The 115,153-nt window shown below is 32.5% G+C and overlaps 12 protein-coding genes and 1 non-coding gene across 18 annotated transcripts; 6 read left to right on the top strand and 7 right to left on the bottom strand.

The window, feature by feature from the left end:
- Positions 1 to 6,997: 6,997 nt before the first annotated feature.
- LOC111000176 (protein C1orf43 homolog) lies at positions 6,998 to 9,014 on the top strand. 2 transcript variants are annotated; one of them, XM_022269536.2, is made up of 5 exons: positions 6,998 to 7,282; positions 7,382 to 7,535; positions 7,831 to 8,050; positions 8,297 to 8,432; positions 8,697 to 9,014. In XM_022269536.2, the coding sequence occupies exons 1-5, from the start codon at positions 7,124 to 7,126 to the stop codon at positions 8,799 to 8,801; spliced, it is 774 nt and encodes a 257-aa protein (XP_022125228.2). In that variant the 5' UTR covers positions 6,998 to 7,123; the 3' UTR covers positions 8,802 to 9,014. The 2 variants fall into 2 exon arrangements, with proteins under 2 accessions (XP_022125228.2, XP_045486719.1); XM_045630763.1 differs by having other exon boundaries at positions 7,157 to 7,282; positions 7,371 to 7,535.
- Positions 9,015 to 9,335: 321 nt separating this feature from the next.
- On the bottom strand, positions 9,336 to 28,209 carry LOC111000175 (focadhesin). 2 transcript variants are annotated; one of them, XM_045630762.1, is made up of 20 exons: positions 27,797 to 28,209; positions 27,340 to 27,543; positions 26,829 to 26,991; positions 26,285 to 26,427; positions 25,266 to 25,417; positions 24,394 to 24,941; positions 23,660 to 23,764; positions 22,784 to 22,902; positions 20,984 to 21,187; positions 19,213 to 19,402; positions 17,808 to 17,901; positions 14,842 to 15,038; positions 13,810 to 14,052; positions 12,875 to 13,120; positions 12,255 to 12,460; positions 11,713 to 11,832; positions 10,989 to 11,181; positions 10,385 to 10,512; positions 10,146 to 10,169; positions 9,336 to 9,468 (listed from the first exon to the last, which is right to left on the bottom strand). In XM_045630762.1, exons 1-19 carry the CDS (start codon positions 28,075 to 28,077, stop codon positions 10,148 to 10,150), a joined length of 3,558 nt encoding a protein of 1,185 aa, XP_045486718.1. In that variant the 5' UTR covers positions 28,078 to 28,209; the 3' UTR covers positions 9,336 to 9,468; positions 10,146 to 10,147. The 2 variants fall into 2 exon arrangements, with proteins under 2 accessions (XP_045486718.1, XP_022125227.2); XM_022269535.2 differs by lacking the exon at positions 10,146 to 10,169 and having other exon boundaries at positions 27,797 to 28,208.
- LOC123689675 lies at positions 16,953 to 17,068 on the bottom strand. Its single transcript, XR_006750587.1, has one exon. It is a non-coding gene; the product is annotated as a U5 spliceosomal RNA (small nuclear RNA).
- A 1,117-nt stretch (positions 28,210 to 29,326) lies between the features above and the next one.
- LOC111000182 (probable protein BRICK1-B) lies at positions 29,327 to 30,918 on the top strand. Its single transcript, XM_022269543.2, has 3 exons — positions 29,327 to 29,618; positions 29,923 to 30,005; positions 30,175 to 30,918. Exons 1-3 carry the CDS (start codon positions 29,498 to 29,500, stop codon positions 30,199 to 30,201), a joined length of 231 nt encoding a protein of 76 aa, XP_022125235.1. The 5' UTR covers positions 29,327 to 29,497; the 3' UTR covers positions 30,202 to 30,918.
- Positions 30,740 to 35,662, bottom strand: LOC111000183 (3-ketoacyl-CoA thiolase, mitochondrial-like). The gene is made up of 8 exons (XM_045630928.1): positions 35,485 to 35,662; positions 35,037 to 35,203; positions 34,738 to 34,869; positions 33,838 to 34,102; positions 32,827 to 32,999; positions 32,029 to 32,226; positions 31,455 to 31,609; positions 30,740 to 31,143 (listed from the first exon to the last, which is right to left on the bottom strand). The coding sequence occupies exons 1-8, from the start codon at positions 35,501 to 35,503 to the stop codon at positions 31,062 to 31,064; spliced, it is 1,191 nt and encodes a 396-aa protein (XP_045486884.1). The 5' UTR covers positions 35,504 to 35,662; the 3' UTR covers positions 30,740 to 31,061.
- A 242-nt stretch (positions 35,663 to 35,904) lies between these two features.
- On the bottom strand, positions 35,905 to 48,517 carry LOC111000181 (3-ketoacyl-CoA thiolase, mitochondrial-like). Its single transcript, XM_022269542.2, has 8 exons — positions 48,362 to 48,517; positions 47,370 to 47,536; positions 46,634 to 46,768; positions 38,614 to 38,878; positions 37,982 to 38,157; positions 37,287 to 37,487; positions 36,850 to 37,004; positions 35,905 to 36,351 (listed from the first exon to the last, which is right to left on the bottom strand). The coding sequence occupies exons 1-8, from the start codon at positions 48,378 to 48,380 to the stop codon at positions 36,270 to 36,272; spliced, it is 1,200 nt and encodes a 399-aa protein (XP_022125234.2). The 5' UTR covers positions 48,381 to 48,517; the 3' UTR covers positions 35,905 to 36,269.
- Positions 48,518 to 49,050: 533 nt separating this feature from the next.
- On the bottom strand, positions 49,051 to 57,114 carry LOC111000172 (3-ketoacyl-CoA thiolase, mitochondrial). Its single transcript, XM_022269531.2, has 8 exons — positions 56,966 to 57,114; positions 56,548 to 56,714; positions 56,043 to 56,174; positions 54,911 to 55,175; positions 54,354 to 54,529; positions 53,399 to 53,593; positions 51,855 to 52,009; positions 49,051 to 49,477 (listed from the first exon to the last, which is right to left on the bottom strand). Exons 1-8 carry the CDS (start codon positions 56,982 to 56,984, stop codon positions 49,396 to 49,398), a joined length of 1,191 nt encoding a protein of 396 aa, XP_022125223.1. The 5' UTR covers positions 56,985 to 57,114; the 3' UTR covers positions 49,051 to 49,395.
- Positions 57,115 to 57,549: 435 nt separating this feature from the next.
- Positions 57,550 to 58,451, top strand: LOC123689672 (probable methyltransferase-like protein 23). Its single transcript, XM_045630951.1, has one exon. The coding sequence runs from the start codon at positions 57,550 to 57,552 to the stop codon at positions 58,243 to 58,245; it is 696 nt and encodes a 231-aa protein (XP_045486907.1). The 3' UTR covers positions 58,246 to 58,451.
- On the top strand, positions 58,249 to 58,506 carry LOC111000173 (SRA stem-loop-interacting RNA-binding protein, mitochondrial-like). Its single transcript, XM_022269532.2, has one exon. The coding sequence runs from the start codon at positions 58,249 to 58,251 to the stop codon at positions 58,504 to 58,506; it is 258 nt and encodes an 85-aa protein (XP_022125224.2).
- LOC111000174 (acyl-CoA-binding domain-containing protein 6) lies at positions 58,506 to 59,327 on the top strand. Its single transcript, XM_022269533.2, has one exon. It carries the CDS (start codon positions 58,506 to 58,508, stop codon positions 59,256 to 59,258), a length of 753 nt encoding a protein of 250 aa, XP_022125225.2. The 3' UTR covers positions 59,259 to 59,327.
- A 390-nt stretch (positions 59,328 to 59,717) lies between these two features.
- LOC111000170 (CCR4-NOT transcription complex subunit 11) lies at positions 59,718 to 67,840 on the bottom strand. The gene is made up of 10 exons (XM_022269530.2): positions 67,679 to 67,840; positions 67,515 to 67,606; positions 67,205 to 67,428; positions 66,792 to 66,952; positions 61,878 to 62,028; positions 61,577 to 61,702; positions 61,184 to 61,375; positions 60,814 to 60,953; positions 60,580 to 60,745; positions 59,718 to 60,072 (listed from the first exon to the last, which is right to left on the bottom strand). The coding sequence occupies exons 1-10, from the start codon at positions 67,720 to 67,722 to the stop codon at positions 59,956 to 59,958; spliced, it is 1,413 nt and encodes a 470-aa protein (XP_022125222.2). The 5' UTR covers positions 67,723 to 67,840; the 3' UTR covers positions 59,718 to 59,955.
- A 1,093-nt stretch (positions 67,841 to 68,933) lies between these two features.
- LOC111000167 (E3 ubiquitin-protein ligase Nedd-4) lies at positions 68,934 to 90,604 on the top strand. Of its 4 annotated transcripts, none has more exons than XM_045630948.1 (21): positions 68,934 to 69,227; positions 71,815 to 71,894; positions 72,581 to 72,662; positions 73,779 to 73,817; positions 74,407 to 74,576; positions 76,817 to 76,958; positions 77,644 to 77,718; positions 78,446 to 78,561; positions 79,292 to 79,409; positions 80,842 to 81,543; positions 82,723 to 82,804; positions 83,789 to 83,887; positions 83,987 to 84,115; positions 85,052 to 85,176; positions 85,762 to 85,903; positions 86,479 to 86,688; positions 87,165 to 87,271; positions 87,661 to 87,794; positions 88,101 to 88,329; positions 88,868 to 89,037; positions 89,928 to 90,604. In XM_045630948.1, exons 1-21 carry the CDS (start codon positions 69,087 to 69,089, stop codon positions 90,028 to 90,030), a joined length of 3,195 nt encoding a protein of 1,064 aa, XP_045486904.1. In that variant the 5' UTR covers positions 68,934 to 69,086; the 3' UTR covers positions 90,031 to 90,604. The 4 variants fall into 4 exon arrangements, with proteins under 4 accessions (XP_045486904.1, XP_045486906.1, XP_022125217.2 ...); XM_045630949.1 differs by lacking the exon at positions 68,934 to 69,227 and adding an exon at positions 70,461 to 70,795; XM_045630950.1 differs by lacking the exon at positions 80,842 to 81,543.
- Positions 90,605 to 94,420: 3,816 nt separating this feature from the next.
- LOC111000184 (nose resistant to fluoxetine protein 6-like) lies at positions 94,421 to 108,692 on the bottom strand. Its single transcript, XM_022269545.2, has 13 exons — positions 108,576 to 108,692; positions 102,947 to 103,083; positions 102,543 to 102,695; positions 102,022 to 102,166; positions 101,279 to 101,396; positions 100,670 to 100,757; positions 99,756 to 99,922; positions 98,878 to 99,063; positions 98,429 to 98,608; positions 97,713 to 97,860; positions 97,165 to 97,348; positions 96,099 to 96,241; positions 94,421 to 95,619 (listed from the first exon to the last, which is right to left on the bottom strand). Exons 1-13 carry the CDS (start codon positions 108,643 to 108,645, stop codon positions 95,437 to 95,439), a joined length of 1,902 nt encoding a protein of 633 aa, XP_022125237.2. The 5' UTR covers positions 108,646 to 108,692; the 3' UTR covers positions 94,421 to 95,436.
- Between the last annotated feature and the right edge of the window lie 6,461 nt (positions 108,693 to 115,153).

Here is a 115,153-nt window from a genome sequence, read left to right on the forward strand (position 1 = left end):
ATTGTTATATGTTGTTAGCTGACTCTGATTTCGATGCATCTTTACTCTAAAATATCACATTACAAGAATGCCTTGTTTCGAATATCCTACAGATAAGCATACCTTACCATAAGCAAACATCCTAAAAACATGTCTAAAATAAATAATATCGCAGACTTGATTTTATTATTTTATAATAAGAAGTTTATTTATCTTTATGTATTATGCCGTCTATCGTGAAGAAATGTGTTTTTTTACATATTATGAAGTCGAGTAAGGGTTACATTCAGTGCATGTTCGTTGATTTAACTTTTTATTATAGGCAAGTTGTCAATCAGCCTACCGTGTCACACATCTACGGTGTTTTTAGGATCTAACTTCTAAAAGAAACTAATTTCATTTTTGAACTAATTTTGCGCAAGTAGAACGGAAATTTCGTAGTTCAAATGAACCACTGAGACTTTTAACATTTAAATTCAGGCAGTCTCATGTGATTTAAAGAAACGGATAGAATTTTATACCACATTAAAATTTTCCCCTATATTCTTCAGTTCACTATATGAATATGAAGTTACAAGTATCAGTATGAAGCAACCTGTTTGACACAGCATAAGCACCCAATATAATTCGATGGACCGCTTTGTATGCAAAGCGCACACATCCCTTGAACAATGGGTTGGTAGCGCTCCTTTCCACGCAGGAAATGTCGGACGCGTATGTACTACGAAGAGGGTTGCCATATATAAAAATGTCTACCTGGATGCAAGAGACAGCGACAATAAACACGGGACATCCTGGTTAGTTTCCGGTGAAGTTTTGGTTCACGGAAATGCGTGATTCAAATTTAAGTTACAATATTTCCGTATTCTATTTTTAAAACATGTATTCAAGATTTCAATGGGTACCTTGTACCGAAAAGCGTTTTTAGTAGTTCTTTAAAATTTCATAGAATTTGGGGAAAATATGTTTGTCTATGCTTTCAATCAAATCAATTTATGTATATAAGGTCGTTCAAGAAAAGAGCGTACCAATTTCTAAATGGCCGGCAACGCACTTACAAAACCTCGTGTAATAAGTGTGTCTATGGGCGGCAGTACCTATCTTTTACGTTAATAAAAATAAGATATTAACACTATTATGTGAAACTTAAAGTTTTTTGATACTTAACATGAAAAACTTAAAAATATATAACTGTTGTTCATAAATGAAAATACGCGGGCAAATAAGGATTAAATGCGTTATGACTGCCACGCACATACATAATATGTTGGTAAAGCAAATCAGCTGGTATCTATATAATTTCGTTTTGAGGAAAAATTTAACTGAAAATATTTTTAACTAATACAATACAACCAAGCCTATATTGAAACCTTTACCGCACCTGTAAGCCTCTCCAAGTTGTAAAACTTAGGTCACTCTAAAATCATTTTAAGACGATATGTGAAGAAACGTGCAAATAGCATGCACTAAGTAAACTGCCCAGAAACTCTCTAAATCGAATCCAGGAATTATATGAACTTAAGCAATACCTGACCTACATCTTAAGGTTTTAGAGCAGGTTTTCAATGGCAAGAACTGCGCAGATATAACTAGCCGTATTTCAAAAACGTATTGAACTTTGCTTTAGTAATTTTGACAGTTTACGCTAATCGGTAGTATAAAGCATGTGTTGTATAAACTCTATTCACGATTGTATACGTTTGAAAATTTATCCATGAAAATAGCATACAAATTCTAATACAGTGGACTCTCGATTTGTTTGTTTCCGGTCCCTTGAAAAATACTCGATAAATTGAATAAAATCAATGGTAATTAGTCCCCTCGGTAATTTAAAGTTTATGTTGGAATTTTAATACATAATAATAATATAGAAATAATTAATCACAAATTTTACAATGAAACCCTCTCGAAATTTATCTCTGGTCCATTGAGTCTCAAATTATATAGAATCGACTGTAATAACTTACAGTATTAATTCTACAATAAAGTTTACAATAAAGAGTGCGACATTACATGAATTACAATCTAGCCAATACAATAATTATGGCTAATAAGTATTATTAAGTTAATTTAATGGAATACTAATGAATAGCTTCAACTAAGGTCATGTTCATTGTGTGTGTGTTTCAAGTGTAATTAACAGTCTTAGTATTCTATAATGCTTTGACACTATGTTCGTGTGTTTCATATACCGCAATACACTAAGTTTATTAACTCAAAGGGTTTAGTTCTTCAAGCCAAGAAGGCTCATCGCCTCAGCATTCACATGGCTATGTTACCTTACAATAATAATAAAAATTTCCGAATTTTAAGAAGCTTTTAGCAAATTCGTTAAAAATATATCTCGCAATGCAGTGCAGGCCACTGTTGCTTTTTCGTAGAGGTCTCACCAATGATTTCTATCATAACGCACATCGGCAACGAGAGTGTCACATCGCAAAAATGCAGTTTTTGGGAAATCACGATTTTCTTTTTTTTTTTAAATTAAAACTCCATTTATGTTTTTTTTGAAACGCAATCAGAGAACTAACGATATAATTAATAAGATATTTTAATGCTCTATTAGGGTTTTATGGAAATTAAAAACTTAAAATATATGTTCTATTTTATACTTATTTTTTACTTTTAAATTTTTCTAATGTGTCACTTTTCTAGACAAAATTATCAAAATTTCATAAAATTTAATTTTCAGTTTACCAGTTATAATGATATCTTACTTAAGATAGAGAATAAATTAAACATTCTAGTGTTTCCCTTCGAGGCTAGATGATACACCATGTGGAGGTCTTAAGATGAAAGGGCGGTAGTAACACGTGGGTGGAACTATCAAGCTTATTAGACGAATGAGTTATGTAAGAGCTGATTCACACAATTCCACGCCCGCCAGCCATCTGTAGTCTATGGCTCATTTAGATAAGCTTAACAAAGTTTAATAAACTTTAATTTATTTAAACGATTTTTCATGAGATATTTAGTAAAAACTGTGATGTTTTATAATAAAGTCATTATTTTGGTATAATAATGTCATTGATCATATGCTTTCAAATTGAATCTTTTACTTACAATAAATACTTATAATAAAATCCTTTTTATTATACAAATACACTGTCGGGATTTAAACGTGTCATTATTGATATTTATTATTTAAATTGCAATAAAGTACATATTATACAATCAGGTAACATAATTTATTGAGGAGTTAATGGACGGATTTAAGGCTAACAAGCGAACTCTTCTAGCCAACAATAGTAAGGTAAAAGAAAATAGAAATACTAATGGTGGAATAAAATGTACATAATTAAATTAAAATGAAATTACAAGTAACATCTAAAATAATATATACGTATTATTTTAATTGTAATTTTAACGCTTTAACAATATTTTAACTGAAATTAAGTGTGAGTTCCTGCAATCGTCGATAAGCCATAGACAACTGTTTTACCTACTGACAAGTAAATAGTAATAATTTGCCTTTCGAGACAGTTTTACTGAAAATCAAAGCTCCCGGCTCAGGCTTTTATATCACATAAAAAAAACAACATGTCCACTGAGTCATACAAACGGTTACTTAACTACACGAATTGTAAAAAAAATCATCTAAGGTAACATCCAACCGTCGCGTGCGCATATCTCCGCGTGCCGCCATTGTAGTGAACTATACGCGATTTGAATTTTTTTACATATTGAGGAAAATGAGGGGAGACTAAACATAACTTGTTACTGACACCAATGAGACGCTTTAAATACCTAAATACATTATTTTAAGCTGTGTTCAATTTTAAATACATTTTCTTTAATAATAATAATCTTATCACCAATATACAAGCGTATCCGTAAGCGTATGTTGGTCTCAGATGTTTATTTAGGCATAGGGGCAAACGTGCCTACGAGCGTCCATAAACCGCAGTCATCGCAGCTCTTGGATAGCCAATTTAGCGGGTATGTAGCCGGCATTTGAGGGAAGATTATTCTCTATTTTGAAACATTTGGATGTCGTGTCTGCGAAGAACGACCCTCACCAGGACGTTTTTCGCAGTTGACTACTCCTCTACTTCTAGCCATCAAGATGATCTGCTTCACACATGCCGAGTCTATGGCATATGGTTTCCTTACGTTGTTAGTTTTCGCCACAAGCATGTACCTATATCAAAAAAGAAATTAAAATCAAGGGACAAAACGCCAAATTCATTTATTTTTTTATAATCTAACCAAAACTTATTATACTATACTATACGTACACTATTTAAACGATGAACATTATATACAAACAATGTACTAATAATTTTCTTCTTAAGGTATGTGTGGGGGTGAGTGTGTGTGTGTTTGTACGTATTTATATGATCATCATAATCTATTCGATTTACTTATTTCCTAATTCTATACTTAATTAGTAGATTTTACGTCAGGCGCTACAAATAATCGGCTACGTTATACAACATGCATGAATTTATTTTTAAGTAAAGTGGTCATTACTTTAATCTCGTGACTCGTTACTGTTGTGACGTAATTATTTCGTGCTCCCGCTAAAATTACTGGCCTTGAAAATTTTACTACTACTTGTTATAACATAGATCGAAATTGGAATGGACAGCCATATTGTTATTGGCCATCTTCTCACCGGTTTAGTTGTCTCTGGTTACAAGATGGCTTATTCTGCTTTATGATTTATGTATACATACAGGAGACGCTCAGATCAAGGTTGTGGTCGTCAGATCATTATTTTGCCTGCTTGTCACTGGTTCCTGATACAACAAGATAGATCGTTTTCGACCATCAAAATAGGGGTAAAATTTAGAGACAAAAGAATTCCTTTAAAAAACCTTAACTAAGTCTGTCACCTCACAATGTCACCACAAGCCTTAACGTCTGGATTCAAATTTCACCCTAAGCATCGTTGGTAATATAAATCTGGAAATTCTATAATAGATTCTTGATGTCAAAACAATGGACCCATTATCCCTAGATATTTTGTTCACCATAACTGCGGCACATTCATACTTATCACACGTCTGTGGGCTGTTTTGCTTTTCTGTGGGTGGTCGCATCATAATGATTTTAAAGCAGACAAAACCGGGGTCAACCATGTGGTGTACAAAATTTCGTAGATATTCTTAGTTAAAATTATAAATTCTACTTATGAAATACAAGTTTTACAGAATTAGGTTATATGTATGTTTGTATGGTTCTGAGTATACAATTGGGCATTTATACAGTTTTTAATATCTGCCGTTTACACTGACAACAAATTCTTAAACTACGGAAGATAAATATTTTGAGATTTGATTTAAAAGAAATATTTTGAGATGGATCCAGCCTTTGTATTTTTTTAATCCTATGTTGCCATTTGTTTTATTTGGTTTTTTATCTATTTTATACCTGAAAATATATATTGTCGGATTGTTTACTTCTTGGGATACTACAACTAGGACATAATCTACGTTACACAATTATAGCTAAACTACAGTAAATTATGTTTTCTGTCTACCATAAGTCTCTTTAAATTTATTTGTCTATAAACGTCTAAAAACCAATTACTTTAGATGTCTGTTATTTATTACACTTAGCCTTTTGGAAGTAAGTATTGTGTAAGTAATGAGCAGTGTTGGCCTAGTGGCTTGAGCGTGCGACTCCTATCCTTGAGGTCGTAGATTCGATCCCCGGCTGTGCACCAATGGAGTTTCTTTCTGTGTGCGCATTTAACATTTGCTCGAACGGTGAAGGAAACCATCGTGAGGAAACCGATATGTCTTTGACCCAAAAAGTCGACGGCGTGTGTCAGGAAGACTGGAGGCTGGTCATCTACTTGCCTATAAGATTCAAAAATGATCATGAAACAGATTCAGAAATCTGAGGCCAAGACCTAAAAAGAGGTGGTAGCGTCACTGATTTATTTATTTTATTGTGTAAGTAATAAGAAATGTAGTCTCTAGTCTCTACCAATGGAATCTATATACGAAACAACCGTTTCTAATAGTAAAACGCAATTTATTATGCTGTAAGCAAAAAGTATATAATATTTGTATCGAGCTACTATATGAATATTACGTTCCCGATTTGTCCACGAAACCATTTGTTCAACAAACAATCAACCATCGGAATCCTTATTGATAGACATTGGTCACCGTCGCCACCATATTGGAGAGTATATATTCAGATCACGTCTTCCGCCAAAGAGCGACGCCTCGAATGAATAGAAAGAATCATGATGATGGAATTTATGTTCAACGTATGATATACGATGAATATTTTATTTACTGACATCAATTTTATATGCAAACGGCAGCTCTTTCGCGGTTCTAGAACTTTTATAAGCTTAAACCGTGATATAACCTAATCAGAGCGTTTTCTATTCTACATATTTCTGTAGTATACTTAATTTAACTTGCGATGCCAAGAAAATGGTCATGATCTTTTTGTCGAATCATACGTTTACAGTATCAAAAGTATAAATTGCTTTTATTATATATTTGTATGTTATGTATTGAAACAAAAAACATATTATTTGGAATCTTTTCATAGATAATAATAATATAGTATTTTACCATTACAATACATACACATACACGAAACAAGAAATTCACAGTATAATGTATTAATATATACATATATAAATACACGTTAATTATTAATTTATTTATATAAATATAAGAACCTATGGACGGGTAAAAGCGTCCAAGGTATTCCACAATTTTCTGTCCACCTGTAACACTTTTCTTGTTATTCATATAAATTGATTAATTACATCGCTCTAGATACATTACTTCTTTATTTTTGTCAACTTGATGGAAAGAAAAATAGATTACTTTAAATAAACAAAAGTGCCACTTATTAAATCCGATTTATTTGGACCCGGGAAAAATCAAAGGGAGTCGTACGTAATAAGTATTTTTTTTTGTATGTATTTCGCTGTCATGCATACTGACATAATTATCTCCATTATCAGTGTCAGATAACGGATGTCAATTGTCAGACCTGTAAGTTACTGTGATTCTATTTTTTTATTAACTTGACTTGTATTGTTAATAATTGTTTTTATTGAATTTGCTTTATATAGTTTAATAGTTAGTTTAATTTATATTATCATCAGCACTATGATTTAAAAACAAAAGTTTCGTTATTTAGAAATGAGAACAACTCATCAATCATGCAAGACTTCACTAGCATATTAAATATAATATTTATTATAAGTGGTGGCGTTTTAACTTTTGTTATTCTATTTATATTTGCCAAAAGACAGATTACCAGATTTGCACTTCGTTCTAGACGAGGCCCGCATGTTCCTATTGGTACTGATGCTAAGAAAGTAAGTACTCTCTCTTAATATGTGTTTAGTTACCTATAGCATTTATTCACAATCATTTTTACTTTTTGATTTTTATTAATTAAAAAAGTACTCTTCTAGTGCCTCAAAAAAGAAATAGAGCGAAGGATAGAAGCTGTGCCCAGGATTATGCTTGAGCCTCGACTACTGTGTGGAGATCTTTCCCATTATATTCTGGAGCCCCAGCAACCATATCACTACCGATTTAGAGCTGTAGATGATGTAAAAAACCTAGGTATTTAATAGTTTTTATTAAAAAAGTCATAGCATATTTGGTATAACAATGTACTTAGTATAATATATTATACATGCAAACATATTTGTGTACACAAAATATGTATATATCCAATATTAGATAACATACCTGATCAAGAGAGTAAACATGCTGGCACTGGTATCAGCTGCCATTGCTCAGACTTTTATAATACTAATAAGAATTCAAATTAATTTATATTCAAAATCAATATGTTTTGTGATAGTTAAAAAAAATGGACATCATTCTAATAAATTTAATATGTATTATTTTCCAGAAGAAGAAATTGTGTGTCAAGATCCTAATCTGCGACGACATCCCCGTGAATCACTTCGTGCTTTTTTACTCTCATGTCTAGCCGCCCCACTTGATGGCAGAGGTCAAAAGCTGATCCACCAGTTCTGTGATGCATATGAATCTGCGAGACATCATCCAGCTGAGTTTGGAGAGGAAGAGTATAGGTCTTATAATAGATTACTGCTGAAGTTATTAGATGCGTAAGTTTTTCTATTTAATAATAAATGTCAAAGTGATGATGTATGCTAGTTATAATATTTAACAGAGATGAAATTGATTTGGAAAAATATTCTAGCTTCTAGTATGCTTAAAGATCTTTTGGTAAACCAAGAATACCTTGTGTGTTGTTTATTCTTTACGGCTTTGAAGAATTAGACAGAATACAAATACAATATATATTTTTTTATGTAAATTAATATATATTCATCTGTTTAAAAAAATTACAGTGCTCGATTACTAAAAAGTGTGGGCTGTGTGAGTGGAGGGTCAAGGGGAAGTCCTCAAAGGCGACCCGCAAGGCTGCTTGATCCCACAAGACTTCGACCTCCACTTGCACATAACAATCAGTACACAGCTCTAGAGGTAGGCCACTTTCTTATCTTCTAAAATCCAATTGTTGCAATTGACTTCCTATATAGGAAGTTAAATTTATAAAAAATAAATCAAATTAATATATTCAATTAACTTAGCATATCCAAGTAAGATTATAATTCAACCATTAAGCCTTATTTTCTTGTTTACTATATGCATATAGTATACAATATATATTTAAATACGTCATTCATGATGTAATGGCATTGAAAATTGCAAAACATTCAACTAAATTCATTAAAAACTTTGTTATAGAATTTGCCAGTAGACTCAAAGATAGAAGAGGAAACAATTCATGTGCCGATCAAGAGTCCGACTGAGCCCATTGTGAAGCCCCCAGCTGATGAGACTGCTGTCTGAGGGTGGAACGCCCGCAACGTACAGACTCTGTAGCGGGCGTGAGTGAAGTGAAATGATACTGCAAGGTATTACAGAACGTAAAGGGGACAGATGTGGTGAAAAGACAAGATGGCTAGTCAAGTGATTAGACAAGTGAAGTTTAAGTGAAAATGTATAAAGTTGTGTAGGTCTGCTAATTATGTTGCCTATTATAGTAAAGAATCATTATTTGGAGGTTATTTTTTATTTTAAATCTGCCATTTATAAGAATCGGAATATGGAAGACATAGTATGTGTATATTTCAAAATATTTGACAAATTTCAATTTCAATTGTTAATTTAGTATTAAAATTTAAAAAAGCTGTTTTTATTTAACAAAATTTACTAAATGTTAAATACATATATGGAATCATTGTATGTGTATTAAAAGGTTGAAATATCATTAGAAAAAATATACTGATAACATGATTTTTATCATTTTAAAATGTTCTCAATTTCTCCTCTCTCTTAATTTCTCCAAGTCATTCTGATGACTGAATAAATAAAAATATGTAGAATATATAACACTTTTATTTAACTTTCTACATTTAAGTACACTTACAAATTGGACTAGATATAATATTACAATGACAGTATATAAATATTTTAATCTTCGAGATTGGGTATCATATTTCCAAAGTGGTGTTCTCTGTAATAAAAATGCACAATTGATATATCATATTAAACAAAATAACTTTAAAAAAAATAACTCCTCCAGTGGCCCATATAAACTGTGTTAGGCTTTGGAATCACAATATTGGTGTTTTATTTCGAGTATTAAGTCATAAATAAAATTTAGTAAAAACTACACAGACAAAAACAAGTAGGTACATTATTAGATAAACACAAAAAATACCTCATAAATCGTTATTAATCCCTTACCTATAAAATAAAAGATTTTGACTGTTTTGGTTGTTATACTTCTATTGGCGCGTTGCGGAAAAATAGTGTGAGTATTTTTTTACTATGCGCTCGCACACCACAAAAAACCGACACCCTGAAGTTAGCTATAGTCAACTTTTTAGTTTTTTCTATTGTAAGTGTCGTTTTTTCTAATTTAGAATAAGGCGAAAGATAAAAAAATATCTGGTTACGCCAAAGAAGTACAACTTCGAAAGCGTGTACATAAGTACACACAGGTTTTTTTACAAAGGCTAAGACAAACTGTGAAAACATTGTGGTTAGATCGATTTAGGTTTTAATTAAACTTTAAAACATTCGCTAAAACTAACTTACTAACTTCAAGAGTAAATTTATCTCAATCAGAATTCATGCTTGTTATAATGTAATACCATTAAACAAAAGCTTATATAACAAATATATCACCGTTAAAACGCCTCCATGTTTCTCCTTGTACAGCAATAAAAAAAAACATTATTAAAGTATATTTTTCCTTTGGTACTAGAGATATCTAGTACATATATGATCTACATAAATTCAAACCACTCCACCAGTATAGGACTTTGGCAGACATATTCACACTAGTTGATAAGATTTTTTTCTTTGCATAGTATATATTTAGAAAAACTATATGTTTAGTTTTCTTATAAATAAATTCCACTTACAGTCTGGTCCATATCTTATGCGTGATAAATAGTTCCGAATGCCTTAATGCTAATAAGGCCCTTTGACAGGCGCGCGAAGTACCCTCATCTTGCGTTGCATCACGGGTGTGACATAGCCACTCTAACATCTAAAATGTCAACCGTTAATGTATGTAGCTAACACAGGGCAGTGTTGGCCTATTAACTACATCGACATGCGATTCTCATCCTCAATACTAGGTTTGAACCGGTTGTGCACAAATGGACTTTCTATATGCGCGAAGTAAATACACTCGCTCGTTCGGTGCAAGAAAAATCGTAAGGAAACTGGCTTAGACCTAAAATACCCATGGTGTGTGACAGTCTATCCTGTGTAAAGCAGATCACCTACTTCCAATAAGAAAAACAAATGATAAAGAAAAATTTGAGTCGCAGACCTAATAAGGTTTTATAAAGCCACCGTTATATATTATAATAATGACACATAATTAAAAAAAAAGTTTAACTTCGATAACATGTAGTTTGCACTATCACGAACGAGGTGCTTTTTCACAACAACAATATCAGTCAAAGGACCACAAAAAAAGCATTTGCAGCTACGTTAAATAATGTTAAAGGAAAGTACCTGTAGGGTGCAATCCTTCCATGCATCTCTATTCAGAAGTGAAGCTAAAGCTGCAGGCAATAAAGTTTGTCTATTTGTCCGGCTAGATACTACAGCTTCAATATCCGGCTCGAAGGACCAAAGGCCGCTGAGCATGATCGATGAAAGCATAAATACGTCGCATAGATAAAGCTTTGACGATTCATCTTCCATCCTGTAAATTTAAATACGGTTTATTTAAAATATTTAAACCAATTAAATGAGTTTAAATTTATATGTGGTATTAAAGTGATATTGTAAACTTGCAACATGGTTTAGTGGGACATTGGCAATAAGACCTGAAGCTATTATAAATATGAGATATCACTTGTGATTAACCCCTTGTTTCTAGATGTAGCACCACTACTATGTGGAACCAATTCTTAAAAATATATATACTTGCGAGTCTTCTGGCAACGTGAGTATAAATGGGTTTCAATTTACATCAAGTGAGCCTCCTGCCCGTTTGCTTACATATTTAAAAAAAGTCTCGACTGTGAGTAAGATTCATGAATGACACTTGTCACTTACTCCTGCATGTCAAAATCCCATCTCGTTTTAGAATATTTCCCTAAATCCATAGTCTTTTTTTAAACGTAAAGAATAAATCAATCCTCGATTATTTATCGCACCCAAATGACCCAAGAACTAACATTTTGGTTTTGGAAAAAATATTTTGGTTATTTAAAACTAATGTTTGACTTACTCATTAAAAGCGACTTGAGTACGAGCCATCAGTTGTAAGAACCAGTGTTTTGTTGCGGGGTCATCTTGTTTGGCCACTTTTAGAGCTTCCATTATACATCGGAGGGAATAATCCTGTTCACTGAAATAGAAAAAAACATTTTGAGGAATAACTTAACTGCTCTAAACCGATGCTATTTATTTATATTTTGAAATGGACTGAAATTTTGCGTGCGACTTATGACAGCCTTTTTTATGAGGTAGATAAAAAATTACATCTATAAAAAATATTTCTTTCTCGATTATCCAATATATGATCATCCTTTGTAAAACTTAAAATACAAATAGGTCAAACCATTAGTCACTAAACAATAACATGTAGTCAAAAAATATATAGTAAATGGTTCAATTCTACATTTGCTAATTTACATAGTATTTTTTAACCCAATTTAGATATAGATAATTTGCAAAATCTGCTTTTGTGATGGCATTTTTGCATCGATATTTCCATATTTGGTGTATATGACACATAGACAAAAATATTTTAAAAAAAGTCAATCTTACAGTATTTGCTGTGCATGCGCATCAATAGACTCGTTAAGCCATACAAGTGGGGCAGTTGTATCAGTTCTAGCTGCTAAAGCGCTGCGCGTGCGCATAGATTTGCGTAAAAGATCGCTTGACACCTCCCACCATCCACTAGGGGATGTCATTCTCTCCAAATACTTTGTGGATAAGGAAAGACTGCATTCTACGTATTCTGGCCATAGCTAAAACAATAGATTTTGAATCTTCTATAAATCTCTTAATACCGTTACGGAAAAATTCAATTAGAATGGAAAACTTAGCAAGAAAATATTATAAGCTATATATTATTTTAAAATATTTAAATAACATAAGAACTTCTTTAAAAAAACGCATTCTTGTAGGTTGTGAATCAAAATAAAGCACTTTTGTACTTATATAAACATTATGTCAAATATAAAATATTAAACAGAACCATAAAATTCATTCAGATGTACTTATATAAACATTATGTCAAATATAAAATATGAAACAGAACCATAAAATTCATCAGAAAAAATTTTTTTTATTTCTTTTCTAGAAAGCAGAACCTACAAATATTGTTTTTTTTATTAACTTTTTTTTTGGGACAATTTTTCGTAAGTCTATAAAAACCTTACCGGGCTATCATCATTGATCAGCGAGAAATATGTTTCGACAGCTTGGCACAACCAAGTTCTATTGGCTTCATGTATTCTCTCACATTCCAAACAATCTCTGATCAGTCGCAGTTGATTTACGAAGCAATCTGACTTATGAGAAAAAGCTTCAGCCAAGCAGTTCTCGACTGGATGCCGAAGGTTATTCGGTGGCATTGTACGAGCCAGTATTGGGAGGTATTCAAAAATTAGCATTATATCTGTTTCCTGAAAAACGAACTTATGGGTATTTTGAAAGTGGAAAGAGTATTATTGGTATAACTCCACTCCCAACCCTGAGATTGGAATCACGATGCACCAATAAACTTTTCTTTGTATTCTTTGTAACACACTCGTACGGTGAAGGAAAACATCGTGAGAAAACCGGTATATGGAAAATAGTAGACCGAAGGCATATCAAAAATCTTTACTAATGTCATGTGATATTATTATTTATTTATTTGTACAGATAAAATAATCCATCATTATGTAAGTATAAACTTACAGACTAGTATTGTCTTTTATTAACATAACTTTTACATATTTAAATAAAAACACTTTTTTAACGGATTGCAGTTATGTATTATTACAATTATTTAAACATAATTTTAAATTTAACCGACGTTTCGACGACGCTGTAAAGCAAACAAAACGTCGGTTAAATTTAAAATTATGTTTAAATAATTATAATAATACATAACTTCAATCCGTTAAAAAAGTGTTTTTCTTTACAGACTAGTGTTAGTATATTATTTAAAAAAACCAGTCAATCTATACCAACAGGTGTACGCACAAAATGCATCATGATAGGCGAAGACAGGTCATCTGCCACAGAGTCTTCAAATGCTGTTCCGACCCGTAACATGAGTAGTCCTTTCGATCTCATTCGAATAGATTTCGACTATATACAAACTCACCTCACTACTTCCAGGCTGTATTCCCGCCAACCAGTTGTCCAACAGCCTTTTGGCTGAGGGAACGGTTAACGCCTGTCTCGCGGCTAACTCAACACTTTTGGAGCGCCACAACGGTCCCCGATGCCAAACGTCATGCAAGAAAGAGATGTCAAATGGGGGCAGCGGACGAGGATATTCGCGAGAAAGGGACGACAACATCGATAGAAGGACGGATTCTTGGATGTCGTAGGTCGGCGATGTTATCTACAATAAATACAATTCAGTACAATTGTTTATATTGAATTGTCAAAGTTTCCGCTACAGGAAAGATTTGTGTTGTATGTTATGTTACTTGTTAAACAAAATTTCTATTGAGGTAGACCTACTTGTACACTAGTTGAGATCATAAGAGTTGCTTGCTGTTAGTTATAAGATTTAGGTATGCAAATATATTTTTTTAATGTTTTTTTTAGTCATAACTGTTAAGATAGAATAATGATGATAAATTAAATAAGAAATAAATGTTTGTAACAAATAATATGAAAAACTGCTTCTACATAATCCGTGAGGCTTTTTTGACAGGGTGCAAACGGGCAGGAGGCTCACCTGATGTTAAGTGATCCTAGACAGCTCGCGAGTGAGTTGCCGGCCTTTTATGAATTGTTGGACGGTATTTTCTTGAAGCACTCTAAGTCGAATTGGTTTGGACACATTTCAGTGGCTTAATTTATTTCTAAATTTCAATTTCCAGTCATGAAGCCGGACGCAATATAAGTACAGGCGTTAAAGCAATTTTGATGAATTTTAGCATAAACTTAATACCAGTCACGTATATTGTGAACCAAGTTTAAATCTTACTTAAAAGTTTTTATTTTTATTTTTTCAAAAAAATACTCAAATAGTTACGAAAAAAATACAGATTTTTTTATATTTAATCGCATTATTCATACATTTTTTATACTCCATGTGAAACAAAGAAAACAAGCTATCTACATTATTTAGTACTTAGTAGTTATCTTTTACACATATAATTCACACGAGTACATTACTCACCTGTTTCCTGACACAGTCGGTCATACCCCTTAACACGCTATGCGGTGGCAGGTTACTTAAACCTAGGGGTTCCCGTCCTTCAATCATGTAGACTCCACTTCGGAATCCCCTGACTTCCCTCTCTATTAGTTTTCCCACGAAATATTCCACTCCAGTTAGGGAGGAGTTTGATTTAAATAACTCCGGCCACACCTCACCTAAACCACAAGCAATGTCAAAAGATTAATTTAAGTTAGTTAATTAATTAAAATTTACTTTATAGTAAAGGGCCAAATTTGAAAAAAATATTTACGCTTTACATAATAATGACGATGCAATAAACAAAATATCCAATTAAAATTATTCAAAACATTGAATGTAAGTACATAATATAAACTAAGGGTTAAATATAAAACTATAGCTTAAATTAATAGACAAAATTACTCTAAAGAAAATTTTCGTGGATCAGATGCATACATGGCTACTTATACATATAAAAAATACTCATGGAATTAGTCTTTGTATAGGCCATAAAGACTTATATATGATATATAATTTCATTCGGTAATATACTATTTATGAAATGAAATACAGACTTTTATTGGCATATTTTATTTACATAATTCTTTAAAACAATTAAATTTAAATAAATAAATAAGCAATAATCTCCTAACAAAACAATGCTTTAAAACAAATTATTGTTTAATTATTAAAGTACAATGTGTCCCGACCAAGGAGATTTCGATTAAATTTCAGTACACATTATCTGTGGTGAGCGCGATGCGCGTATTGGCTGGTTCCGAGCCAATAGACCAATAACAGACCATTTTGACGCTATTTCGTACATACGATAATATTTTGTTGGATAAAACTTTAGTTGCAAAATTGTCAACCAACACCGACCAAACCCATGAAAATTTAACTCCACCCGACATTCTAGAAAGAACTACGAAACTGACGAATAGCCTTTTGTCAGAAAAATCAAGAAAAGAGTACGACAAATGTTACTAAGACTTTATGACTTGGAAAATGAACAAAAAGGCTAACCTGAGCTAAAGTTTCCCGAAAACGTTTTGTTAGCAAACTTTGAAGAGTTATCGGATAACTTTAAGTGTTCGTCCTTATGGTCTAAACATTCTATGATTTTTATGAGTATTTACAACGAAATTGATATTACCAAATATTCAAAACTTGTATCATTTCGTACATTACGTAAATCACGAGGATATAAAAGGGAAGCCAAGATATTTTCAGCTGAACACTTAAATACATTTTTAAATGAAGCGCCCGAGAAATTATATCTTTCAACGAAGGTAAGAAGTATAAGATTTGTTAGATAGATAAAAGTTAAAAAGAATATATTAGTTACTAAACGCCATCTCACTAATGGCTTTATACATAGATATTTTCTGGCTTCATATAACTTAAGTGCTTAACATATTGTTACAGACTGCAAAAATAAATGGGTGCCTGCCGAGGACAGGTACTATACAACATTAAATTCAAAGCCGTCGAGGTTTCAAATCATAAATTTTAGTTAAAATATTGAACACAAAATAGACCGATCTTTTACCATAACTGGCAAATATTACCAATCATATAAACAATAAATAGAACTATATGTAGCAAACATTGCTTCTTTTTGAATTACATTTCTGGGAAATGCACCCAACAAAGAGTTGATATTAACAAATTTGAAATGTTGGGTAAAATGATAGCCAGTTAATGTTCCAAACTCAGATTCTTACGCGGGACATTGCTTCCGTAGAACTTCTATTTCTGCGACCTTACTAATCGATATGGCATAACAGCACTAAAGCGCTTTTTTTATATTTCATTTTATTTAATGAAAAAGTAAGTAGTAGCTACCTATACTTATTGCCATGAGATTAAATAAAGTAGTGTATAATGTACATATATGATTAGGTATTAAAAGTTTGTAAATAAATGTAATCTTGTTTTGAAATTCTCTATTGTTATTTATATGACAGTTCACTGTTCACTGTTCAGTTGCATTATGCATATAATATAGATAATACTATTATAGAATATAGAAAATATTAAAAAAGGAATATTATTACTAAATACTTAGATAATCAAGATTAACATAACATACAGATTATAGACTTATAAGCTCTACCTATGTAGAGCGTCAAAAATTGAGTAAGACTCATTTGAGTGTTCCCCTCCACGGAAATCTTTAGTAAAAGGCGAAAGATTTATACGTTTTGAAGGGAAACCAGAGTGAAGAAATAAAATTGCACTAAGAAAATATACCATTTGATCGAGCTTAACGAAAGCGCGTTTTAATAAAAATTTTACATCCACGGCGCCATCTAGTGGTACTATTAAGAATCTCATAATCATGATGAAGGCAATTTGATCATATAGATGATAATAATGAGATAATATGAACCAATATAGAAGCGCCTGCAGACTGTTATGATCAATTATTTGTTGAAATATTAACCATATTACGTTTTTTTGTTATTTATTGATAATCAAATTGAATGAAACAGGAAGGACTAAGATCAATATTTAAAACATAAAAAGCTCTCAAAAATTCTCCTATAATCCTTACAACTGAAGATTGACTATAATTACTTTTATTTTAATGTTATATTAATGAAATAATTCATTATATATCAGTTTTCTAATTATAAATTGTTTTAAAATTTAAAAATATATATTTTTTATTTAGTCGCTCAGTGATCCCTTTATACCATTTAAATGTTATTGAAGAAAAAGAAATTAAGGCAGTCGCGCACCACCTTTGTGGAACCACTTGCCCACTATAGTATTTCCGAACCAATTCGACTTAAGGTCCTTCAAGAAAAGAGCGTACCAATTCTTAAAAGGCCGGCAACGCACTCGCGCCCTCTGGCGTTGAGAGTGTCCGTGGGCGGCGGTATCACTTCCGATGAGCCTCCTGCCCGTTTGCCCCCTTTTCTATATAAAAAAGAATTATTTATAAACACGTTACTTACAAGGTATGTAGTCAAGAACGTCTTCGGGCCTACGCATTGCATCTGCGGGGGTCTTGCAATACGACGGTGGCAGTTTGACTGTTCGTATGTAAATCTAGAAACAATAAAAAAAAATACGTTTATTTTGGAACATAAGATCATCTAGGGATCACTTATTCCACGTCAATCAATTCGAACTTGTAGGCATCCCTACTCATCGGCAAAGAAGACAGAGGGTGTAGGCCGAGAGAGAAAAAGCCGGCGTAAAAAACTCTCGGTACTCTTTTAAAAAAGCAAATCATCAAACAATATTTAAAGCAAATATATCAAATTAATTAAATAAAAAAAATAATATTGATATACTTCTCAATTCAAATATACTATAATAATGACCAATGCGTATTATATGGTAATATAATTGCCCTGTATTGAACATTCTTGAGTTTACGTATATAAAAATTTGTATGATAAAAAATTGTATTGCAATCATGGTGTATAATAATTTACCAAAAACATTCAAAGATCTTCCTACTGAAGTTTTTCATACTCAACTTCATATGCTAGTAAATGGCATAAATAATTATGATGATATGATTATATATAGATATTTGTATAGCAGTGTTATGCCGCATTTACATTCAGTCGTGAGCAGCGAAGTGGGCAGGACGAGGGTGTAAACGCGATACTTACGACGAAGGACGTCCTGCCCACTTCCCTGCTCACGACTGAATGTAAATGCGGCATTAGCCTTCTTCAACGTGCGACTCTTGCACTCTCTCTCTTTCTCTCACATCTAGCAACTTATATTTTTATACAAATTAAATAGATAAAAAGGTCCCAGAATGTCTAAAAATAAATATTATTTTAATTTATTCTAACAGAGGTTGACCCGGCTAACTTCGTTCCGCCTAAGAGCCTAATATTAAATTAAATATTATTATTATTAAATAAAAATTAAATTTAGGATTTCATTAAGGTAATAATAATATTAATCTCTTCTTGCAAATCCAGAAATTTTTATTGCTTGCCATTGTTACAGAAAAATGGCAGTTTTACACATTAAGCCTCTACTCTATAGCACCAATATTACGATACAGCATGTTTAACCAATTTCTGATGAGGTAACACATATCTTCGATCAAGATCATCATTCGCCTCAAGATTGGAATTTCTTAAACTGAAACGAATTCGAGGTAAAAAGACGCGGAGTTTTGTCAACAGATGGCACCACATACTGTTTGCATGCGTAAAATTAATAATAGCTTATCCCATATTTTAATTCTTATTCGGAGCGAAAAAATCCACTAAAGAAGAGAAGAACTAACATCAGTCCAGCCGATGGATTAGTAGTGTAACTAACACGACTTTATTTTATTATATTTAGATTTGGAATACAGCACACACACACAACAAGTACAAATCTTACCTCAGGAATATCCTTTAACTTGAAATCTTCAATTTTATAGTTAGCAAGGGCGTGGCAAGCGGCTTCACATACGGGCGAGATGCCTTCAGCAACATACACCCATAATCGCTTAGCAGCATCACTCACTAACTTGTCGTATTCCGCCGTAGAAACACGTAAGGCGGGAATTTCAGCTAGAAGCTTGCACAGGCTAAAAATAAAAATAAAACCTTTTTGCACAGAGAACAGCAAATTTGTGACATTTACACAATGTTTAGAATAGAACAATCGTAGTAGTGAATCTATCGCGTCAATTTGACATATAACTACAATATGATCTTTTAAAACGTTGCCATTTTAACTTCATACATTGCGTGAAGTTGGTATTTTAAAATGTTACGCTGTTTTTTTACAACAATAATGAATTGTATGTAACAGAATAAAGTTTTCCTTTTTATTACAGGGATTACAGCTTATTCTAAGAAAGAAAACAAAAATTTCGACTTAGATATAATTAGAAGAATTGTTGTGTGCTGAAACAATTTAAGTGCAAATTAAGAGTAACTGTAAAAATATCATTATGTTTATTGGTTTATACCGGTACAGAATTTTCATAATTTTTTTAAAATGTAATTGTAATTATACCTATATAAAATGCCTTTATCGTGTTCATGGATTACGTGCTGGTAGATGGCGCTAAAGTGATATAAACGTTTATTAAAACGCGCTATCATTACACTTGATCGAATGGTATAATTTCTCGGTACAATTAATGTGGTCTACCCTCAACCTAAATTAAATCAAGTACTGATGATTCCTGTAGAAGGAATTCATCTAAATTTTTGTCGCTCTGCTACGGTTAAAGGTAGAGCTTATAAATTATAATCATGCTAGTGACCCGCCCGGCGCCCAAGCTTAGCACGTGTGCAATGCTGATGAAAAGCAGGTTTTTATTATGTATTGTTATTTCCGTCGCTGGAAAGCTCCGATAATATACGCGTTCGATCGCTGCTAAATAAGCTGTAATGGGCTGTATAGATCTATATTAAATGAACAATGTATTCAAGGTATTTAATTGGTTAAGGATTAATGCTGTATTGGTTAAAATCGCTTCGAAAATTAGCCATTATTTGTCGTAAAAAGTGAATGACAAAAAATGTTAGTGTGTATCCATAAGAGATAGACATATACCATCACGGACTTTTCTGTAGACCTTTTCAATGTGTACAATACTTAGTACATTATTTTGATAAAACTCGTAGGGTTCAGCCTGCGTTTGCAATGTAAGCGGAAAAAATGTAATTATTTACGACATCACATTAGAAACCTCAAAAATAACAGTACTTCTCCACTATTTAATGGATGTTATTATACATATAAACCTTCCTCTTGAATCACTCTATCTATTAAAAAAACCGCATCAAAATCCGTTGCGTAGTTTCAAAGATTACAAAGGGACATAGGGACAGAAAAAGCGACATTGTTTTATACTATGTAGTGATTATCACATACATATTAAAAACTTCACGCATGACGATGTTAAGACTTAAGATATACTAATTACTAAATTTAATGTTTTGAAGTTTGAAACTATGATTTAAAATAAAAAAATTTGGTTTGTTAATTAATTTAATATTTATATATTAATTATAATATAGATTTTTACAATTTAATTTTATCGCAGCCGCAATTCATAGGCAAGCCACAAAATCCCAATGCAATTAAACTAAAAAATCAAAATACAACTTAATACTCAGCCGCAGATAGCATCTTCAAGCCACTATTTCCATACCTAACTTGTACACCTGGTCTCGTGTCTCTCCCAAGTCTGGGTTCCAGAGCGCGCCAAGTTCCAGGTGGGGCCACGGCCGCACCACGCCATAGCGCTGCAAGAGCTGCTAATGCGAGCGACGTTGCCACACCGCCCGACTTATCCGTACAGCGGTTGAGAAGGGATGATATCACGGAGACTAGCTCCAGCCCATGTGATGAGGCGCTATGAGACAAATAAACAAGTTATATAATGTTTAAAGAACTTTATTTCTCATTACAAAACAGAAATATTTTATTTACATGAGAAACTTAATATTAATATGTATATATTATATACGAGCGAGATACACGTCGCCATTAGCCGTAACAATTTTAGTCAGCTATGTTCATTCTAACATGCATCTTTAATGCCTTTTTGAATTTGTCAAACACTCCAATATTGCGAATTTGAGATGGTAATTGGTTAAATAATTGCACACCCTCATACCTAATAGATTTCTTCAAATAATTTGTACGCGGCTTCGGTAAGATAAGCAAACTCGCTCGACGAGTATTGCGTGTCGTTGTGTGTTTGATTTTTTTAAACGACAAGCAACTATGGATAGAGTTATTAAATTTTTTTTTATCAAGATACAGGTGCTATATACATACAGTTGTTTAATTGTCATAATTTTGGTTTCTTGGTAGATTTTATTAGTCGGTGTTAAAAAATTGTATCTAAATAATGATTTTATTAATTTATTTTGTAGTGTTTGTAAGTTAGAAATTATGTTTTAAATTATGTTTTTATATGGTGAGAGATATGATAAATGAATAGGCCGCGCCTGGCCGGCGACAGACGCGAGTGGAACCGGAAGGAGGAGGCCTATGTCCAACGGTGGACAAACCAAAACTTAACTGAATGACGTTTTATCATCCCTTAATTTTAAAGTTTTTTGGAAATAAAGTCTATTATTATTATTATGGTGAGAGATCCATCCACATTTATAACCCTAAAGCCACGTTCAGATGGTAAAATTTCCACAAAATTTTCTAAACTCTATCGAAACAGACTGACACTCTCGCTTTCGCAACGCGCGTCAGCTAAGTATTTATTTATTTAGTACTCCTACAGCTAACATATATTATATATAATTACAAACAAATACACTGAGAATATAGCCAAAGATGGAATACATGATACATTTAACAACAAAAAGATTTATAAAAGGAACCAAACAAACAAAAATTATTTAATACATTTGACTAATTGTGATTTAATTTATTTAACTATTAATAGTATAGTATATTAATATTATAGTATTTGAAGTCCTTATAAATTTGATAATACATCTTTCAAGTAAACAAGGCGTATGTTGCGGCCGTAGGCGTATATTCACGGAAATAATTTTAGATTTCTCATTACAATATATTATTTGGGCGAGAATATATAGCCGCCATATAGTATGTATTATGTACAATAAAGTAAATACGAAAAGAAACAAACAATCTTAAAAACAAAATTTTACTCCCTTTCAGTACAAAATCAATCAACAATTGTCATCACTTGCGACGTTGCCACACCGCTACATTCAAATAAAATACTTATAATTGTGATCAGAGACTATTATAATACTACTACTACTATAACATTGGAAGACATATGATCTTTGCTGAGTTTCTTGCCCGTTCTTCTCAGAACAAGGCCTCCTGGTAGTTTTGCTCTTTCGCGAATTTTGTAAAAGTTTTTGACATTCATAAGCATGCCCTAAGACGCATCTAAATGAATAAATGAATTTTGATTTGATTAGTTTAAAAATCAAAACCAATGTATACATACCGCGCCTCACAAATCCGTTTGACAGCAAGTGCTTTTGCGAGATCAATTTCCCATTTGAGATCGTCTGGTTTCATTGCGGTATCAACTAAAAGCTCTTGAAGATATGGAAAACATCTGACCTGTAATTGTTAACTTCATTGAGAACATGTTTTCCATATTGGATTTGTTTTATGATTACATGATACTTGATACTAGCCGGCCTAACTAAGGCCGGCAACGCACTCGCCAGCCTTCTGGCATTAAAAGTGTCTCCTGCCCGTTTACCCCTTGTTCTATATTTAAAAAAAATAGCGGAACCGAAAGACGTCATGTCAAAAATCATATAATTTTAAATGTATTCTCGAACCCGCTTAAATCATAATATAAATTATCCTCAATCAAATCTAAATGAATTCATTTAAAATACATACAAAACAGTTCATTAAGTTCAGCCGTTTATTAGTTTAATTACAAGACGCACGAAAGCACAAAAAAATTGCTATAACGATATACTTCACGTTTAATAATTAAAAGTTGTTTTTTTAAATATAAAAGCTGATTTATAATAAAAATACATCCACAATAGTCGACGTTTCTACTTGCATAACCCAAGTAAAATAGTAATCACTATGAATCGCAAATCAGTTAGTATACTCACGCCTAGACTAAACCAGATTTTTTAATGTATTCCTTGACCCCTGAGGAAGATTTTTAAAGAGAGAAAAATTAATCAGAAATACCACTTATTATTCTGGATAAATGAGCAATTTCTGGGTATACCGTATAGCCAGAGGTTCCATATGTGGGGTATGTAAAAAACATATCAGGGCGAAACGAACTTCGCGGGGCAGTAAATAATAAGAATTAATAAAATATATTTGAGTATTGTTTAATTACCTGCGTTTCAGCTAAACTCGTATACAGCGCAATTAGCAGTGACGTAGGGACGCCTTTATTGGCCTTAAACTTATTTAATACCGCAACTATTGTTGGAACATTTTCCTGAAAATATATTAATAATAGTCTATGTCAAGAAAATCTTTGATTTCACACTATACTGGCCGGCTGATCTCGACACCACTATAATAACTATAAATGCTGATTAAACTGATGATTAAAATGATTTATCAAAATATAAAAATAGCCTATATTCCAGTAGTCCATAAAGTAAGCCATCTCCAAATTCTTGACGATGATGGGTGACATCACCGCTACACCCTTTCCCTACTATCTCTCTCATTTCATCTGCCTACCTGCTCTACACATATATAAAAAAATACAATCTCAATATATATATATAAAATTATATATATATATATATATATATATATATAAAATGTTCGTACCCATACTCCTCCGAAACGGCTCGACCAATATTTAAACATTTTTTTATGCATATTCAGTATGTATGAGAATCAGCTACTATCTCTTTCAACAACTCTCTTAACTGATCTCTTTTAACTCTGAGGTTTATATGGAGAAAATCACGGAAAACCCTACTAATAAATAATAATAATAATAATTTGGGTAGCATACCCAAATTTTCCATGTTGGTACTAAAGTGGTAGGCGGTATATGTAGTAAGGGGAAACAAAGTTCACAGGGACAGCTAGTAATAGTATAGATCTTACCTTTGTTGAAGCCATGATCGGCAAACCCTTCAAACAGGCCAATTTGACATTAGGCCGATTATCAGCCAATTTGTGCACCAAAACCGGCAAAATTGTCACCGATACCACCTTCTTAACTCCCACTATTTGCACTATACACTGTATCACTTTCACCACTACATCCTCATCGAGAGTTTTATTCAAACACAATCCAACCAAAAACGGAAGCAACTCCACTTTCAAGTCATCATTAGTACTACACAACACACCAAACCACGATTTTAATTTATCTGGATTATCCAGACGTTCCCATGTTTCCAATAACTTGAAATATATTTGCAAATGCCGTTCTGTTTGGACTAAATTTTGGAATGTTTTGTTGGATTTTAAATTAGCTATATAAAGGCAGTTGTCTGTTTTTTCCTGTTGTTGTATTTCCAAGATTTTTGAGGCCGTGTTGAGGGCGTTTGTCGTCAGATACGATGGTAGATGGAGCCACTGTAGGGAAAGGCCAACGAAAGCGTTAAGGCATACTGTTGAGTATTCGTATTTGCTTATTATGTTCAGACCTGAAAAATAAAAATATATACATTAGTATGGAACTTTATACAGTCAAAATCTATAATAACGACATCAGCCGATGACGTTGTTATTAATATACTCGTGTATAAAAGTGTTGCATAGCTATTTGGCTCTTTATCCAAACATTGTGAAACAGGGCCTTAAATAAATTAAAGTCATTTTTATTTGTTCACTAACATACTTTTTTTTCATTCAAAAATTAAAATATATAGGATACACAAAATCGCTTTTTGGGTCTAACATCAACCAATGTTTTCCTTCACCGTTTAATTATTTGAAAACGATACGATCTTATATATTTTAATACTCACACAAGTTGAACAGTTCTTGTAAATATAAGGCCGCGGTTTTTGTCAAATTGTCTGCGAGTATTATCAATGTAAGTCCAGACACACATTTAAGCTCCGGGACGTCCATAGAAAAACAGCGATCTATTAAACTGTAGCATGGCCGAGGATCGCGACTGAAAACATAAATGTTGTTTTTTTTATTTATTAAGAAGATGGCACAAAATAAAAGGGTGGAAAAAGTTTGAGGATTCTCCCAGAGAGTAGATTTTTTTATTGATATCTATTTTTTTATATCAATAAGATGTCAATGAATAAAGGCATATTATTAATATTATTTTAAAAATATTCACAGCGCACTGAATTATGTACTTAATATAAACTTTGTATAATAATAAAAAACATTACATATAAACTTATTAATTAGACAGATTGGTACAAATAAAAATATTTGTTTCCACGCTATCAGAAAAAACTATAAACAATTACTTAAATTTTACTAAAATCTTTTTGGTACATCTGTATAAACAGTTGAATGATGATTAAACATATAATTATGAAATTTGAATGACTAGATATAACACTTAAGTATATTACTGAGTTATAACCATTCAAGAAAATATATTCAACATCTTTGATGTAGGAGATTGGGGTAAAAATCTATTTAGGAGTCTATTTATCATACGCTGGAGAGGAAAAACATCGTGAGGAAACCCGCATGCATTAGAAAACAAAAATATGTCAGGCACCGACTGATCTAATAAAGAAAATAACTCGAAACAGATACAGAAATCTGTGTTTTAAATTTAAAAAAATTAATCAACACAAATTGATTTACATCACTCAATAATTTGATATACTTAAATGGGATACAATCCATCAATTTTGTCTTCCAGAAAAATATTACAACAACTCGTCTATAGATGGTGTTAATATATGAAATACATAGTTTTTTATCAACTTAATAATGTAATAAAATATTAATATTTGTTGAAGTTCATATTAAAAATATGTATATGCAATTTTATTTATATATTTCTTACCCATGTTTGAGTAGTTGACTGCATATTGTTGCAAGCATTGGCACAAAGGCCACTATATACTCCCTTCTTTGTTGATATATAGCCGCTTCAGTCACTGCAGAGTAAGCACATACGGAACTTTCTAATAACTTTGGATTACATATCTGAAAATTTAGTTAAATGGTTAGTAAGTATGTATCATAAAATGTTTATGATAAGTCCCCTGAAATCTTACCACCAAAAAAATTAATTGTTAAAATTATCAGATTTATACAGATGATTTTTTAAGATACCAAAAAAAACATATAAGACCTTTTTTTATCTTATATGTTATTTTTTACAAACAAACTATGAAAATAAGTCTACAATAATGATATAATGCAAAATATATTACAAACCAGTTGTATTGACTTCTGACCAATAATTACTTTCACAAATGTTTATATATAATGCTTTCTATAGCAAAAATACATAAATAAGTTGGATCATTTTCTAATAAGAGTTTGGCTAAATAATTTTTTAGCTATAAAATGAAAAAGTAATGTATTATCTGTCTTAATAATACCTGTTGGCTACTGAGACATGCAAGAAGCAAGGATGACTGGGCATCCGACTGTGGAAGACTTAGCAATAATTGCCAAACTCTAGAGCTGCCTCTAGGTCTTTGTGGATTGCTGGTCAACCAGAGGAATACTGGCCTTAACAGCTCAAGGCTGTTTGACGATACCCTGAAAACATAGGAAAGGCTAGGTATGTTTTATATAAATAGAGCCTCTTTACATTAGGAACTCTTTTCAAGCCTTTTGAGATAAAGTATGAGGATCTAAACTGAGTGTGATAGACAATTACTACGGGTGTTCTACCCTATCTACTGGGTGTACAACAAATCAAGTCAAGTCCCACCTGGTACTGTTGATATACAATACCTACATATATTTATATGTATCTTTGTAACTGACTTATTTGTATGCCATAAAATTATATCTCATTCAGAAAAAAAACCTACATTATGAAATAATCTTTTTTTTTTCAATTTATACATTCCAAATTTGTTAAAATAATAATTTTTAACTTACAAATATTCATGACTTGTGCATAATGCATGCATTTGAGCCAAGACATTGTCCTCTATATCTTTATTCTTCTCCAGTATAGTGATAAAGGGATGCTGTGGTGAGCGTAAAGAGAACTGGCACTTATATGGTTGCCCAGGAATGAGACGTGACTTCAAATCTAATACTAAAAGACCAGCCATTGTTGATATTATTGCAGAGAAGTTACTGAAAGTAAAAACAAATTAAAAGAACCAAAAATATTTTATACATGCACTTTTTTACACACTTTATATTCCGAAGAAAGTACATACTTCCAAAAAACTATTATTTTTTTAAAAACTCCTATTATTATTTTTTATATTATAAATTTAAAAAAATTACCAAATTAGGGTTTTGATGTATGAAATACAAAAATACAATACAAATCAAATAAATATGATAGCTATAGGTACAAAAGCACCAGTTGTTTTTTACTTACTGTGCTGTAGGCAAAAGTGATACCACAGTTGACATTGTATGCCCTATTTCCAGCACGTTCAATTCCACCAAGGCGAGTAAACCTTGACATGCAGTAAGGCTCACAACAGGATCCGGAGAAGAACATTTCTCTCTCAAAAACTTTAATTCTTCATTCTCTAAAACAAATTTTGGTCTCTCAGCCGGCTTATACTTGGATTTTATTGTAGATATCAACTTATCTACAGCATTTACTATGAGAACACTAGTATTCGTTTTTAGTTTATATTCAATTTCATCCATTTTATTGATCTGTTAAAGAAAAAAATTTAAAAATAAACTAGCAAGCGATTCTATAAGATACTTATTTGAAAAGTATGAATTTGAATTTTGGAGATTTCCTGTAAGAATACGTGCGTATTCATAACATCTGACTTTGATAAATATTAAATAAACATTGGATTTTGGAAACAATTCCACAGAGTATGCATTTAAAGATAAACAGATAAACAAATATAAAGTAATATGCATGTGCTTTTCAACATAAAAAATTAAATAAATACTCGTTGTTCTCATCAAAGAACAGGAACTAAAGCATTAATACACTGACAGAGCAAACGATTGTTATATTGGTTAGATTGGATTTCGTAAAACTTAATATTTTTTTAATGTTTAAAGAATAATAATAGCATGTCTAACGAATGGTTCACACTGTATCAGTACTAATCTAGTGGGTACTATAAAAAATTAAAAAGATACAGCATGTAGATTATTTCGAATTTTAATAAGAATTAGTAAGAAAAGTCGATTTTCTCATAAAAAACGCAAACAAAAATTATAACTCTGGGTTGAGCTGAAGGACCTCCCGTAGAACAATTTTTTGCCGCAGTTGACCTCATCTATCCCTTATTTGCGTTGATCCATGACTTTTTGGCCACCTGTATACAAATGAATTTGACAATGAACGTGAATATTATAGTATTGTCGTTCTAAATCTGGGGCTGTCCTAGAGAGGGCGAAACTTCAAATTTAAATGAGATCGCGAGTAGTGCCTTCTTTATTTCCTCCTACTTATAACTCTGTGTCAGTATTGCTAGAATAGGGGATTTCCCCCTAAACTTGGGGTTTCTCAAGCGAGTTATTATTTGGGGTTTTTTCACTATTCACATCGTAAGAATGGGATCCGTGTGTTTAACCTCACTAATTGTATATTCGTTTGAGATGCCAAAGAACGATGCTATTTAAAATGTAAAACAAACTCTACAATCCCATTAAAATTTAGTTATAACACTACAACAGAATTATTGCTTTTGTATTTTAAGATTTTTGATCATTCTTTTTTACTAAAAATATTACCAAGTGTCGCATTGAGTATAAGGTTGTACTCATGGTGACGTAGATTTCAGGCCACATGTGTCCTAAACATAATTATGGGCGGAGGAGGTTCTTTCTTAACTGGTGAGGGCATCCTAGGGGATTTTTGAGGGGAAATCAAATAAGTCTGGTGTATGTCGCCAAGACCATCTGGCAACACGGCTCAGTGACTGTGTGTATTGAAAAAAAAAACTGTGTGTATTGTGTAATTGACACTAGACAGTTGTATGGATTATGTATAATTTAATGATTGTATTGAGAGTTGAAACCTTTAACTACAACTTTAACCTATTTCATAATTATTAAACTTTCAAAATCTAGCTGTGAACCATAAGTAAGACTCATTAAAATGTCAACTCCACCTCGAGAAACTATTCAAAAGCAAATACAGCAGGACTGGGCGAATAGGGAATACATTGAAGTTATTACAGGAAGCATCAAGAAAATCACGGATTTCCTCAACTCGTTTGGTAAGATCATTGGCGTTTATTAATACATACTTTATATTTTTGTTAGTTTTGTTGTTAACGCTTCGCAAACAGGGAACTTCGCTAACAGTACATAGTACCATTACTTATTATATCCACACCCTGCAGGACTTGCTAAAAACGCCTACTCTATGGATAAGCAGGTCTTTTCATAAATGGAGCATAACAATGCCCATGATTATTTGAGTAATAAACATAACAATGAAGCTATGTGTAAAATTAATATAAATATTGTTTACTTTGTTGTTTTCTCCATATTATATATATTAAATAATGTGTTTTGCAGATATGTCATGTAGGTCTCGGCTGGCTACTTTAAATGAAAAATTAACATCATTAGAAAGGAAGATTGACTATTTAGAAGCATGTGTGAGTATAATATGATAAGTAGTAAACTAAAGAGTATAATTTTATTATTCTAAAACTGACCCCCTTTATTTCTTTAAACATCCTACTAGATCATATTTAAATAAGTATTTATTGTTATATTTATTTATAAGTATAAGTTAAGATTTTAACCATCACTTAATTATTACAGGTGACCAAAGGAGAAACTTTGACATAAGTGTCCCATAGTGAAAAGATTGAAAAGTACATGAATTAGCTGAATTCAGCATAAATAGATTGATAATGCTGAAGCTTGCACAATTCATTTCACCGAAGTAATTAAAATCTTTGATTTTGTGAAACCTAGCTTAATTTAAGGATTTCTAATTTTATTTACAACTTCTTTATTTAATTTAAAATATATTGCTAGAAATCCCCCTGAGGTCTATGAGAGAGTTTTTTGTAATGACTTTTTATTAGTGACATTTAAACAATATTTTGCTGAATATGAAAGTTTTACCAAGCTTTCAACAGTAATTGATTGCTGTGAAGGGTCACCACGTTATCAATTTTTATTCTGATACTATGCACAATCAAAAATAGTTTTAACCTTTGTGCAGCAAGATGTGGACAGAGCTGTTTGAACACTTGCCATGGTACAATAATTTAACATACAGTATAGAAGCTGTAATAACAATACTAGTATATAGAGTATATACTTATTTCAATTATTGTAAAATTGCATCAAATTGAATTACCATCTTGATTGTTGCTAATTTTCTGACTTGAGACTTAGTGTGAAATACCAGTATCAAGTTTCTTTTCAAAGGTTAGTCTTAAAGAAACAACATTGAATAAAAATTATTTAATTCTTAGTTATGTTAAGTTTTTACATTTATATTTAAAATGTGTCTTAGCTTATTATATTAAATAAATAAAGATGATTCTTATCTTGTATACTGTATCATTTACATTTGCATTTTTTTATAGAACAGATGTTGTTGTGTATAGGCGGGACGATCACCTGATTTTAAGTGATACAGCAGCCCATTAACACACACTGCTAGAAGGCCTTTTGGCTATTTTTTCATTTTTTATTTAAATTGTTTCTAACATTACTGCAACACCTTGTCCTCCACCACATGATGAAGCGGCTATAGCTGTCCGTAACTTGTGTAATCTGAGACAAAATAAATCAATGAGGAGATTCATCACCTTAATTAAGAAGTTTTACAATTGGGGGTGTTTAATAACCAGATTTAATTCTGTAAGCTTCATACTTCGTTCGCTTTTTATAGAAAACGTAAATTTATGCAGGTTTAGACAATATATTTAAGCATTCAATTAATATAAACAGTGATTGCTAGGCTGCATTTGAAAGTGTAGGTATGTCATTATTAAATAAATTCGCGTTTAATTTTTTTTAAATTAAGTCGTGCATACGTGCGACATATATAAAAATGATTTTATATATGTCGGTTTTATTGGTACCTCAATTGATGTACAATATGAGCGATCATTCTTGCTCCAGTAGCTGATACAGGGTGTCCCATAGCAAGCGCACCACCATTTACGTTTACTTTTGTCTCATCTAAATCGAGTTCCTTTATGACAGCAAGGGATTGTGATGCAAATGTTTCATTTATCTGTAAAAAGTAGTTAATATTATATACATAGGTTTTATGTAAACCATATTATTATTAGATATTGTAAAATCACGTTTCTTTTTCTTGGATTCGGCATATTGTCTAGAACTTAAACTCTCACATTGGTCTAGTGTTTAGCAAGTAGTGTCAAAAGAATATTTATTAAAAAAGAGCACGTAAAGACGTTACTTAGAAGCCAATCTCAATCTGCCGTTATAAAGACAGAGATAGTATCTATTAGAAGAGATATTCTGTTCAATAGTCGATAAATTTTCGTCTGTCTCACACAATAGTGAAAAAAATGGGATTAAAGAAGCAAAAATATCTTCAATTACCCAGTGAAGGGGAACTCAACAGATAATGTGTATGTTATACATATTTAGTTGGAGATAAGATTTTTATTCGCTTTTAGTACAAACCTCAAATAAATCAATATCATGTATCCTCAAATTTACTGTTTTTGTTAACTTTTTAATTGCCGCAACTGCTCCAAGGCCTTCGTACGGATCACTTCCAACACACGACCAGCCAGTTACCCGCGCCATAGGAATTAAATTATGCATTTTAACAAATTCTTCACTAGCAAGCAATATAGCGGCTGCACCGTCTGCTGGGGCCTAAAATTAATAAGGCCTTTTTTTTGTTTCGAGCTCAAAATTTAATTATTTGACGTTTATTACGAACTACCGAACGAAAATAATTTGAATTACATACGTATATATATGTAGTGTATTCATTTAAAATATTTTCGTAACCGCCGAAATAAGACGTCCGCTACGTTACATTCAATGTACGTGTGTGCGTTTGTAAATAAAAACAAGTGAAGTAGTATTTAATAGTACCTAGTTATAATTTTTAAAACAAAATTAGAACCATTAAATATTCATTATTATAAGTAATTGAAACATACTAATATAACAACTATATTAATATGCCGTATATATTTTTTTTAATCCAATGACGTCAGCTAATGTTCTTATTATTAAATTATGAAAAGGAATAGATGTGTTTAAATCGTTAATACTTGCAGCTGTAGTGTTTACTCAATAGCAATCTATTTTGAAGATACATACGTTTAAATACTAAACTATTTTAATAAAATCCATCTCTATCCGTCTCAACGTAAACATAATTTGACAGAAAGAGACGAAAGACAACTGTGAATCTGCAACCCAAGATGCGCAATTAAATATTAGCCGTCTTCATCAGTAACTTACCGCAGAATTGTTAAAAGTGACAATAGAATCTTCACTGACAGAGGGTGATGCGGTCAAGTCCTCAAGTTTAATTTCTGGGTTTGTTACTTCGTCTTTAAAGACGTAATGTTCCTTGTTATTTATCTCAGTTTTTAGCTTTGTTATCTCGTCTTCGAATGTATTTGATTCCTCAGCTGCAAGGTGTAATTATTATGCCTTTATGACAAGCATTATTCATTTATTATTAAGATACCTAATTAAATTTCCTAAAGTTCAAAATATTTGAACTCAATTTTTAATCATAAGACTGATATTTCACAATAATCAGCATTCTTTCATATATTTTAATAATGGATTTAATCTTAATCGAAATTATTTAACTACCTATTTTGTAACATCATATTGAAATAAATAAGCAAATTTCTAAAAATGTATTAATGGCTGCGCTATTAAGTGAGTTTGCGCGTGATAAGACAATTGACATTTATAAAAACTAATAAGTCTTATAATGTATGAATCTATAAAATATAATGGTCGATTATAGTTAGTTAATGCACATATATTCATAAGAAATACACAATATATTCACTTTAATACAAAATGGGCCAAACTCAGCATTAAGTTGCAGTCGACAGCGACACTGATTTTCAGTGTACCTGTCGCAGCCAACTAGCTTAATTAGACATTCAATTAACAGCCTAGCCTTTTAGCTGAATGGCGTTTAACTAGCGACCTAGTACTTAGTAGTGATTAACGATAAATATTAAAATTAATCAAAAAGATTTTATTTAAATAAAAAAAAAAGATTAGTAAATACTATCACCGTCCTGTATGAAATTGATTTAAAAAACACGTGTTCTAAATATAAAAATACTACAACTTGAACACAGTTATCGATTATCTTGCCACCTAGACCTAACTTTACAATGTAGAATTCGGTGTCAGTGTGCGCGCGCATCGTAAAAAATTAACTCTCATTCTCTCAAAAGAAGTATAATTCAAAATCTTGGTGACTAGTTTATATAACCTTACCCTTTTTCCACTTTAAATGGCTTTTTATAGTAAACTCATCAACGTCTTTTCTACTTATACTATAGCGTTTCGCTATATTTTCCGCTGTTTTTTGTAGTGTTATGCCTGTGTATGTATCAAGAAACGCAGTTTTGATGTGATCCTCCATTAGATACGGTGAACCAAGACTTGTTCCGAATCTAACATTTCGTACTAACATCGGCAGAGATGACATTATATCTGTGCCACCCGTGAGACACAGATTTGCTGAATTTGTTAATATTTCCTGAAAATGGCTTATGAATAGATTATAAAAAAAAAAATTATGGGAGTTTGGTATAGGTAAAGTGGTTGCACTACTCAAAGTATATCCTATTAGTTCACTGCCGCTTAATTGGTTAAACAAATTTTGTTCCCTAGAATTCAATTCCTCTTTACCAATGTTGTATTATAACTGTTATAAAATAATTTATTTATATTCACATAATCCGAAATCTCTAACAAAGCTTACGCCATCAATTTGTGTGAGAGCTTTCTATACTTTCTCTAAAATTGTGAAATTAAATACATTATAATCCATCCATTCAGGTTTTGGAGACGACCAACGAAACTGAGCTAAGGTAGTAGTAGGCTCTTAAAGAGAATAAATCTTTCTAGATCAGGTGTTGCTTTACGTATATATAGGAACTAGCAAATTTATATGGTGATGTATGCCAAAACAACGCACCCGCTAAAAATCTAAAGTCAATGGGCTGCAATGTCTGCCCTTTTTTTGGGCGTCCCTCAGGCTCGTTTGCCCCCCTATCATATAAAAAAAGTTGCTTATTTGTTTGCAGTGTGTCGTAATGAGTATTCTGTTAAATATTGGGTAAAATTGTCATAATGTTGTCATGCCTGTCATTAATATGTATTGATTTTTACCATTCCACCACTTATCACAGCTTGAATGCCCGTTGCACACGTTCTGTTCACACCAAGTGCAGGTTTCTCAATGGGAACACCAGAGTAGATGCCGCAATATCTAGGTGTTTTTCCTCCATCACATTGGCTGAGCTATAATAAAGGAATCAACGAGCTATACAAGGTTATCTTTTCGAATAATCCTTATTACCTTTATCGTATTTTAACTAATCGATCATTGATCTGATAAAACTTTAATTTATATTAATATTTTAGTATCCAATAGCTAGCTGTTGGACTCAGTGCACCTTCATACTTACAAAATTAATATTTCCAACGATCGTGCAATCGATTAAGTTTGGATCGACTCTTGATGAGTGTATGGCATCTTTTGCAGCCGCGGCAAATGCATGCGATGCTGGCAACTCCCGTAGTGAACCACCATATTTACAAAATGGCGTCCTTTTCGCGCCAATAACAAAAATACCTGAAATGCCACCTTTATTTTCTAATACCACAAATTAAAAAAATTATGAAGACTTTTTTGTAATTAAGTTGGCAAGAGTTATAAGAAGTGCGCACGGAAACATTCGTCCACCACTCAAAATGTTTCAAAGTTACATGGCTGCAACTGGACAGAAAATAAATAAGTATATTATAACAAATGTTTATTAATTTTTTTCTTGTATATAAGGTGTGTAACGCTTAAGCATTAACGAGAATGATTATTAGAGTGCCTGTCATGTGAACAACCTTAAAAACACGTACCTTTACTTTTAAGTATCATTTGCAGTTCAATATGATAAAAATATACTTATCAATGTAACTGATTACACTGTTGTTTTGTGTTGTGAAATGAGATAACTAAATTATCAGTGTAGAGTAATGATATTTATATTCTTTTTATTTATTTACTAAGTCATTTATATTAGTTTTGAGTAATTTTCCTGTATTGTAATATTACGTACATTATGGATGATATTTTAACATGTAAGATGTATTTTTTCCAATATTAACAAATAAATTATATTATAACCATAGGTGATAATGGTTTTCTTAAATAATTTTGAAATATGTTTCGTTATAATATGCTCAGTGATTTGTCATTGGTACATGGTTTAGTCTGTGAAATAGTTTTGTTACACTAGTGTAGGGACAGTGGTTTTTTTATAGACTAAAACGCAATCAAAACAAAGACAACTTTATTCAAAATGTATAAAAAGTAAACTATTGTCGACATTTTAAAAGCATCACTTGCATTATAAAGGCTATTCGACAAAAACATTGTAAGTATAAAAATATAGGTATCTATGAAAAGTAATTCAATAAGCGACAATGCAAGTGAAAATTTGTTTTGTGTTAGAAATTTACGTAATATACCTAAGCTCAATACCTGACATGACTAGCATCCACTAGCGCCTCTTAATAACGAAATCGGCTACTCATTATGCATTATAAAATAGACCTTAACTCAAAACTATAAATATAATCGAAGTAAAAAAAAACAAATGAATGGAACACTTAGTATACAAAGTTTTAGTGATCTGAGAATTTTATACAGTTTCCACTAGTAAGGCAATGCCTTGTCCGCCACCGATGCATGCTGATCCAATGCCTCTTTTAAGACCACGGCGTCTGAAAATTATTTATATATATAAAAAATAGTTGGTATGGTTTATTCAATTTGTAATATCAACATAAAACTGGCGATATTTATCAAGTACAAATCAAAATCGAATCACAAACAATTATTAATGTATTTAGAATTGTGTAGGTAAAGGTAAATAGAAGGCATTAGAAAATAAAATAGATAATATTTTCAAGTCAGCCTACTTGAGCGTTTTCAAATGTCAAACTTCAAATATAAATAAAAAATAGTTCTTCAGACTAGAGTCTAAGTGATTTTCTATAATAGGTGTTCTATAAGTCCGTAATCTAAAATTTAAATCAAACTTAAATCTTGTTCAAGAGCTGTCAATGGGCGTTCTTTCTAAAATACGTCTGACATTGACAGCGTTGAAGACTTGACATACGAATTAGAATATGGACTATAATACTGACGTGATGACACGAATACAAAATCTAACAAATGCACAAAAATTTATCTTCTAGACAATTGATTGTGGTTCTTACCTTAGTTCATGTACTAGATGCGCCGTAATTCTGGCGCCAGAAGCACCCACCGGATGTCCCATAGCTATGGCTCCACCATTTACATTCAATTTACTCTGGTCCAGCTTCAACTCTGACACGCAGGCCAAAGTTTGTGCAGCGAACGCTTCATTGATCTGTCATTATTAGCATTGGTGCTTAATATTTATTTTATAGTATTATTAAATCCAATTTTAATATTGGTAAATATCATTAAATGGTAATAGTTAATTTCATTACAAGTGCGGAAAGTACACGGAAAGAGTTCCGACAATTTAGTTGATATTTAAACAAATTAGTAGCTTCTTTTTAAAATATTTGCATGAATCATAAAAACTTCTGTATTTTTTTTTGTTAAAACTTCGTGGTTGTTTTTTTTCCTTTTTAATAGACATTTCTATTTATTAAAAAATCTATACCTCAATTAAGTCGATATCATTCAATGTCAGCTGAGTAGCAGAGAGTAACTTCTGTATAGCAGGTACTGGGCCGATACCCATTATTCCTGGCTCGACTCCTACGAATGACCATCCCAAAATCCTTGCTAGTGGCTTTAAGTTATTTTGTTTTAGACCGTCCTCGTTAGACAAAATAAGAGCACCTGCTCCATCATTGACCCCCTAAAGAAAATGTTCGAAATGTAACAGTTTTTTTATTAATTGTCTCTGCACAAAAACATAATTTAGCATTACAATGTAGCCTAACTTGAGGCTAATATGTAATTAAAAACTAACTAACTAAATAGAACTTTTAACATAGGAAAGAGTCCAATAATACTACAAGGGAAGACACTCTTCGTGTCTTAGATTCATCAAAATATTTGTAACTGATTTGAAATGATGGAAAATTTTCCCTTTCTTGGCCTGCACGGTTATGATGGAAATTGTAAAACATGATTATACTAAATTCGTTTTTTAGCTATTAACGCGCTGAACGATTTGAATTGAGAAAAAAACATGGCGGAGACTTTTGACAGATGACACATCTAGTGCAAATGAATAATAAAGGTACTTAAAAAAATAGAAAAGCGATGCCCTTAATTATGTGATCTTCTTTGATGTGTTATTATTGGGACTATTTTTTTCCTGCTTAGGTGCTAAAATTATGATCTTACCGAAGAATTTCCAGCGGTAACAACACCACCTTTCCTGAACAACACTGGCAACTTGTGTAAACCTTCTGCGGTTGTTTCTGGTCTCGGATGCTCATCCTTCTCTATCAATACTTCTTGCTTTTTCACTTTAATTGGTACTGGAGCGATTTCGGCTTTGAAAACTCCGCTATCATAAGCTGTAAGTAAATATACACACAAGTTTATGCTCGGTTTTACTTTAAATCTCTATAAAATCTTGGATGCCCTTTCATATTTATTACATATAAACATTTTAAAATAATAAGTTCCAACGTATTGCACACTTATACAGGAAATATCTTCACGGACGTTTTAAAATCCCGAAGCATTTAAATATTATTATGGTGGTAAATATATCGTTTATTCTTATGAAGGTACTACTACTAAACTACTACTCTCATTACTAGACGTTTCAAGTGCTCTACAGAAAGCGTATCAAGAGACCGATTCTCAGAGCGGCACGTATCATCGTTTTATTAAATGTCAATTCAGATGAAATTTAATAAATTTATACTTTAACCTTTACTTGCGTCGATAATATTTGATAGGTTATATTATATAATTGTTAACGAAATTAATTTAATGGTAATTTAAGAATTTCGTAAAATTCTCACCAGCCTTCCACTTCTTTTGCGATTGTAATGCGAACTCATCAACCTCTCCTCTTTGAAGACCATACTTCTCCGCAAGGTTCTCCGCTGTCTGTGGCATTGTGAAGTTGCAGAATGTATCCAGAGAAGATGAGGTTAGAGCATCTTCAAACGGCGTATTGGCACCCAATGGTAGCCCAAAGCGAACATTTCGTACGACAAAAGGGACGCTTGACATACTTTCAGTACCGCCACCAAGGGATATGTTTGCTGCTCCTGTTAATATATCCTGAAAATATAGATATTTAACTAATTTACTTTAGGCATCCTATTTGTTATATTTGATAATTACTAATTATAGAGATGAATTCGACTTAGATTCCTTCAAGAAAAGAGCCTACCAGGCCAACCTTTTAAGCTACTCCAAAGTGTCCTTGAAAGGTCTATGGTCTAAAATAAGTATTGGAGTAATATAATAAGTAATTTTAATAAATAATACAATAAAATCTCTACTTGCATTTCATGTAAAATTAAGTCAAGGCAATGAATAAAGTGGAACATAGCCTTTTATATTTAAACACAGTACTTTTAAAGTTGAGTTAAAGTGATGCCAAACTCAAGGAAGGAATATTAGTAGGAACACAAATGCACACCGATGGCAGACGTAAATTTGATAAAAAAATTAACTAACGAGGAACTTGAAACCTAGTTTACACTGTACATCAGTTATAAAATAGTTTTTAGGGAACGACAAAGCTGAAAATGGAGAATGGTTGGTTGGGTTGCAGAATTTCATAACAAATTCACTTTCTGCATTCTTTCTTTCCATCTAGTCTTCGTATGGTCAGAACAAAGTAAAACGACCACCAGGATGTAAAGAAGCTTAAAGAACGTGTTCAATAAGATCATTCAAATCACAAAAGAAAAAAAATAATTTCCACGATTGTCTTGAAATAACATTTGTTTAAGTTTGTATTTACCTCAATTTTTAAAAAGTAACTAGGTACTTTAAGATCGAAGTCACTGCGTGAGGAAAGTTCGAGATGTTTATTTTTACCATTGAAAAACACAGTCCGAATTACGAAGGCCACAGCCGAAGGTTCCAAAAAAAACCAAATGTTTTAAACTTATTTATTAAAATAAAAAAATTACAATTAAAATTATAATTAAAATTACAGCTAGTCAATCCGAAGTGAGGAAATTGAATGCTACATTATATAAAATAATAAAAGACACAAAGAGGCTATATTGATTACAAAGCACAACGTGAGGCACGTGTAGTTCTTATTATAAATTGCGACATAGCGATACTGCTGACATCGTGTAACCTCACGGACGTGTAATACTTAATAAATAATAAGTTGAAGTGCATATTCCATGGTATAGGACTTCGTAACACCTCCCTCCTAAAATCAGCGACTATTCGAGAACTTTGTTTGAGAGAGTAGCTGATGAAATGTGTCCGGGATTCACTTTAACTAGACTGGGGTCTTCAGGAACTTGTTCTCTTCCAGGATGTCCTTTTGTTTCAGATTTAATTCCCATTCGTCTATATGTTATGATACCAACTAATATAATCGTAATCACCAATACTGTATATAGAGGTATTGTAGTATGATATAAACTTATATCCTCATATTGGTTTAAATGTACCGGAGGCTGCATAGACATCTTCGTGTTAAGACTGTGGAAAGTGTTCAGGTCTACAGATGCCAGATTTAATATTGGTTGTTCACTATACTTGGATTCAATGTGTTGTGGTATTTCCAATATCTTCACAATATGACCTTTTATACGATTATTCACATTAGTAATAGTAAATCCTGGTGCCTTGAGGTAACAGTTAAGTGGAATGGTTGCTACATAACTGCCTTGTAGTGTCCTATATTGTTCTTGTCCACAGAATAATTTAACTTTCGTTAAGGTTGGAAAACTCATTGTATAATGCTTGTCATCGAGTTGTTCTAAAGCCTCATTTTGCAGGACAACTGAAGTTAAGGGGCAGGACTGATTGAGTTCCTGATGGGTGATCAACTGCTGGATACAATCATGTTTATCTTTCCTATAATCTGGCTTTGAGGTGCAAAGAAACCACGAATTCAACTTCGGACATTCTGTCTCTATGTACCTAGAGTCTTTTCCAGAAATTGCCAAAAATGGAGAGATGGGAATAAGGACTTTATGGTTTTTATTCGGGACAACAGATAATTTATAAAGATCATAGGTATAGGATACAACAATTGGAACTTTTATTACTATTACAACTTGCCTCTCTGAGTAAAAATATCATATAAACTAATAAAATAAAATATAATAAACTTATTTATTTCATAAAACTGTCTAAATTCTATGTCAAGGACTTTATCACTAGAGTATAAAATCCTAAGTTTACCTATCATTACTTTAACATTATTTAAACTAACACGGCTGTTAAATTCCGTTTTTAACTTATGTTCATTATTACATAATCTAGGTTACCAGAAATGCTTTTAATAATGGAACCTAGACCGTCAATGAGTTCCCTTTTGCGACGTACTGACTCCAACATACTAAGTTCGTTTGAAATTACAGCTATTTTATTATTAAGATGTCTGAAATGAGGATCAAATAGAGAAAGCGTCAACCATAGTAGTATCCTGTAACAAAGTGGGATGTTTAGAACTTCGCTTAAGGCGTGATTTTGCAACGGGACCACGCTTCTTTTTTGTATATATATGAATGGGAAGATCCGCGAGCACTGTGTCTTGCGTATAGCGTGATGCTAATTTCTGTCGGGCTGCCATGGGATTACGTATGAAAACTTGTTGGTCTGGGGTATAGTCTTTTTCAGGTTCTCTGTCTTTATTTCGGTTTTCAGTCAATTGAGTCCTGTCATGTAAAGAGGTTTCGTTAATAATTTCATATACTTGAGTCATTCGTCTTTTATGGTCCTGAGAATACTGTTGTAATAAATGTTCGGTTAAGTCTATGTCTACAGGGTCACGAGGGTCAAAATGTCCTGTAATTAGGTCTAATGGCCTACATTTCGTGAAACTGTGAATAGAACTATTATAGGCTAAAATGGCATAGGGCATAAGATTGATTGCCGGTTCGTTTGGGTTCTCTAATTTTAATATTCTTAGGTGTTCAAGGATAGTTGAGTGGAATCTCTCAACGATTCCATTGTCATTCGGAGAATGAGCTAGAACCTTATGATGCTGAATTTTGTGAAGACGAACAAATTCTAAAAATATTTGATTAGTAAATTCAGTACCTTGATCCGTAACTACAGTTAACATCATACCATGATGGGTACAAAATATAAGAAGAGCTTGAACTACACTTAAAGCTGTGCTATCTCTCAAGTGATAAGCTTGTGCATATTTGGAAAACGCATCAACTATTGTAAGATATTTCTCTGACTGAACTGTGAAAAGATCGAGATGAACTGTCTGAAAAGGTTTAGAAGGGGGTGGAACTATACAGAACCTCTGTTTAATTGGACACCTATCATATTTGGCTTGACCGCAAATATTACACTCGTTAATATATCTTGAAATGCTATCCTTCATTTTAGGCCAATAATACCTGGAAGATAATGCTAAGTAACATTCTGTAATACCACGATGATTTGTTTTTCCTTCATGGTATTTTTGTATAATTTCCTGTTGACGTAAATAGTCCTTAACATTTTCTAATTCTGTTTTCGTTAAAATAAGATTCATTGCGGAATTTTTAAAATTACTTTGTATTATAGGGATTATTTTATACATAGCTAATGGGGGTTGGATTAAGATTCCTGTCTTGACCTTGGGGTTTACATATTCCTTAACTGCATTAATAACGTCATTGTCAATATTAGTCTCAGTAATTTGTATAGTCGTTTTTGTATGTGTCTCAAAAGGTTTCGTTACAGTTGGTCGCTTTTTAATGTCACCTACGAGGACAAAACATATCTGTCTTGTAAACTTATTTAACGGTTCGTCAGATATAGGAACTTCAAGAATTGGGTTTTCGTCACTGGTATGAACTGTTTCAGTGGCAGAATCAGACTGTGATGGAGGTCTTTCAGATGTATTTACTATGATGGAACTCACGTCCTCATTGTGAATTTCGACGCGAGATAAAGCATCGGCATTGGTATTCTTTTTGCCCTGCTTGTATTCGGTGGTAAAATTATATTCACTTAATTTAAGTCTCCAACGCGTTAACCTAGAACCTGGTTCTTTAAGATTCATAACCCATTGAAGTGGTCTATGATCTGTGACAATCTTAAATTTTCTGCCAAATAAATACGGTCTAAAATATTTAGTAGCCCACACTATTGCTAAAAGTTCTTTTTCTATTGTACTATAATTAATTTCACTCGAATTAAGTGTCCTTGATGCATATGCTATAGGTTTGTCACTACCTATAGTTCCTTGAGAAAGTATAGCGCCAATAGCGAAATTAGATGCATCAGTCGTAAGAATAAAATCTTTATTAAAATCAGGATACTGCAAGATAGGATCATTAATCAATAATAACTTACATTTTTCAAAGCAATTAATGTAATTTGAATCGTTAATCGTTATTTTAGATCCCTTTTTAAGACACTGCGTCATAGGTTTTGTTATACGAGCAAAATCAGGAATAAATTTTCTATAATAACCGACTAAACCAAGGAAACGCTTTATTTCAGTGGCAGTTTTAGGCAAAGGAAATTTTTTTATTGCTTCTATCTTGTCAGGATTCGGCTTAATACCGTCTTTACTAATTATATGCCCTAAATATGAAGTTTCAAGCTTTAAAAATTCGGATTTATCCATTTGTATCTTGAAATTTGATTCCCTTAATCTTTTAAAAACCTTTTCTAAATTTACCATATGTTCCTGTAATGAAACACTAAAAACTATTATGTCATCGAGGTAAACTAGACATATAACATTTTGAAGGTCTCTAAGAACATTATCCATAACCCTCTGAAAAGTTGAAGGGCTATTCTTTAAACCCATGGGCATTCTTAAAAATTCAAAGTGCCCATGTTCTACGTTAAAAGCTGTCTTATGAATATCTTGAGGGTCCATTTCGACCTGGTAAAAGCCACTTGCCAAATCTAACGTAGTGAAATAATGGCAGTTACCTAACTTATCTAAAACGTCATTAATATTCGGTATGGGATACTTATCATCTATAGTTTTTTCATTTACTTTTCTAAAATCTATTACTAGTCTCCACTTTTGTTTCCCAGAAGCATCAGCCTTTTTGGGTACGATCCAAATAGGAGAGCTCCAGGCTGAGTCCGAAGGTCGAATTATACCTTGCTCTAACATCTTGCCAATTTGATCTCTAACCTCTTGTCTGTGTATATATGGATAACGATAACTCTTTGTATAAACTGGTACTTCGTCAGTAGTTTTAATACGATGTTTAATTTTATTCGTGAAGGTAAGTGGTTCACCTTCAATATAAAATACGTCTGCATAACGAGAACAAAGTGATACTAAATTTACTTTTTCTTCAGGATTAAGATGGTCTGTGCGAAGACGAGAGATAACATCATCAACACGATTAGGCTTAAGACAATCATAGCTTTCAACATTAAATATTTCAGCATGTGCGGCATGATCAAAGGAAAGTATTATATCATTATCCGTTGGATTTTCTACTTCTAAATAACCACGATTATTTTTGACAGATGTAATGCATTCATGAATAATACAATTACAGATAACTTGTTCTTGAACTAAAACATCACCATCTAGCGTATCAATAGGAACTCTTATTAACTTAGTACTATTAGCAGGTATTATATCTTCATACAAATTACAATTTCTAGAGTTATACATATGAATCGGATTCGAACCAAATTTAGTTACTAATAACTTATCCTTAAGATCAATTTTAGACTCCCATTTAGTGAGTAAATCGAGTCCAATCAAACCATCGAAATAATCATGAAATTTATATAAAAATAATTTAATATCTTCATTATTATTTAATTCCGAAAAACAAGGTAAAGTAATAGAATAATTATTCCTAGTAGTTGCATGGACATTAGTCACCTCGAATGGATCAAATGTCAAAGGTATGTCTGAAAAATAATTACTTACGGCTTCGGGGCTAATAAAAGACTGATTAGCGCCGGTATCAATTAATAACTTAAGTGGTGGATTGTAAATTTGAATATACGGTAATTGTCGTTGAATATGCAAATTAATTTCTATTTTGGCTTTTCTAACTTGACCGCTTTTTGAAAATCCTGATCTGAAGTTGAACTCTCTTGTGGCTCTTCAACAGTAGGAGGTGAATAGTCATTAGCGTCTTGATACTGTTCATAAGTCATGTCATAAACAGGCTCTGAATAATAATATTCCTGATAATAAGGGTCATAGTAATAGTCATGTTCATAAAAGTCATAGTCGTTTTGGTCATATAATTCATTAAAATTAACATCTTTAAATTTAAAATAATTAGAGGGTGGTGGGTTACCATGTCTAGACCAATCATGCCCGGTAAAAACGGGTTTAGGTTGAGAGGTCTTAGTAACAAAATGACTTACACCACTCATCGGTTGTGGACCATTATTAATTGGTCTCTGTTGAGGTAATCTGAATACATTGCTCTGAGGACGATAATTAGGTGGAGGAGCACCGAACATCTGCTGAGTTCTAGTAGGACCACGAGGCAACTGTGGTTTCATAACTGGCATAGGCATAGGCCTATTAGGTTGCGGGATCAAAAATCTAGAGGGTCCTGGCTTAAAATTAGGTACAATGTTAAAGTTACGCTGAGAATTATGGCTGTTAGGAGGATTATTATCACTATTATATAATTTTCTATCTGTACAACTCTGGTTGCGTTGTTGGATGTATAACGTATTTTGTTCCTCATGTACAAACTCGAGAGCTTTCTCTATTGACTCCGGCCGCATGCATCTTATTCGAGATCCTAGTGGATCACGAAGGCCACGCAAATAGGCTTGAAGAGTCAGTTTTTTATATAACTCTCTCTTTGCTTCAATGGTACTTTGAACGGAATCGTGCAAGCTAACATAGGTCATTATTATACTGAAAAGATTCTGACAACGCTCATAAAACTCTTGAGGCGTCCCCGAATCTTGACTTATAAGAGACAGATCGTTATATAAAGAGGTCTCATCACGGTGGTCTGCAAAATTATTTATTAAAGAATTACGTATACTGATCCAATTTTCGGAAATTCCATTTGAGTTTAAAGTCCGCGCAGCAGGTCCAGTAACCTTATTGAGAATACCATTAATAAGTGCTAAATTACTTAATTCATAACCCGGTTCCGCTGTTATAAATTTCGCCACTAATTGATCACATAAATTAATGAACCTTGTAAGAACATTAGGGTTACCATCAAACTCGGGAACTAAACGTAAAGCCTTGAATATGTTGTCAACTAAAAGCTCCGACATATTTCCTGTTAAATTTCTACCTAAATCAAATTCTAAATTTCTACGTATAATACCTAACCTAGGGGTCCGTGATTCTCTAGGATGGAAAATCTTGGTATAGGATTATAAAAAAAAACTTAAAGGATAATTTGGCAAGTCTAGATAAAAACTAGGTACTCACCACATCTGGTTTCTTTGATAAATCTATGTCTTGATTTCCCTCTGGCTGCAGGCTCTTGTAGGTTTCCGAATTTGCCCGGTCCGCGATCGATTCACTGACTTTACGAACAAATCCTACCGACTGCGCCAATTACGAAGGCCACAGCCGAAGGTTCCAAAAAAAACCAAATGTTTTAAACTTATTTATTAAAATAAAAAAATTACAATTAAAATTATAATTAAAATTACAGCTAGTCAATCCGAAGTGAGGAAATTGAATGCTACATTATATAAAATAATAAAAGACACAAAGAGGCTATATTGATTACAAAGCACAACGTGAGGCACGTGTAGTTCTTATTATAAATTGCGACATAGCGATACTGCTGACATCGTGTAACCTCACGGACGTGTAATACTTAATAAATAATAAGTTGAAGTGCATATTCCATGGTATAGGACTTCGTAACATCCGTCTACACAACAAAACAATGATGTTTTCACCTGAGCGCTGTTGATAATTGCTTGAAAGCCGGATCCACACAATCTATTGACTCCCAAAGCTGGTTTTTCCTGTGGTATGCCAGCCTTCAAGGCTCCATGTCTCGCAGCTAGAGCCCCATCTCCGGATCCACTTATCTGAAATTGTTTTATACATCTAACGCACTTGCATTGTTTTACAATTATATTTATTTTATAAATACTTGTGTTTATCAAAGCTATACTTTAGTTACTGAGAAGGCAAAATTTTCAGACATACTAAGATTTGTGAGAACATTATAGATCTTGTGGAGAAAGGTAATGGTTAACTTTTTCTTAATCGTACTCTTTCAGTTCCACTAACCTAAATGGTGAAGCTGGTCAAACTAGAGTGTAACTACCGACTTGCCCAAAGGGGCAAATTAGTTGATGATGATGCCATAGATGATTATTGATTCTAGTTGCAGATGAGCGAGCTGAATATCCTATTATATTTACGAGTAGATATATATATAAAATATATAATGTAAAATGTATCTGAATAAAGGCTATTATTATTATTATATATATTTATATATGCTCTTCTCACAGTTAGAAACAAGTTATGCATCAATGTATTTTTTCTCTTCGTGTTTGTTATGTTTGTCACATTTAATGTGTTGAATACACTTTTATTTCTTTATTACCAATGCATCAGAATTACGAGTGTTGACAAGCTTTTGTAAATAAATAAGTATTACCACAACGTAATAATACGTACTGTGTTTACTTGCCCAACGTTAACAGTGTCTATAGCGGTAGGGTTGACACTGCCAGCTTTGAAGGCTTCTTTGGCGGCTACAGCAAGAAGATCAGCGGGATGTGTATTCCGGAGAGCACCACCATACTTACCAAAAGGCGTGCGTTTTGCCGCAACAATGAATATACCTAACAACGATAAAACGTATGTAGTCCTTGCATTAATACCCAAACTATTTCCCAATTCAGTTACAAAAATCGGAGGTAGAATTTTATTTGACATACCAGTGACGATTGTGGGTAACAAAACATGATGTAGGTACGTGTTATATTATAGGTGTTCGCTCATGACAGATATAAGATTGTTACCTAGGTTTGGGCATGGTAAAAGGAGAAGCCACAAATAATAAATCTTGCGCATCTAATGAACTTGTCAGATTACATACGTTTAATTAAAATTTATGTTATTATAATGAGAGAAATGATAATTCTAATTTACATTAGACACGCTCTAAAAGATGTACCTATAGCAAGAACTTTTAACCTTGAGCTGAATAATTGTGATGACTAAAAGTGTAAATTTAAAATTATGGTAAAAATAAAAACGCATTACTATGTTTAGTTAATTAATTTTAGAAAATACCTGGTATAACGATATTTTAGATCCTAATAGAAAATATAGGTACGGGTCGTTAAATATTTACTACTTACTCAAATAGTTCTTCTCAAACGAATAGTTTTCCCTAACTATAATTTTTCCCTAACTATAATTTTTCCCTAATAATAAACACCAAGATAACATAAATATAGCATTTAAAATTGAGTTTCTCAAATTCGTCATTCGCATATAAACCAATGATCATACCGGAGTGGACATTGACCCCAAAGCGATCTCGTAAACATTTATCGTTACAAAATGTAGTCCGTTACTTTTTAGGGCAAAAGAAAATATTTGAAGTAAAGTTCTACTTAAGTATTCATAAAATAATATTATAAATCTAGGTTTCTACTAACCTTTATTGACTGCTGTCATATTGACACTTGAATACGTGTGAATCGGTAGCACACCGGTGTAAGACTGGAAATTCGTTGATAAGATATAAACAAAAATACTTGAATAAGCCAACTTTAATGCCGCATATCGAATGTTAATGTTTTAAGGCCATATAGGCTTTTAAGTTTCTCGACACAAAAAAATCTGCTTAGCCTTTTAAAATTTGTGATAAATGCTCAATTTGCGGGTTGGCAGATTTTGTTTATATTTTAACAAAATTAATTGGCATCGAGCGCAAAACATTGGAAATAGTTCACAAGATCAGTAAGACAGACTCTTCACGTTGGGTAATTAAAATTAAGACGGTACTTACGAATGATTAAGCCATCAAAATAAACTTAAGTAAGTTCCAATAAATACCTTAAAATTATTTCCTGATAATTTTAATAGGTGGATAAAGGTAAATATAAAACAAATAGTTTTTAATTTTTTTTATTAAAAATAGTAAAAGTGATAACATATTTTTTAAAGTTCGTTGGACGATAACAATAATATAAAACGTTTGATTACAAAGTTAATACAAAATATTTTATATATTGACTATTCTCATGTTATTATAAAAATTGTATATTGATTCTATAAATAAGTAAATACACTATTCTTTATTGTGCGTTAAACACACGAATATAACTAACTTTTGGGGCCTTAATTATTGTGATATAAAAATCTACAGCTAAAGACCATTTGAAAAAACAATTAAAAAATCTATGATAAGAAAGTGACACCTTTAAAGTTAAACCATATGCAGAGATAATTTTATGTTCTTTTTAAATTTAATTTAAATTTGACAGATATTGTCAAAATTGTGTGTCAGCCAGTCGAATTAAGACGGGATTCTGGCAGATATCCCTAAACATTTAAAAAAATCCAAATATTTTTGTAACAATGTTGCCAGTGTTTAGGTTGTTATGTTTAAAATTATTTGCTCCGTCTGCTTTGTTAATTACATTTTTACTTATAATTCTAATAAAGGGTTGGATAACCATTCGCACATTTAAACAGTTTCGACCATGACAGCAATTCCTTGTCCTCCCCCGATGCAAGCAGATCCAATACCACGCTTCAGGCCGCGACGTCTACAAACAGAAATAGACATATAATAATAATGATATAAATATTATCAATGTAAGTAGTGTAACGGTCCAATATGTATGTGTAGATCGTTTTTCGCTGATTACGTCAATACGGTACAAAACTCAATATTGAAGTCAGGGTCGCTGTTGGATTAATTGAGTTCCTTTCCGTTCCGCCCTTGACTTGAGAACCGACAGAATTTAATTTTTTTTTGACATTCATAAGTGTCCATTTATTTACCTATATGAACACGGCGCAGGGATATTGCGTATCTCAGATATCAGTTTTGTTGGTCGCCAACTGACCAGGGGGGCAGTAGTTGAACGGATGGAAAAAATGGGTTTTAAAAACTTAGCATTATCTATGTCACAACAACAAATATTCGACCTCTAAAATCCTTAAAAAGAAAACTGATAAATGTAATGATAACAAAACAGTCTTTGATAAGACGAGATAATAATATGGTTTGAATCTATTTGGATATTTTTATGTTTTCTGCATATGTTTTATATATCTTATAAAGCAAATGATGAATTTATTTTTCTTACAATTATTGTTTAGAATGAAACATTTTTTTTATTATTAATCATATATAAATTAATCATTTTCCATTATCTAAATGTGTGTGTTCTTTTAAAACAGTATATTTTAATGATAAATTTTAATTTATAAGTTTAATATAAATTTTTAATTTGGGAAAAACTAAAACATCGAAAGTTTGAAATTCGATCAAATGAAAAAGCGGCAGTAAAGAGAGGCTGTATAATGCCTGCTATCTCATTTTCTCCCACGTTAAATCATATGATGAATTGATGTTTCTGTCTCTCTTTACCGCTGCATCCGGTTTGAAATCACGACGATTCGAAAGAAGTTTATCTATCTCATTTTCTCCCACGTTAAATCATATGAATTAATGTTTCTGTCTCTTTTTACTGTCGCTTTTTCATTGCATCCCGTTTGAAATCACAACGATTCTAAAGAAGTTTCACTTCAAAAAAAATTGTTTTATCACGTTATTACTTAATGATAATATAATTATAACATGAATTATCAAGACTTGATCAAACCTGTATAAAAACGATAAACGAACTCGTTTAAAGATACGATAAAAATCTATTAAAATATTTATTGTCTTATGATAAAACTTATTATTATCTTAAAATCTTTCTAATCTTTTTTTTAAATTATTATTTTTAATATCGATTACAGCTAAGTACCCTTTATACAACGTAAAGTCAAAATCCTTTGCGACGACATCGTTTAGTCTGTTTGTCATTTTGATCAGGTTATTCGACATACCGAATATAATAGATCAAATATGAGAAGTCTCTTCGATATTGTAATAACAGATTATGAATGTATCTTTATTTCTCTATCTGTTGTTTCAACGCGTTTATAATTGTATGCGACAGTGTAGAGCGAAGAAACACCTTTACGCAAACAAAAGAATCTTATGAAAAACAATTGAGGTCGTTAAAGTACTAAATTACCTCAACACTTACGTCATTATACTTTATAATAACAATAAAAACATAAATTAATTGTAAATTACAGTAACGACGGGTAGGAATATAACCTAGTGGTGCGTTGTAAGTGGTGGTAGCGAGCGATTCTCACCCCTTAAAGTTTCTAACCCCGGCTGTGCACCAATGGACTTATTGTCTATCGCCCGAACCCAATATTTAATCCACAATCTCAAATTGAAAGCAATCCGTGATCAGACCGTGACAGTCGATCGACCTCTTATCTGCATCCCAATAACCAAGCTCTACGAAGACAATCCTCTTGTGGCGACGGATAGAATGCAATCTCTTCGCTCTTTACACTCATATTTGATAATAATCAATATGAACTAAATAAAACCTTACAAATAATATTAAAATATACATGTCTATGTTTAAAACATATCAAAAAGCTTTTTAATTATTATTTTAAAAACTGGTGTATGTTAAAATCTTCAGATAGGATATTGGCACAGTTGAACTGTCATATTTATACAAAGATCTATCCACATACACCGATGGGACCTACCAAGGATAGCTTGTATCGACAGATGGCTGTAACAATCCGTCGATTGGTTATTCGCACACTTTCATCAATGTTTGGATTAAGATGTCTATCTCAGATGGTGAAAAATGGATTGAGATAGGTTACTGGGTTTGGGCGTATATGCGCTTTTAACACTAGCTGGGACGGTGATGGAAAACATCGTGAGGAAAGCGGCATGCCATAAACCCAAATCGATGGTGAATGTCAGACACAATTTTCTAATGCCCAAACCTACCAGATGCAGCGCCAGTGGTTATTTGTTAATAAAATCTAAATAAGATTGATATTAGTATCTTTTTAAGCAGAGATTCTAACAAGCTATAATCTTACCTAAGCTCGTGAACTAAATGTGCAGTAATTCTTGATCCAGATGCGGCAAGAGGATGTCCAAGGGCAGTGGCGCCTCCATTCACGTTGAGCTTCTCAAAGTCCAACTTCAGAGCTTTGGCACATGATAGGATTTGAGCAACGAAAGCTTCATTGATCTGGACAATTCAAAATTTACTCTACGTAAAATATAATAAACCTTCAAAAGTTCAGTTTGAATGGTGTGTAATTGTTGTGGTAAATTCAACGTCTGACACTCATCCCAAAGGTAGTAGGTTCGATCCCTTGTGCCTAATGGAACGTACAGTGAAACGTTATGCAGGTCTCAAATCCAAAAATCGACGGCATATGTCAGAACGCTGTCAGTACTTGTCTATGAAGTAAATGATCAAACAATCGGATGCAGTCTTAGGCCAATTTAGGGTTGTAACGCCAATTCATTATTATTATCTACGTCTCGGAATCTAAGTAACATTGGATTGAAGTTATGTAATTTTAAATTTAACCGACGTTTCGGGTGCTTTACAGCGTGCGTGGTCACGGTGACTTCAATGCGTTAAAAAAGTGTTTTTCTTTAAATGTGTAAAAGTTATGTTAATAAAAGACAATACTATAAGTAACATTGGTTATTTTTTTCCAATTTTCAGGTATTTGAAGTTGCAATGACCTCACAATAGGTTATAGCATTATGTAAAACTAATTCATTTATTTGTCCTAACATTTTGTTCACCCATAATCGCTTGTCTTTTTACAACAACACCACTTTTACATCATCACACAACACAAACAATTTAGGCTTAGTTAAATAAATTAAATCACAATTAGTCAAATGTATGAAATACTTTTTGTTTGTTTGTTCCCTTTTATAAATCTTTTTGTTGTAAAATGTATCATGTATTCCATCTTTGGCTATATTCTCAGTGTATTTGTTTGTATATATAATATATCTTAGCTGTAAGAGTACTAAATAAATAAATATTTACGTTTTGAAAAACACGGAGTACAAAGTCCATTTCGTTGGAGGTAATCGTTTTTATCAAAGTAATTGCTAACGATAATCACGAGCAGGCAATTATCTATGATATAAGATAAAAAAACCGAATGTTTCGTTAAATATCAGTGAAGTTAGCAAATATAACATTTTTTTTTCAACAGTCTCTGGTTTATCATCTAGGTCTGGATTGTCAGAATGCAGTATCATTTTTGGTTTTTTATATATTATGTTATGTATATTTGTATTATTTTATTTTTAACCGCGCTAAAATAAAAGAACAATGTACCGATTTCCTATACCGATCGAATTTTTTCCTGTGAAAATTTAAGAATTTTCGCGCGTTTTTCTGCATACTGCCTGCATAATTAACTTTTATTTAATCAAAATTGGATTCAAATATATCCACCGATTGTTGTGTTTTTATGATTTGAAATTATATAGATTTGATTAACAGCTAATAATACAATAATATTACACAATGATACATTAAGTCATATCATTGTTATCACAAAAATATAGATTACTGTCCACATATAAATTTAAAAATTCTTACCTCAATTAGGTCTACGTCATTGAGAGACATTTTGGTGACCTTAAGCAAGTTCTCAATAGCGGGAACGGGTCCCAAACCCATGATACTGGGGTCAACTCCAACGAAAGACCACCCCACTAGCCTAGCGAGAGGTTTGAAATTCTTAGCTGCCCCTTCACTGGCTAAGACCAAGGCACCAGCACCGTCACTAATACCCTGAATTTGTTATAAAAAGTGTCAACTTATCTATTGAAAGTTTATGAGATTGACAAAGGGCAGAAAAAATTGCAGTAAAACCTGCCCTAATGTATCTAAAGGCCTTTTTTTATATATAGAACAGGGGGCAAACGGACAGTAGGCTCACCTGATGTTAAGTGATACCGCCGCCCATGAGCCCAGAGGGCTCGCGAGTTCATTCACTTCACTTTGATCAGTGCAGGTGATTAGTTGTCTGAGTAGTAACGTGATTAGAAGCGTGTTCGATTTTTTTGCGAGTGAACTGCGGGTACCTACATCCCTACCACCTCACTCGCACCGTGTCAAAACATGGCATATTATTGTTTGGCGATTTACTCAACAGTGCCATTAAACAAAAATTGGACTCTAATGCACTAACCATCCTCAAGTACTAATCATTTGCACTCGCACTTATCAAAGTGAACACAGGTTCTATAGCTATACTACAGGTTATATAGTTAGAAACGAGACTTCCATATGCCAAAAGTGCATTGAATTTTATCATTTGAATGTCTTAGCCCGCGCTAATACACAAATTTAAAGAGACACAATTTAGAGATATTCATTTGTATGAGAATGTAAAAATAATTATTATTTTATATATTTATTGTTGAACTAATACGAACAACAAAAGAAACGGGAGAGTCACTTAAAATCAAAGATAAAAATGTTAAATATTATTGTATACTTTTATCCTACTCCACAAAAACCTGTTTGGTTGTCAGTCCATATATCTTACCGAGGCTGAACCGGCAGTCACCAATCCTTCCTTTTTAAACACGGGCGGTAGTTTCTTAAGTGTCTCCAAAGTGGTCTGCGGACGAGGATGTTCGTCTACTTCCACTTTCACTTCTTTCTTCTTTATCGTCAGAGTCACAGGTTCGATTTCAGCTTTGAACACGCCCGCGTCGTTGGCTATTAAATAAAAGTTTTCGTTTAAGAGATTTATTCTCCTGCAGTATTTGAGGCTGATTGAAACACTCATATTCGTATATCGTAGTCTATATATGGTTGCAGATCCTTACAAACGTTGTGTAATTGAAAAAAACTTGGCGATTAAAACAGTGGCGGAGAGTTTATTGCCAGTTCTTCTTTTCCTTTGCCCTTGATTTGAGAACTGGCAGTAAATGTAAAATTAAAAGCATTTCATGTATTGTTTTTGACGTTTATAAGTGTACATTATGTTTGTAAATGTAATGTATGTGATTCATTTAAATCTGTTAAAAGGTTTAACTATTTTCGGGACAAAATCAACTGTTGGTAACTACAAAGTTTACTTGAATACAGCTAACTGACCTGTCTTCCACTTCTGCTGTGACTTCAACGCGAAGTTATCGACCTCATCCCTGGTGATACCGAACTGGGCGCCCAATTTCTCCGCTGTCATACCCATGGGTAGACCACAGTATGAGTCAGTTAAGCCGGTCCATAATGAATCTTCGAACGCAATGCTGGACCCAAGTACAGTCCCAAATCTAACCCCACGTACGGTGAATGGAGCTTGGGACATATTTTCGACGCCACCAGCGATTGATATATTAGCTGATCCTGTTAGGATGTCCTGAGAAACAAGAATTTGATTTTTACCCTGTCTGAATATATTAAATTACTGTATTTTTAAAGTTATGTTTGTATATATACAGCACATTAGAGTTGTACGTGTGTAGTGTGTACGTAACTTGATCGGTTTGCATGTGTTCTTCTAATAGGAAGAAACTTATTTTCTAGACAATTATGGGCATTTTTATTTTTTATTTTAAAATCAAATATCATATATGTTGTTAATTATTTTTTGTCATAATTTTATATATGTATTTCAGTTTTATCTTTTGCAATAGGTTTCAAGGTAACAAAGGAGTTGAAATTGTTAACTATTCACGATTATGGTAGGTACATATTCACACGCACGGTAATAAACAAGCACTAAACTCTAAAGGTTAGCAAAAGTATGACAAGTACATGAATAACATATAAAAGTTAATTTAAAAAAAAAAATAGGTTAATACTTTTACTGCCATATCTTAAGTATTTATTATTACTTATTTTGTTCTGTGGTGTATAAATATTTTAGGTTCTACACATGTATATGGTTAATAGATATGTATATTAAATGTGGACATATTTGTGATTATCTTCCACAGGGAATTAGAATGGTTGGTGAAGAAAGTCTCTGAAAAATTTATCAAATAAAATTGTTAAATACTTTTATTATCAGCAAGACTTTATTAAAATATTTTTGTAGTTTAATATCTTGTAATTATGTACATATATACACTCTTTATATTAAAATATCATCACAGAATTTGATTGTGATAACTTTTTTGTAATAATCAACAATTAAAAAATTAACTACTGCAGTTCTGGTATGCTCCTAAAAACTCACCTTATGAGTTTGTCAATTCAAAAATGTCCAATTCAAAAATCTTACCTGCGCACTATTAACGATTGATTGGAAACCAGATCCACAAAGCCTGTTAATTCCCAATGCTGGTCGATCTTGAGGAATACCGGCTTTAAGTGCTGCGTGCCTTGGTGTATAGATGCCATCAGCTTGAGTTGCCTGAGTTAATTTTAGAATTAAATGAAAAAAACATAAATTCAGATTAACAATGAATGTTTTCTAAAATCAACCTTATTGCCGTCATACATTTATTTTTAGTTTCTGTTCATATTCATATTTCATTTTACACAAAACTTAAAGATTTATGATTTTGTGTTTTTAATAATTCGTATGGATGTTGATTTATATTAACAATTTGAACACATTTAAAAAACAGTTTTAGTATGTACAGTGGCTCTCAAAGTAAGGTCTAGAATATTCATTTTCAAATGAACACATACTGGATTTAACTCTGAACTAATGTACAAATACTGATAACAATTATCAGACAAAAAATATTATTGAAAATTCATAAAACAAAAGGGATACGTACGCTCATAACCTGACCCACAACTACTGAATCAACTTGGTCTGGGGCTACCCCTGCCTCTTTCAAGGCCGCGGTTACTGCTAAAGTCTGTAGTTCAGTTGCTGATGTGTTGCGAAAAACGCCACCAAACGTACCAAATGGAGTACGTTTGGCACCCAGAATAAATATTCCTGTAAATAAAAAGTTAAAAACAAGTTAATAAGTCTATTTTATATTAAATTTTCAATCTCTTTCAATAAGTAAGCGACATTCAATAAAAAGTTTACTTATTTCAGATTATCAACGCAGTTATTAAACAAAAAAAAGTTTAAAAAAAGTTACAGATAAAAGTTTATTGGAATTTGACCCCAAAATCAATACACAATATACACGTTGAATATATTGAATCAGTCAACATTAAATTTAGTGAAATAATATTTACCTTTAACGGCAACAGACATTTTGTGGAGAGTATATATATATATATATTTAATTAAACTGATTTATTCTTAATAAAAATTATTTACGGCAAACATAAGCAACGACTACTGTCCGTCGTCCGAAGTTCCGTAGTCCGTACTCCGTACTCCGAAGTTCACAAATTCGAAATTTTATTTTACAGAATATATCTTCAGATATTACTTAATGTCTGAATTAACCACAGATTTACAAGCATCGTTCAATGTGGCCATCAATCATCATTGTTGATGCGTATATAATATATGTAATACATTATAAGTTACTTAGTTCTAATATATTATAGTTTTGATATATATTGATCTCATCTCATCTTGAAATAATCGTTAGCAAAAGAATAGTAATGTGTGACCTACCGTCCAAAATTGATGTTGTAGCGTAAGTGGCAATACTAAATCCCAGTCAACTAACACTTCTTTCATCTGTGATCTGTCGCGGTTCTTACTTCTTGAAATCTTCAGTCGTCAGTGAATTCCAAAGGTAATTTATTTTTGGCGTTTGGAGTTTATACATTTTTTAGGCTATCAATGTTTAAATAATGCTTATGCAATGAGCGATGGTCCTATCGTCAGTGGTCAACTAAAGAAATTTGTATTTCGTGGAAAATCCCTCAACAACGGAGACACTCGAGGTGATTATTTGGAAATAGTAATACCCGAACTATTATCTGCGGGCTATTCATTTTACACGTGGCCCTCTGCTCCGCTATTAGCTTGGTACCTGTGGAGTCAGCGAAAAATTCTACGTGGACTACGAATATTGGAACTTGGTTGCGGAACTGGACTGCCCGGTATTTTAGCTGCCAAGTGTGGTGCTCACGTGACTCTCACAGATAGCGTTGCACTCCCGCGATCGCTGCAACACTTATCGGGTTGCTGTGAAGCAAATGGTCTTATTCCAGGTCGTGATGTTCAAATATTAGGACTAGCTTGGGGCCTATTTTTAGCTGATGTGCACAACTTACGTCCAGTAGACTTAATATTAGCTTCAGACTGTTTTTACGAACCCTCACAATTCGAAGAGGTATTATCTACCGTTGCTTATTTGCTTGACGGTACTGACTCTAGATTTTTGTGTGCTTACCAGGAGCGGAGCACGGACTGGTCCATTGAGGCTCTTCTGCAGAAGTGGGGCTTAAAAGGCGCATTACTCGACTTGGATTCCTTAAGTGAAAGTTCTGGTATAGATTATAGAGCACTAGTTGGTGATCGTTCATTACATTTACTAGAAATTGTTTCAGTGTAGGTTATGGCAAGCACAGTTAGAGCAGTACGCCTATTTATCGGCAACTTGCCATGGACTGTTGGACATCGCCAATTAAGAGAATACTTTTCCCAGTTTGGCCCAGTGCAAAGTGCCAGAGTTGTTTTTGATCGCTCAACAGGATTAAGCAAAGGTTATGGTTTTGTTGAATTTGTGAGTTCAGCTGATGCTGCCAATGCAACAAATAAGCAAATACACACACTAGAAGGTCTAAATTTGACTGTCCAGCATAATAAAGAATAATGGCAGAGGCACTACCTGAATATCCTGACTCTGATTTCTCAGAGGATGATCAGTCTCCCTTGGAAGTATCCTTTAATAAAGCATCTGATCATGTAAGAAAAATAACAACTAAACTTAATAATAATCAACTATTAGAATTATATGGTTTATATAAGCAGAGCACTGAGGGTAAATGCAACATACCAAGACCAGGATGGTTAGATGGAAAGGGCCGCAAAAAATGGGAAGCATGGAGATCCCTTGTTGATATGCCTAGTGATGAAGCAAAGCAAAAATATATTGACTTAGTGCAAAAGTATGATCCTGAATGTGAACTAGTGGAAGAAGCTGGTCCTAAGCAGCAGTGGGTAGCTGTATCATCTTTGCAGCGTGCAGCTGAACCAGACCTATCACATGATGAGTTTTCTCTACTTGATGCAGCTAGAGAAAACATGGGGGAACTAGTATCAAAGTTAATTTCAAACAATCCTGCTATCAAGGGTCAAAGAGATAAAGATGGTCTTACAGCTTTGCACTGGGCAGCTGATAGAAATGCAACATCAGCATTAGAAGCTGCTATTCAATCAGGTTGTGACATAAATGCAGTGGACAATTCTGGACAAACAGCATTGCATTATGCAGCATCATGTGGGCATGTAAATTCCACACAAATTTTAATAAATGCAGGAGCAAAACAATTTAAAGATGAGGATGACTGTTCACCGTTAGACTTAGCAGCTGATGAGGAAATCAGGAATATTCTATGTGCTTAGTAGCATTTACCAATTTTTAGTTTTATTTCTATATTTGTAGATAGTGGTTAATTAAAGCAAATTGTATTAGAGAAACTTTTATTTTTCCCCTACATTGTACAGTACAATTATGAGGCAATAAATTGAGAATACTAAAATGTCATAAAAAAGCCTAATAATAATTTTATATAGGGACAATTTATAAAAATAGTTTGTACTAAGGTGCAACCTGTAAACCATACCATAAATGTGAATTACAATTGTTGTTTAGTTGAAAATAACTAGTACTGAAATGTACATTATTTATACAAAAATAGTATATTTATTTAAATGTTAAAGTATCTTAAGACAAATGTAAAATAGAGCTAGAATCAAACTGCTTTAAATATGTAGAATTTTAGTCTTACTTTTGTTTGCAAAGAAGATAATTTAAGCTGTTTAACTATGTTCATAAATTATTCATATTTATAAATAGGAAGATTCAATAGAATAGCTTTATTTATTTGAAAACCATAATATTATCATGACTTATAATTTTCTATGGGGTGTAAAATTACCACAGGCTTGCCTCTTATATATAGTTACAACTAAATTAATAATAAATTGACAATACACTATAAAGTCTCTTAACACAGATGAACCTGCCAGTATAAATTAAAACAGTAAGACATTTGCAATGTTTCTTCAGTCTTCTGTTGGTGTATACACACCTAAAATACTATTCTTTTTCTTTATGCTCGCCTGAATCCAATTGTTTAAGTAATCTAAACAGCGCCGCCGCTTCACGAATTCTACTAAACTCGACACAAAATGCTTCCACCTCTATAAATAATTCCTGAAAAGGGGAAAAAATACCATATTATTTTAAGACTGATTTTTAAAAATGTATTTCATTATGTACAATTCATGAGAATATTTAACACAATAAAACTAGGCTTTAATTAAAATGTTATCAATGTCGAAGTATAAACTGTATGGTCAAATGATTATTATTTCAATCAATTTACAATCAAATCCTATTTTAACAATATTACTAAGATTTTCACCAATATAGACTTGAGGACAGTGGTATTACATTTGCTCTTATTATTTGGCAAAAAAAAATTAACAGCTGCACTACAACCTTTATATCTCAGCTGCATATTTCAAATAATCCGTGTCCTTGTCTTGCGTTCCATGCCTGACACACGACACTGATTTGCACACACTAAGATAATTATGTGATTCGAACAAACAACCTCAGGCTTGAGAGGAGCTAGCTCATGCCACTAGACCATCACTGCTGCGATTATACATAATGATATATAAAAAAATATCAGATAGAATTATTAATAAATTTTACCTTAACGTTTATAATCTTGTTCCTAATTAGTGACTGCAAGAAAACGCATACTAGTCTCACGAGCCGGTTTTGCATGTATCTGTCTCGTATAGTTTCACACGTCGATATACAGTTACTAATATAAAGGTGAACAAACTCAACCGGCAGATCTACTGATGTTGTTAATCTGTGGAAGAAAACAATATTAAGGATTTTATAAAGATAAAAATTGTCAAATATTTTTTACTATATTACCTATTTACAACTTCCATGGAATGCAGCGACATCTCCATATTAACGAGAACCGAGAAATATTCAGTGATATGTTGAGAGTGGATCAGTTTTAGAAGTACAGATATTGCCACCATTGGATTATTCTCTACTAACTCTGGTAACTGAAATATAAAAAATATTATCTCCAAGGCAACCTGATTGCTCAAAGTAGAAAACTGAGTAGTAAACTAGGAAGTGCTGAGGTACTGATTGTGATGTTTGGTGAAATAATAATTATTTTGAGTTAGTAGGAATAGAAAGCAGATCAACTTTCATAGGTAGTACAGATACAGAGATGTGGACCTATATTATAGTGTTTAGTGACTTTTCAGTATTATTTAACTTATAATACCTGATAAGGTGTGATACCAATTTCATAGACAATGTCAGGGGTCTGGTCTAGTATCGCTAACAGTCTCTGTTGGTGTGGCACACTCAGTACCCCCTTTAATGCTATTTGAGTTAACTCTTTTGCTTCTGCTGATACATTAGCAGGGTTTTTCTCTTCTATCTTCTTCTCTTCTTGCTTTTCTTTCTTTTCATCCTGAAGTTTAAAAAGTAGCAGTGTAGTACTTGCATAAACATATTGTACAAATTGATATGACTTTATCAAAGAACTGAATAACTTTTTTTGTGAATAAATATAAAAAGATTAATGTATACAAAAAATAAAGGCTGATCAAAAAAATAACTTTCTTCTTAACTTCTAGAACATAAGAACAAAATTAAATATTTCTTATCTTACTTTAGTCTTAGGAGACTGGGAGACTTTCTTCTCGACCTTTTCAGGTCTAAGGCCCAACAGTCCATCTAAATCTGTGTCATATAATGGCACATATGTACCACGGTTTGGTAAATTCTTCCACACACCCTACAAAATATCTAGGTATTACTATAATATACAGGAGGTATTATAATGTAAAAAACATATTTTTTTATTGTAATTTATGTTTGTTTTACTGCTTTTAGGTACCCTGAGACATGATCAGAATTCCATTAAAAAAATGACTACAAGAGATGACCCTGGGTTATTTTTTATTACTTACTTCATTGGCGAAGGGAATTTCATTTGGTTCAATCAGGAAAGGTGGAGGTGGTATTGGACCAATTGGCTTCAATGTTTTGTGCAATGGGATATAGTCATTTGACATTAAGGCTTCTAAGAGCTCCTTCATCGCCATTCGATTGGGTGGAGACCTGTTGAATAGTTTAAGTTAGTTTATTATACCTGGTAAGTTGCAGGATCAAAAAGGCAAAGCCAATCACTTAATAACTTGCTTGTTCCTTAAGTAAAAAGAACAATTTATAATCAATATATGTAGTCATTTTCAGGAACAATACACTCTGTAAAGAACAATCCAAGCACTCGTTCGTTAATTTTTCAAAAAAAGCTCAAAGAAATTCCATATTTCATTCATTATTGATCAATTACATGAACATAGAATTATACAATCTGTATTACAAAAAAATATATATATAATGAAGGATTATGGGTCGTTTATCAAAGAAACGATAGTAATTAGCACAAATATAACTTTTATTTGGTAGGAAGATGAATGACAGCAAGAACACTTAGTTACAATAACCTTCATATATAGTGTTGCCACCTAGTTAAATTTTCAATAACAATTTTACTTAAATTGCTCAATACTCCCACTAAAATTTAAACTAGGTACAAATATAAAAAAAAATAACTCCTACTGAAATTAGAGTTGTGAAAAGAAAAACAAAATGTGATCTCTTAAATAGATAAAAGCTTGAGTTGGTAACGCTTTAGTTAACATATCTGCTAATTGACTGTTACTAGGAATATAATTTAGTTTAATTACACCCAACTCAACCTTTTCCCTTATAAAATTAAATTTCACATCTATGTGTTTGGTTTTCTTATAATAAACAGGATTGCTAATTAACTTAATTGCACTCTGATTATCAACATACAATGGAACAGATGTAATATTTTCACCTAAATCTAATAATAATTGCTGTAACCATAATATCTCTTTTGCAGCTTCACAAGCAGCTACAAATTCTGCTTCAGTTGTGGAGAGAGCAGTAGTCTTCTGTTTCTGGCTACACCATGTTATAGGTCCCCCATTCATATTAAAAATATAACCTGTAGTAGACTTACGCGTGTCTACATCACCTGCAAAATCTGAATCCGAATAGCCAGTGAGATCACTACTTTCTCCATAACATATACATAAATCTTTAGTATTTATTAGGTATCTAATAACACGTTTAATGGCATTTACATGTTGTTGACTTGGATCGTTTACATATCTACTCAAAACATTTACAGCAAAAGAAATGTCAGGCCTTGAAACAGAGCTCAAAAATAACAAGGACCCTATAGCTTCTCTGTATGGAAAATTAATAATATTTTCATCCATTTTCTTTGAAATAACAACATTTACATCTGCAGGGGTACTGGCAGGATTTGAATCACTCATACAAAACTTCTCTATTAATTTTTCAATGTAATCTCTTTGATAAATACAGATACAATTATTTACTCTCTCTATTTCCATTCCCACAAAAAAATATTTCAATTTTAATTCTTTTATTTTAAATGTTTGTTTCAAATATTCTATAACTCTTTTAATCATTGAGGAACTGGAAGAGACTACAAGTGCATCATCAACATAAATTATTATGAATACTTTCACCCCATTGAAAATACCTACATAAACACAACTGTCAGCCTGAGATTGCACAAAACCATATTTTATTAAAAACTCAGTGAATCTTCTATTCCAACAACGAGACGCCTGTTTAAGTCCATACAGTGATTTATTAAGTTTTAGGATACAATCATTTTTAAATGAAATTCCTTCTGGTACTTCTATAAAAATATTCTCTTCCAAATACCCGTTCAAAAAAGCAGTCTTTACATCAAACTGTTGAATTTCTAAATTATATTTAGCTGCAATAGAAAGGATAATTCTTATAGAGTCATATCTCGTTGTTGGAGAGAATATTTCTTGATAGTCAATATCTTTTATTTGATTAAATCCGCGTGCACATAAACGAGCTTTAAACCGTTTTACCTGATCATTTTCATCCTTTTTTATAGCAAAAACCCACTTTGTAGTAAGCGTACGTTGACCAGACCTCTCTACTGGAGTCCAAGTATTATTCTCTTCATGTGCAAGCAATTCTTCATCAATAGCTTTCAACCAGTCGTTTCTTTGTGGACTTTTCATTGCTTCAGCATACGTTTGTGGCAGTGACAGTTCAATTAGGTTTGCTTCAAAACGTCTATTAATCCTTGGTCTCAAATTTATGTTGCTTTGAATTAAATCATCATCTAATTCTTGAGAAGGTTCATATGTAGGGTCATTACTATTACAACTCAACACGGTATCTTCATTCTCTGATGATGAAGTTTCCACAAGAGTATCCTCTACATTTGTTTCTTGCATTTGATTTTGTTGTCCTAATGTCTTCACTTCATCGTCAATGTATATTTGTGTAATATTCTTCCTTATCTCTGGAACATTATGTTCTTCAAAAATTACATTTCTTGATATTTTAACCTTTTTGGTTTCTGGATTGAACATCCTGTAATTGTTATTATCATACCCAATTAGTATCATTTTCTCACTCTTTTTGTCAAGTTTAGTTCTTAGCTGATTAGGAATATGGACATATCCAATACTTCCAAACACCTTCACATGGCCTATATGAGGTTTGATGCCGTTCCATAATTCAAATGGTGTTTTCTTAGGAGTTTGGCTGGAGGAAGTCCGGTTTAATAAATATACTGCACAATTCACAGCCTCAGCCCATAATTCCAGTGACACATCCCTTGCGTACAACATTGAACGTGCACTCTCCACAATGGTACGGTTCTCTCTTTCAGCACGCCCATTTTGTTCTGGTGTATATGGCGCAGTACACTCATGAATTATACCTTCTTTGCTGAGATAGTCATTGAAGGTTTTATTCACATACTCTCTTCCATTATCAGTATGCAATATTCTGACACTATGCATGTACTTATTTTTGATCATAGCATTGTATTTAATGAATATGTCCATCACATCACTTTTATGTTTGACAAAATATACATGCCTGTAACTTGTAGCAGCATCCTTAAATAATATAAAGTATCTCATACCTTGGATAGATGTATGACTCATAGGTCCACAGACATCACTATATACAAGGTCACCTGGCTGTAGTTCTCCTCGTATAGATTTGTGAAATGGAAATCTGCACTGCTTTCCATATGCACATGCTTCACAAACAAAATCAGTTTTATCACTGTTATTCAGTTTCAAGCCTTCTACCACATTATCAGCACTCATACTCTTGATTTGTTTTAGGTTAACATGTCCCAGTCTTTCATGCCACATTTTAATGTTATTTTGATCACTTTGAACTAAGTTACATGTATCTGAGACCACAGCTTTAATTTTCAATTCGTGTAAATTATTTTCTGTTATTGTTGCACACATTACCAAGTCATTTCCTTTGTAAATGAATGCACCAGAGTCTTTCTTGATAATGATATATGATTTACGCATTATCACACCTTCTGAGAACAGATTTCGGCGCAAATTCGGAACATACAATACATCATGTAGTTCACTGTTCTCCCACTGTCCATTGACACATCTCTTTATTAACACCTTGCCAATGCCAGCCACTTCCACTGATTGTTTGTTTCCTAATATCAATGATTTCTGGTTACATTCCAATAGTTCTACAAAGAACTCCTTTCTATAGGTCATATGTGCAGAGGCACCACTGTCTAAAATCCACACATTGTCTTCAGCTTCATGGAATTTGGTTTCTACATTAAACGCTAACAAGTCTGCACCTTCCTGTTGAGGTTTTCTATACTTTGATTTCTTTGGAGCACGACATTCTCGAGAAAAATGTCCTCGTTTCCCACAATTATAACATTCAAATCTGTGTTTACTGTTTTTATTTTGATTTGAATTACTAGCATTTCTATTCAGCTCACTTTGTTTTGGGCTATTTTTCCATCCTTTCTTAGCCACAAGAAGAGCGGTTTCTTGTTCTTCTTCACACTGTAAACTAGCTTCTTCATCTAACAAACGAGCAGTGAGATTGACAAGAGTCTGTTGCTCTGGATCCAAAGACATCCACGCTTGACGGAGTGATCTATACTTATGAGGCAGTGTTCCAAGTATTTTTGTTATCACAGCCATTTCACTAATACTTTCGCCACTTTCTTTTAACTGCTTGGCCAATGATTCCACTTTAGAAATGTGTTGAGCTACACTGTCATTTGTAGACATTTTATACTGATAAAACTTTTCATGGATCAACATTTTACATAATTCACTCTTCTGTTCGTATATTGATTCAAGTTTTGTCATTATTTCCTTAGCAGTTTCACAATTTTCTATTAAAGTTATTTGTTTAAAGTCCATCGAAGATGTTATAATAAACATGGCCATGCCATCATTCTTTGTCCATTCAACATTATTTCCAGCCGGTTTAGGCACTGAAATATCAATCCCTTTTGCTTTTAGGGCACACTTTATCTGGAATTTCCATTGCCTAAAGTTATTTCCATCAAATTTTTCTAAGTTTATTGACCGCATTGAATCCATTTTGAGGTTATTTTGTCAATTTCTTCACAATACGATTGTAACTTTTTCTTTGCTATTTTTCTTAAAACTTTCAATTGCAGAATCTACTGGGCCCATAACCTGAAGGATTATGGGTCGTTTATCAAAGAAACGATAGTAATTAGCACAAATATAACTTTTATTTGGTAGGAAGATGAATGACAGCAAGAACACTTAGTTACAATAACCTTCATATATAGTGTTGCCACCTAGTTAAATTTTCAATAACAATTTTACTTAAATTGCTCAATATATAATACTTTATCTGACTGTATTGTCAAGTATTTGAACTTCTTTTCTATTTAAAAAATAATGCTTATCATAGTATTTCACTTATGAATATATTCTTACCCATCTCCAAGGGGCACAAGAGCTGAGGTTGTAACTTTAGCTATTGCACTCATTTCAGTTATTCTATCGTTAACTAATGACTGAAGAGATGAATAGTCAAATTCTAGGTCTTTGCTCACCACTTCTGTCAGCATCACTTGTTTTGCAGTCTTCTTAAACACCTGTAATTAATAACAGGTTTTAATTACTGTATAGTCTAAATTCTGGGTAAATCTAGACAAGTTTATAAACATTTTATTATAATATTTGCTCTTATTATTTAACAGACAAGTTTTTCTTTAAATTAATTTTTTTTATGTACAAAGTTGAGAGTAGTTTTTTAATTCAGACTTTTGGTATTTTTACAAAAAGGCTATAATACAATATCAAATACCATGTAGCCAGAGTTAAGAATACATAGAATTTTTACTTACGTCTTTAATATTACATGGGACAAATGAATGTAGCTGACCGATGAATAACCTCTCCTGTGGTGCTAATGGCAACAGACCTGGCTTGCCTTCCAATAAATGTAAAAATAAGGAACTAAATGGATTATCCACTTTGAAAAAGTCATAAATCAGTGCCAGTGCTACAACACGCTGACCCGGAAGCGACAGATCTCCACCAGTTGTAAGAGATGATAGCAGTAGTGACACTGAAAATATAAAATAGTGTAGTCCTATATGCAAGCTAAATCTATTTAATACCAAAGTATCAATTACAAAATATCATTGTAGTTACAGTTAAAGTATTCCCCTCTTGGGAATCTTTTTTGCACCTGCGCGCATATTGCTTCCAAACTTTGCGAGTCAATCGTTTGCTCAGAAAAGAGACTGAAACAGAAATATACAAGTAACTCATTCTATATACAAATTTAACTTGAAAACACATGACAGCAAACTTACTCTAATATGTATTTACTATTTTCATTAATTAGTTGTTGGGTCATAGTGAAAGGAAAAAAACGAAATTAAATGGTTTACGGTGAAAAAAACTAATACCTATCCTAAAAAATATATAACTACAACTTAAGCTGTAAAGAAAATAAATAACATGCAAATTTACAAGATGCAATTTGTTTTCTTTTTGTATCTTAGGTTACGGTGACAACTGACAACTGATATGTAACATTCAAAATGATTTTTAACTGCTGACATTATGTATTTCAAAACTCAACAGATAAACTATGTGATAACGGCGCAAAGTAGCTCTTACTTCATATTAACATGATAGAGGGCGTGGAAAATAACTCTAGACTGTTTTTTTAAATGTGATCTCCATGTAACTAAATCCATTATGATTATATATTCAGAATTGTTGTTTGTATAAGATCTTTACAGAAAAAATAAACATTCAATATTAGACAAATGGCAGTAACAAGAACGTAGAATGCTCTACGTTTCATAGGAATTTAACCAGATATGGTTGAAATTGAGCTTCCAAGTTTTGTTTACGCTAAATCAAGTTTCAGAATCTTTATTACTATATAATTGTAGATATATATACTACAGAACAACAATCGTCCTTCTCAGTAATGTTTTATTTGTTTAACCTACTTTTTTGCGTTATTCAACTCCTTGATCTAGATTTTTTAATATTATTGTTACGTGTAATTACTTTTCGAGTTTCATTTTTGCAATAAGTAAATTTATTAATATATTTTTTTAAGGAAAAATTTAACAAATATCTAATAAACTTCAATTATACAAATGGGAAACCAATACTTCGATCAATTAACGTGTATACTGTATTGTTAAAATCCCATAAATAAATTATTAAGCCTACTTATTTATACACGAAGTAAAGTTAAACTTACGAGATTAACATATCTACAAAGTCCTACAGTACCTTCTTATAAACTTAAATACAAATTATAAGTGCAATTGCAAATATATTTCGTTGGAACCGCTGAATCGATTTTGATAAGTTTTACATTTTTTTTTGTGTTATAAAATAGTTTTGTCTTATACGTAAATAACATCAAAGTTACCAGCGCGTATATTATACCTCTATAGTTTATATTGACAATATAATATATTTTTAAAACGGGCCCACAATTACTAAAAATGCCTCTACATCGGATTTACCTGTCCAAGATAGTACAGCTATCTACAATGGCAGCACCGTTATCTTTAATTTTCGCTCGAAGCTCACTGTCCAATATTACTAGTAGTTATCACTCGAACGCTAATTGTACGGGTACGTATCGCGCTCATTTTGAGATAAGATTATAAAATCATATGGTGACCGCCATTTTCTGTGGACGAAAAAGCTAATGGTTGACCGTGATGGTGTGCAGTGTTTTGTTTAACTATGAGAGATCAAACATCAATAATGCATAACGTGAGGCCTTTGGAAATAACGCCGCCGCACAGAAGCCGTTCGTCCTCTTGGTCGTCGTGGCGGAGATATGCCAATTTACGACCGGAACCACGATACTCCTTGCAATATCAGGTGATTATAATATGCAACCTTGGATTACCATATTTATGTAAACATTTACTTTGGATAAACCATAATAAATTCAAAATTGAATCAACAAATGTAAATAAAATACAAAGTTAAATTTAAAGTTGATAGGTACCTACTTATATATTTTAATGAGTAAGCGAGTTTTTGTGACGAAAATTTTAACTGTAAATTATTGCGGCCAACATTTAAGATATGCAAATCACGGAAACGTATTATGTAAATAATAGATACGCATTGTATTTATTTATCTTCAGATAAAATGTACCATTTTCTGATAAATATTGAGTTTAAAAAATATGTCTGTTACTTCTTCACGACTAAAAGCTGAATTCATTAAAAAAAATCAGTTAGTGTTTGTTTCATTGTTTACTATACATTACCTTTAATCTAAATTTAACCCTTATTTATAAAGTTGGGAAATTTTTTTTAATATAATTTATTTGTCTTTAAAATTATATGTTTATTTTCCATTTGAGAAGTTACGAGAAAGTTTAGTAATAAATTATGTTGGAAACAGATTAGCTATAATAATAAAAAATATACTTTATTAGCTAAACCTTGTTGTAATGTTGCATTATTTTATAGATACTCGTTTTCAGGCTAGGACATTCCTGTGTTGTGGTTGACCAGACTTATAGTAGATGGTATCCAATAATTAAATAGTAAATAAATATTACTCAAGTTATATTTCTGGGCCTGACCGTAAAATACTGCAGTTTGTCAAAAAATATTCAGTAACTTTCTTGTTGCCATTTATTGCGATCCAATCATCACTCATAACATACACATAAATGAACATTAATTCACATTTATTCTAGCTATTTGATCTTATTTAGGTTATATACAGTTTAGTTCAATTTTCTTTGTAAATGGATGCGGTGACCAATTTAAAATTATTGGTATTACCAAACAAATAGTATTGTTATGGTTCGGTAAACAAATTTTGAACGTGTATTCCATTCAAAATCTTACAGGCAGAATTTTAATCGAATTCAAGAAACATTGCAAATACCTAATTCATATTTATCGTTATCCCAAAATAAGCACTAAATTAAGAAAACATGTTAATACATATAGGTTTTAATAAAATAAACTGCATAATGACAAAAAAAATTTACTTCACAAATATACAATACTGCGTATATTGATTATAATGCGGTAAATCAAAAATGACAGTCTGTCAGACAATTGTCAATGCTAGATGGCAGGAGCTGTCATCAGGTTGTCATCGATGGTGTACACTACCGATTACCGAGTAAAAGAGATTTTCCTTGTTATATTTTTAAAGTGTGTATCCTCATAAGTTTCTAGTGAATACAATTGTCTTGTGTCTAAATTAATAGTTCCATAAGATTATACATGTGGTTCATGGTATGGACAAGTGGAGCAAGTCTTCAAAAAGTAGCCAATACGATTGTGTAGCAAACGTGTCATCACTTTTAAAGTTAATACAACCGATGTTTTATATAAAAAGGAAAACGATTTGGTTGGCGTTTCGATAGCAAAAGTACAGGTTCTCATGGGTGATGGCTTGGCAGTCGGACAATCGTGTAAGTTTCCACATTAGGTGTTTCTAACAGGATATCCAGTCAATTGATTTGCTACCATAAATATGTCCTTGTCATTGATTTTGCTATTTAAATGGTCACTGTTTTGCTAGAAATGCGTCTCAAGGTGTGTCTTGTCTTTGGGTTATGTCTTATAATGTAGTTCTTAATTCTTGAGCTGCTTATGAATATGAGACACTTAATACTGCATTAAATCTTCTTACAAGGTTAAGTTGTTATTTGTAATTTATTGTATATTTACTATACTGTTCACTTTAATGTATGCATCATTGAAACATGAAAAATGCTGATTTGAAATATGTTATAGGTAGAACTAATTTGTTTACATAAGAGCATATTTCTTCATAATTAGTTATTTTTCGTACTAAAATATGTGTGTATTTTGTTTGATTGAATATGATTTTGCGGGACCTATTGGTAGGAATTATTTGTTTCTTTTATTAGTAATGAATTTTACTATATAGATGAACCCTTATTTAGATCTTGTAGAAACCTTGATAGTTGTTATATTTTGAGAAATTTCTTATTTCACAATATATAATTCTCTTTGTTATATGAGTGTCTTTAAATATTGTGTTTGTATATCAGAAGTTTTTATTTCAAAATACAAAAGAATTGCAAATTAGTGTGATTGAATTTTAATTCTGTATGTGATTATCACACAATGCATTTTTTATCACAAATTATTCTTATCAGAAACTTCTACAAATCTATTGACTATTCTCTATGACTCATTTTACTATATGGCTAACTTTTTAGTTGTTAGTACTTAATACTTATATGGTTTAGTTATTCTGTAAATTGTAAAAAAACTTCATGAGAAATATATTCTTGAATTTGTGAATTATACTTTTAGTTATAAGATTGTTTTTCGATGAAAGATGCTTGGAAGAGTTAGAGGTAGAAAAAATATGTTTGATAAAAAAATGTATACAATATCTATGTATATTATATACAAATATTATTGTAATATTAATTTTTTAGTACAATATGTTTTTCAGACCGAAGAGAATAGCTTCCTGCTTCGGTTGAAGATAATAGGAGCATATTCATTGGCTAAGAAAGATATTTTTGGTGCTAGGTAAGTTGTGACTAATCCTAAAAGTATGCAGTACTGATAATTTAGGTTTTTAATATAAATACTTATAATTGTCTATTTATGTGTTTTATTACTGTCAGTACCTGTATATATAATATAATATAAGAACATCCCAGAGGTTCAAAGATCAGGTTCTCTTGTGAAACTATAATTGTTTCAGATTGGAAGATCCAGTAACCTTGGTTTGACCATGGTGTGAAAAGTTTATTTTCTATGCAATAGAATATAAACAGATCTTTAGTCTATCTGCAATACTATTACTATAAATAAAACAGCCTTTAATGTTCTACTGTATAGTTCATTGAAGTGTTGGAAAGTAATGGTTTTTACACAATAATAACTTTTCAAACATTTGTTTGAAATTTTTTGTTTTAACAATAATTTCTTACACTGAAAGTGTCCATATATTTAATCTTTTCCCTTTATTGGTGGCAACTTAACGTAACAAAATTATTCTGAAGAGCATTAGAATCAAAGCAAATCATAAAATCAAGGATGCCTAATGCTCATTAATAAAGATATTGTTTTAAGGGTTTTACTCTACTAGAAAATGTAACTTGTCTTGTATATTGTGAATGTAGTTCATCCATTGGCTTTATAAGGAGTAATTAATGTAATGATTGTCATTATATTATTGAAATGCTCTTAGTAATATTTTTATATTTCAGTGACCCGTATGTTCGTGTGGAGTTGCAAAAGGTTGACTGTGATGTCACACTTGAGACTTTCCTGACCAAAACAAAGAAAAGGGTAATTTTTATTCATATATTATGAAAAGATTTACTTGTATGTTGTCGTTTAGCCAGTAGTTTGTTATTGGTTACTATGTATTTAAAACAGTCGAAGTCTTCGCGGGAAAGCCCAGTTAAAGTTAGTTTATATCATGCAACATTATGACAATATAAAGAATCAACCCGTTTAATTTGTTAAAACTTTGACATGAGATTTCAATTTATCAATGCCTGTCCCTCCGATAATGTTTAATGTTGTCGTAAATTCTTCTATAATTATTTGTTTACAACCATTTAATATATATCATCTTAAGTGGTCTGTATGAAAGATTAATTCTCAAGTAAGTAAATTATCTTATATAAATTCTCGCTCCACCCAAAAAGCCTTTTGTTTCAACGTCATATTTTTCCGATTTTCTGGATATTTTCGTAACTGTGTTAGAAGATTTTTAAATAAATTTTGAAAGTGCCGAACTGAAGATTAGTTATTTCTTTGCCTAACTGTAATAAACAAATAAAATTAAAAACTCATTTGTCAATGTAAATAAACTAATATATACTTTTTTTTATTATGGCCCGCACGGTTTGTGCATTGTGGCCCAGGGTCAAAATAGGTAAAAAAATAAAATTATCGGATGGAACGGAATTAAGGAAAGGATAATATATACTTATGAACGGCTGTAAACAAATTTTAAATTTAAATTTATTGTCAGTTCTTAAATCAAAGGCGTGTTTCAAGTTAAAATCCAAAATCATTTATTCATGTAGGTAACATAATACACTTATGAACGTCAAAAAAAAATACATTAAATGCTTCTAATTTTACATTTACTGCCAGTTCTCAAATCAAGGGCGTAGAACGGAAGACATTCAACAATGGACAAGAAGAATTGGCAGTAAACTCTTCGTCACTTCAGTTCACAAACACATTCAAATTTGCCAAAGTAAACACTCACATACAAAGAAAAGTGAGTTTTTGGCCATTAGACGGGCTGATCTCTCTCGTGGATAATTAGAGCCTGTGCCTACTAACGTGAAAAAAATTCTAACCTATAGAGGTGAACGCCAAAAGTAATAAGAGTTATTTAAATAAAATTACCGATGAGAGTTTAATAATTATAATTATACATTTCAGACCCTCAATCCAATATGGAATCAGGAGTTTGTATTTCGGGTGAGACTCGCTGTGTTATTTTCTAGCTTAAGCTTTTTATCTCTTCAGGTATTGATTTTTAAAAATACTTACTTACTACAAAGTATTGAAAATATTAGTGAAAAACGATATTAGAAAAGTTTAATTATAAACTATGTCAATCGACGCCCTCATATGACACATTATATGGAATTAAATGTGAGAATCAGATTTAATCAAAAACATTAAGATAAAAATATAATTTTATATTAAGTATCAAGATAGAAGTGAAGTATTTCAGACCCAATTCGGCTTAAGGTCCTTCAAGAAAATTGCGTATTAATTCTTAAGAGGCCAGCAACGCACTTGTGAGTCTTCTGGCAATGTAAATGTCTTTGGGCAGTATCCCTAAAATCAGATGAGCTTTCTGCTCGTTTTCCTCCTATAACATAAAAAATGATGATTATTGTTGTAATAAAATGATGTAAGAGTAATAGACCTCAAATCCCATGACGATTCTCTGTCCGCTGATATTATTTTTAATAGTTGCTTCTTAATATAGATTTTGCCTGAACATTTTATTAGTTTACACTTAAAAGGGCGTCAATAAAATTTTATTGTTCACCTTCAGGTAAAGCCACAAGAGCAGAAACTACTAATTCAAGTGTTTGATGAAAATCGTCTTACTCGGGATGATTTCTTGGGTATGGCTGAAGTTCCACTCGCGAACACGCCCTTCGAATCTGCGGCCAACGCCCGTCCGGCCATCACTAAGTACCCCCTGCGCCCGCGCAGGTCCGTGTAAGTAGATGCATGCTGTTTGCTATATTATTTCGGCATTGCCCGTGATATTACCGGGATTTTTGGTTGCACTTTTAATACGGAGAACATAAATAAAAATAAGTTCAGAATTCAATGGCCTAATGGATTCATTATATTAGGAGGTAATTCATAATAGCTAGTCAAGCTAGATGAAAGATTACAAGTTGTGATTTTTATTCCTATACGAAATCGTAATGCAGTATTTGTGGAGAAAGTACTGCTTTAATGCAGGTTTTGTTCAGAAAATAATCCATAAAATGTTTTTAATTAATAAATAAATCGACAAAAATAAGTTTACCCACTTGTATTTTTTTGCCGTTTTCAAAGTAACGCACTATGTTAGAGTTTTAATTAAGCTTGGTGTGTGTTAAGTTTGATATAGTGACAGTTGTTATGTAAATTGTCACGTGTAATTACTTCAATATGGAATGTGCTCTAGTCTGTGGTAAACGCGAGTTCTATTCAATAAAAATTCTTTACGGCTAACGCGAATTTAATGACATTTCAATTATTGTCTTGGCTTACGGCCAAGACAATAATAATAGTAATCGAAACGTATAAATGATGTGATAACTTCGTGTTATTTCAATTAATATATATATATATATATATATATTTAATATAGGATTTCGTTGGATCTGTGTTTTAAAGCCGTAATGAACGCACTGCAGTAATTCCCCTCATCACGAAATACACTTTTTGTTTCTTTTGCCAGCGATGTTGTTACTTGTTTGTTGTCGATTTTTTTAGTATAGTTGTAGAAAACATACTTGTTTGTTTTTTCATGTAGTAGTTACACTATCTTTACGGTTCGTTTGGTTACAATATTTGAGTAATTACAATCTAGATCAGTGTTTCCCAAACTTTCTGTGCCCTTAGCCTTTCTAAAGTTCTTATATTTAATACATGAATATTAAATTAAAAAATTGTATTGGTCACGTACGAATCGTAAATGATAGGGTAAGGGTTTAGGAATAAATGACTAGGAAATAATTATAGAAGCACAGTGAGTAAATTTTCAAATATAGTGAAAACTAGAAATTTCAATTTTTTTTAATCGAATTTTTGTACTTGGTGGTTTCTGTACAGACATTTTGTATTGGGTTCCAATTTGGTAAGATTCAGTCTCAAGTTCACGTTGTATTATATCCAGCCACCCGATTGCGAATTAACAACTAAATTGCCCTTCTGTGAGGCATGGGCCCTAAGTTGGGAAACACTGACTAATTCAATATATGAAAACTGTGGGACTCCTTCAATACATACATACAATGATGGGCTATTCGACAAGCCATGAAAAAAATATAGACTATAGAACCAAAATAAATATTGACAATTTCAAGTTCCCGCCAAACCGCGTGTACTAGGCAAGATGGCGTCGTACAGACTAATGCTAGTAAACAAATTAAGTTTTTATCGTGTTAATTACCATTCTTAAAGGATATTGGGTCAACCGGGGATGCTTTAGCGACACGTATAAAGTATAATGCAAACTATTTATTATCTAATTAAATTAAATTAATAAGAAATGATTAAACTCTAATAAATTATGAATGCTATGCTTATAATGCTGAAACGAGTGTCTGGCTATATTCGCGGCGCGTAACTACGACGATTAAGGAAATAGCTACACTTGTATAACTGCCTCGTACATAAACATATACATATTATTTTTCGTGAAAAAGAATAGAATGTTATAGTAAGAAATCGTCATTGTCGATGGTGATGTTTTGTAACACTTGACGGAATTAGTCCGTGCTAAATCTGGGGTATACCGTGAGTATTAGACTAAAATTTATGTGGCGTTCATAGATAACATAATTATTTATTTATTCAGTATTCCTACTGTTACACTGAAGCAATTTTATTGACACTGATGATATTGTATACTTATAGAAAGTTTAGACTTTTTAATGCCATTTTTTGACATCATCTAAACACATAATGTCTTTATTTAAAAAATAAATAAATGAGAAACAAATTATATATGTTGTAAGATTTCGTTTTAAAACAAGGCGATACCGTGTTGAGCTACATAAATAATTTGTATTCGAGTAATGGTTGCCTTCTTTATATGAAGAAAGGATATTAAATTATTAGTTTACATATTTGCTGATTAAATAATTGTCAGCCTTATACGGATTAAAAGTTTAATTAAAAAATTAAATATGAAGCAAAGAATACTGGCAGGATAGTGTAACTTCTTTTAAAACCAACAGTGCCAGATCTCGCGTCCGCGGTTACATCGAAATATACCACGCTCTGGTGGGCCGAGTGGGTCAGGAAGAAGGTGAATCCACGAGTCCACCGGATGATTGGGAGATGGTGGAACCAGCACCGCAAGTGGGGAACGTTCAGCCGGTAAGTTTTATCTGTACGCGTATCCTTCTTGGATGATAGAACATTATGCGGTGGTAATATTCCACGATTGTCTACGCCGTCCGATTGTATTGATGGTATTTTCAGTTGAAAGTTTTCGGCAGAAATTAAACTATTTTTATTTTATTTCTTTAAATGTCTGTATCAGTTTGGTACTTTTATAAAGTTTAATGTAGAACTATCATACATTTATGTATCTTTTGTTTAGAGTCCACTTTTGAGTAATTTGTGCTTTAGTTAACCCGTATTGCGTGTATTACGAAAAACATTGTAAAGCAATCCAAAACTTTCGGATGTTTGAAAGAGTATCAGTGATTTCAGAGGATCCCGGAATGTTTGCTTAATGATGTATAATAATAAAACGTGTTTATTTCCGAATATACTATATACCTATATAGTATTTTTTTGGGTTGTCATATCCTATATTTTCTTATTATTCTAATACTCTAACTTCTTTAGAATTGATCGGATCGAGTACCCTTCATGAGTAGGCCTCCACCAGATTTTGCTAGAGAATATTTGCTTGCCAGTTCGGCGACTTAATTTTCAGGAAAATTAATATCAAAACTGTCATATATGTGCCTATATTAGTTAAAACTTACATAATAATGTTAGAGCTGTGTAGGTTTAGTGGGTAGGAGTAAAGTAAAGTAGAGTTTTCGTATAGGTGTTCGCGGGTTCAGTGCCGACGATGATCGGGGAAGATGACTGGGAACTGATCGACACGGCACCCTTGCCCCTTGTACGTTAATTTTAATTATCAGGCGAATTTGGTGAAGGAAGCTTTAGCCAGGAAATCGCTGGTGCACAGCATGACAGCACATAAGAAATAAAAATATACACGTTAACATGTGGTGATGTTTCCGTCGATGTTGTTTATGGTATTGCACCGTTTGACAGATGGATGGCATTTGACATTTCCCCTGTTAAAAACGACGATACTATGACGTCGTGAGGAACGTAAAAAATATATTTTTTTTAAATTTGTTTGGGGCTAATTAATAATTATTCTTTTGCACGAATATGTTGTAGATACAATAATATAGAGAGATATGATTCTGTTTGCGATTACTGGCAGACAGATGGCGTGCAAATTTGTTGACGCTTTGAAATCAAATTGGTCTTTGAATGACAGAAACGTGACTTAGCGCTAAGTGTAACTTTCAAGATTTTGACATACGGTTATATTACATAGTTTGCGTGACACCCCATTTCTGAATGTTACCTCTAGAAAATTTGGTAAAGTTTTGAATAGATGTTTTATTAAGCTATACGCATGTGTGCAATTATATACAATTATCTATGCACCCAAGTCACTCACTACGCATATGTTTATTTTATTTCATTAAACTCAACGACAAAACAAATATGTAATATTCCATATTTATGGAAATAAAAACATATAAAATTAGTGATGTGTCCGTTACGTTATGTAGGATTCCAGATAATATGTATGTCTGTCTTTACAGGCAATAGGAGGAGATCCACTCCCCGCCGGGTGGGAGGAAAGGCAAGACGCGAATGGGAGGACATACTACGTGAACCATGCGGCTCGGTCCACACAATGGGAGCGGCCTACTTTCACGTAATTATTTCAATATGTGTCCCAAGGCCAAATATCGTCTTGGAAATTGATATAGGATTCATGATTGAGCTTAATACTAGTTTTAAGTTTTGTGGTTGAATACGGCTTAATTTGTCTATTGATGTTTGTAAACATTTTTGCTATACGGCAAATTTTATGTAAACGGAAAATGTCATAATTTTAAAATATGCATTTAACCTATTCTATATAAAGTCGTGTCTTTTTATTGATATTTTTTCTAGTCTTTAAAAAATATACGAAAATATTATCGTTTCAACACCCTACCCCGGCTTTCGGTTCGCAAATGCTCGATTATCAGTCATATTAGAAAGTTAGCCTTATAATAATAATTATGTAGTACCGATTATTAATAGAATAGCCAACTTAGAATATCAATAATCTTATACATTTTTACGTTTTAGACGCGTTTGAGTCTGTATGAAATCTTCTTAACCGGGTTTCACTAAGACATTATTTATTCTGAGCAATGTTGGTCCAGTGCCATGATGCTACCCTCAAAAGTAAGGTCATGCGATCGAGTCACGACTGTATGGAAGCCGAACTTATTGTCGTAGGAAAACATCGTGAGAAAACTGACGCAATTGACATATGTCAGGCACACACGGCTGATTTATTTGTTGAGAAAAAAATCACGAATCAGATACAGAAATCTCCAAGGCTTATATAGGCTGTAATCCCACTTGGTTTTTATGTATATGATTTTCACCAGCCGTAATATGAGTACGGAGTCTCAAGCGGAGCGTATGGAGACGGCGGCGACGGAGTTCCAACGCAGATTCCACATTTCGGCGGACGATGAACAAAATCAGGCTCACGCTCAGCCGCATGTATGTGTTCTTTTATTTGTGTGGGTTAAACTTAACAGAATCTAAGCACAGACAGACTTCTAATTATGAGGGTAGCTGTTAAAATTTTGTTTGGAAAAGAGGGTAGATTTCTTAGTAGACTGGCGTAATTAAAGGCTTTTAATTTATACTAGTTTTAAAGCGCTAAACATTGTTTAGAAAATTTAAATGGTCGTCAGTGGAAATGACTTTTTTTCTCCTAAAGTGACTGAAGTAGGATTAAGATTTTTTCAATAATGGGAATAATTTAAAATATTGTGGGTTTAAACATAAACGCCGGGTTTTGTGTACGATACTCGCAAGCCAGGCGCAATTTGTGTATTAAATGTATATAAAAAGATGTTGATATAATTAGAAGTCTTACTGTCTGCTTAGGTTATGTTTCTGTAACGTATTCGATGTCAAATTAATGTTATTATCTGTCACAATTTAAAAAGCTTATTACCGCTTGCATACAAATGCAAATTGCTACTAATATTTTGTAAATAAGGGGTGTAAAATACTAACTGTTCCTGCTAAAGTGGGTTTTTTGATTTAGTATAAAGAAAACTAATAATACAAATACAATTTTGATGATTTGGTATATGTGGGTGATATAACGCATTATATGTAGACAAATTCGCCGGTTATTTAATTAAATAAAATACGCATATTGCCTATCGTACTAGTTACATAAATATAAATTGTGTCTTGAAATCTTGCTTAATATTTGTGGCGTTATAAGTGTACCACAAGTTCAAGAATGTTCTGTCACGTTCATTTATTTGCAAACTGGTACGAGACTGATAGTGACATAAGATTCTAGATGACCTGCTTTTACGTTTATTTATGTGTTATTTTGCTGTCATAAAGCTTTCATTTAACAAATTTTCTAATAAGTGTCCTGGTGTTGATTAATTGAAGCGAGAAAGTGGGGAATTGCATGTGCACGGGTATTCAAAGTCTGAGCTTGACTAGACATTAAATTTCTAGTACATTTTTACAATTTAAGTTACTGTCTGCAGCATGGCCTTAGCAAATGTAGATGGGAAGTTGAATTTGTGTTTCATTAACTGTTTTTTCATTAACTCATTAAAAACTATGTACTTCTTTATATATTAAATCGTATAACTAATTGTAAATAATTAAGAATTGCATAGTACAGCTTTCATCCTGGTAAAAAACTCTAGCAATCAAACAATTTTTGTATTTAATCTATCGTAATGTATGCAGACATTGTTTAAAATAATTGGTATCATTGGATCTCGATACATTCACTGTGATGTCCTCACATGTCATAGACAATACTTCGGCACAATAGAAAATTCAAGTTAACTTTTACAAGTCTATCATATGTATGAAGGTTATTGTAAAGCTTTGTATAATGTCCCCAAAATGTAACAAACAGTTAGTGTCAATTCTAAATCTCTAACAGGAGGAACCAAATAGGCCAGCCGAAAGCACTGCTGACTCGACCGAATCAAGAACTGAAAATGAAGTTGAATCTAATGAATTATCTGAAAACCCAAACGAGCCTACACCGTTCTCTACGCCTGCCCTTTCGCCTGTAATCGAACACACTACCGAAACAGTGCCTAACTCTAACGACTGTGATACTAATGTAAGCGAACGAAACGAAGAAAATGACGTAGTATGTGCTAATGAAACGACTGAAAATACAACAGAACATACTGAACGTGTAAACAACGAAATCGTTGAACCCGTTAATGCTGAAGCATCTAGTACTAATGACATTGCTATTGACAACGAAAATGACGATGAATCTGTAACGCCGACAAATAAATTATCTCCAACAAGTAGTCAAGATACATCCGAAACGGATACTATAGAGATTGAATTGAGGCCGACGATTGAAGAAATAATAATAACTAGTCCTGATGAAACTCAAGTGGAGATAGACAGAATTAACGGTGTTCAAAACGAAGAGGCGGAAAGAAGGGAAGGCGAACGTAATGAAGAAACCGGTGACGAGTCAGCGGAGTCTTTGACGTTTGACGAGAACCACTTCAGTACGCCGACTGGAGGCGTTAGTCCAGAACGACGCTCCTCATCGGGAAGGCGTTCGTCAACTGACAGACGTAGACGACGTACGACGGCCAGTTCAATGAGTTCAGAGGTAAGGAACGGTATGCGGGAGTGACGTTTTGAACGGGTACTCACTAGCGAGCTGTTACCAGTACACCTTAGTTTTTAATAAATTATGTACTCCTAGATGTTTCAAAATGTATGACGAATAGAAAATATTTTTTGCATATATTTTTCATTGTACGTTCTTCTTAATTAACTAGTTGGCGAGGTTTTTAAGGGACATGTATACAAGAAATATTTTTTGTAATGTTTTATATCTTGTTTATTAGATTTTATCGCTATTTCTCATGTCTAGACGAGTCAATGGTCATCTCATTAGTGAGTTCTCGACTTACGAGTGTATATGTACATTTGTGGGTTTTATGACGTCCCGCTAATAGCACCCGAGTGCAACGCTAGCTCTAGTACACAATGGAATGAATCGACTAGAATACTTTGCGGCTCAAGGCTCGATCTCTAGATTATGCTTGGTCAATTGTCTATGATAATCAGCGATGTATAGAATGCGTTGCCTTTGAACGTTATTTTAAAATCGCGTGATTCTATACGTCAATGTTGAGGACATTGAGGATTGAGGGCGTTGTCGCGGTAACATCTTCGAGTCTAAATACCGAGCTGGTCAACTCGTTGATGTGCCTATGACGTCACGGCTGCGCTTGCAACTAACACAGTGCCATAACAAACGCTCATATGGAGGACATTGGACATCGCGAAGTCCTAACACGCACATTGTAAATAAAATTCTCGTATTATCTTTCGCGTACGCAGCTTTAAATAAAAGGGAGATTTTGGCATGAATCAAATAAATTATGTATATATCTTATAGGTCAAAATTATAAATTTGGTAAGATTTTTGGAATGACTGCACCGGTTTCTTTTCATGGAACTCAAGCTTTTTCTATAGGTTTGCTTCCGCTAAGCTTGTATCGCATGCGCATGGCATGTTTAAATATTTCGCATAATTACAGTACTGCATGGAATTAGTGAGGTATGGAATCTTTTATATAACTAGCTTTGGATATTTGGGTGTTATCTTTAATTTAGTAGTGAATAAAAATAACATAACTATTTTAAGTTCAGCGAAAATGGTGTTTCTTTGCAAAAATGAATGGTTTTTAGTTGATAATATGTCGAAAGTAATATAGGATGATTATCCTTAATTTGTTAAATATTACTGATTGGATGTTAAAAAATATTGTGTTATTAGGACGAGTCAGACGGTTCCTCAGAGAGTACACGAAGCAGCAGTGCTAGCAGCACCCAGAGTCAGAACTTACCTAACAGCGATGGTTTGTATTATTTAAAATATTTATTGATGTAACAAATACGTCACTACATCAGATACGAAAATACAACAAGGAACTTTTCACTCCCGTATGTAAGAACCGCTTCTGAATTTTGACCTTAGACTAACATTAGCTTTACTGTTAATGAGACTTATATGTTCATAAATATAAAATAAACTTTATCGTAACTACTTTTTGTATAGAAGTGAGGTATTGTTTAACTAGTACAGGTTATAGTACGCGATAGCGATTACAATAATTGTAACCGCCCGATTCCTCCACGCAGTAAAACTTGAGAACACTTTGACCGATTTGGCTAATTTTGTTGTTGTGGAAGTTTAGGGAAGGCATGTATTTATTATTTTTTTAATAAAAAAAAACATACGTTTCAATACTTAATTTTTTTAAAGCAATTCGTTTCTAGCTAAAAAAAAATTGTTGTTAATTGTTTATTAATGTATTGTCTTAATAGATGTACACACACTAAGAATTGTGATCACAGCACCGATTTTCAGTAAGGCCATATAGATAGATAGGAACTTAGAAACTGAGAAATACCGTATAATATATATTTACACTTTTATAAAGAAGAAAGATTTGGTTTTTTACATTAAATAGCTTCAGAACTGCACGATTGATGTGGAGTTATCCCTGATAAACAAAATTCACGTACGCTGCGGCCTTTCACGGAACTTTCTTTCATTTTTTTACCGCAAAGGTCTATCGTGCTATGACCAAATTAATGCGAGTAGACAGCTAGTATGTTGATAAAATTGTAAAAAATATAATGATGGATGGAGATGTTATGTATATTAACTATATAATATAACTGAATGCTGTACAATAGAACGCGGTGTAGTCTAAAGTTTCTTTAGGTTATTTTAGTTTTTAATTTATCCCGAGTTTCTTATAGAATACTTTTGTTGATTCTCAAATGAAAAAAATAGCAAAACTGAAAATTATTTACTAAAGTAAAATCTATTGCAGGTCTACCTCCAGGCTGGAGTATGCAGCGTGCTCCAAATGGTAGAGTGTTCTTCATCGACCACAATAATAAGACGACTACTTGGGTCGACCCAAGGACAGGTAATTATTAAAATAAAAAAATAGCTTTTTTAAAGATATTTTTAAGTATTACCGATCGAAATTGATAATATAAAGTAAGGAATGCGGAATACTTTACAGGTTGTGCATCGAATTTGCCAAGCGCAACGCTAGCGAGCGCGGGAGCGGAAGCGGATGAGTTGGGTCCGCTTCCTGAGGGATGGGAGGAACGCGTACATACAGATGGAAGGATCTTCTTTATTGATCACAGTGAGTTGAATTGAGATATTCTTAAGGTCAAAATGGAATTTTTGTGCTCCTACTAACAGAGAACTTTTATTACGGTGAAGTGAGACTAACAAGGGTCGGTCAAACACATCATTTATGGGCACGTTGAAAGACAGTCAGAATCTGTTATAACGTCGAAGGGTCTACTCATATTTGGTCGTCCCAATATATACAACCGATAGTAGGATAGCCGATGACGTTGTTATTGGCTATTTAGTGTCTAATACATATATTTAGTCCTGTAATTTTGGTCAATATAATCGGTATGTTGTTCTAAACGATGTCGTCGTAAACGGTTTTGACTGTATTGAGACAGATCATAAGATGACTTCTTGATTTCTTATAACTTATATATTATTTTAGCATTAAAATAATATGTAAGGAATGGTAGATTTTCCAAAACATTTAACTGTCAACAAGGCTTTTTAATTTTCTGATGTAGAAGTCATTACAATTTAAGTAATGAAAATAACCTAATACCTCATGTTGATCATAACGGCTTCATCGACTACATGTAAATATATACTATGTTATGATTCTTACGGGTAGGGTGCATAATCCGGATATAATGGAGAGACTGGGTCTACGGGTACCAAGTAGAAACCTGAGACTTACGTCTAAACTTTTGGATGTACCGCGCGCACATTCCAACTCGATTAGCAAAGCGCCACTCACGCGGGCAACACGGATAGTGAACAGAGTTGCTATTGAGGTGGACCTATTTGTTTGTACACTGGCTGAGTTCACAAGAGTTGCTAGCTATATTGTTAGTTATGGATAGATAGATTTAGGAATATAAGTTTGATTTTTTAATGTTTTTTTCTAGAATAGTTGGTGTGGGATTTTGGAATTCTATCGTATTAGTAATTACTGTTAAGGTAGAAAAATGTAGTGATAAATAAATAAATATAATTTTAGACACTCGCATCACGCAATGGGAGGACCCCCGCCTCTCCAATCCCCACATCGCTGGTCCAGCTGTGCCTTACTCTCGCGATTATAAACGCAAGTACGAATATCTCAAGAGTCAGTTGCGTAAGCCGGTGAGTTGAACATTTATATACGCTTTAACAAAATAACGTACGTATGAGGCACGTACAACGTGCGTGAAACGTGCATGAGTTTACGGATAATTATTATTTTTATCAAATATGTGTATTGTAATCTTATTAACAAGTTTCGAATAAGATTGCAACCCAGGCATATTATAAGTTTTTGCATGATATCTTGTATTTTTATGAGTCATTCAATCCTTTAAGCAAAGGTTATTCTGTCGGATCCCACCCAGTCTAGTTTGAAATCAACTTAGTTTTATCTTGCTCTAGTGCTTTTCTGTTACTGAACGCAATCATATATATGTCATCGTTAAGGTAGCGTTCGAACTAACGTTTTCGTTCGACGGTTTGTTCTGCAACTACTTTGACCGATTACCATGATAAAGTCTTCATAATTTCTATAATATATATATGACATTCACAAATAAGGTGGCTTTCTATTGGTAAATAGAATTGTCAAAATCAGTTCTATAGATCCGGAAAAATAAAAATAAGGTCTCTGCCGCGTCTATAATAATTTTTACGGGTCACGTGATTGCTAGTATTGGTATATTAATAATTTATTTGTTTCAGAGCAACGTACCGAACAAGTTTGAAATAAAAGTCCGTCGAAACTCGATTCTGGAGGATTCTTATCGCATCATTAGTTCCGTCAGTCGAGTCGATCTTTTGAAGACAAAGCTGTGGGTCGAGTTCGAGTCTGAAGTCGGCTTGGGTGAGTTATTTATTTATAAGTTCTAAAACAGCGTGCATGTGTCGCAGCCAACTAGCTTAATTAGCCGATCAATAAATAGCCTAGTTTTCAATTCAGCCGTAGCGTTTGTAACGTTGATTAATGGGCTGAGTGATTATTTGGCAGTTATAAAAAGATGTAACATATGAAATAAAAATATTTCTTTTAAAATGAAATTGCTTGAGTCTACTTCATATCATTATTGTCACTATACTCTTCCATTGTAATTAATGTTTTTCATGAAACTTTGGAAAACATCCATACGACATATTGTCATTTTTAAGAGTTTCGTTTCTGTGTTTCTGTGTTTGAGAGTTGCAGACAATGCACTTATATTTGTGCATGTAGAATCGTGGTATATTTGATAGGTAGGGCTATTATGTTGACAACACTGTTACGTCATTACAGTTAGACAGCAATCATCTTTATGTGAATACAAAAATCTATTATTTTTCTAAATAAATAAAATGAGCAAATAATAATTATATATTATAATAAGATATATATACCATCACAAAACACTCGTATATAATAATAAATCGCCATATATTCCACAGATTATGGCGGTCTGGCTCGTGAATGGTTCTTCCTGCTGTCGAAGGAAATGTTCAACCCGTATTATGGGCTATTCGAGTACTCTGCTATGGATAACTATACACTTCAAATAAACCCCAACAGTGGGGTTTGCAACGAGGAGCATCTCAATTATTTTAAATTTATCGGTCGTGTCGCTGGTATGGCTGTGTACCATGGGAAACTGCTTGACGGCAAGTATTTTTTTCTCATATTAATACATATAACCGTTATGATAATTTTTAATTTTTTTTTTTGGAGCCATAGGTTTGGGGCCAAAGTATTACGTAAATTTCCTGTAATTTATCCCCCCCCCCCCCCCCCTTACTCTTGTCAGCAAAAGTACGCAAAGCTCTCAAAAATAATATCTTAAATCCTCAAAAATGCATTTCGTTTTCATTAATGCCACAAAAAGTAAATAATTACTGTACTGTACTGACTGGTGATTACACCAAATAATTAGAAGACGGGTTCTCTCCCTCTCCCTATAGTGCTTACATTATACTATAACGGGCTCTTCTGAAAAATGTTTCTGATAATTCTGCAATACGAAGGAAAGAGAAAGAAAGAAGAGATACAGGGAGAAACGAGAACATCCTTATCAACCGTTAACTTTATACTAATTTGTAATGATGTTAAAGGATTCTAATTTAAAAAAAAATACTTGCAGCATTCTTTATCCGTCCATTCTACAAGATGATGCTGGGCAAACCCATTGATCTTCAAGACATGGAGTCTGTTGACTTAGAGTACTATAACTCGCTTATGTGGATACGGGTAAATAGATATTCTTCTATTTAAAATGCTTTATAATTTATTAGACTGAGCATTGTTGGCTTCATTGTGTATCTCTCAACATTGGGGTCCTATGACCCAAAAATCCACATGTGTCAGTCTCATACAGGTGCTTTATTTTCTTATTCAGGAAAAATAATTATCATGAAACAGATACGCAAATTAATGAGTATTAAATCCTTATTTCAAAAATGTATTTTAAGTGTTGGGGTGTCTGGCAGAATGACCAAGAGAAAAACTCTCTAAAACGTTGAAATTCCACTTTAATTGGTTTGTCTTATGTTCATAATGTAAAAAAAAATTACATAGTTATGCCTTTCCTTCAGCGTTGTTAAATAGAGTCCATACATAAGAAAAAATAACGATTTCAGGATAACGATCCCTCTGAATTATATTTAACGTTTGCGGTGGATGAAGAGCAATTTGGAAAGACGTACCAGAGGGAGCTGAAGACAAATGGTGCCAATATTTCAGTTGACAACGAGAATAAAGATGAATATATCAAGTGAGTACTACCCTTAGTATTTTTTTTCGTAGAAACGGGCAGGAACTCACCTAATGTTAAGTGATAGTATTTACTCATGAATACTACCAGAAAGGTCGCGAGTGCGTTGCCGGCCTTTTAAAAATTAGTGCGCTCTTTTCTTATGAGACCGAAATACAACGATGACCAGCTGGTTCCGCATAGCTTTCTAGCGATGTGAGTGTTCATGGGCGGCGGATTCACTTAACATCATATGAGTTTCCTACCCGTTTGCGTATACGTATATATAAAAAATACGTTGAAATGAAACAATTTTTTGTGTATTAGATCTGTGATCGAATGGCGTTTTGTGCGTCGCGTTCAGGAGCAAATGAACGCGTTCCTTGAAGGCTTTGGCGCTCTGGTGCCACCAGCTTTACTCAAAATCTTCGATGAACACGAGCTTGAGTTGTTACTCTGTGGTATACAGCGCATAGATGTGAGGGATTGGCGTGCTAACACCCTGTATAAGGGAGATTATCATGCGAACCATCTGGTCGTCCAGTGGTTTTGGAGGGTAAGATTTTTTTTACATTGAACCCTTGAAAATGATCAAGTATTTCCTGTTGTGTTTTAAAAAATTGGACTGAGTAAGATTAGTCAGTATTTTCTGTAAATTTTGTTTTTTTTTAATATTTCTTAAATTTTTCTATTCCATTAGACTTTTCTTAAATTTATTGGTGTAAATGTTGCTTTTGTGGTCTCTGTGTTATCAGAAAAGTTATATAAAATATAGTCAAACTGGATAAATGGGTTTAATTATTTTAGAAATGTAGATTTCTCAAAAACCTCAAAAACTGTTTTATTTAAACTGCACTCTTTGCTAAGTTGCAATCTATCTGATTGCAATAATTTTAATTTTATTTCTTTAAGCTCTCTTATTAATAACCAAAAAACTAGTGTATAAACAAACTTTCGAAAGCTAGACCATATGCATAGATAATAAAATTCCATCAATATCACATACAATCATTTTTTGAAGCTGGTTAATAAGCTAACCACATCAAATAGAGCACAATTATTCTTAAAATCATTAAAAAAACTAAATATTGCAGGTGGTTCTATCATTCTCCAATGAGATGCGCTCGCGTCTTCTCCAATTCGTTACGGGCACGTCTCGTGTGCCGATGAACGGGTTCAAAGAGCTGTATGGCTCCAATGGCCCGCAGTTATTTACTATTGAGAAATGGGGCTCGCCCGAGAATTATCCCCGAGCACATACCTGGTAAGTAATACTCTGACAGTAAAAACACGAATTTTACGTACTACAGCGTATACGCAATTACAGATTTTCGACGTACGATCGCGCCTCCGATAAGTTCAAAATACGTCCAACGGGTGCTTATGTTTCCTGTAATTAACTATCTTCCATTGTTTATTTTGTAATTTACTATTTTACTAAGATCTGTTTGCAATTAATTCCGAAAAAGTCGGAGTGGTATTTTTTTTAGAGTAGCGCGAACGACTAATCGACTACTAGATACATTTGTTAAAAGTATAAAAAACTTAATAATATCAAAATCGGGGGATACAGTTGACCATTCAATAGCTAAAGGTTATAAAAGATGCGCAATTATTTTAACTTTTTAAAAGTTTTAATTTCAGTGTTCACGTACACGGCCGCGTACATGACACAAACATACTCGATTTTTTGACATTGTAAGGTGTAATTATGTCTATATAGAAATTTCGTAATTCCATTTTTTGTAATTCTATTTGGCACGTGGATCAAGTCAGTCAGACAATGAATGCCTATTTCGGTTTTAATTTCTGTACCTCAACCGCATTCTGCATCGTACGAGCCGTATGAATTCTAAATTTCACAAGGCATTTTAGCTTACTAGACTAGCGAACTGTGGAATGGACTTCCGGTTGGGGTCTTCCCTGAGAGATAAGACCTCCAACTATTCAAAATTAGAGCGTACTCGCAAAGTTAGAGCGTAATCGCAGCCCATAGACACACTAAAAAAGGGTGTCTATGGACTGCGATGACTGCCCTTTTTGGGCGTCCCGTAGGCTCGTTTGCCCACCTATTATTTAAAAAAATCGTAGTAGGATCAACGCTATTTAGTTCTACAGTATGTTCTTTTGTTTTCTAACTAGATTTTTTTTCAGTTTTAACAGAATCGATCTGCCGCCATACGAGACCTACCAGCAGTTACGGGAGAAGCTGATCAAGGCAATTGAAGGCTCGCAAGGCTTTGCGGGAGTCGACTGATCCCTCTTTTAAATTTCGTTTATTCGGTGATAATACATTATACGCCTTATGTAGATAGGAATACGATAAATATTGCACATTGGTCTTTCAAAGTATGACAGAATGTTTGAAGAAGATAGTATTCAAACTCTTTTTAAATAATAATATACGCTTTTAAATGATTTACTGCAAAATTTTGTGCGTGACAGAGATAGCGCTAGTCTCTTTCTATAAGTCGATTTGCAATATTTATAAGCTCGTGAGCGGAGGTCTGATGCTTTTGAAGATATTAGTTTTTCGTAACTTTGGATACAAGCCAAAAAATAATCGCGTTACTAGTCTTTTGTTATACATTCATTAAAAACATTATTTAGTAAATTATTTAAGACCGATAAACTTATTATAAATTATCCTAATTCTTGGTGCAACCAATTAATAGTAGTGTCAGGAACTCGCTCGCGACGCAATTTGTTTGCAAACTTTGTCTATGCCAAAAATGTCTCCATCCCTCTCTTAAGGTTCTATTGTAAAAAGGACCGCAGTATGTTCTCGTGCATAAGTTCTAAATATATGCAAATTATTAAGTTCTAATTATTGCAAGTTGATTTTTTATCTGATTCTAAAAATGAAACTATTGTCGTCCTGCTCTCACATGGGCATCGAGAGAGATAGATACACTTTTGGGTAGTTTTAGTTTGTTCACACCCCTGTAGTGTTATTCTATTTTCCTTAAATACATTCACATTAAACTTAAGCATTTTAATTACATGCAGACTAGGTATTTTAAACTTAAGTTACGCCGTAAACGCGATACATTAGTCGTAATGTACCGTGTGTTAAGTATTGCTCATTTTAATTGTTTTGCGGCATATTTTACTGGTGCTTCGTGGGTCCATTGTAAAGAAAAATTTCGACGTATGCGCAGTGGTGTTACAAGGTTCGATTCCTGCTCACTCGTCCAAATTTTCTAGTCAATTTCGGCTTAAACTTAATCTGCATAACTTTAAGTTAAACTAAGAAAATCATAAAGTTCATATTATATTTTTGGTACGTACGTGGTACTGTTAGAGTAAATTATTTTTAAGTTATGTATTATAATCGTTTGACACCCTTATATACGAATGTCAATATGTAGGAGCTACTCAAAGTAGCTTTGTTTGCTGTAGCCTTTTAATTATATTTAAGTGGCCTTTCTGCAAAAGCAAATATAGAGAGACCTAGAATAGCCTTTTTACTTTATCTTAAATGGTATCGCAAGCCCACTGGTTCAGGTTTCTTGTTCGGGTCAGTTCACATGTGACGTAGGCTACACACTTAACGAACAACGGTTGAGTGTGAACGGTCGAAGGTTTTTCTATACATTTGTCTGTTCTGGCGTTACGCGTCGGAGCTTACGTTATATGTGAACCGACCCTAAATTTCTCGTTGAGGATAACTATTGCCCTTTTCACGTTTATATAGTTTTTCGCCCAGTAGTGTGATTCTTTAATCTTATCAAAATTCCAATTTATAAAGTTAATGATAGGTTCTTTACCGGCCATATGCGAAACAAGTACGTAGACGTGAAACGATGTGTACGTATTTGACGCACTATTGGCTAGGAATAAGAACTTTAACATGCAAGTATAGGATTCAATTTTGCTTATCAAAGTTAAATTTGGAGCCTTCGCAGATCGACATTTTATTCTTTAGGAAATGTTGTGCTTGTCAATTAAATTCCCTGAAATTGTAGAATAGATCTGCAATACTAGTGGAATAACAGTGCCTAAAATTTCTAAATTTAAACCGCCTTTGCATATACCTGGTATATACCTAGACTTAAATACTGTGACAGTGACATGTGAAGAATACGTGTGATGAGACGGTAGAGGGAACGATTTTCACACGAGAAATAGATTTTTAGTTCTTCATTATCGCCAATTGTATGATCACGTGACTGAGTCTATTGTCATAGCATTTCCTAGGCTTTCCGCTGGAACCGTCCCGTCATTGACACTCACCTATTACAAATCGTATCGTTACAAATCCGTCGAACATTTATCCTGTAAGGTACTGTGTTTACTGCACATCAAATTATTGTTTTAATATAATTTTGTTATCGAAATTATATATATGAGAGAAAGGGTAGATCTAACACGATTAGAATTTTTAATAACGTACGTGTCCCGCCACATATACGCACGTTTGTTTTGTCGTATTCGGACTTTGTGAAACTTGGAGCGGATCCAATGTTCAGGCCACAGTCAACGCTCTCTTTACTGCTGCTAAATAAACCCTTGGATGACACTTCAAGTAATACAAAAAAAGTTGAAGTAAAAATAAGCTGAATAACTTAATCCTATAACCCCAATAGGGGCCAGAGGGCGTCCACAGTGAGGTTCTATTGCGTTGCGTCTTGACCCTCGTATTTCACCTCGCTCCAAGTCTTTCCGTCTCTCTTCGCCTCATCTACAACTGTAGGACGTTAGGTTAGCCTGATACAGCTACTCTTCCGCTCTTCTTTTGCTTTCTAATCAAGCGACTGCTTAGGGAATCATATGATTGAAAAGGTGATGTTTTAACTCCAACCAATCTCATAATAAATGTTCGATAGCAAAATTACATTAAAAATTTTACAGAATGACAGAATCTTATTGCTTTGACGTATTGGTATAGTAATAGTAATGACTTACTAACTATATGTACAGTGGGCTCCATAGTTTTGTATATAAATATAGTTGTAAGTAAAATTGCTAGTTATCCATGAAATGGACGAATCAAATGTATCGCTTATTGAGTGCCACTTTGGATTTCAGAATCGAATCACATTTATCAACCGATTCGATTAATGGACGTCGATTACACTCGTATTGGTATATGACATTTTATTGTATTATTTTATGATTATTCTTAGGGTCGTTCAAGTATTACGTAAGCTTTACTGCCATTCATCCCCTCCCCTCTTGTCAGCAAAAGTAAGCAAGCTATCAAAAATAATAGACAAACGTATAATGAGAGGGTAATATGTGTAACAAAGTAAATACATATATATAGAAAAGTAAATAAGAAATTAAATAAAAATAAAAAAATTAAAGAGCACTATTGGGGTAAAGTGCTTACGTATACTTGCGCTCTCTTGTCTTATAGAAAAACATCGCTGAATTTTGATACTAAAGTGTTTCATTGTGTATAATTGCAAAACTTTATTTATATTGCGGCTTTCTAAGCAATTTTTTGGCACACAAAGGGACTGCGAAATCGCTGTAACCTTTATCCGCTTTAAAATTTTTGTTTAATAATTTCAGCATGAATCTTAACAATTTTATCATATGTTTAATATTTTAGATAAATAATGTAACGATACAATTTTGAAATTAAAACTATTAAATTATCAATAGAGATAATAAATAAATAAAATGGAAGAGTCGATAATAGTCTTATTACCTGTTATTATTTTATCGCATTATTAATTCTATTCCTCAATAATCCGTCCATTATCCAAGTTCCTTAAATTTTAATTAATAATTTCCTAGTTTTGCTAAGTCCAAAGACATCCGTACTTTCATTTATAGAAATGGTTCCAGTATAGATTTTTGACGGATAAAGCGTTGTATAGCGATACGAGTGTATATTTTGTATATTATTTTAAGTTAGAACAACAATAAATTACTGCTAGATGAGTTTTTCAATTATAAATTATAAGATATATAAATTGTGTAAATATAACATTGATTGATGTTGAAACATTCACGAAAATAAAAGTTATCGATTATACAATCTTGTTTTTTATTAACATTCCTACACCATTCAATGGTTCGCGTTAGTTAACACAAAGGTACTTCAAGTATGTCAAATTGGGCGGACAGGGTGAGCTCGTATTAAACGAAATGTTGTATTATTTTTTTCTTATTTGTGAGAAATTAACTTTAATTTGTATAAAATACATATTTCTGTCTTACAATAGCGTAAGTTAACAGTCTAAGGGTAACTGTTTCACAATGACCGGAATGTTCCAAATAAGCTATTTATTACTTATTGGTAGGATAAACTAGTGTTTGTTGCGTTTCACGACTGTCAGATAGCGCTATTCGTCATGAAACGCGAAGTTTCTTTTTTTGGTACTTAGCCATACATTGTGAAACAGACCCTAAGTTACATGGTTCAAAATCGTATCTGAACTTTTAGCTTTTGGCTTTTTAAAGTTTTAGTTATTATTTATATTAAGAGTTATTATTAATAATTTGTTTTTGTTTTATTTTTATTTCTGTTTATTTTGTTCCTTTGATATATTGGTTAAGTTCTAATGTAATTGATGTGTATGTGTAAGTGTGTTAAATTTGTGATGTCATATTTTCTTGTACTTTTTAGGCATACACATTGTTTTAGAATGTATATATAAATAAATAAAAAAGGAAGTCATGAAAACACATACTGATTGGATACTTTGTATTTACAAAATTTATAATCTTACAGATACCTGCTTACAATATATTTAGATTACGGCCATTTTTATTTATACTCCTACCAAAAGTGGAGTAACTTGTTTTGTATACCCAAAGACCACTAAAATGTAACAGCGACTTAAAAAATATCCTCCTAAATAAGCAAATAAATATAAGTTTTACTAATATTATAAACGAAGCAAATATATAAAAAATATTTTTCTTATATTTTAATACAACAGAGTGAAATAAATTTTTTTTCTTATAGAACTGTGGGCAAACGGGCAGGAGGCTCACCTGATGTTAAGTGATACCGCGGCCCATGGACACTCTAGATGCTAGAGGGCTCGCGAGTGCGTCCTTTGCCTTTTGAGATGTGTCCAGATAGGTCCACACGCTCAAATTAGGCGGATTGTACATGTTTAATAGGAAAAAAAGATACTACTAAAATATTTGCTAAGATTTAGAAACCCTGTTAAGTACTTCGTGTGGTTATGTGTTAGTACACTGGGTCACTCGCACAAGCTTCAAACACATTTATCCATCTCAAAAGTCACCACACAATTCTTTGAGTGTTTGGTCTCGAAATTTTGTGTAATAACCTATTGCTAAAGTTTTAAATAGGGTACAGGTAACATACCGTACATAATTAACGTATATAAACTATGTAACAGAAAAATTGGCACAAATATGAAACTTAGGTTTACCGCATTCGGAAGTTCGTTCGACTTAACTTAAAAGCTCTTTAAGAAATTTAGTGCTATTGGGAAACATTACAACATTACATGTTAGTTTGGTCTCGTCATTATTGGAGTCTGTCTTCTAGTCTACTATTTTCAAAATGTCATTGCTTTTGTATGCCTGCGCTCTGTCTGTGTGCAAATAATGTATAATTATACAAATTAATTATACTACATTCAGACAATTGAAATAGCAGGCTCAATTCTCCATTATTTGGTTTAACAATTCTATATAAATAAATTACTCTACTAAGTTTTGTTTGCAACTACACTTCTGCGTGGCCGTTGTTCGCCTGCTCCATCTTCACCGTGATTGGTTCCACCGGAGGAGAAGGCCTTGGGGACTCAAATATAGCCTTCCATAATTGGATCATTGGTAACTCAACGATCAAGTATACAGGGACACACGCCAAGTACGTAAGAATCGTTGTTAGAATGACGAAACAGATCTGAAAAGAACTCATGAAGTTTGAATGTGTCACAAATATCTTGACTCATGTATCTATACTTTTTAAGAAGTCCTTTGTTTAACATAAACGACATAAACAACTGAATTCAAATTAAAAGTAGTATGCGTGGTCTTACGGCACCAAATAGGATCGACATAATATCCTGCGTAGTAAAATCAGAGAGTTAATTGAATCCCTAGACTTGAAGATCGATATTCAATCAAGTGGGCTAAGTGAATGAACGTTGAACGAGTTTCCTAAACGTTCTTGGGAATAAGGCAAGCCTAACCGATCCTAATAATTTACAATAAAACAACATATATGCGACATATATATATCCAGCTTCCATTGGACATTCTTAGCGTTCTGGGCTTGAAATAATTGAATCTGACATTTGCCGGATTCTTAATGAAGTTGCTTCAAGTGCGTCATAATGACGCATCAATACAATAGCTGAACCAGAAAGAAAATAAACTTACCATGGAAAATATAGAAACGTGAACAAGATTGGTGTTGCTTCCCATAATTAAACGCAGTATGATAAAGTGTATAATATACGCGCAGTAAGACAGTTTTCCCAGTACTCGAAAACCTCGCCACGAGCATATCTTTAAGAGTACAGCTGCAAAAAGTTAATAAAAAACACTGTTAATATGTCGATAAGTGGTCAGATTATGTAGATAATTCGTTCGTCCAAAATTTTTACACTTCTAGGATTCTTAGGGAGCGGTGAAGTACAGAGAGTGTAAGAGACTGCCACGTCAAGTTGATAGGAGTAGCGGTGCTATGAAGCTGATTACGATAGCTATTATTGGAACTACTTTTTTAGAACAGTGGGCAAACGGGCAGGACGCTCATCTGATGTTAAGTGATACCGCCGCCCATGGACATTCAATGCCAGAGGGCTCGCGAGTGCGGTGCCGGCCTTTTAAGAATTGGTACGCTCTTTTCTTGAAGGACCCTAAGTCGAATTGGTTCGGAAATACTTTAGTGGGCAGCTAGTTCCACAATGTGGTGGTACTTAATCACCTGTCTTAAGATCACTGCCGTGAAATAGGTACTTTCTAGGGAAAGGAGATTAAATTTTTAAACGCAATGTGCCTTTATCACATGGGCATCAATAAAAATAACTTATGATACATCCTGATAATGTCCTTATTTAATGACATTATGATAAATACATATTAACGAACATTTGTGCGAATTTTTATAATTAATTAATCTGAATGTATAATCAGAAAAATCCTTATAGATCTAAGAACTTATAATTTAGTATGAATTTGTGGTCTGTAAAACTGTGCTTAATGTTTCTGTTTCAATGTGTATTCCGTTTTGGCTTTTGTGTATAATATAATAATTTGAATATTAATATTAAATATTAAAAATAAATAAATAGATTCAGATTGATTTATTAGATTAGAAAGTGGTACTTTCTATGAAAAATAACGATTTATTTATTTAAAATATATTCATAAATATTGTAATAATTTAATATTGACTTTTTTATTAATTATGTATGTTTCTTATAATATATTCAATACTCACATGGACAGTTACTCGCGAAGCCCAAAATCATGATACTCATGAATAAAGCAATCAGATTTCTATCCAGGGCGGAGTACACCGCCGTAGCCCACAATGGTGGTAAGTCATCAGCCATGAAGATGACTCCTATTACCGAGACAACCATGCACAGATGTAGGGATATGTGACTGAGGGTGCAGAACCACTGAAAATTTAAAAATTAACTTTTCTATTAGAGGCCTTGCTGTTTTGAATTCAAAACTGTATTACTTCGGATTGTACGATGTAGATAGAATAGAAAATTGTATCTAAGTCTTGTTCTCGATTTATACTTTTATAAAAAAAAGGTTTGCAGGAAAATCTTACTTAACACACACAAAAATAACAATAAATATGATTTATACAGTCGTTCATGTGTTATAAATAATGTTATTTTTTTGGAAGTAAGGGCGCGGAAAGTCAATGTCTGCCCTAAAATGCAGTGAAATTTTGACTGGTTTTTTTTTAAACCTGGGTGGGATGTGGATTCACTATATAGATATTTATATATCTCCAAACAAATATTCTACCTTCTTTTCATTGAGTTTGATTCCTTTCTCTTCGTTGGAGTAGTGGATAAAACCGGTGGCGAGACCTGCGAAAAATCCAGGGTTCATCCAGGGTGCCAAATATATGATTGTCATACGAGGCCAATCTGAAAAAAGTGTCCTGAGTACTCTGAAAAAAAATAAACGATTAAAAAAATTAATAAAAAATATTTTTTTACGGATGAAACGTCACGAAGATGTGCAGCGTTTTTGTTGACGAAAAGGAATTAAAACCGATTGAGAGTGAGTGAGAATGGGAGATCGAGAAAAAATACTATTTGTTGATGTATTCGTTTAGTAGTTACATATTTTTAGAACTTTAGATAGCAATTCTGTCATTAACGTCTTGTGCAGTAAACGCAAATTTCATATATATATATTTATATTATCATAAGCATTTTATAATTTGAATGAATTCTATATAGTTGGATTTTACATACAATACAACTCATTATTTCTATACAAGCGTGTCCATAGATAATGCAATTCACGAAGACGCGCCCCACCAATTTTTGCTTGAAGGGAACGCGGGGTGCGGGGAGTTTTCTCCAAGCGTCCGTTGCGAACGATCAGCGGTTCATTGCAGTGCAAGCTTGCACACATATACTATAAACGGTTTGGAGGAATAGTGGGGCGCGTCTTCGTGGATTGCACTATGATACACATTCTATGAGCTTGTTGAGTTGGTTGCCACTTACTCTGGGGGCTGTCCAGCAATGATGGGAGGAAATTCATTAATCCAATTGACAATGGCTGATGCTATACCAGGAGCAATGAACAAGGGAAGTAGTACTGGTAATGCCATCTTTCGGTAACGAACCAGAACTAGTAGCAAGAGCATACCGACGATGTGGAACTGCATGTCAGCACCTACATACCTAAAATTAAACATAAACATTTGAGTAATTCTTACTTTTCTTCGTATCAAAATCAAATTAAAAAAAACCTAACGGAAAAGCTATAAATTTTGAGAACCCCTAATCATTGACAAATCTTTTCTTTGATCTTGTAAAGTTATAATGTTTACACGTTTTACTTATCAGTTATACATTTTAACGATATATATAATAGATTTTATCTATTTGCCTTTGCAGAATTATCGAAATTTATTTCTTATATTATATAATTTATTTAATTACATACATACCATAAATGACTCAAGCAAAACCGCTCTGTTCCGATGAGGTTTTGTGCGAAGAACAAATAGTACCACCAGATTTCTGAACACTCTTGTGCCTCCTTCTCCACGACCCAAGACCAGTGGGGTCCTGATCCCATCAATGGGAACCAGGCCATGGTGAACCATAATACAAATATCACCACTGGGGCTAACCTAGAACGGACGTCAGTTGAATAATATGACTAATTTAATCTACCATGAAACCAAACTTATGACGATTAAACAACTTTTTGCTGCTCCATAGTAGCTTATCATTAAAAAAAATCAAATACACAACTACACGCAATACTCGTCGGGCGAGATTGCTTATCTTGCCGAAGCCGCGTACAAATTATTTGAAGAAGTCTATTAGAGATGAGGGTGTGCAATTATTTAATCAATTACCATCAAAAATACGCAATATTTTTTGGTTTCGTCTGTAAATTTTAATCACTTATTGTTCATTCTTGTTCAGACAGAAGTGGTTTTTATAAATAAACTAAGTGACCTGGCAAACGTCGTTTTGCCATGTATATCATTTATAATAATAAATAGGGGTTGATCGTAGAGGGTTGAAAATTTAGGGTTGTATGTATTTTTATGCTGTTGATACAGTTGATAAAAAAATAAAAATGTATCTGAAAATTAAAAAAAATATTTAGGGGTGGACTACCCTTAACATTTAGGGGGATGAAAAAAAGATGTTGTCCGATTCTCAGACATAATCAATATGCACACAAAATTTCATGAGAATCGGTCAAGCCATTTCGGAGGAGTTTAACCACAAACACCGAGACACGAGAATTTTATATATAAGATCAAATATTTATTTTAACTTTCGTATGTCTATAATAGTGTTTACTAACCTGAACCAACGGTTAGCAATTGAATAAAAGCATCCTAATATAGTAATCTTTCGTTTTTCAGATACTATTAACGCCATGTAAGCTGTCATGAAGCCTGTCATGACGAAGAAAGCTTGGAGGAGGAGTGGAGAATTCATAAGGACCTTCCATGGAAACTGATCATAAAACTGAAATGTATAAATTATAATAGTTTAAAGACAAACTTAATGAAGATTTTATTAGTAATACTGTACATTTTTTTTTTAAGTTTAACTTCTTTAGGCGCGTTATGAAAAATTGATGAGAGTGAAATTTTACGATGCGCGCGCACCGTGACACAAAATTAACATAATGAAGTTAGGTCTAGGTGGCATGGAAATCGATAACTATGTCCAAGTTGTATATTCTAGAATTTTTATATTAAGAAGACGTGTTTCGTAATAGTACAACTAAACAGTGTGAAAAAATAAATATTATTTTGGTATTTTAAATCAATTTCATATACGACGGTGATAGTATTTACTAATAATTTATTTATTTAAATAAAATATTTTTGATTAATTTTAATATTTATCGTTTATCACTACTGCATTTTAGTTTTCATTTGTTTTCCATGCGCCAAAGAAGTATAACTTCTAACGCGTATACACACTCCTTTTTAATTTATTTGGTTATATTCCATTTTAAAACAATAAGTTCGTAATTAGTATTTTTTTTATAGAACAGAGGGTTCTATAAAAAAAAATTAGGCTGAATTCTGGGTCAGCTTTCATATTCGCATTTGTTTCTTTTTACAATATAATTATTCTGTGCCATTGACTTTGTAAACGATATTTTAAATAAATAAACTAGAGTTCTCACATTTTTCATCGTACAAGGTGGTGTTAATAACCCTAGCGTTATACTAAAAATATACGTATTAAATGACTACAAACCCTTTCTATGAACTCTGGATTGTCGGAGTACGCATACGCATGTATCAATATAATATGCGTGAAAAATACACTCTGTATACCCAATACTCTGAAACATAAATAAAATGAATAATTAGTGGAGAGGGACCTTCGTGAGCTCCATGTGACCGATAGGAGAAGGTGGCGGTGTCTATTTTCAGACGCCAAGGTCTACTTTGGGTTGGTGCTATGGCCACACCAAAGGTCATGCATGTAACGCCTTATTTAAGAAAAAAATCTATTATGTTATGTTTTCTGTTTGAAATTGAATACATATAGAGTATATTAGAGATTTGTAAAGATAAATACATATGACCGTAGCCAAATAGAGGCAGACATCTTCAATAAAAAAACCTTTTCATTAAACTAATTAACTTTAAATATTATTTTATTTTAAAAGGAAACCTAATCTAAATATATTCCGAATATCTAGCAGTTGGTGCTAATAACCGATTACATTATCAATTTGTGTGTTGTCTATGTCATATTAAAAGAAGTAAGACTTGTTCTAAGACTTGATTTAGCCTTGAATACGATTATTTATTATTTTAGTAATTAGTTGAAACGTGTCGAAAAACAAACAAAACTTACTTGATTCCATCGAAACCAGCAAAACAATTGAGACGAGGCTCGCTTTTTGGAACCGATCTAGAGTGTGTCAAAATTTCCCAGTTCTTCTTGAGTGAAAATGCCATTAAATATTTGTTACCTAAAATCATTCATTTATTATTAATACACGTTTTTACACAATAAACAATGTGAGTACTTTTACTTACGGCTTGATTGGGCTTTATGCAGCCTTTTACTGGATGGATTAATTTAAACTAGAATCTTGTTTTAAATCTAAGTTGTTCTATTAATAGCCTTAGAAGGAACAAACGTAAAAATCTGCGTTAATTTGTTAAGAATCCGTAATAAAATAGTAAGATACAATTCAAAAGTTATAGAGATCAATGCTTTTTTTGGAAAGATGCTTTTATTGTATGTTAAAAAGCATAGCTACACTGATCTAGGATGTTCAAATATTAAATAATCAAGATTTGTCAGAAAACGGCAAAATGTGATGATATTTTACATGAAAAAGTTTAGTAGTGCTTTTGATAGACAAGATGTAGCGTCGGAGGTATTGTAAAGAATATCATTTGTTCGAGTGCGCATACCTAGTTAACACTGAAAATGTTTAGAAAAACATTGATTTGTTTTTAATACACGTACACAATAAACAAAATATGGTAATGATTGTCTTGAGTGCTTTTACTTGCAGAGTGATTGGGCTTCACGCGGCCTATTTACTGGATGGATTTAATTTAATTTAAACTAGAATGTAAGCTTACCCATTTTCGGATCCACAAAACTGACAATGGTGGCTGCAACAATTATTACCAAAACTGTAACCATTACGACTGCCATGACCCTAGCTGACTGCGACACACGCGAAACGCCAGCCGTATTGCACCATTTCGCCGATACGACTTCTGCCTGAAAACATCATATATTTTAGTATTGAGGAAAAAAGTCATGTTATTAAACCATTTCTGAAACGATTTTTCCAGTTAATCTCTTTTAAATATGCAGTTTATTACAGATTTTGAATAAAAACAAAACTTAGGATAATCACATTAATGTTAGCAATTTTTTTTTAACTTTTATATATCAATTTTGCCGGCCCGAACGCTGAGATGTAGATGTATGATAGAAGTTTTGGAACATTGGGAGGACAAAAGTAGGATACAGTACGACTGGAGAAAACTAGGTATCCCGAAGATTGGCTCAATTGGCTAATCGGCTTGTTTTCAACTTTTGCACAAAAATGGTTACCACTAGATAAACTTGCTAAGATTTAAATCTCCAATACCTCGAGATCGTAAGCCTTAATATTCTCATCGATGCAGCTCTGAGCAGCTTCGACTAAATTATCTGTATTGTTTTTCCCGGGACATCTCGATACACATACACCGCGATGGATCTGTGTTCTATTATAGTGCTTATATATCTCAGATGAGTATACCTGTAATATAAACATTAAATTAATATACGTTATTATTCACAACATTTTTAATGATTATCTACTAAATAATTCAAGTAGAATGGTGTAGCATATATAAAAAGCACATCCTTTATATTACCTGAATTTTCCGTATATCTCAATTTTTTTATATTTTGGTATAAATTAATTTAATTCGGTAATTCGTTTTCAATATTAACTTTTTTGCGATGTGTAAAAATAGTGTGAATTTATAGAAAACAATGGAAAATTACTTCTAAAACATCAAGGAGTGGTGAAGGTTTGCTAGAGTGAAGCACGGCGTCGACGATGCAGTACTTGTCCATAGGCCGCTGACATGATCCCCAGTCGTCTAAACTGAAGAACGGAGGAAACCATTCTAGTAGTGTCGCTGGAATTAAAACAAAAACATTAACACATTTAAATTAACACAATAAGAAGTGAGCCTCGCTTTGTCTAACATTTGGCGACACCAGTTCATGCGAAGCTGTTTCTGGTCGTCGGTTAAAGTATATGGAAACCATGTTCTGTGAGTTCTTATATAAAAAAAAAAGTTCTAAACATTTTAAATATTACCCACGTATACTGACATAGCGTATAGAAAGTTCGAAAGTTCTAATTTCAAATTCAGTAATTAAATACTTTTTGGATTAAAAAGGTTTTAAAGGCAGTTAATGAAGGTTTATTCGAATGACAATCGAATAGTTGCATAAATTAATGTTCAACTTAAGTAAACGACCGTTTTGCGTTGCCGTAAGATGTTTGAGCTTTTAACGCTAATATTTTGTATATAGGCGAGGACATAATTTTCGAATTATTATTTGACTATTAGCCGAATTAGTGGAACACCTAAGCTGCTTTTGTTTGTATAATATTTACGTTGTAAAAGAAATAAGTGTGATTTAGTATTGAACAATACATATTTATTATTTATGCATACAGTAAAAATACATTGTTTGGCTTTAAGTAGACAAAAAACCAGTCGCACTCCAAACTTTTCGGTCTAGATCTTAGATTGGTTTATCTGTTTTGATCATTTGTTTTTTCAAGGGCAAAAAGGTGATACTGTGCCTGACACGCCGTTGACTTTTTGGGTCTAAGACAAGCCGGCCGGCCGAAGTTGTTCTTAATCGTACTAGCTAGTGTTAAATGCGAACATAGACAAAAAGCCTATGGCGTATAGCCTGTGCTTGAACCTATGACCTAGGGTTGAGAGTCGGTTTGAATCTTGCTTTATCTTGCTAAATATTCATTATGAAGTTATTTCAGAAAAAAGCTTATGTTACTTAATAATCGTGTAGCATTTTTATTGTGAAATATTTGATAACTTCATTCCTTTCAATCTCACTACTTTAAGTAATAAAAATATTGACTTATTATATATCAGTACGCAGTATGTACACAGGAACATAAATAGACAAATTATAACTTGTCAACAAGGAATAGAACTAAACTAAATTTAAATCTAAAGGACAGGATCTACTATATTTCTGTACAGAAATAAGAAACAAATCAAAAGTCATTGACTATCCCATTGCATAAAACTTAAGTGAAAATGGGCTGGTCATACCGCTCGTATGAACTATGGCAGTTGGACAAAGAGGGTAACAAAATTAAAAAGGCCACCCGGAAAAAGAAAGAGGAGAAGATTGGGAAAAAATGCACAAGACTCTTAGAGATGTCATTGAAAAACATATTATTTATTTTAAGTGTATAAATTTTTTAAATGTTTCAAGGAATAAATGAGGCTTAATTATTATTCAATTAAATTCAATAAAATAATTTTAATAGTTACGAATATAATACGACAGTTGACGGTTGTAATGCTCATTTCACTTGACATAGAGACTATGGAAGGTCAGAAGTTGAGCATACTATTACGCAAAAAGACCGGTTTTTAGAACCGATTAAAACCGGTAATTTTATAGAATGTTGAAAAGACATTTAATGCGTGAACGGTTAGGTTTAGCAATCTTTCGAAGGTCTTTTGTTTTATTTACTTTATTTGGTTTATATTGATTATTAAATATGAGTGTAAAGAGGGAAGAGATTGCATTTTATCTGTCATCAAAAATATGGCTTTGTAGAGTTTGGTTATTCGGATGTAGATAGGACATCGATCCACTGTCACGGACTGATGTCAGATTGTTTTCAATCCAAGATAGTGGATTGATTATTGGGTTCGGGCATGAGAGAATATCTCACATGTAAGTCTTTTCCAAGGTGTCTGATAAAGTTACATTTAGTTTATTAATTTGCCATAACGTTAGTTTATATTTGCTTGTCCATACTACATGTTTCTTTTTAAAACTATTACCTTGCTCCACACCTGTTCAAATTATAATTTTATTCCGGAAGTTGATTTGATAAAAATTTAGTTAAATGTTTACATACATTTTTATATTGTGAGATCTTTATCTAATAATAAAACTAGCAAAAGCAATATTTATACAAAAACTAAATTTTATTCCGGATCTAATAAATACAAAGAGATCTAGCAAGTTTAAAAACACTATGTAAAATACTATGTAATAAATATTTTTAAAGATTATATAAAACCGGCTTCGCACGCATTTTTTATATTTAGAAAAATAATAATTACCAATATTTATTGAATTTTGATTAGTAGTATTCATTCGTTATATACCTTTAATATATTAAAAATGCTATGTAAATTAGCCTTGATATTAACATACATTATAGTAATAGGCTAAGCCTTTGCTATATGTTAATATAGTGCTTATCAATATTGATAGTAATGGCAATATAATTCGAACAAGTTTATGTCTTAACCATGAATATTTGTTATATTGTAATTATATGTTGAAACTTGACCTTATATAGTGAGTATTTCGACGAAATTTTTATATGACATAGGGGCAAATGTGCCTACGGGACAGGCAAAAGGTTATCTACCAGCCAATTATCTTGGCCTCAGATTGCATCCTTATCTTTGATAATTTTCATTTCATAGGCAAGTAGATGATCACCGTTCTGTGAGACATGTCGTTGTATTTTGATTTGAGGGTCTCACAATGAAACCACTAGGTCAACGCTGATCTTCATTCTACCATTGGAATAATAAATGAAATGAGCATAAAGACGTTTTTATTGCGCGAAAGTATGACAACGAGTAAGTGATAACGAATTTTTAGGTTTTATAACCTATTTTGCAGGTTTTCATCCCTCCAATATTAGTCCTTATATAAAGACACATGAGAAAGACTGTAATTATAAAGTAATTAAATTTTTATGAATTTCAATTTCAGCTCGGTCTGCAATTAATTAAGTAATAACTAAAGTGCGGCAGGTATCATGCGTTTATCAGAAATGGTACAAAATCCACCACGAAACTATTATTTTTTCTACGAAAATGGTTAATTTTATATCTGGACTTAGTTTTAATGTATAAGGAACATAGCCATTTTCTATGTATGTTATCTGTTGTAAAAAATTTCATTGATGAAGCTAAATAACAAAAATATGGACCGCGTCACACAATTTTTTTAGTTAAAAATAGCATTAAATTGGCAAATGTTAGGGATATTAACAAAATATAATTAAATGTTCGTTGCGTCATTTATTATTCCTTTAACAATAAATTTAGATAACTCAGTTCCACATTTACTTTATAAATGATATATCCGTGACGGTAATGTCGGAAAATTACGGAAATAAATACTCTAAGTATCTAAAGTGTAAAATTTAATCGAATCAAAACATTTTCTTACGCCGACATTTATTGTCCAACACGAAAAAATATCTTTGAAATATTAAATTTAACGTGAGAAAAATACAATAATTACTCTTATCATTTAGACTATAATTATTATCTACTAATTTCTTCATAATATATACCATAAATATATTTAAATGAGATAATTGACATAGCATGAAAAAAATATTAGAGATTTTACTTTTAATAATACTTATAAAATTAATCTCAGTTCAAGTTAAAGTATTGAAACCATCTTAAACCGGTTTTATGGTAAGATCTAGATACGAGACTCCCAACTGAATATGTTTAAAATTTTGACATAAATCTCGTTTCTGAAACTCATCTAAAGGGCGAACTAAAATGCGATTGCTGTCTTACGCGGGCATTCGCTGAAGCTGACACCAATAGATTTATTTTTTGTGTTCTTTTAAGTTTTTCTTGTAAGGGCCGAAGATATCGGTCTTTACCACAGCGTGGCAGAAATGTCAGAAATGATACTATTATAAAAATGCTTTTTTTTACACTGTCATCGTAGAATAGTTGTCTTCTAAATAAATAAAAGGTGTTTTCTGCCATTAAGGATAGTTCATTACAATACATCACAATATAATAACGTATAATTTTGTCTTATCTCTGTCTTGTAGCTATGGATTTGTGTATATTTATGCTATATGTTGTCTGGAGGTTATTTAAATTAATAAACCCGATTCTTTTAGAAGATTCTAATGTTGAATATTACTTATATATTTATGAGCACGGCTCAAAAATTTTACGGATTTGAAAAATCAATTCAACGTCATTGGATTCCTTTCTCAAATAATAATATGATATCGAAATGTCATAGCCCTTTTGGGAGGTTTCAGGACTTTTACATATTTTTATTTATTTTTTATGATAGTTTTTTTTTGTATTTGTAGCATACGGCTAGGAACTAGATATATGTAAAATTTGCATAAGTTTTTTTTATTTTTGTAATTTCTTCAGACATAGAAATCCTTAAATTCCACACAAGGCTACTAAAAAAATAGTATTATTTTATAATTTACATATTTACTAAAATCTGTATTACTTAATTACGTTTTTGAACGTCCAAGGGCACAAGTGTGGGTCAAGTTGCATCACTCCACAACACCTAGTAGCCATTTCAACACGATTACATTAAGGTATTGACTTAACATTTTTATAATAGTCGTTTAACCTATGGGGTTTGGGACATATAAGTGTAAATGTCAACGCGACATGGCTATCTATAAACTTAGTTGTTAAGTTTATCACAAATTATACAATGCAGAAGATATATTTTTTTAAATATTAAACTGTTAAACATGTGTATTATCATTTTTTTTAAATTTCAATTGAAAATAATTTTACATTCGCATGTATCGCAATACAGCGAGGATGTGCTAATACTTAAGGTACACTGCCACATGAACCAAACTCTTTAAATTGGTATGATTAATTTAGTAGTGAGTAATCATTAAAAAGTATAATACAGCACAGGATATAAGACGCTTAAAGAGACTGACCGACAGGGTTTTTAAACTCTATTGGAAGAAAACCTTTGTATGCTCAAGATCCATCTAAACCAAGAAAGAACCAATACAGGAGTATAGTCTACATTCACGTGTGTGAGATTAATAATATTGATGTAAATAAAAATGATTGATGAATAATCCATATGCCCACATTATTTTAAGCCTAAACTAGCGTATAGTTCTTGTTTATACTAAAGCTCGACAAGTGAAAAAGCTCGCTTGCTATGAAAAGGTCTTCATGCTGTTTGTATGCATTAAACGATACAGATAAATTTAAGGTGTCATTTGCAAGTTCATGTTCTGTTTCAAAAGTTATACTATTTATGTATTATAATGAGAAAATAAAAAATACCTTTATCAGTTTCAAAAACGATTATTAAATCGTAACATTGCTCAACTAGCATCAACTATGCATTAAATAGTTTTAAAGAAGAATTAAAATTATGTACGCAACATAATCTGATCAAAAATTACAATGGTTTAGAAATTTTAAAGGTAAAAAAAATAATACGTAAAAATTTTAAATGCCTGAATATTTAAATTAATAAGTTTCGTATTTGTTATAGTGTGCAATCTAGATGCAAGAATACTCATATAAATATGTATTCTAATACACAAAAATTATGTTACCGTTCAATTCAGTTTTGCTAGCAAAACTTCCAACGCACAAAGCCAATAGAAAGAATAAACTACACTGCATTTTGATCCTCACTTCACAAGACGTCTACAAAACTCGTCCACCGGCACACAAATGCTCAATTGTTACAACATCATTCCATTCATATTTAAATAAATTCTCTTGACCATAATATTTAATACAAAAACATGAGTTTTCAAGAAAAACATTTCCAACTAATTAATTATTCAAAAGGTTTACGTTTCCTCCTTAAGTTGAAGCGAATTATTTAATGTTCTAATTATATAATAGGTAAAATTGTTGTATTTCTATTATATAAATTATAGTCAATAATTCAAATTAATTAATTTTGGTGTTTATTTATTATTTTGGCTTTGGAGTAGAGGGTCTAGGGAGATTTCCTCGCCGATAATGAAATTAAAATCATTCCAAAAATCATTATAGTGAAAGGGCAAATTTTTAATGTTATAAATACAATCTAGTTATTTTTATTACAGTTATTGATAATAAATAAAAATAAATTAATATCAACGAAAGTAAAAATTAAAAAAATACATTGAAAAAGTTTGTCCTTGTGAAACTTTAGTGCTGATGGCATTTCGCTATATTGCGATACCTATACCTAGTGTGAGGAAAGCACTGGTGCTGTAATGTATTATGCCCCAGTCCCAAATTATATCTTTAATTAACGTACTGGGACTTCACACAGCCTAGGTGCGAAAAAAGTAGAGTACTTCTTTAGGCGCATGCCCGTACAATTGTTACGGATGTAACGCAATAATAATAATATTAGCGTCACCAAGATATGCAGTGTTTTGTCGAAGAAAAGGGAGAGAGCGATTGAGAGAGGCAGATAGTGAGAATGGGCGCATGGAGCTAGGATATGCAGGGATCAAGCAAGTGAGAATTATCGAGAGAGAGAGAGTGAGATCGAGAGAAATACACGCTATTGGTGGATGTATTCGTTAAGTAAATTAATATTAGAACTTCAAATGGCAATTCTGTTATATAACGTCTTGTGCAGTAAACGTACATTTTTTAAGTTATTTATATTATATTATATTTATCACGTAAATAGTGTGAATATAGAAATATAAATATTTGGAGTGGTCATATATTACATGATCATTTATTGGGGCTTTTACTCTAGTAATAATTAATTTACAAAAAAGTTTTACTTCTGACGTAACAAGTATTTATTCTGTGCAAGCCTATCGTCTATCAATCTACCAAAATAACCTTTAACTAAAAGGATAATAATATTAAAAGCTCCAAGCTTAAATTCATTCGTATCAGGTAACTTTTAAAAAGTCTCGCAGCAAAAACAAATACATAAAATACAAAATTATATTATCGATGCTAACTAAATAAAAATTAGTTTCAATTTTTCCTTGTACATACATAGAATTTTAATTGATTAGTCGACTATACCAAAATCCACTTATTATTATTGAATTTAATTGCTGTACATACATATAAAACCTCTTCCAGCGTATCCGGAGTTTAGTATGTATTCTAGTCTAAGGTTTTCCAATTATTTGACATCTTGAATATTACTCATAGAAGTTCCTAATGTCGTTTATATTTATTTTGCTTAAATATAAAAGTGTATTTTATATAAACACTTCTAAAATTCTTTTGCAAATTCATAATAATTTATTAACGAATGCATTTGAAATTAATAAAATAAAAGAAGTTGTTGTTGTCCAGTAAAGTGGTCTGATACACCGAGTAATATCAAAGACATTAATTTATTTCAATTGTCTCTGGAAAGTCTATCTTAAAATATCTAAAATCTTTGGTTTGATTTCGAATACGATTATTGAATATCTCAAATGCGGCTAAATTAAATAGACTTAAAGATTTACAATGTGCCCCGCATTTTTGCGTTATAAATGATTTATCTTAATAAATTTGTATAGATGTCATTTAATCCCAACATGAAGATTGAAACCAAATTCCATCTCCGATGGACTGGTCACCTTCAGGATGGGGACCGGAGTGTCAAACAAGTACAGGACAGGTCTATACAATTGCTTGTAAAAACACCAAGATCAGTAGAGGTCCCAGTAGCCGATTACAGTACTCTTGTTTCGAAGACTATAGCTTACGTAAGTCACTGTACCATATTAAAGGAACCTGTGCTTAGGAATGAAAACCCAGTGGAACAACTTGGAGGTGAACCTTAGATTTCTCAATCTGTTTCATAATCATTTCTTTTCTCATAGATAATTGATGAGCCACCTGCGTCTGACACATACGCGGTCTTTTTGATTCTAATGCATGCCGGTTTCCTTACGATGTATTTCTTTACCGTACGAGCGAATTTTAAATAACAATAGACAGAAAGTCTGTAAGTAAGTCAGGTGCATGCCCGGAGTTCAAACCTCAGTGAGTTGCAGGCTGAAGCCTCTAGGAAACCGCTACTGAAAAAAAGTTGTTAGTAAAAACTTATCGTTATGCCTCCATCCCATATTTAAATCATTTACAGAAATTATAAATTGAAGTCATCACACAAAAACTCTTTGTACGTTGGCTATTAATTTACTTATTACGATAATAAAATTATATTGTGTATTAGTCCAACCGTGACTGATAACGTACATTATCACATAATATTCTCTTCGTTAACCAAGAATAGCGTTGTATTATATTGATCACTATGGTATTACAGTTGGAAAGCTCGAAACGCATTTATTTCATCAAAACAGCAGAATAGATAAATAAAATTGGAATAATGCTTGGTCGAATTTAGTTCTCAAACTCTATGAAATCTATACTAAATACATAATAATAATTTAATAGCAACATATATATAAATAGTTGTATTAAATCAAACTGTGTTAAAAGAGAGAAAATAGATATCGAACTACCGAAGAATAGTGGAGCTAAATTATCACGCACTGGTATCCGCAATAAAAAATATCATGTCAAAAACTTGGAATGATGTTGCATGAAACTTAATATTGAACAGCCTTAGACTTTACTAGATCTGCAATTTTGTAACGAATTTTTCGTAATTATTTGCGTTTATTGAAGTACATACAAATTTTGTACTCTTTAGGGATGATAAACATATGTAAATTGTTATATACTGGATAATTAGCAATATAAACGACTGTTTCCATTGCTATATCCAGTATTTAACAATATATCATTTGTTGAATCGATTTTCCTAACGGATTCTACTGTCAATCGATCTAATAATAATGTTACAGTAGGAGTCACCGTGACCACGCACGCTGTAAAGCACGCGAAACGTCGGTTTAAATTTAAAATTATGTACAAATAATTATAAGTTTAAATATAATAATATATATCTATAATCCGTTAAAAAAGTGTTTTTCTTTAAATGTGTAAAAGTTATGTAAATAAAAGACAATACTAGGAAGTTACTATTAATATTTCTTCTATAATAATCATAATTTAAATACCATATAATAATGTCGATTAACACTAAGTTTCAGTTTTAATACTTGTGGTCTGAATTTGAATATAACTTATGTTAATTATACATCATTTGTTCCACGTAATTGCTCTGTGGTGTATAAAAGTAATTATATTACGTCTCTTTCAACCTTAAACATTCAACTGTCTAAAGTCTAATAGCTTTTTCTTCATACATTCAGTGATAAAGTCAAATATTAAATGTACATTCCTTGAATCCATATCTTGTGAAGAAATGTGTAATGGTTACAGCGCCTTACAAGCATCTTGTATACAAACATACTTAAATAAGTAGTAGAGATTCTTTTTTTAGTTCTTTTTACTCGTTCTTCGGGCTTCATTTCATAACTGGCAATTAATTTTAACTTCATTATGTTTTTTTTTATTAATGTTATATGTTACCCCGCGATCCCGCAAGATTTACTCTATGAATATGGAAAAAACAATCAATATTACATACAGAAATATCAACATCGCTGTTGCTATTAGAAGATGCAGAGTATCGGCCCTGATCTCTCTACTGCTACACTCCTAGCCAAGCACATAACTTACCAGCAAGGTTTTTGCGAATATTATACAGAAAACTCGAGTACTTTTTTTATCTAAATCGAGTGACTTTCTTACAAACTGGCCTTTTGGTCACTTTGAAGAAGTGACCAAAAGGCCATAATATTTAACAGGAATTTTTAAGTTTTTTCAGTATTGTGGCAATAACATTTTCCACATAACTGAGAAATATATAAAGATTTTTTTCTACTCATTGAAGAGGATAGATAGTGCGATGCGAGTTGCGTTAGTCAAATATGTGTTTAAAAATTATGTATTATTACAGTGACGGGTTCATTTTTAGTTAAGTGCAAATTCCGTCAAATATAGACTTGATCCTCTCTCCCATAAAGTAGATTATACAATCTAGCCTGATTTAAACCTAATAAGTATCTTTATATTATATTCATCTTAATTTGTTGAACATTATGTTAAAAATTACAAATGCAATAAACTTGAAAATGAGACTCGGATGGGAGGCAGCATTAGAAAACTATATGTTTAGGATGTTGCTATGGTGGCCTGGTCTTTGCAGAACATCAGAAATCTTTGGAGAGCCGGTTGATTAATTTTGCGGACCATGCAACCGTTTTACTTTATATCCAGCTTTTATCACTTGTGGCGATGTAAAAAACAGCATTTGAGTCACCGTCATTGAACTTATCTAACATTTGGCGATACAAGTCCATGCGAAGGTGTTTCTGATCGTCGGTCAAAGTATGGGGAATCCATCTGGTACAATGCTTCCTGACGCCTTAATGTTGGTGTAATATTTTTGAATTTGACTCATACCAATGCCTAGGATTGCCCGTATCTGCTCATAGGTCACTCTCTTAACTTCCTCTATTACGCGTCGCACATCACTGACGTCATCTTCAGTAGTCGCTGTGAAAGGGCTCACGAGGATCATCATTAAGATTGCTACGTCCACGCTTTAACTCGTTAAACCAATGTGAAGTAGTGTCACGAGATGGAGATTCATTTAAAAAAATGCTATTCGAAGCTTATCATAGCATTTCTCGCGTTAGGTTCATTTTCACGTGGATCAAGAGATTTGCCGCCAAATCACAAAAACAAATGACAAATGAATGCAATGTACTATATAAGGTTAACGTTGAGTTCTAAAATTAAAATCCAAAAAAAGTTTTCATTAACAAGGTTTCTAACTGGCCAGTTCTAAACATTTTTAGTGATACCCACGTACCAATGAATATAGTATTTTCGGTGCTGCTGCCGCATCTTAGCAGAGTTACTAACTGTTTTATTGATTATCTGATGAAGGAAAGTCATGTCAGGTTATTATAGTTGAGCCTAATAACAATATATATTTCTATTATAAAGATACACTAATTTATATTTCTATTATATTCCAAAAATTATAATAATAATAGTGATTTATTTATTTGCAGGAATTTGGAACTGAAATACACCACATCTACGATCTAAACATAACATATTCTGCAAGATAATAGGCGTGCAAATTTCTCTAAATAAATAATATCAACAAAGTATATATTTAGTATAAAATAAAAAAGGAAATTATTTGGTTTTACCTTATCATCTAATATGTTTAATTTAAAACGCCTGAAGAAAAGTACTAAAATTGTATCTTAGCAAATATAACATACACTTAATTTGCTACGTAACTATACAAAATGTTATAAATATATTCACATAATTGTATATTTAAGCAAGAATTTTTATATAAATATATCTGTAGAGTATTTTTAAATTTACTAATGTCGGACATAGAGGTAAACGATGTTATAAATTTAAAAATGTATTAGATATACTATTTGTAAAGTAAAATGTCTATATTGATTAGATTATGAATGTTTATGTATATCTAATAATGAGAAAGCAAGTAATTAGAGAGTAAAATAAAACTTTTATGATAACAAAAATATATCTATGGTCCAAGGTCCTTAGTAGACTTTTCTCTACCACGCTATCGGTATCTACGCTAGTGAAACATTGGGGCATTGGTAGTAAGTAAATAAAGATAGTATATTTATAATTTATATGCAGTTTTTACCACGCACCACCTCTTTGTGGAACCAGCTGCCCACTGAAGTATTTCCGAACCAATTCGACGTAGGTTCCTTCAAGAAAAGAGCGTACAAATTCTATAAAGGCTAGCAACGCACTCGCGAGCCCTCTGGCATTGAGAGTGTCCATGGGCGGCGGTATCACTTAACATCAGGTGACCCTACGCTCGTTTGCGTTTGTTCTATAAAAAAAATATGTTTTTGAATTACGCGAATACTATGTTCAAATAAATCATATATAACTGACATTATTGCTCTGACTACGACTCTAGGCTCTCGCGTTACGTTAAATCGGATGTTATCGTTTTAAAAAAGTTTATAGAAATGGTGCCATGGGCGTATTTGGTTCTTAACGGAAGCCCGACATCTATAGTTCCAATAGAATGCGCGTAGTTAATTTAAATTGTATTGAAATTCGATACGAGGGCCACTTTCGACTATGGTTTGTAAATTGCTAAAACGTCGAATAAGAAATACGCGGTGATATTCATAACATACAATAATATCAAAACGATCAGTAAAGTACAAAG

This window comes from Pieris rapae, chromosome 13 (genome assembly GCF_905147795.1).
Source record: "Pieris rapae chromosome 13, ilPieRapa1.1, whole genome shotgun sequence".
Lineage (NCBI taxonomy): Eukaryota > Metazoa > Arthropoda > Insecta > Lepidoptera > Pieridae > Pieris > Pieris rapae.

Excerpts from the sequence above, each read along its gene's own strand:
- LOC111000172 (XM_022269531.2), bottom strand. Across the intron at positions 55,176-56,042 it reads CAATCGTTAATAGTGCGCAG|GACATCCTAACAGGATCAGC; the intron begins GTAAGATTTTTG and ends CTTGTTTCTCAG. Across the intron at positions 49,478-51,854 it reads CATTTAGTTCACGAGCTTAG|ACGTCGCGGCCTGAAGCGTG; the intron begins GTAAGATTATAG and ends TTCTGTTTGTAG.
- LOC111000184 (XM_022269545.2), bottom strand. The coding sequence starts at position 108,645 with ATGCAGTGTAGTTTATTCTTTCTATTGGCTTTGTGCGTTGGAAGTTTT. Across the intron at positions 103,084-108,575 it reads TAGCAAAACTGAATTGAACG|CGACACTACTAGAATGGTTT; the intron begins GTAACATAATTT and ends TTTTAATTCCAG. Across the intron at positions 102,167-102,542 it reads TTAAGGCTTACGATCTCGAG|GCAGAAGTCGTATCGGCGAA; the intron begins GTATTGGAGATT and ends TGATGTTTTCAG.
- LOC111000175 (XM_022269535.2), bottom strand. The coding sequence starts at position 28,077 with ATGGATGAAATTGAATATAAACTAAAAACGAATACTAGTGTTCTCATA. Across the intron at positions 22,903-23,659 it reads CGAGTTTAGCTGAAACGCAG|GTCAGATGTTTTCCATATCT; the intron begins GTAATTAAACAA and ends TAACAATTACAG. Across the intron at positions 12,461-12,874 it reads TGATCAATGATGATAGCCCG|CTATGGCCAGAATACGTAGA; the intron begins GTAAGGTTTTTA and ends CTATTGTTTTAG.
- LOC111000181 (XM_022269542.2), bottom strand. Across the intron at positions 46,769-47,369 it reads ACGTTGGGCAAGTAAACACA|ATAAGTGGATCCGGAGATGG; the intron begins GTACGTATTATT and ends AAACAATTTCAG. Across the intron at positions 37,005-37,286 it reads ATGATATCGACTTAATTGAG|ATCAATGAAGCGTTCGCTGC; the intron begins GTATAGATTTTT and ends TAATAATGACAG.
- LOC111000174 (XM_022269533.2), top strand. The coding sequence starts at position 58,506 with ATGGCAGAGGCACTACCTGAATATCCTGACTCTGATTTCTCAGAGGAT.
- LOC111000176 (XM_022269536.2), top strand. The coding sequence starts at position 7,124 with ATGCAAGACTTCACTAGCATATTAAATATAATATTTATTATAAGTGGT. Across the intron at positions 7,283-7,381 it reads TTGGTACTGATGCTAAGAAA|TGCCTCAAAAAAGAAATAGA; the intron begins GTAAGTACTCTC and ends GTACTCTTCTAG. Across the intron at positions 7,536-7,830 it reads AGATGATGTAAAAAACCTAG|AAGAAGAAATTGTGTGTCAA; the intron begins GTATTTAATAGT and ends ATTATTTTCCAG.
- LOC111000182 (XM_022269543.2), top strand. The coding sequence starts at position 29,498 with ATGTCAACTCCACCTCGAGAAACTATTCAAAAGCAAATACAGCAGGAC. Across the intron at positions 29,619-29,922 it reads GGATTTCCTCAACTCGTTTG|ATATGTCATGTAGGTCTCGG; the intron begins GTAAGATCATTG and ends TGTGTTTTGCAG. Across the intron at positions 30,006-30,174 it reads TTGACTATTTAGAAGCATGT|GTGACCAAAGGAGAAACTTT; the intron begins GTGAGTATAATA and ends TAATTATTACAG.
- LOC111000183 (XM_045630928.1), bottom strand. Across the intron at positions 31,610-32,028 it reads ATGATATTGATTTATTTGAG|ATAAATGAAACATTTGCATC; the intron begins GTTTGTACTAAA and ends TACTTTTTACAG. Across the intron at positions 31,144-31,454 it reads CATATTGTACATCAATTGAG|ATTACACAAGTTACGGACAG; the intron begins GTACCAATAAAA and ends ATTTTGTCTCAG.
- LOC111000167 (XM_045630948.1), top strand. The coding sequence starts at position 69,087 with ATGAGAGATCAAACATCAATAATGCATAACGTGAGGCCTTTGGAAATA. Across the intron at positions 74,577-76,816 it reads CTGCGCCCGCGCAGGTCCGT|TGCCAGATCTCGCGTCCGCG; the intron begins GTAAGTAGATGC and ends TAAAACCAACAG. Across the intron at positions 87,272-87,660 it reads ACTCGCTTATGTGGATACGG|GATAACGATCCCTCTGAATT; the intron begins GTAAATAGATAT and ends TAACGATTTCAG.
- LOC123689672 (XM_045630951.1), top strand. The coding sequence starts at position 57,550 with ATGAGCGATGGTCCTATCGTCAGTGGTCAACTAAAGAAATTTGTATTT.
- LOC111000173 (XM_022269532.2), top strand. The coding sequence starts at position 58,249 with ATGGCAAGCACAGTTAGAGCAGTACGCCTATTTATCGGCAACTTGCCA.
- LOC111000170 (XM_022269530.2), bottom strand. The coding sequence starts at position 67,722 with ATGACCCAACAACTAATTAATGAAAATAGTAAATACATATTAGA. Across the intron at positions 61,376-61,576 it reads CCCAGTCTCCTAAGACTAAA|GATGAAAAGAAAGAAAAGCA; the intron begins GTAAGATAAGAA and ends TTTAAACTTCAG. Across the intron at positions 60,746-60,813 it reads TCCATGGAAGTTGTAAATAG|ATTAACAACATCAGTAGATC; the intron begins GTAATATAGTAA and ends TTTCTTCCACAG.